Source organism: Dendrobates tinctorius, unplaced genomic scaffold (genome assembly GCF_039654945.1).
Source record: "Dendrobates tinctorius isolate UK_male_01 unplaced genomic scaffold, ASM3965494v1 ptg000085l, whole genome shotgun sequence".
Lineage (NCBI taxonomy): Eukaryota > Metazoa > Chordata > Amphibia > Anura > Dendrobatidae > Dendrobates > Dendrobates tinctorius.
In genome coordinates this window covers 3,182,612-3,326,790 of record NW_027361753.1, presented here as the reverse complement: position 1 = coordinate 3,326,790, position 144,179 = coordinate 3,182,612, and the positions used below count along the sequence as shown (strand labels likewise).

The window sequence follows — 144,179 nt, the reverse complement described above, 5'->3', positions numbered from 1 at the left end:
TGTAATGCAAACAGCAGATATACAATACTGTTTGAGAATCGTACAGCTCAATACGGTGTCTGTATGGAAAATTGTAAATTTCCGTCTATTTTTATACGGAGTGACACACGCTGTCTCTGTATAGATTTGACCGTCATCAAACAGCAGATATACGATACTGTTTGAAAAGCAGACAGCTCTATACGGTGTAGGTCTGGAAAAATTGAAAATCTCCTCTTTTTTTTTTTTTCCAGAGTCACACACAGCTTGTATTTGACCGTGATACCAGCCGGTACACGGTAGTGTGTGAGGAGCGTACACCACTATACGGTGTGTGAAAAAATAAACGCTCGGTAACTGAGCTGAACAAAATAATAAAAGTTGGAGTGCTTTGAAAAAAGCAGTTTGAACACCAGTGTGCACACAGCAATGTAGCTAGCAGGTAGCCTTACAATGCAGCCTAATCATCACCAGCGCTGCTGCACACAACAAAAATCTTCCCCTTTCACTGCACACTAACTGTACAGTGAAAAGCGCTATCAGCAGAAGCTATTTTTTTTTCTTCTTCCCTGCCTTGCACCTCTCCCTACTCTAAGATCGGCAGAAGTAAGATGGTGGTTGGCGGTCACGGCCTTTTATAGGCACTGTGACGCCACACAAAGCCAGCCAATCACTTGCATGCCCTTCTCTAACATGGTGGGGGCTGCTGCCGACGTAATCGCGTTGCCCACAGTGTGCGTCCTTCATGATTGGCAGAGAAAAGGAGCTGGAAGCATTATTTGAAACGCGACTCAAGCGACCTCATGGCTGACCTCACACTATAGTCGGATTCCGATCGCCGAAACCTGACTTTAGCAAAGGTCGGCGGATTCTGAATTTGGCCGACCCGTTTCGCTCAACTCTACTGTATGGGACACATAATTGCATTGTATAGGACTTGTCAGTTTTACACAGGCAGATCGCTTATTAGACTCAGCTGCAGGCTAACAAGACACCGTAGTCTGCAGACCCGGAAGTCATCACGTGACCTCCGGCTGCCGGGACAATGTGGGATCTCCCATGATGTGATCAGATCTCATCATGGGGGCATCAGAGAAGTGAGTATAGCAGTGGTCTCCCTCTGCTATCTTCTAAATGCTGCGATCACGGCATCTAGAAGTTAGCAAAGGGTTAACATCATTGGGACCTGATCTTATCAGGTCCCGATGGTGTCACTTATCAGACCTACTGCTCTGCACCAGAATCGCAGCACTTACAGGACCCTGGGGGTCCTGAGCACTGCAAGACTACCCACCATTCATAAATGTCGGTGGTGCACAGAGCCCATCACGTGCCGATGTTTATTTACCGTGGGCGGTTGGGAAGCTGTTAATAACCAACAAAGGCTAAGCAGACAGCTGTAAGCTAATATTAATATCCATGGTCCCCTCCCAGACTAATAACATCAGCCTTCATCCATCCCTGAAATGGAGCATTCATTAGATGCACCAGTTCTGGAGCTTAGCCTCATCTCTTCCTGCTTGTCCTGGTGTGTTGGCAAGCGGTGTAATGGTTTTGGGGTTAATGTCTGCTCTGTAATGTCCATTGACATCAAGCCCAGGAGTTAGTAATGGAGAGGTGTGTGGTACTAGCAGGTACTGTCATGTCGGACGCTGTTCACACCACAGCGTCCGGCAGGCAGAGGTAGTTCCACCTCCAGCCACTATAGCCTCAGTGGCGCCGGCTTGATCTTCAGGCTCTCGGGGGTTAATCCTGCTGGAGACCAGGTTGGAAGGTTAGTCACGCCCACGGTCTTTAAATAGTCATACTGGCATATGGGCGTCGCCGATTATAGCTTGTGTTTTCATACCAAGTGGTTCCGGTCTGGAGTGGAGGTGTTGCAGAGAGAGAGAGATTCGTATCTGGTGTCGTATGATCCGTCGTTATCCTTTCTCCTTCCCATATTTGTGTTTAGTTGTGCCCTGTTCACATTACTGTATATTCCTGTGTGTGTGCGGCGCAGTGCAGTTTAAGTTCTCCCTGTCTGTCTTTATTTGTGTGGGAGCTTTGGTGGTGTGTCTCCTCACTGGGTGGAGGGTGGAGGGTTAAGTGCAGGGCTGAGCAGGAGATAAGGAAAGGGTGGAGGCTCAGGCATTTGCACCTTCAGCAAAAACCCTGGGTTGAGGGTCAGACAGGGTTTCCCCTAGTGAAAGGGACACCACAGGGGCCCCCGGGTATTTCTGCCTTAGTTGTCCTAAGCCCCGCGTGACATTATAATCGGCCCACATTTTTTCAGGAGTCCATGGATCCCATGGATTCCATAACCCGCCAGTTGGCGGCGCTGTCCTTACAGGTCTCCGAGTTGAAAGGGGCAGTTCAGCAGCAGGGCCTGGTAGTAGCAAAGGTGCAAACGGCATCTGCAGGTATCGGTGCAGAGCCGAAGTTTCCGCTGCCAGAACGATTTTCACGCGATCGCAGCAAATTTGTCGTATTTCGGGAGGCCTGCAAATTATACTTCCGCATGCGGCCAATCTCCTCAGGTAATGAGGCCCAGCGAGTAGGGCTGGTGTTGTCATTGCTGAGTGGTGACCCCCAAGCATGGGCATTTTCCTTACCAGCTGACTCTGCTACATTTCATTCGGTCGATAATGTTTTTTCTGCCCTCGGGCTCATTTACGATGACCCTGACCGACTGGCTCTAGCGGAATCTAAAATCCGCGCCCTCCGCCAGGGGGAGCGCTTGGCAGAGGACTATTGTTCGGAATTTCGCCGCTGGGCTGTAGACACACAGTGGAATGACCCAGCACTGCGGAGCCAGTTTATTCATGGGGTATCAGGGAGGGTGAAACAAGCCCTCCTGATGTATGAGACTCCGGCATCATTGGAGTCTGCCATGAGTTTGGTGATACGTATTGATCGCCGTTTTCGTCAGGGGGCACAGGAGACGCCACCTCTGGGGGAAAGCAGAGGTGCAAGTGTGGTTGAAGTAGATGAGTCCCCTGAACTTATGCAGATTGCTGGCGTGGCACAGGTTCAGCCTCGCGCTCCGGGATTCCGGAAGCCCGGAGCATGTTTCTACTGTGGTAAAAGAGGTCATTATGTTAACGTTTGCCCGGTACTACCTAAGAGGGTCACATCGGCGGAAAACTGTTAAGCTCAGAGGGTATGGAGGAGACCCAACTGAGCGTATGCATATCCTCCATGATGGTATCTAATGTATGCTCCCTGCCAAGGTTATAATCGCGGGCAGAGAGCTACTTATATCAGTGTTTGTGGATAGCGGTTCCGCTACCAATCTCATAGATGAGGAGTTTGCACACACCGCCGGGTTTAAGATCGAAAAACTTCCTCACCCCATACAGGTGGTGACCATTAATGCTGTTCCCCTCCCTCAAGGGGAGATTACTGAGTTTGTGGCAGAGGTGAAACTCCACATTGGGGTCCTACATTCTGAGTCGGTTACATGTAGGGTCCTCCGTAATCTTCCAGCTCAAATGGTCCTGGGTTTTCCATGGCTGTCCAGGCACAACCCGGTAATTGATTGGAAAACTCAGGACATAGTGAAATGGAGTGGTTTCTGCCAAGACAATTGCTTGGCCACATGTGTGTCCGCCGTGACGCCCAGCCTGCCGGAGGCTTTGCAGGAGTTCGCGGATGTTTTCTCTGAGAAGGGTTGCTCAGAACTGCCTCCACATAGAGCCTATGACTGTGCGATTAGGTTAAAACCCGGGGCCAAATTACCTAAGGTCAGGATGTTTAATATTTCTGGTCCTGAGAGGCAAGCTCTGAAAGACTACATCGCGGAGAGTCTGAGCAAAGGACACATCCGGCCTTCGTCCTCGCCTGTAGCCGCGGGGTTTTTCTTCATTAAGAAGAAAGATGGGGGGTTACGCCCGTGTCTGGATTTCCGAGAGTTAAACCAGATTACTATCCGTGATCCCTACCCAATGCCGTTGATCCCGGATTTGTTCAACCAGGTAGCGGGGGCGAAATGGTTTTCCAAGCTGGACCTCAGGGGGGCGTATAACCTCATAAGGGTCCGTCAGGGGGATGAGTGGAAGACGGCGTTTAACACTCCTGAGGGTCATTTTGAGAGTCTGGTTATGCCGTTTGGGTTGACCACCGCGCCTGCCGTTTTCCAACATTTTATTAATGATGTATTTGCTCATGTCCTGGGGAGATTTGTGATTGTATACCTGGATGATATCCTCATTTATTCTAGCGATCGGGACACTCATTTGGAGCATGTTAGGCAGGTGTTACAGTTGCTCCGGGAGAACCAGCTCTATGCTAAGCTGGAAAAATGTTTATTTTTTTGTCCAGGAGTTGCCCTTTTTGGGATATATTGTGTCCGCAGCCGGTTTTAAAATGGACACCGCTAAGGTGCAAGCGGTGCTGCAATGGGAGAGGCCGGAGAGTCTGAAAGCACTCCAGCGGTTCCTTGGGTTTGCGAATTATTATAGGAAATTTATAAAACACTTTTCGACTGTCGCCAAACCGCTCACGGACATGACTTAAAAGGGTGCCGATCTGGCGAACTGGCCTGAGGTGGCTATACGTGCATTTGAGCGTCTGAAGAATAGTTTTGCTTCAGCCCCCATTCTGGTGCAACCAGACGTGTCTAAACCTTTTGTGGTAGAGGTTGATGCGTCGGAGGTGGGAGTGGGGGCAGTACTGTCTCAAGGCTCGTCCTTGAGCGAGATGCATCCATGTGCCTACTTCTCCAAGAAGCTGTCGCCGGCCGAACGGAATTATGATATCGGCAACAGGGAGTTGTTGGCCATCAAACTGGCTTTTGAGGAATGGCGACACTTCTTGGAGGGGGCGGCTCACCAGGTCAGAGTTATCACCGACCATAAGAATCTGCTCTATCTGGAGTCAGCCAAGCGTCTGTCTCCTAGGCAGGCTCGCTGGGCATTGTTTTTTACTCGTTTCAATTTTCTTGTGACGTACCGTCCCGGGGCTAAAAACACCAAGGCGGATGCTTTGTCTAGGTGTTTTCCGGGGGGAGAACCTCGGGAAGAGCCGGTACCCATCCTCCAGAAAGGGGTAGTGGTCTCGGCTCTCACGACGGAGGTAGAGGCGGAGATTGCCGAGGCCCAAGAGGAGGTACCACCAGGACTTCCCGCCAACAAATCATTTGTACCCCTGCATCTTCGGCTTAAGGTGTTGAAGGAACACCACGATTCGGTACTGGCTGGTCATCCAGGGGTGAAGGGCACCTTAGAGCTGGTATTGCGTCGTTTCTGGTGGCCCAAAATCCGGCAGGACGTGGTCTCGTACGTGGCAGCTTGCATCACGTGCGCTAGGGCTAAGTCACCCCGAACCCATCCTGCTGGCACGCTACAGCCTCTGGGGGTACCCAATAGGCCATGGACAGAAATCTCCATGGATTTTATCACTGACTTGCCAGCCTCGGCGGGGAACACGGTCATCCTGGTGGTGGTTGACCGTTTTTCAAAGATGGCGCATTTTGTGGCGTTGTCTTCTTTGCCCAATGCTAAGACGTTGGCTCAGGTATTTGTGAAGGAGGTGGTCAGACTCCACGGAGTACCATCTGACATAGTATCTGATAGGGGTACGCAATTTGTGGCGAGGTTTTGGAAAGCTTTTTGCTCAAGGTTGGGGATCAAGTTGTCACATTCATCGGCGTTTCATCCACAGTCTAATGGACAAACTGAGCGCATGAACCAAAATCTAGAACAGTATTTACGATGTTTTGTGTCCGACAACCAGGAGGAGTGGTCTACTTTCCTTCCTCTGGCCGAATTCACGTTAAATAATCACCGCCAAGAGTCTTCAGGAGAGTCTCCATTCTTTTGTGTGTACGGTCAACATCCTCAGTTTTGTACCTTACGTCAGGGTGACTCCGGGGGTGTCCCGGAGGAGGATCAGCTAGGAGCCCAATTGTCATCAGTCTGGAGGCGGGTGAAACAGCGTTTGTTGAGCATGAGTGCCAGGTACAAACGGGTGGCTGACAGTAGACGCGTGCCAGGTCCGGACCTGTGTGTGGGTGAATGGGTGTGGTTAGCTACGAAGAACATAAAACTCAAAATTCCATCTTTAAAACTGGGTCCAAGGTTTATTGGGCCTTTTAGGATTTCTGCCATCATTAACCCAGTGGCTTATCGGTTGGAACTTCCTGCGGTGTACAAAATACATAACGTTTTTCACAGGGCTTTATTGAAAAAGGTGGTAGGCTTGGTGGACACGACGCCGATGCCACCTCCAGTCATGGTGGATGGCGATTTAGAGTTCGAGGTCGCCAAGGTAGTGGACTCTCGAGTAGTACGCCGTACTCTTCAGTATTTGGTGCACTGGCGGGGGTATGGTCCGGAGGAGAGGTCTTGGGTTCCAGCCTCAGACATACATGCGGATCGGCTGGTCAGTTCTTTTCACCGTCGTCATCCGGACAAGCCGGGTCCTATGAATGAGTCTTGAGGGCCATGGGGTCCCTCGTAGAAGACGGGGTACTGTCATGTCGGACGCTGTTCACACCACAGCGTCCGGCAGGCAGAGGTAGTTCCACCTCCAGCCACTATAGCCTCAGTGGCGCCGGCTTGATCTTCAGGCTCTCGGGGGTTAATCCTGCTGGAGACCAGGTTGGAAGGTTAGTCACGCCCACGGTCTTTAAATAGTCATACTGGCATATGGGCGTCGCCGATTATAGCTTGTGTTTTCATACCAAGTGGTTCCGGTCTGGAGTGGAGGTGTTGCAGAGAGAGAGAGATTCGTATCTGGTGTCGTATGATCCGTCGTTATCCTTTCTCCTTCCCATATTTGTGTTTAGTTGTGCCCAGTTCACATTACTGTATATTCCTGTGTGTGTGCGGCGCAGTGCAGTTTAAGTTCTCCCTGTCTGTCTTTATTTGTGTGGGAGCTTTGGTGGTGTGTCTCCTCACTGGGTGGAGGGTGGAGGGTTAAGTGCAGGGCTGAGCAGGAGATAAGGAAAGGGTGGAGGCTCAGGCATTTGCACCTTCAGCAAAAACCCTGGGTTGAGGGTCAGACAGGGTTTCCCCTAGTGAAAGGGACACCACAGGGGCCCCGGGTATTTCTGCCTTAGTTGTCCTAAGCCCCGCGTGACAGGTACGCAGGATGTAGTGACGAGACGCAAGACGTTTTTGTGTTTTTGGTAATAACTCTTGTAGGTTTATAGGTAACTATTCACAGGGGTAGTCTAAGCAACCGAACAAATAACAGGGATTGTCCTCGCAGGGACTCAATACAAACAAACACGGAAGTATAAGAACACGACTATGTGCGGCAAAGTCGGTCACTATACGGCCGTGGAATGGCCGACTACGGGTCCTTAGCTATATAGTGTCACTTAACCGTCCCAATGTCCCTCGGCATCCTGGACGATGGTTCCACAGCGTAGCAGCCACTGGGCCCAGCCGCTGAAGATCTTTCGTAGTCTTCGAGTGTTCCAACGCTCCGGTGAAACAGGGGCACAACAGGCCCTGGAGGAGTCCTTCGACAGATGGGCCACAGCCCCTGGATGGGGGCAAGCAGCGGCGATGCAGGGTGGCGACTGGCAGGCCGCTTGCGCAGCCAGCGACTGCAACGGAGGACCCGCGGTGAGCAACGGCCCGGCCCTAGCCGCGGACTGGAGAGGGTGAATGTACCAGCAGATTCAACTAGCTGTGGCTGTGCATCAGTGCACTCCATGTCAGATTCATGGAGGCCGCCGACGGCACTGAACTAGCCGCGGGCCGCAGGGGACAGGCCCCAGCCGTGGGCTGACATGAGGCGGCAACGGTCACTGGGACCCGTGGGCAGGCCACAGCTGTGGGCAGGAGCGAGGCGGCAATGGCCGCGGGCAGGCCGCAGCCGTGGGCTGGAGTAAGGCGGCAGCGGCCGCTGGTCGATGCGAGGGAGAGGTTCTCGGATGGTCGTCTCGGCGCCGTCCCACTGATGTCCAGGGGGAGTGTCTCTCCTGTCTCTTGCCTCCTTCCTGGCTCCGGTGAGTCTCTCTGGCTCTCAGTCGCTCCCACAGTCTCCTGCTCCTTCACTTCCGTTCTGCTGACTCACTGTGACTAGCGTTCCCCGCCCCTTTTATATTGGCTCCTCCCCCAGCCCACCCGTCAGTCTCCACGGTCCGTCCCTGAACTCTGTCCCCCGGAAACAGTTTCCCCCGGAGTCTAGGTGACGGTCCCCTGGTTCCGACCCGAACACTCGGCGGGGACCCTCTCTCCCACAGGTGTCTGTCAGACAATCCCATTATTAACCCCATTGTCAAAAGCAATAAATGCACACGCAGAGAAAAGTCCTCTAATTGTAAAAAGCACTCCCCGACAATTACTCACTTTTAACCATTTATTACCTTTTAAAAAATAAAATAATCTAATGGGGACGGATGAAAATCTATCCCACATGCCACGACAATCCCTGACTCTGCTACATCCGGATGCAGTGCTGAGTGGTTACATCAGTAATCTTACTACTCAGCACGGCAGTCGGATCACAGTGACAGAAGCGTGTGAATCCGGCTGCTGCAAGGAACGCTGACATCAGTAAGGTTATCGTAGTTCATTAGTTATCGTTGTGTGTGTGTTTATTGCTTTCAAATAAGGGGTTAGTATTTGAGGTATCTTACAGACACCTCTACGTTACTAACCACTGGGCATGATGTGAGCAAACATTACATAGATGACATTAACCCCAAAATATTACCTCAATGTAAATGCACCAGAGCAAGCGGGTAGAGCCAGGCAAAGCACCCGTATTGGCACAGCTAATGGATGCGCCTTTTCTGGGGCAACTGCTGTCTGTTATTTTTGGGCTGGGAAAGGCCAAAAATCCATTGGGCTTCCTAGCCTGAGAACATGGATTTTTGGGAGTACTCACTGTAAAATCCTTTTCTCCGAGACGCTCATTGGGGGACACAGGTACTGTGGCGACACAGGTACTGTGGGTGTATGCTACTGCCATCTGGAGGCTGACACTAGGCAATACAACACAAGGTTAGCTCCTCCCCCGCCGCATACACCCTCGCCCTGATTGCGGGCGGAAACCAGTTTAGTGCAAAAGCAGTAGGAGAACAATAACCATTAGCCTTAATGCAGTAAACAATATGTCTGGCAAAGGACCACCCTGACATTCATCACAACATACACATGAATCAAATAAACAAGAGCCAACAGGCTAACAGGGTGGGTGCTGTGTCCCCCAATGAGCGTCTCGGAGAAAAAGATTTTACGGTGAGTACTCACAAAAATCCATGTTTCTCCTTCGTCTCATTGGGGGACACAGGTACTGTGGGACGTCCTAAAGCAGTCCCTGGGTGGGAGATTGACTCACCTATCCAAGCTCCATGCATCCCTTGTTTAAAGGTGCGTTACCGCTGCTTGGAGAATCCTTCTACCCAGGCTCGCATCCACCGAAGCCTGAGTATGGACAATGTAATATTTAGTAAACGTGTACAGGCTGGACCAGGTTGCTGCTTTGCATACCTGCTCTGCTGAAGCCTGATGCCGAAGCGCCCAGGAGGTGCCCACTGCCTGAGTAAAATGCGCTTTGATCCCTGATGTAACCAGCACCCCTCTGATGCGATAGGACTCTTGAATAGTTAAACAGATCCCTCTGGCTATGGTCGATCTTTGAGGCAGCGAGTCCCTTCCTGGGCCCTTCAGGGAGCACGAACGTCGCATCCGTCTGGCGCAAGGGTGCTGTCCTTGACACGTACCTCCGGAGAGCTCTTACCAGGTCTAACGTGTGCAGAGCTTCTTCCACGCGATGCACTGACACCGGACAGGACGAGCGCAAGACAATATCCTCCTTGATGTGGAATGAGGACACCTCTTTGGAAAAAAAGGGGGGAGCTGACCTAAGCACCACCTTATCTTGCAGAAAGCGAGGAACGGTGCTCTGCACGACAGCTCCGACAATCGCCTAACTGAGGTGACGGCTACCAAAAATACCCCCTTCCACGAACGAAATGGTAAAGGAAAGACCTGTAGCGGCGCAAAGGGAGCTTCCTGCAGAACACTCAGGACTAGGATAAGGTCCCTGGTGCCCATTGGCGCCTTATAGGGAGGTACTAGATGAGAGACTCCCTGGATGAAAGCCTTTACCTGCATATTAGTAGCCATTCTACACTGGGATAGGAAGGACAATGCCGAAATCCGACTTCTAAGAGAGCTCGGGCTAATCCTGCATCTAGGCCCGACTGGAGAGAGGCCAAGATGTCGGGAATAGAGAATGTCAGGGGCGAAAGACCGTGCTCTCGACCTTAAGTAAAGAACAAATTCCAGGAGTAACGATAGAGTCTCGCCGAGGTATGCTTCCTGGCGCCAACCATTGTAGATCCACCTCGTGGTTAAAAACCCCGCTTGAGCTAGAATCCAAGATTCAACGGCCATGCCATGTAACCCAGGGCCCCCGAGTTCGGGTGGCAGATCGGTCCTTGGGACAGCCGATCCGCACGCCGCGGCAATCGCCACTGGATGTCGGTGAGCCGCTGTATCGGATCTGCATAGCATGCCCGTCAGGGCCCATCTGGTGCCAGCAGCTCTACTGGTACCCCTTCTACCTTGATCTTTCTGATAACTCCTGGAAGCAATGGCAACGGAGGAAGCAGGTATGGAAAGGCAAAATTGGTCCCCTGGTAGAACCAACGCCTCCACCCCGAACACTCGTGGGACCCGTGCCTGAGCAACGAACACGGGCACCTTGGCGTTCATTTTGGATGCCATCAGATCTACATCTGGTGTTCCCCATCGTTGCAAATATGCTGAACAACCTCGGGGTGCCGGGACCCCTCCCCAGCCACGACCTCCTGTCGGCTGAGGAAGTAGACTGCCCAATTATCTACCCCTGGGATGTGGCCCGCCGAAAATACCGCTGGATGTTCTCGGCTCACTGCCGGACGTGTCCCGTCTCATGCATGGTTGACCTGCTGCGCGTGCCCCCTTGATGATTTACGTAAGCCACTGCCGTCGCATTGACTGACTGAATCCAAACGGGTGGTTCGGCTAGGAAGTGCCGAAAATACTGCAGTGTCCACCGGACTATACGTATCTCCAACAAGTTGACCTGGAGGCGTGCCTCCTGTCGCGACCATTGGCCCTGAGTCATGTGGTAATGAAACACTGCTCCCCAGGCCCAGGAGACTGGCATCTGTCATGACCACTAGCCAGTGTTCTGGGGGAAAAGGTTTACTCTGAAGAAGCGAAGATCTGACCGTCCACTCCAGTGACTATCTGATAGCTGGCACCGCTGATCAAGGGCAAATGGATTCTTATCCCAATCTAACAAGAGAGCCTGCTGTAGCGGGTGAAGAAGGAAACTCGGCAAACGGAATCACTTCCCTTGCTGCCACCATCTTCCCCAGCATCCTCATCCCAAAACGAATGGAGCGAGGAACTGGCTGCTGGAGCTTCCGGACTCCCTGCTGGAGTGGTACGGCTCTGTCTTGAGGGAGACTCACCAACCCTCGGGAGGTATCGAAGATCATTCCTAGTAAGAAAATCCTGTGGGTTGGGACAAGGGATGACCTTTCCCTGTTGACCAACCATCCTAAGCGGAATAGCGTATCTTAGCGTAATGCTGACATTCTCCTTGCATGCTCAAAAAGAGGGACCCTTCACCAAGAGGTCGTCTAAATATGCAAGACGACTATACGTCGAGAGTGTAAGACGGCCCTCACGCCTACCATTAGTTTTGTGAACCCTCCGGGGTGGTGGCTAGCCCGAAGGGCAGCGCCGCAAACTAAAAAATGTTGGCCATTGATGGCGCCCCGAAGAACCTTTTGATGCAGAGGAGCAAAAGAAAAAATGCAGGTAGGCATTCTAAAAACCAACTTAGGCTATGTATTCTCTCTGCACCATGCCCGATATAACCGAAGGAAGCTATTCCATCCTGAAATGTGTGATCCTGATGAACTTGTTCAGGAGCCTCAGGTTCAAAATCGTCCTGACTGTCCCGTCCCTTTCAGGGACTCTGAAGAGATTGGAATAAAACTTCTGAGCCCTCTCGAGCTCTGGTAAGGAATAATGACCTGTCGTACTGGAGTGACCTGACGGCCCCCCGCAACGTCCCTGCCCTGGACTGTACCTTGGGAAGTCGGGCAGACAAAAAACCGTCTTGGGGGTTCCTCAAACTGTAAGTCGTACCCGTAGACACCAGTTTCGTCCCCCATAAGTCGTGTGCTAACTCGACCCAGAATGATGAAATAAGAGCAGGCGCCCGCCTGCCCTGTTGATGTCGCCCATAATGCTCCCCGAGTCATTTGGCTGGGGGTTCCTGGCACCTCTCGACCTGGCGGGCGCGGAATCCTCTACTGGATTGGGTCTACATGAGACCTGTCGCTCCCTGTTCTGGCTGGGGCGACTTGGACCGGCCGAACTGGCTGCTGCCGTCCCCCCGGAGTTGCGAAAGACCCGAAACTATGTCGGAAACTAGGAAAAAAGGTTGCCTGATCTTCTGCTGTGGAAGGAAGCTGCTCTTTCCTCCTGCCGCGTCAGAAATGCGCTGATCCAAATTTTTCCCCGAAAAGGCCCTTGATAGGGTACGGAAGTCAGAGACCTCTTCGAAATAGAATCCTCTCGCCAAGCCCTTAGCAAAAGGGGCTCTCCTAATGGCTACCGCGTTAGCGGCTGTCAATGCTGCCCAATTGGCTGCATCCAAGGAGGCATTGATCAAGTAGTCTCTGGCCATAGGAATCTGATTTGTGACCTCTAACACCTCCGCAGGCAGGTCTCTATCTCGCAAAGCCGTATTCACTGACTCAGCCCATGACATCATGGCCTTGGCTCTCCCTGTTGCGCAAAGGAGGGGGCGAGCGCCGAAGCTGATGCTTCAAACACACTAATCGAGCCAAGCTCACAATGAGCCTATCAGAGGGATTCTTAATGGACTTCGAGGCCAGACGAGATACTGGTGGATCCACCACTGGTGATTCCGTCGATCTCCTTTTTTTTTTTTTTTTAACCGAGTTCAGGGGCAAATAGATATCTTGCCTCCATAGTCTCCTGACCCGAGAAGCGCCTATCTGGGGGTTCTCTGTGGCGCTGCCCAATGCCTTCAAACTCTGGGTGAGTGCCAAAGACTCCATGCGGATGCCTGGCCTGTCTAAAGGCTACTTTATGGCTCAAGGCCAGGGTAACTTCATTCTCTTCCCCCAAGGTTTGCTTGACAGCTCCAATGAGGCTGTCTATTGCTACTGACAGCCCCGGATATCCAGGTCCGGCGGAGCGTCTGAGTCCCAATCCACACTCTGCCTGCTCCCGACCTCCGCAGGCAGTTAGCATAGGTGACAGAGAGCGTGATGCTGAACTCCCAGATGCTGAGGCACCGGGCAACCCGGAAAGACCTCGTGTAGGTGCGTTCCTTTGGCATCTGTCTGGCATGAGAGCGGCCCCTGCAGGCCGAGGGTTCTTGTGAGATGGAGGACCCTTCTCCGGGCATAAAGAGAATCGATCACCTTTGTAAGCGACGTCATAGTAATAGCCTTCCGGAGGATTTGGCTCTCTGGACTCAGCTACCGGAGGGGGCTCCTGGGCACGTTTGGGCTTAGGTCTCCCACTTGGATCCCGGCCCTGACTCAGGCTGCTTGGCAGCCGCCAAGCTTCTCTACAGGAGATGCATGCAGCGTACGCTTTACCCTCCCTGGCCATATTGCATGAGCCAGGCGTTTTTCTCCTTCTCTCTTTTTTCCCAGAGAGGGAACGGAGGGGGGGGCAGAAGGGCACCCCCTGCGTGTCCAGTGTGCACCTGCAGCTCAGCTGCGCCTTACCCGCTCCTGCATCCTCCACGCCACTGCTCCTGCGCACCTCTCTGGGGCAGGCCGACCACCCTACCTCCCGCGGCCTATCCCACCCCGAAGCCGGGGCCTCAATTAATTTGGCACTTGCCTGGCTTCAAGGGGCGGGCAGCCGGAAGTGACATCCCGACAGAGGCAGGACTTCCGCCATGGCCTAGCTCCGGCCAAAGCCGCGGGCTCAATTTTACAGCATCCGCCCGCGGAATGCGGCCGAGGACACCGCAGCGGCACAGCTGTAAACGCCGCCGCAGCGCATCTGCCGGAGGCGCCAGGCTCCGCAACAGGAGTGGTCGGAGGCGGCGGCGGAGGTGGTGGCGATGGGCGCCAGCTTACCTGCAGGAGGAAGCACTGGGAAGGATTTGCTGCACGCTCCTAGCACACCGCTGCTGTGTCCGCATCTCTCTGCCCAGGAGCCCCACACACACGGCCGGTGATTTGCGATCTCTGACGACTCCACCAGGTATACCGGGGAGGAGAGGGGTGGTGGGGGATCCAGGACGGTGCAGGCACCCTAACTCCGTTCAGCTTCAGCCGAGGAGAGGGACCGTCCGCCGCCTTGCAGCACCTCCGTCTAGCGTTGGTGGAGCAGTGGGGGCCGCACAGACTAGTCTTGTGCCTCTGTGCAAGCCCATGGTTTCAATACCTAGGGGTGGACAGGGCTAAGTCTGGCATCGTGTCCCTCGTCGCGGGAGAGGATACGTGGAGGCGACACTCTCACGTGGTCGCCCGTTGATGGTTTGGGGAAATCGGACCCTTTCAATAGGATCCGTTGCCCCTGTCTCATCTTCTAAGAAAAAATAAAGAAAAGAAAAAAACAAACTAAAATAAAAAATTCTGGGAACCTGCCCAGATTTGTCCCACGGTGCGGGAGAGGATACGTGGATGTGACACTCTCACGTGGTTGCCCGTTGATGGTTTGGGGAAATCGGATCCTTTCAATAGGATGCGTTGCCCCTGTCTCATCTTCATAAAATAACAAACAAAAATAGAACTCTGGGGAAAAGTCCCAGATATGTCCCTCGGTGCGGGAAAGTATACGCGGAGATGATACTCAACGCATGCTCGCCCGTTGATGGTTTGGGGAGATTGGACCCTTTCAATAGGATCCGTCGCCCCTGTCTCATCTTCATAGTAAACTAGAAAAAAATAGTCTGGAGAGATCCAGACTGTGTGTGTGCCTCCATAAGACACTAAGCAAAAAACTGGTTTCCGCCCGCAACCAGGGCGAGGGTGTATGTGGTGGGGGAGGAGCTAACCGTGTGTTGTATTGCTTAGTGTCAGCCTCCAGATGGCAGTAGCATACACCCACAGTACCTGTGTCCCCCAATGAGACAAAGGAGAAATACCAGTTTCCAGCTGTCTGCAATTCCCAACCTTTCAGCAAGCCTTATTCAGACTGCCGAACCCAAACAGTAACATTGGCCCATCACTATTGAAAATCTTCCTCTATATCTGACAGCTGTTTATCACCATTTCCATTATCAAACTGTGAATTTTGAGGCTGGCTACAAACATTTTTTATCACGCATTCCTAATCCATTTCAACTGTGTGGCGCCCCTGTGGTCTGGCTGTCACAATACTATCACCCCTCTAACTGGTGGTGGTATTATGTCTGGAAGTATCTAGAGCTCCCTACACTAAGTAAACTACGCATCCACACACAATCACATCCCTGACCAGAAGGGGAAGCACAAGCCTCTAGTTTGTAGAGTGATTGCCTCTTCTGGCTGGGGCGGAGGAGTAAGGAAGTTAGAGTAGTGGAGGAAGGAAAGGGAGAGGAGAGAGCACATGGAGTTTCCCGGGGTTGGAGCTATGAAAAGCTCAACCTAGGATTTTACAAAAAGGACAGGGCACCAGAGCCCTTGGCTACCAGGATTGCAGATCCTGGGAGCAGAATCTGGAGACCGAGTGACTGCATGTCCTCTGGTCACCCTTACGGCACTAGAGGAAACACATTACAGAGAGTTCAAAGCTGGGATCGAGATAACAGCTTCCAAAGGGCTTGCAATGTAGCTGCTATAGAGAACACAAGCAAGGATTACAGATCAGATCATAAGCTGTTGAGTCTTCTAACCTACGGGAATAGAAAGGAAAGACTTATCCTACCCACATAGTGGAGTGGACTCCAGCTGCTCCCGGACTGGCCAGACCCTCGACCTAGCGACCAGAACCATTAGATTCAACCTGCATCTACCATCAGTAAAGGTAAAGACCGAATTCCTTCACCTCCTTGCTTCTTTCTGCTACACTGCTACCTACAACCCCCATCATCACCCCAGGAGCATGCTCTTGCTGAGAGAAGTGATCCATCTTGCTGCATTACAATCTATACTCTGGGGACCCAACTAGCAGTGCTGGCCATCACTGGCCAGATACCTCAGCTGGCGTCACGATACAACCATAAACTATTATCCCCTGTAAATACCCCCACTTCATTTGTTAGGCCGGGGACACACTCGTGAGGAATACGGACGAGTGAGAGGCGTTAAAAGCACGCATTACACACGAACAAATTATTCTCTATGGGTTTGCTCCCAACAGCCGTATATTTCTCATCTGTATTCTACGGTCTGTGCCAATCGCAGCATGCTACGATTGTCAGCGTACTACGCCCGTAATACTCCAATGCAAGTCTATGGGTGCGCAAAAAATACGGATTACACACGGACCACACATGTGACTTACGAGAAATACGCAACCGGTGTCTTTTAGAAAAGCCAACAATTCAGTGCGCTATACAGTAAACTCACACTGACAGGTTTAATAAAGAAACGAAAGAATAGATATATACACAAAGAATACATATATATAATGTCATGATCACGTGTGTCAGGACGCAGATGATACCGCAAGGCGGACCCATAACACACGTGACCCTGGATACACCGCCTCCAGTGGGGCGCATTTAAATAATAACACGTGCAGGTGGATACGCCGCCTCCACCTGGCGAATTTAGGTATTACACGTTATACAATAAATCAAATAATAAAGGGGGAACCTGGGTAACTTTAACAATGGTGGGCCCTGCGATAGGGAATGGGGAAATGGAGACCTCCTAAGCTCCCCTGAGCCAGTGTCCCTGCACTCCTTACATTCCCTAAACAGGCTCCGCACCTGTCGCCGCACGCGTACCTTAACGCCCTTGCTCACCCTGACCCTAAACCCTCACTAGGGAATGGGTCGGTGCGGAGACTAATCCCACCACTGCACTAATAACACGCATGAGGAAAGAGACAATACAGGGGAAACACCACTTAGCTTTGCTCTGTTGCGTACGCTCCAAGCAACAGAGCCCACCACCTGCGTGCGTCTTCTCCTCCACCCGGATCCATCACCATAACAGGATCCTTCACCTTAGTGCAGCCTTGGAGCAGAGTCCACCACCAGTTGCAGCTGCTTAGAACCAGAGTCCCAAGGATGAGTTCAGCTTCTGACCCGAAGTCGAGCATGCTTGAGTCCAGTTCCGCAGCCAAGTCCCACATGGTGAGTGCCACTCTCCATAGTCGCCACTCCACCAGCCCATGCAGACACTTCCCGCTGACACCATCACTGCGACTCCACCACGCCATGCCAGCCCTTTGTCCAGACACCATAGCTGAAACACATCCCCCCTGGCTAAGCTGCGCAGGACTCCTCCCCAGCTCCATCCTTCCTCCAGGCTCTCCAACTCAGAGTGAACACAAACTCACAATATCACAGGCAGTGATTGCACACCCCTAGCACACCTTTATAGGGTGTCACACCTGATTCATAATTAAGTGCACAAACCTAACCTAAGGTGCAATACCACAACCACCACCGGGGACAGTCAAAACACCTTTGAACTTTCCAAAGTAAAAAAAAGTTCACCCAGTGCAATTTAAAACTGTCAGATCATGACATATATAAATATATATACATACATACATACATGTCATTGTGACAAACATATATATATATATATATTTATATTTCACAGAGTTCTTCATAGCAGAATAGCCGCTAATTAAATTGCCGGCTTCTATCAAATCATTCCCCAACCCGACATGAAATGACACATGGTTTACATTCAGTAAAGCATTTAATTTCATGTTTTTTAATATGTCCCTGACTAATAATTAGATGAGGGTTTGTGTGCAAAATTTGGGAGTTGTAGTTGTTATTTTAAGGGATTAATTCGTTTTTGAATTCATTGACAACACTTGCATTCCAGCTTTAGGAAAAGTGGTTAAATAAAAATAACAGTGCTATTATATAATTGGTAATGAGCATTAAGCTTGCTACATATAATGTTAGAGGACTAAATAGTCCTAGGAAGAGATCCTGTTTTTGGAAAGAAATAGGAAAGTTAAATGTTGATATAGTATGCGTTCAGGAAACCAAGTTTCTTACTAATAAGCATCCTTATTTTTGTCATGCGAAATTCCCATATAGTTACGAGTCAAGCAACATAAAGAAGAAAGCTGGGGTAATTACTTTGATCAAAGACACTATAGATTTTCAGTTCCTGGAAGAACATGCGGATTCGAGGGGCAGGTACCAAGTTCTAATTTGTAAACTCAACGGAGAGAAATACAAGTTGGTAAACGTGTATGCCCCAAACCATTACCAATTGAAGTTCCTCACTAGAATTATCAGCAAAATTAATGTAATTAGGCAAGGAGAACTGTTGATGTTAGGTGACTCGGTCCCAAACAGTTCTATTGATTCATCTTCAAAAAACAGAAATAGTGCGAATGATCTGAACCAATGGCTTCACAGGAATGAACTGTTTGACGTCTTTAGATGTCTGAACACTACATCCCTGGAATATACGCATTTCTCCGACGTACACCAGACGGCGTCAAGGATTGACTTGGTAGTCACTGACGTATTTACTCTCCCGAAATTTCAAAACATAACCGTGGGACACAGGACTTTCTCCGACCACTCGCCAGTGATCGGCGAAATTGTGATGGGCCCCCCACTTAAAAAGGCGAGGTTGTGGAAATGTAATTTGAGTTTATTGTTTGAACCAAACCACAAGCCACTAATAGAATCAGCAATAAGAAACTATTTTAAAGAAAATGACTCTACCTCAACTAACCCAGCTATTAGGTGGTGCGCCCATAAGGCGGTACTACGAGGTATACTCATCAGTATCTCAGCCAAAATTAGGAGAGAAAACAACAAGAAAATAAATTTTCTCCAAACTGAAATCTGCAACAAAGAGAAAATACAGACTTGCCTGGCCACTCCCTCTAATCAGATACAGTTAGAGCTCCTAAAATTAAGGACAGAACTTAAAACTTTTAATTTTCTCCCCGTATGATGAAGCAATTAAGGTATCCAAATACAAATACTATACATGCTTAAATAAGCCAACAAGATACATGTGTAAGGCTGGTTTCACATTTGCGTTTTTTTTCGCGGTAATTTAGCGCTAAATAGCGTATGCGTTTTTTTTCCTATACTTTGCATGGGATGCGCTTATGTGCGCATACACATGCGTTTGTACGCGTTTTACCGCGCATGCGTTTTTTTGCGGTATGCGCTCGGGCGCACAAAATGCAACCTGTTGCATTTTTTGTGCGTCCGATTTGCCTCAAAAAAACGCATGCGCGCGCAATGCGTTTTTTTACAGCAAGACACCCATTATAAGTCTATGGTGAGCATATGTGCGCATTGGCATGCTTATGTATGCGTTTTTTTGCACATGCGTTTTTTTTTGTTAACCATGGAATTTAGGGGTTTGGGTTAGAGTTAGGGTTAGTTAAGGGGGTTTAGGGTTAGGGTTAGGGTCAGGGTTAGGGTTGGGGTTAGGGTCAGGGTTAGGGTTAAGTATGGTTTGGTTCAGGGTTAGGGTTAGGGTTAGGGTCAGGGTTAGGGTTAAGTATGGTTTGGTTAAGGGTTAGGGTCAGGGTTAGGGTTAGGGTTACGGTTAGGGTCAGGGTTAGGGTTAAGTATGGTTTGGTTAAGGGTTAGGGTCAGGGTTAGGGTTAGGGTTAGGGTTAGGGTTAGGGTTAGTTTAGGGTTAGGGTTAGGGTTAGGGTTAAGTATGGTTTGGTTAAGGGTTAGGGTCAGGGTTAGGGTTAGGGTTAGGGTCAGGGTTAGGGTTAAGTATGGTTTGGTTAAGGGTTAGGGTTAGGGTTAGGGTTAGGGTCAGGGTTAGGGTTAAGTATGGTTTGGTTAAGGGTTAGGGTTAGGGTTAGGGTTAGTTTAGGGTTAGGGTTAGGGTTAGGGTTAGTTAGGGTTAGGGTTAGGGTTAGGGTTAGTTAGGGTTAGGGTTAGGGTTAGTTAGGGTTAGGGTTAGGGTTAGGGTTAGTTAGGGTTAGGGTTAGGGTTAGTTTAGGGTTAGGGTTAGGGTTAGGGTTAGTTTAGGGTTAGGGTTAGGGTTAGGGTTAGTTAGGGTTAGGGTTAGGGTTAGGGTTAGTTAGGGTTAGGGTTAGGGTTAGTGTTAGGGTTAGGGTTAGGGTCAGGGTTAGGGTTAGTAAAGTCATGGTTTGGGGTTAGGGTTAGGGTTAGGGTTAGTTAGGGTTAGGGTTAGTGTTAGGGTTAGGGTTAGGGTTAGGGTTAGGGTCAGGGTTAGGGTTAGTAAAGTCATGGTTTGGGGTTAGGGTTAGGGTTAGTTAGGGTTAGGGTTAGTGTTAGGGTTAGGGTTAGGGTTAGGGTCAGGGTTAGGGTTAGTAAAGTCATGGTTTGGGTTAGTGTGAGGGGCCACCTAATGTTGGAAAAAAACGCAAACGCGGTAAAAACGCACTAAAAACGCATACAAACGCATAAAAACGCTGCGTTTTTTTCATGCATGCTCATAAAAATGCTTGAAAAAAACGCAGCAGTTGTATGCTTTTGTATGCGTTTTTTCAATGCGTTTTTTTGCGGGAAAACGCGCTGCAAAAAAAAGCAAGTGTGAAACTAGCCTTATAGAGTCAAAAAGAAGAGGATATATAACAAAATTGATAAAATAACCACCCCACAAAACATTACACTTTCTCATCCACAAGATATTGTGGATGAATTCGCCACATACTACTCCAAATTGTATAACTTGACAGCAAACTTCCCGTCCCCAGAAATAAAAACAAAAAAGATAGAGGATTATTTAGCAACCATTAATTTACCCACACTTTCATCGGAAAACTTGAACTATCTAACTTCTCCTTTTACTTCGCAAGAAGTACAAGAAACCATCAAACAACTACAAATGTTCAAATCACCAGGCCCAGATGGGTTCGGAAACCCATATTATAAATCATTCAGCGAACTATTATCACCATATCTTTCTGATTTGTATAATTGGGTCTCGAAAAAAGGGGAATTCCCAACAGAGATGCTCGAGGCGACAATCTTACTCATCCCCAAACAAAATAGAGATGCAGATACTGTTATAAACTACCGCCCAATCTCTCTCTTGAACACGGACACAAAACTATACTCCAAGATATTGGCTAATAGGCTAGGTGCGATCCTTCCCTCCCTAATACCCAATGACCAAATGGGTTTTGTGAAAGGCCGTCAAACGTCAGATGTTACGAGAAGAATGAGCAACTCTATTAAACTGATTAATAAATTCAAAACACCAGTGGTTCTCATATCCCTTGACGCGGAAAAAGCGTTTGACCGCTTGAACTGGGAATTTCTCAAATGCTCGCTATGCAAATTTGGTTTTAATCAGAAATTAAATAACACGTTATTAGCGCTATACCACAATCCAACAGCTAGGATTGTAGCCAACAACCACATATCTAAAGCCTTTAACATCCGAAATGGTACCAGACAAGGATGCCCTCTATCGCCACTTTTGTTCAACCTAGCTTTGGAGCCTTTAGTGGAACACTTCAGGCAGAACCAGGAAATTATAGGATTGATTACTCCCAATAAACATCACAAATTAAGTGTATTTGCAGACGACATAATACTTATACTTACTAACCCAGTAAATTCAACATCGGAGGCCTTTAAAGAGCTAAAAGACTTTTCTGTCTTATCCAACTTAAAAATAAATGAAGGAAAATCAAATATCATACCTTTTCACCTAGATAAATCCCAAACAAACTCCATAAAAAATATCTCATCCCTAATTTGGTCAGATGACATAACAAATCTGGGCAGAAAGATAAACAATAACTTGCAGAACATAGTGAAGTCAAACCTAACGTCCCTATTAGACACTGTGAAAAGAGATTGCGTTATATTCGCTGACAGAGACCTTTCATGGTGGGGGAGAAATTTTACAGTCCAGACGTTCATTCTCCCCAAGATTCTTTATATATTAAGATGCATGCCATTACCAGTCCCGACAACCTGCCTTGTCAGCCTCCAAAATCAAATAAATACCTTTATTTGGAGAAATAAACGTGCAAGGACAGCAACAGCTAATTTATTTATCAAAAAAATGAGGGCAGTATGGGAGTATCCAATGTCATGGCACACTATCAAACTTTATTAATAAAGAATAGTCATCATTGGTTATCCCCGACAGAGACACCTGCGTGGCTTGACTTGGAGACTGTAATTGGCAGTAATACCCACCCTAAAACCATCCTGTATAACACCATTATACGAAAATTTCCACCACCCACAGCCCACCCTATTTTCCAAGCCATATCTCAGGCTTGGAAAAAACTCTCAACGCCAAAAAGAGGCACACACGGACTATCCATCTTAAAAAAAGTATCTCTTGCATTAATATTATCCATTATGAACCAAAACCTGAACCACATCTGGGCGGAATTCAACATCAAGACCTTAGGTGATGTTTATGATGAGAAGAATTTCATGGATTATTCAAGTTTGAAAGCTAAATATAAATTACCTGCATCGCTCTTTATTGAATACCAAATACTAAAAGACAGTATACTTCCATTTATTAAAAGTAACCCAATTATTACAGAAGCATCTGCAAAAATCCTCAACAATATAGGTCATAAGATTTTTTGGGGTCATAGTTTTATTTATAACTGCCTTAATCAAAACATAACATCAAAAAAGATTGCAATTAGGTTAAAGTGGGAAAAAGATGTTAAACATACAACAACGAAGAATGGGAGGAGGCATTCTCTCTTACATATGCCTCGACTCTCTCCTTGTCTCTCCCGGAGACCCACTATAAATTGGCCACCAGATGGTATCTTACACCAGTCAGATTGGCTCATTTTGGAACATCCAACTCACCGTACTGTTGGAGAAACTGCGGCAAAAAAAGTGACATCTTTCACATTTTCTGGGATTGCCCCTCAGTAAAGGCCTTATGGTACCAAGTGTCTCTTGTTATCGATATACTAATGGGAAAAAGACAGTTACTTACATCATCCTTAGCGTTACTGTCACTAAACTCTGACAATATCGTTCCAGCGATGAAACACCTGATTATCCACATATGTTTAGTGGTAAAAAACACCATAGCATTTCACTGGAAAGACCAGCTTCTTCCGAATATAAACACAATTATTGCACTAGTTGCTCGACATCGCTCGTACGAGCTCAAATTTGCTCTGACAAATAATCATTTCTCAAAGTTCTATTACAAATGGTCAAAATGGGATCAAACATTTCCAGCATCTATTGTATAAAAGGTTAACTAAATAATGTAAAGGTTTGTCTTTAGGCCATAAAGGCCACAGATAAACTATTAATGTATTGATTTGCTACTAATTGGCATATCACCATTATGTTTAATGGTATGTTTATTGAGTTCATCTTTCTTTCCTGCTCCCTCTCCTCACACCTTTTTCCCAACCCTACCTTCACGCTCCTATTCTCTCCCCCCCTCTCTAACCTACCCAAAATGTTATAAACAATAAAATTGGTTGGACAACAAACCTATAGTCTCTGGCTGTTCTAGTCAAGCCCTCGGTCCAAAGCAGCCGAGGGGCTGAAAACAGTGGCCCACAAGTCGCACTGTGCCCTCCCTTGCCCACTAGCTGTCACCACTGTCTGCATCCATCCTCTCTTCCACCAATCAGCTTGTGAAACAGTTGATGCAATGACATCATTTCATCGCATCAGCTGTGCACTACAGAGAGTCAGTGCACTGGAGACAGGAACAGAGCACCAGGGGAATGGGAGCAAGGTAAGTATGTGGGTTTTCTTTTTGTTCATGTGGGTGGGATGTTTGGCTGGATATGGGGAAGCTATGTGGGTCTCATGCTGTACATGGGGAGGCTATGGTGATCTCATGCTGGATATGGGGAGGCTATGGGGGTCTCGTGATGGACATGGGGAGGCTATGCGGTCTCATGCTGGACTTGGGGAGGATATGATGGTCTCATGCTGGGACATGGGGAAGCTATTGGGTCTCACGCTGGACATGGGAAAGTTATGGGGTTCTCATGCTGGATTTGGTGAGGCTATGGGGGTCTCATGCTGGATATGGGGAAGCTATGTGGGGCTCACAGTACATGGGGAGGCTAAGTGGGGCTCATGATGTATATGAGGAGGTTATGTAGGGCTCATGCTGTATATCCGGAGATATATATGTGGGGGCCCTTATTATATATATGGGGCTATGTGGGGGCTGATACGATGTATAGAAGTTTCTGTGTGCGGGATCAAATGGTACTGTATATCGGGGTTGTCAACATACTTAATTCTGCTCAATATAATTATAATTAATATGTTAATATTAATATTGAGCCAAATTAATTTTAGTCTATTGGTTCGACCTCCACAACAGTCACGGTCTCTCATGTGGTCCCTTGGGAAAATTATTTGCCCACCCCTGGTCTAACATGTTGATCGAAAGTAAGACTAAAACCCCATGAGGCACATGCTAATAGTACCATATTAGGAAAAAAATCCTTCCTGGAGAAACGCCACATCACGCAATCTAGTGTCTATAACCTGTAATATTATATTTTTAAAGAATTGCATCCAGATGATTTTTGAACTTTTATAGCTAGTCAACAAATACAACATCATGTGGCAGAGAGTTCCATAGTGGCACTGCCCTTACAGTAAAGAATCTGTGTCTGTGATCAGGGTCGCCACCAGGAATTTCAGGGCCCTATACTGGCAAAATTTTTGGGCACCCTTGAGACTCCATCCAGGTTCCACCCCAACTGCCTCCAAATTTCCACAGTCCCACCACCCAATCTTGGAAATACTCCACTTCTGCACCACGTCCTCATCAATCACACATTAACAGTTACCATCAGTTGACCAAATAATACCACATACAAGGAACAAATACCGCCACACCATGACCAGACCAGATATCACCACCACATAGTGAATGAATAATACCACATTGAAGGAACAAATACCACCACACCTTGACCAGATCATATAGTTTCACCACACACAAGGAACAAATACTGACACACCATGACCAGACCACATATCTCCACCACATAGTGAAATGTAACACCTGCACAGGGAACTGTCAGAGCAGCTACCGGTATACTGGAGCTTAAACAGGGACCTACAGACATTAACCGTTTTTTCCCTTAGCTGCAGTGGACTACAATTCCCAGGGCCCCTTGTTTCAGTCAGATGACACGGCCTGGAAGGATAGAAGGAGAGAGAGTGGATTTGAGGAGGAGGGACTTGGGGGAGGGAGCTGGGCAGGAAGTGAAAGTAAATGTTGAGGAGAAGGAGCGTGGCAGCTGGCTGTGAGAGACGGAGCGGTGTGGATCTGCATTCCTCTACACTGCAGAGTGTGGTGGCCCCCGCTGAGATACCCACGCTGCTGGAGAGAGAGCGGTTCTGTCAACCTTGGAGGCAATTAACATCAAAGATCCAGAGAGTTCTGCCAGCACTCCCACCGCATAAAGGCCTAAATCCTGCCGCCCCCAGCTGGTGTCCAGAGGACCCTCCGACCGTTTGAGACACACAGTGAGTGCCCTTCTGAGACTTGTGGTTCTACCAGCGCTATTTACAGTGAGTACACTACAACCCAGACTATTGACCGTAATATTCATCTAAGTGCACCATCGGTTCTAATTTGCACGCCAACATCCGCGGCAACTGGGCCCCAGGTTTGGACTGAGTTAATACAAAAGAGGAGGAACCTGCTACGTTATATTTGCAGGGTCAGAGTAGAAGTAGATTGTGATGTGTATATGACTTTTATAGAGCACCGTTACTTGTATTGTATGTTATTCCTTTAAATCCACCTCAATTCTACTGCATAGCAATAAACCTGTTAAACGGTTTTACTCCTGTTCCCTGAGTGTGTGTACTGAGCTGTGGCAGGGGTTTCCCGAATCAGCCCCTAGCAGAAGATACCTGTCCTTCTGCAGTCCCAGAGAGAGAGCTGCAATGAAGATTCGGGTGAGGCATAGCGCCCTAGAGAGGTGAGACCCCCATAACACCCAGTGTATCGTGGTAGCCCTAAAGGGGTGTTACAGTGGAGGCACTGCTGAGATCCTAGAACTAACACAGGAGTATTCACTATGGGGACTTTAACAGAGCAAGAAGTGTATTTGTGGTGCGAAGAGATGGATGTTACAGCTAAACAAAGCTTTACAGTGAGTGGTGAGCTCCGTGATGCGTCTGATGAAGAGATACTGAAAATAGTTAACCGGCTCACTGAACTTGCCCACCCTAAAGTGGTTGACCGCAGGAAGGAAAAAGGGGGACAGTTACCCACAGCCCTCATCTCAACCGGGCAGATCTTGAGGAAAGAATATTTCCCATCCATGATAGCCGTGCCCCCAGAGTATGGTCGACAATGGAAGATCACTTGGCCTACTGAGTCCGAAGTGGAGACCCGGCAACAGGAATCAACCACTCAGCCTAGAAAGACTAGTGTAGGCCCGTCCTCTACTCCACTTAGAGCCAGTCAGGAAGAGACAGCGGCCCCTGCTGATGTGCTTAAGACAGCTATGGAAAAGTTAGTCACTCAGTTTGCAAAGATGCAGCCAGAAGGAATCTACCGTCGTCTAAGAACTTTCTCGGGTGCCCTCCCCACCCCTGCTGGAGAAGAAGGTTATGATACTTTGAGGGATGTCACTTTACTGTGCTTAGAAGAGTGGCAGTGCACTGATGCCGTAAAGAAGCAGAGAATAGTAGAAAGTTTGAGGGGTACTGCTATGGAAGTGGTGCAAGCGGCTTGGCAGAGCAAGCCACAAGCAACTTATGAAGATTATATGAGTGCTTTAGAAGATGCTTTTGGATCCCGTGAAGATGCTACTGATCTTTTCTATAAACTCCGTACCACCTACCAACTGCCAGATGAAAAGATGTCCGACTATCTATACCGACTGGACAAGCTGGTTCATAGAATAGTATCTAAAGGTGGAGTCAGCCCTAAAGAATTTGATCAGTGTTGTCTGGAACAAGTACTCAGAGGAGCTCTCACGCATGATGCAATTGCCCAGCGGATGAGGTCTTGTGATAGAGAGAAGATTCCTGGTTCTTTTCATGAGCTGCTTAAGGAAGTTCGCAAGGAGGTGGTTATTTTGGCTGCAAGAGAGAAGACATCCCCTCGGGTGATTACTGTTGCCCTGAAGCCAGCAGCCGACTGCCGAGAGATGGAACTGTTGAAAGTCATCGAGAAACAGGGGGAGCATATTACACAATTGTTAAGTGCCCAGGCCAAGACAATACAGCAGCTACAAAGTGCTGCGGAGATAGCCGAGAAGCAAACCCTGGTTTCAGGAAGCGAGAATAATGACCTCTGTAGAGTAAAGAGTAGGAAACCAGAAGGGTGCTTTGTCTGTGGGAGTCCAGGCCATATGGCTCGTCAGTGTCCGAAGAGGTGGAGCTCAAAGAACTCTTCACATCTTCCCCATCACACTCAGAGGCAGTCGGGAAACGGGAAAGGTGGCCAGTAGAACCCCATACTGCGCCCCATCAGAAGCGAAGACCTACTCTACTGCCCCATCCAATAGTGCCTCATCGAAAACACTGGCTGAAGGTTTAGTGGGACCAGCCCCACATGTCCCTGCATATATCAATGGTCAACCTTGTAAAGTATTGCTGGATAGCGGGTCTCAAGTGTCCATCATCTTCGAAGGATGGTATAAAAGATATTTATCCAACGTGCCTCTGAAACCGTTGTCTGGACTCATGGTGTGGGGACTGAGTGAGCACAGCTACCCCAAAAGAGGGTACGTGTCCATGACACTACGATTCCCGAAGACTGTTGTTGGAGTGGATAAAGAGATACCCATCATAGCGTTAATCTGCCCGGAGGCAGAGGCAGATGAGAGACCAACACCTGTCATAGTGGGAACAAATGCTAACATCTTCCATACGTTAGCTCAGTGGTGTCGGGAAGTTGGGGGAGAAAATTACTCGCAGACCCTATCCATCCACCCAGTCTGTTTGGAAGCCTATGTGAGAACGGAGGAGGAGAAGAGGGAACTACAGCCTGAAAGCTTTGACCCTTGTTTTGAAGGAAGTGAGCTGAAAGGAGAAGAAAGGAGGCTGGTCATCGATGGCATGATGATGCGGGGGGCAGTTTTCTCTTTGGGCGAATGGGACAGAGTAGAGCATCGCATTCGGTTGAAGGATCAAAAGCCTGTTGTGAAGAAGAAACGGAGAGTGGTGGTCATGGGGGATTCCCTGTTGAGAGGAACAGAGGCCGCTATCTGCAGACCGGATATAACTTCAAGAGAAATGTGCTGTCTTCCAGGTGCAAAAATTAAAGATGTGTCTGACAGGATATCAGGACTCTTCAGACCTACAGATGACTACCCATTCCTGCTACTACATGTGGGGACAAATGACACTGCAAGAAACGACCTGGAAACCATCTGCAGAGACTTTGAAGACTTAGGCAAGAAAGTGAAAGAACTGGGAGCGCAGGTGGTCTTCTCTTCCATCCTCCCAGTGGATGGCCATGGAACAAGGAGGTGGAATAAGATTCTGCAGGTGAACAACTGGCTACGTCGATGGTGCCGTCAGCAACGATTTGGATTTCTGGATCACGGAGTGAATTACCTTTACGATGGACTACTTGCTAGAGATGGGGTGCACCTTACGAAGACTGGAAAGCATGTATTTGGAAGTCGCCTTGCTACACTTGTAAGGAGAGCTTTAAACTAGAACAACATGGGAAGGGAAGCAAAAGACCAGAAAAAGCCATACACCTGACAAATGCTATTGAGAGCTCTGCTATTAGAAGTGGAAAGGAAGAACAAAGACGAAAGAATCTAATTAATAAAAATATTGGAGAAAGAGAAACCAATCACAAACTAAAATGTTTCTATACTAATGCACAAAGCATGGGCAACAAACAAGGAGAATTGGAACTACTAACACAGGAAAAGGAATATGATGTCATTGGAATCACTGAAACTTGGTGGGATAATACACATGATTGGAATACAAGACTAGAAGGATACAACTTATTTGCAAGAAACAGACTTGATAAATGAGGAGGGGGTGTCGCATTGTATGTTAGAAACGCGTATATCTGCACAGAGATTGAAGCTTCAGAGACTGGGAATTCTGTGGAAACTGTTTGGGTAAGAATACAAGGACAGAACAATGGAAAGGACACCATTGTAGGCATTTACTACAGGCCGCCTGTGCAAGCTGAAGATATGGATGAACTCTTTATGCATCAAATGGCCAAGTTCTCCAAAAAATATGACATAGTTGTCATGGGAGATTTCAACTATCCGGACATTTGTTGGGAATCTCTCTCAGGCAAAACTAACAGGTCAAGGAAATTCTTATCCTCTCTTGCTGACAACTTTATCTTCCAAAAGGTAAGGAAGAAAACAAGGAGAACTGCTACCTTGGATCTAATCCTTATAAACAGGGAGAAAATGGTTGAGGAGGTAAAAGTGGCTGGGACCCTAGGAGGTAGCGACCATGCTATTTTAGAATTTTGGATAACTAGAGGAGGAAGACCTGTGAAGACTCAGACGTCAAGGTTAGATTTCAGAAAGGCAGATTTTAAGGGATTCAGAAAGAGAATTGGAGGGATCCAATGGCTGGATATCCTTAAAGACAAAAATGTCCAGGAAGGATGGGAAATCTTGAAAAATGAAATTCTCAAAGCACAGTTGTTAACAATTCCGAAAAGAGGGAAGAATAGGAAGCATTTAAGGAAACCAGGATGGATGAACACAGAACCTAAGCACATGCTGAAAAGGAAGAAAGAAATGTTTATAAAATGGAAAGAGGGAGGCATATCTAAAGAAGAATATAATGCTGTCTGCAGAACCTGCAGGGCACAAATCAGATTATCTAAAGCTGAAAATGAATTGAGGCTTGCAAGAGATGTCAAAAGCAATAATAAAGGATTTTGGGGATATGTCAAAAGTAAAAGAAAAGTCAAAGATGCTATAGGATTTTTACAGGATGAAAATGATGAAATGGTAAGACAGGATGTTGAGAAGGCTGAACTTTTAAATTCCTATTTTGCATCTGTTTTCTCTCAGAAAGGAAATGTAACATCATCAACTGTTCTTCACTGTCCTATTAAGGGAATAGAAGAATCCAGGATATCTATAAACAGAAAGATAGTGAGGAAACACTTAGCTAACCTAAATGAATTCAAGTCTCCAGGTCCAGATGAATTACACCCCAGAGTACTGAAGGAGATAGCAGAAGAAATTTTTGAACCCCTCTCCATAATCTTTGAAAATTCTTGGAGAACAGGAGAAGTGCCAGAAGACTGGAGAAGAGCAAATGTTGTTCCTATCTTCAAAAAGGGGAAGAAGGTGGACCCAGGCAACTACAGGCCGGTGAGTCTGACTTCTATACCAGGAAAGATCTTTGAACAAATTATTAAATAATAATAATCTTTATTTTTATATAGCGCTAACATATTCCGCAGCGCTGTACAGTTTGCACACATTTTCATCACTGTCCCCGAGGGGGCTCACAATCTAAATTCCCTATCAGTATGTCTTTGGAGTGTGGGAGGAAACCGGAGTGCCCGGAGGAAACCCACGCAAACACGGGGAGAACATACAAACTCCTTGCAGATGTTGTCCTTGGTGGGATTCGAACCAAGGACTCCAGCGCTGCAAGGCTGCAGCGCTAACCACTGAGCCACCGTGCTGCCCTTAAACAACATGTATGTCAATACTTGGATAAGAATGAAGTGATTAAACAGAGTCAGCATGGGTTGTAACTAATGTAATAAGTCATGTCAGACTAACTTAATTTCCTTCTATGACGGTATCACTGATTGGGTGGATCAAGGAAATGCTGTAGATATAGTATATCTTGACTTCAGCAAAGCATTTGACAAAGTCTCTCATACAATCCTTATTGAAAAAATGACTAAGTATGGAATGGACAAGGCAACTGTTAGGTGGATTCATAACTGGCTTAGTGATCGGACCCAAAGAGTGGTCATAAATGGCTGCACATCCAGTTGGAAGAATGTCTCAAGTGGGGTACCACAGGGCTCTGTCCTGGGCCCTGTATTGTTCAACATCTTTATCAATGATTTAGATGAAGGAATTGAGGGTAAACTGATTAAATTTGCTGATGACACAAAGCTAGGAGGGATAGCTAATACTAGAGAAGAGAGAGAGATGATTCAAAAAGATTTAAATAAACTGGAGAAGTGGGCAGCAACTAACAGAATGGTTTTTAACAGGGAGAAATGCAAAGTACTACATCTGGGCAATAAAAATGAAAAAAGCATATATAGAATGGGAGGAATAGGGCTAAGTGACAGCACATGTGAAAAAGACTTGGGTATACTAATAGATCACAGACTGAATATGAGTCAACAGTGTGATGCAGCAGCAAAAAAGGCAAATGCAATTCTAGGATGTATTAACAGAAGCATACAGTCTAGATCACGTGAAGTCATTATTTCCCTCTACTCCTCTTTGGTCAGACCTCATCTGGAATATTGTGTCCAGTTTTGGGCACCACATTTTAAAAAAGACATCAACAAACTGGAGCAAGTTCAGAAAAGAGCAACCAGAATGGTGACCGCTCTGCAAACCCTGTCTTATGAGGAAAGGTTGCAGGATTTGGGAATGTTTAGTTTGCAAAAGAGAAGACTGAGAGGAGACTTAATAGCTGTCTACAAATATCTAAAGGGCTGTCACATTGTAGAAGGATCAACTTTATTCTCATTTGCACAAGGAAAGACTAGAAGCAATGGGATGAAACTGAATGGGAGGAGACACAGATTAGATATTAGAAAAAACTTTTTGACAGGTAGAGTGATCAATGAGTGGAACAGGCTGCCACGAGAAGTGGTGAGTTCTCCTTCAATGGAAGTCTTCAAACAGAGGCTGGACAGACATCTGACTGGGATGATTTAGCGAATCCTGCTTTGAGCAGGGGGTTGGACCAGATGGCCCAGGAGGTCCCTTCCAACTCTACGATTCTATGATTCAGAGAGAGATCCCGAAGATTGGCCCTGGCGGATATCGAAGATGTCAGACGGCATCTATGCGGTATGTTAGACACAGGAGTCATCATAGAGTCTCGTAGCCCCTATGCTTTCCCTATCGTGATAGCTCGGAAAAAAAATGGAGCTATTCGGATGTGTGTGGATTATCGTACCTTGAACAAACGTACGGTCTCTTACCAGTACACTGTGCCCCGAATCGATGAAGCTTTGGATTGTCTGCAAGGGAGCCAATGGTTTTCTTTTTTAGATCTCCGGAGTGGCTACTATCAGATACCCATGTCAGAAGAAGATCAAGAGAAGACCGCTTTTATCTGCCCCATTGGGTTCTTCGAGTTTCAGAGACTGCCTCAAGGACTGACAGGTGCTCCGGCCACTTTTCAGAGATGTATGGACAAAGTAGTGGGGGACATGCACTTACGTGAGGTCCTGGTTTATCTAGATGATCTTATTGTTTTTGGGAAGACTCTGGAAGAAAACACCCAGCGGTTGTTCAAGGTGCTGGATCGGTTGAAGGAGGCTGGGTTGAAGTTGTCTCTTGACAAGTGCCGGATTTGCCAGACGACTGTGAAATATGTGGGGCACATAGTCAGCAGAGAAGGAATTTCCACCTATCCCGCCAAAGTGGAGGCTGTCGTAAACTGGCCTAGGCCCTCAAAACTGAAGGAGCTTAGGTCCTTTTTAGGATTTTGTGGATATTACCGAAGATTTGTACCCCAGTACTCTCGGATTGCGAAGCCGTTAACTGCCCTTACCCAAGGGTATCCCCCTTCCGGGAGGACAGCCCTCTCCTCAAAGTCAAGAAAGAGGGTCTACTTCCGAGTTAATGAACTTTTTGGGGAAAGATGGACACCTGTATGCGATGAGGCATTCGAGAAACTGAAGTCATTTTTGACCCAAACTCCAGTGTTAGCCTATGCAGACCCGAGTAAACCATATGTGTTACTTGTAGACGCTTCTCTCAATGGACTAGGAGGGGTTCACTACCAGGACCATGATGGCTGTCTGCGTCCCGTTTACTACATTAGTCGAGGATTGATTCCCAGTGAAAGCAACTACCCAGCTCACAAACTGGAGTTTCTGACTCTGAAATGGGCTGTAGTGGACACGCTGCATGACTACCTCTATGGGGTACACTTCGTGGTTCATACCGACATCAATCCAAAACCCTAGGTGAAACCACAGCAAAACTGGATGCCACGGGGTACCGGGGGCTTGCTGCACTCTCTTTGTACGATTTCAGCTTAAAATATCAACCAGGGATCAGTAACATTGATGCAGACACCCTCTCTTGCCTGCCTAGGGAACCCACAATTGAGGAAGAAGAGGGAGGATGGATAGAGTTCCCCGCCTCAGAGGTGAAGATTCTGTGCCATAGACATCAAACTAACGCCCTCCCTATGCAGTGCTGTGCTAAATTCTTGGGAGCATCCAGTGAAGCGCTCCCATTGTTGTACTGCCGAGTGACAAATGTAACCCCAGACTCTCTTCCTCAACTGACTCAAAATCAAGTTAGAAAGGCGCAGCAGGAGGATCGGTCGATGGGGGTAGTCCAATGGTGGGTTAAGAGGGGCTGGAGGCCCGAAAAGAATGCATTACGAACAGAGGAGTCTGTCCTGCTGACTCGGCAGCTAGAGTCACTAGTAGTAAGAAATGGACTACTATACCGGGAGGCAAAGCGCCAGAAGGGAAGAGTCCGTAGACAGCTGGTGTTACCCACCTGATTTCAGAGGATGGTCATGAAGTCCCTGCATGATGATCATGGACATCTTGGCATCGAGAAGACCACGGGTCTTGTGGCCGACCGATTTTACTGGCCTCGGATGGAAGCGGATATTGAAGAATACTGCAAATCATGCTCCCAGTGTGTGTTGAGAAAAACCTTGACTTTGAGAACAGCCCCCTTGAGAACATTACCAGTAATGGCCCACTTGAGTTAGTGTGCATTGATTTCCTCTCCATCGAGCCTGATGAAAGCAATGTCAGTAATGTGTTAGTGGTCACTGACCATTTCATCCGATATGCCCAAGCCTACCCCACTAAAGATCAAAGGGCAATTACTGTGGCAAAAACACTATGCGAGAAGTTCTTTGTATTTTACGGGCTGCCTGCCCGCATCCATACTGATCAAGGAAGAGATTTTGAAAGTAGACTAATCAAGGAGCTATGCGCCATCTGTGGGATCAAGAAATCCAGAACCACCCCATACTACCCCCAAGGGGACCCTCAACCTGAGAGGTTCAACCGTACCCTTCTGAACATGTTAGGCACTTTGGATCCCAGGAAGAAGGGACACTGGAGCAGGCATGTGAGTCAGTTGGTTCATGCCTACAACAATTGCACCACGAATGAGTCAACTGGATACTCGCCTTATTTCCTCATGTTTGGAAGAAAAGCCGGGCTACCAGTGGATATTAGTTTTGGGACATCCTTTAACAGTTCTAATGGAAAGATGTGGTGCCCTGAGGGTTCAGTCGCCACAGAGGTACTGAACCTCCTCCTGAGGTGTGGTGCCCCACTATCCAGGTAAGGTGGAGACACCTGACCACGCTCCAACTCCTGCACCCCACACCACAAAGTAGTGTAGCAAAGCACCTTCGGCGGCTCCCTGCTTGGAGTATAGCATAGCGCCCCTTGGTGGCTCCCTGCTTGGAACACGAAACGTGCTGGGAGGTGGGTGGAGTTTTGTATACATAAAAGAGCGGGAAGAGATAAGTCAGTCGTTCAGTTCATTCATTCAGTCAGTGAGTGAGGATGTAGAAAAACAGAGTGTGAGACAGAGAAGATCCCCGGGAGAGGGATGGAAGAAGGAAGTGCTGCAGCAGGCCACAGTGATCAGGGTCTGCTGGCACAGGAAAGAGACAGAGAAAGGAAGCTTGATTCTCCATTGGGAAGAAGGATTAGCACGGAACGTAAGGAGATTAGAGGAACTAAGGAATAGGGTTGGAAGAGAGAACCCTTCCCAAGTTCACAGCGCAAGGCCAGGGTCCGGTCCCCGAGGTTGTATGGATACTAATGGTCCTGCAGCAGACACCGGAGGAATAGAAGTAGAGACCACTTTATTCCCACATAAGACTTGGGGGCACAACAGCAACTGGATAGTGAGCCGGGACTTAGTAGCAAGGAGTTCCCGAAGCAGGCTACAGCTGTCTGCCGTACAAGTAGAGTTCATAGGAACATCTGACAGGAGGAACTCCAGTGTAACTCAGTACTAGGAGTACTTCATTCAAAGGCGCTATAAGAGGAGACGTTCAGAAAAGGCACATATGTTGGCGGAGTGTTGGAAAGGAGTACTTCATCTTGCCTGGAAGTTGGCTGAGCTCCTGACCCGGAGGACACGGCACGGATGCGGGCACCTGTACCTGCAACAGACTGTGAGTAAAGCTTTGGAACTACATGCCCTGGTGTCCTCCACTTATTCCTGCGCCAACCTGCCCCAGCACTGCTACATCCCTTGCACCTGACACTACACCATCTACGTGTCACTTCACCTACACTGCCCTGGGAGTACAGCCCTGCCTGTGGAGGGCTATAACATCACTGCTGCACCACACCATCTGTCTCAGAGGATCTGTCTGCAGCATCGGCTTACATCTTCATTGCCGAACACCACAGGTGGCGTCACAAATCACTTATAGACTTTCATCACCATAAGCTCACTGAAACAACTCCTTTTACAATGGGTGCCCAGGGCCACGGGCCAGGTCCCAGCTGCCGTGACATCTCCCATTGAAGCTCATCGGGCTCGGTACCGAGTACCCCACAGCCCTGGGAGGGCGACCCATTTTTGGCATCACAAACAGGATGACGAAACCCGGTGCCACCGTTTTCTATGTGCCTACGATTTATTGGAATTAAAAGTTTGTGGAAATGTGCAAAAGACCTAATTTGATAGACTGTAAAATGAATGCTAAAAATGGCCACCAGCGTGGTGAAGAAGGGCGTGACAACATGGGTGCTCCTAAGAAAAGAGCGCGAACAGTCATGGGCCTCCCCTGTCTGAACTTCTATGCGACAGCAACCTGGTCCACCCCCCCGAAGGGTTCGTATACTGGCATGGTATGGAGGAGTAGGAAAAAGACGCCGCCCTCAGAAGGATGGGCGGGAGCCAGTGGCGGGGAAAGAGGCCAGACAGGAAGAGAAGGGAGAGAACGCCATGATGGAAGGAGCGCGGAGGCCAGAAGAAAATGGCGGGGAGAAGCCATCCTCCCCCAAGCAACACCCGCAGAACATACGGCTGCTACGACTCCCTTTACAGTGCCCACCACCACCTCCAGGCCAGTGCTGTCACTGGATGTGGCCTGCCAGGAGAAGGTACATGAGGGTTCCGGAGGCTGTGGGCCGGGAGCTGAGTCCCAGCCCGGCTCTAGTGCGGCCGCGCAGGCTTTTACCGGCATGCCCCCGTCCTGTGCCAACACGGATGCAACTACCGGCCGTTCATCAGTCCACTCCCGGGGTAGCGGCTGCCATCATTCGTCCCCCGGTACCTAAGCAGGAGTCAGCACATCACAGGGAAGTGTTATGAATGAGTGTTATGAATGAGTCACCGAGGAGGAAAAAACTAAAAGCAAGCTAAGCCCAGAAAACCGGAGAGGTTGAGAACCAGCGGATTGCAGACCCCTGATCCTATCCACAACAACTACCAGTAGCCGTGGAGCGTGCCTACAGTGGTCCTAGATGCCTCAAATAAGCCTAAAGAAAGAAAGGGAAAATCTAAACTGCCCCAGAGCAGACCCCAAAGCAATAGACAGCCCCCAACATGTATTGTCGGTGAAACAAGATGAAAACACAGACACAGAGAGAAAGATAGGCTGAGCAAACGATGGGGCCTTCACTAACTAGAAAGGACAGGAAAGAAAAGCTGCTGTCTGCAATCACGCAAAAAACCCTGCCAAAAAAAATGTCCAATACGTCTGATAGAAAAAGGCCCTGAAGTCGCTGGACTTCAAATCACTATATCAGCACTCAGGTATATTCTGAAGACAGAGCAAAAGAGATCAACTGATCAGATACAAAATGGGGATTCAGCCCAGTCCCAGCCAGGGCTGGCTGAACACAAAATCTAAGTAAACCAGACAAAACTCATATGAACAATAGCAGAGAAAACTTAGCTTTAGGAAGGCAGGAACCAAACTGGAAACCAGAAGCCACAGTCAGGAAAAATCACCAGCAAGAAACCAGGGAGTCGGCTGCCTTAAATCCAATCAGAAACTCCTGATGTCCAATCGCAGTCCTCTTCCTCAGGTGGCCGGTCTCTGCCATTTAGATCAGCTTCATTACCTCCCTTCACCAACAGAGGGAGTCCAGATAGAGAACTCACTACTCCTCTGTCAGCACAGCCAGCTCCATAACCCTCACCAGAAGCCAGAGGCAAACCCGAAAATGAGCTCACAACAGTACCCCCCCTTGAGGAGTGGGCCACCGAACCCTCATCCACGCCACTGGGCCGATCAGGATGGGCCCAATGAAAAGCACGAACCAATCTATCGGCATGAATATCAGAGTCAGAGACCCAAGAATTGTCCTCCTGGCCATAACCCTTTCACTTGACAACTGAATTCCCAGCTTGGAACAAAAGGCTTTCCAGAATCTGGAAACAAACTGAACTCCTCTGTCCGATACAATGTTCTCAGGAATCCCATGCAACCGAACCACCTGTTGTAAAAACAAGGGTACCAACTCTGAGGAAGATGGCAACTTTGGGAGTTGTACAAGATGGACCATCTTAGAGAATCTATCAAAAATCACCCAGATAACAGTCATTCTCTGAGAGACAGATCAGAAATGAAATCCATTGAAATATGGGTCCATGGCCTCTTAGGCACCGGCAAGGGAATCAACAACCCACTAGAGCGAGAACAGGGTTTAGACCGGGAACAAGTCCCACAGGACTGCACAAAATTCCTGACATCACGAGATAAGGTGGGCCACCAAAAAGACTGACTCACCAAATCTCTGGTACCAAAAATACCTGGATGACCAGCCAATGCGGAGCAATGAACTTCAGACATCACTCTCTTCCTCCACTGGTCAGGAACATACAATTTTCCCATAGGACAACGCTAAGGTTTGTCCTCCTGGAATTCTTCCAGAGCACGTCTCAAATCGGGCGAGATGGCAGAAAGAACTACCCCCTCACCTAGGATGGTAGTAGGCTTGGTCACAATAGGAGAATCAGCAAAGAAACTCCTAGAAAGGGCGTCTGCCTTAACTTTCTTAGTGCCTGGAAGAAAGGAGACCACAAAATCAAAACGCGTAAAAAGCAAGGCCCACCTAGCCTGTCTAGGATTCAAGCGTTTGGCCGACTCAAGGTAAATCAAATTCTTGTGGTCAGTGAGGACCACAACTTGATGTCTAGCTCCCTCCAACCAATGTCTCCACTCCTCAAATGCCCATTTCATGGCTAACAATTCCCGATTCCCCACATCATAGTTGCGTTCAGATGGGGAGATCTTTCGAGAAAAGAAGGCACAAGGATTCATTTTAGACGTCACCGGATCTTTTTGGGACAAAACAGCTCCTGCACCAATCTCTGAAGCGTCTACCTCCACCTGAAAAGGACGTGAGACATCAGGTTGCCGCAAAACCGGAGCAGAAGTGAACCTCCGCTTCAGCTCCTGAAAGGCCGAAACAGCCTCTGAAGACCAATTCAGCACATCAGCACCCTTCTTAGTTAAATCAGTCAGTGGTTTAGCAATACCAGAAAAATTAGCTATGAATTTACGATAAAAATTAGCAAAACCCAAAAACTTCTGGAGAGCCTTCAAAGAAGTTGAACCCAATCATAAATGGCCTGTACCTTGGCCAGGTCCATTTCAATAGTTGACAGAGACAAAATAAATCCCAAAAATGAAATCCTCTGTACACCAAAAAGGCACTTCGATCCCTTAACATACAAGGAATTCTCTCTCAAAATCCGGAACACAGTCCGAACATGTTCCACATGAGAATCCCAATCCCTGGAAAAGATCAAAATATCATCCAGATAGATGATCAAAAACTTATCCATAAAGTCCCGGAAAATATCATTCATGAAGGATTGGAAGACAGAAGGGGCATTAGTGAGCTCAAAAGGCATCACCAGGTACTCAAAATGTCCCTCCGGAGTATTAAACACTGTCTTCCATTCATCCCCATGCTTGATGCGAAGAAGATTATACGCCCCCCTGAGGTCAAGCTTAGTAAACCAGCAAGCACCTTTTAACTCTGGAGAATAAATCTGAAATCAGGGGTAACGGATACTGAAATTTAACCGTAATTTTGTTGAGGGAACAATAGTCAATACAAGGCCTTAATGAACCATCTTTCTTGGCCACGAAAAAAAACCCAGCACCTAAGGGCGAAGAGGATGGTCTAATATGACCCTTCTCCAACGACTCCTTAATATAAGATTGCATAGCCTCGTGTTCAGGTACAGATAAATTGAAAAGTAGACCCTTGGGAAATTTACACCCAGGTCTCAACTCAATTGCACAGTCATAACTCCTATGAGGAGGCAAAGACGCAGACTTGCTCTCACTAAATACATCATAAAAATCAGCCAAATAATCAGGAGCATCATGCAACTGGGGAGAGGTGGAGAAAACAGGAGTGTCGCCAAGAGCACACCGACAACCCCAACTCACCACAGACACAGATTTCCAATCCAAAACCGGATTATGGATTTGCAACCAGGGAAAACCCAGAACAATGGTATCATGTAAATTATGCAACACCAAAAATCTGCAATTTTCTTGGTGGTCTGGGGCGACCCGCATTATCACCTAGGTCCAAAACTGAGGTTTATTCTTCGCCAAAGGAGTAGCATCAATACCCCTCAAAGGAATAGGTGTCCGCAGAGGTGTCATAGGAAAACCACAATGTTTAGCAAAATCCAAGTCCATTAGATTCAAGGCCGCTCCTGAATCCACAAAAGCTTTCACGGAAAATGTGGATAAGGAGCAGATCAGAGTAATTGCCAAAAGAAACTTAGGTTGTAAACCACCTACAGCAAATGTGTGTGCAAAACGTTTCTCTTGTTTAGGGCAGACAGAAATAACATGAGAGGCATCTCCACAGAAAAAACACAGCTTATTACGCCTTCTAAACTCCTGACGTTGTGCCCTAGACAAAACTCCATCACATTGCATAGGTTCAGGCATTTGTTATAAATGTGGCAGCGCTTCCCGTGTAGTCTTGCATTCACGTACACGCTGATCAACTTGAATGGCTAATGACATAGAATCATCAAGGCCAGAGGGAACAGGAAATCCCACCATAGTATCTTTTAAAGTTTCAGACAAACCCTTCCGAAAGAGAGCTGCCAATGCACTATCATTCCATGTAGTAAGGACCGCCCACTTTTGGAATTTCTGACAGTATAACTCTGCAGGATCCTGACCCTGGTTCAATGCCAATAGGGCTCTCTCAGCTTGATCAATAGCATTAGGATCATCATATAACAACCCCAAGGCTTGAAAAAATGCATCCACATTAGTCAAAACAGGATCTTCAGGTGTCAAAGAAAACGCCCAATCCTGGGGATCGCCGCGCAGCAAGGAGATGACAATTTTAACCCCGATGATTTAGGCTTCAAGGCAAGAAATAATTTTCAATTATTCTTAAAATTCAAAAATTTAGACCGATCCCCAGAAAACACATCAGGAGCAGGGATCCTTGGTTCAACAGCATGTGAATGAGTGAGATAGGCGGAAATTCCCCACATTTCAGCAGCGAGCTGCTCCACACGATCAGACAATTGCTTAATCTCCATCAAGGAGAAAAAGAAAAAAAAAAAGAATCCTCCTATGGTCCCAGAAAAAAAAAGAGGAGAAAATATACATACAAAAAAAAAAAAATTCTGACACTTTTTTTTTTTATTTTTTTTTTACAATTCTCTCCTGCTTTTGAGTATCCTAGAATCTGCGGTATGGCTGGTGATTCTGTTATGAATGAGTCACCAAGGAGGAAAAAACAAAAAGCACGCTAAGCCCAGAAAACCGGAGAGGTTGGGAACTAGCGGATTGCAGACCCCTGATCCTATCCACAACAACTACCAGTAGCCGTGGAGCGTGCCTACGGTGGTCCTAGATGCCTCGTCATGGCCGGAGAACTAAATAAGCCTAAAGAAAGAAAGTGAAAATCTAAACTGCCCCAGAGCAGACCCCAAAGCAATAGACAGCCCCCAACATGTATTGTCGGTGAAACAAGATGAAAACACAGACACAGAGAGAAAGATAGGCTGAGCAAATGATGTGGCCCTCACTAACTAGAAAGGACAGGAAAGAAAAGCTGCTGTCTGCAATCACGCAAAAAACCCTGCCAAAAAAAATGTCCAATACGTCTGATAGAAAAAGGCCCTGAAGTCGCTGGACTTCAAATCACTATATCAGCACTCAGGTATATTCTGAAGACAGAGCAAAAGAGATCAACTGATCAGAGACAAAATGGGGATTCAGCCCAGTCCCAGCCAGGGCTGGCTGAACACAAAATCTAAGTAAACCAGACAAAACTCATATGAACAATAGCAGAGAAAACTTAGCTTTAGGAAGGCAGGAACCAAACTGGAAACCAGAAGCCACAGTCAGGAAAAATCACCAGCAAGAAACTAGGGAGTCGGCTGCCTTAAATCCAATCAGAAGCTCCTGATGTCCAGTCGCAGTCCTCTTCCTCAGGTGGCCGGTCTCTGCCATTTAGATCAGCTTCATTACCTCCCTTCACCAACAGAGGGAGTCCAGATAGAGAACTCACTACTCCTCTGTCAGCACAGCCAGCTCCATAACCCTCACCAGAAGCCAGAGGCAAACCCGAAAATGAGCTCACAACAGGGAAGCACCAGGTTTGGTCGCCGCCCCTGCCATGATCCTGGTACTAGGAGCCGTGCCTGTGGACAGAAATGGTCCGGTGGTTACCCAAACCATGAGTGGTGGCACTCCAATGGCATCCAGCCCGCAAGAACTGGCAGTAGTACCGCCAACTGTGGTACCACTTGTGATCACAGAGCAGCATCTATCGGTACCGGCTACAGCCCTTGCTGACTTGGCAGCAGAAATACCATCTGCAACAGCTAATGTGCAATCCGTACCGGTAGCAACGACAATCGCTGCCATTCAGCCTATACCAGTAGATGCCAATCTCACGCCAGGAGAAAAAGAATACCTGCAATTTGTAGACCGCCAGCAACAGGATGAAGACACCCAGAGCATCTCCCCTGGAAGCAGCCCAAGCAGCCAGCTTCCAGTACCCCAGGAGGGGACAACTAGCCATAATGTTTGCCTAAACTTACTTTGATACCCAGGAGGGTATTTGCACCTTTGTGCCTGTTCTTCTATGTTTAGTTTGTTCATCATGCTTTAGTTTTTCCAGTTGTTGCCCAGTTTTATTGGCAGCGTTTTTCATACTTGAACTGTGGAGATCATGGACGCTGAATGATCCGGAACTGTCATTGTAAATAGTTTGCACCTCTTTAGGTGCCCTCTCTTTGTTTTACATAGGTCTTTTATAACTAAGGACTACCTCATTGTGGAGCATGGCTTCTACCAAAAGGACACTGCAAGAGATCCCGGCTGGGAGCGGTGTCCAGCACTTACAAGAATTATTGAAGTTTTGATGTGAAGTATTTTATAACGTGCCTTATGACAGTATTAATAGAGAATAGTTTTAATATAGACTCTAGTTGGTATCAATGACAGATAGGAATGTTTTAATAAAGAAATGTGAATAAAGATGAAGATTTGGAAAATGCAGTGTGAGGGTCCTGATAGCGCCGGCGTGAAGCCTCCGCTAAGCAGGGACTCACCCGCAGCGTAGGGACCCCTGGGGACAAGAACAGCCAGATAATAAAGATGCACGGGACCTGAATGTAGAAGTTTAGAAAGCATGCACAGGACCTACGGTCATGTGAACTGTCATGTGAATGCAAGGGGGCGGGGCTTAGCGTCCTGCTTTCAGAGGAGGAAGAAAACACAGAGACGGGCAAAGCAGAGGTCAGGCACAATACAGGCAAGCGAGGTACAGGAGGGATAAACAGATGGGAGGTCAGACAATGCCAAATGTCATACACAAGATATCAATACAGTACCAGGGATGAGACAGAACAGACAGGGCCAAGCAGAGATCAAAACTAAACGGACATAGAAGGTACCAAGCAGAATCCAAAGCGATATCCAGAGAACAGACCGAGTCATACACAGGGAATCAGGCAACCAGAACACTGCACTAACACATTCTGGGGTCATCACACAATGCCAAGGGCGAAAGTATAAGTGATGGGGGATGGGAGCTTCCTGAGGCTATAAGAAGCCTCCCCAGAACCAATGAGAGGCCACCCTAATAGGTCCCAGGTGTGCAGGTGAGAGTCTGCACTGCGATCAGAATATTAACCCCAGAAGTGCCGGTCACCCAGCACTGGTATCATGACAGTACCCCCCTCTCAACGGGGGGGGGGGCCTCTGGACCCCCAGGCTTGCCCGGGTACCTAGCATGGACAGCCTGAACCAGACAATCCGCATGCATCAACCGGGCTGGCACCCAGGACCTGTCCTCCGGCCCATACCTCTTCCAATGAACTAGGTACTGTACTGACCGCCGTACCAACCTAGAATCTACAATGTGACCAATCTCATATTCCACATGTCCCTCAACCGAAACCGGGGGGGGCAGCGGACTCGGATTCTCCCCGGACTGTTTCAAACGGCTTCAGTAGAGATCTATGGAAGACGTTAGGGATCTTGAAAGAGGGTGGAAGGCACAGCCTGTACGCTACCGGGTTGATTTTTTCCACAATCTTGTATGGGCCAATGAATTTGGGGCCCAACTTGGCTGATGGAATCTTTAACTTAAAGTTTCGCGTGGAGAGCCAAACTTTCTCTCCCACCTGAAACATGGGACCAGGTGTTCGTTTCCTGTCAGCGAAAAACTTATACCTGCCTTGAGACCTAGATATACGCCGCTGGACTTCTGCCCATGTATCTTTTAACCGCTGAACAGAGTCCTCAGCCCCGGGGCACCCCGAATCCAGACGAGAAAACTCACCAAAATGAGGACTGAACCCATAGTTGATGAAGAAAGGGGACATACCAGTGGATTGACTCACCCGACTATTGAAGGCAAATTCAGCCAATGGCAGTATATCACACCAGTCATTCTGTCTAGCAGAAAGACATCTGAGGATCTGTTCCAGAGACTGATTAGTGCGTTCCGTCTGACCATTACTCTCATGATGGTATGCAGACGAAAAGGACAGAGATATCCCTAATTTTTTACAGAAAGCACACCAAAACTTAGCCACAAACTGCACACCACGATCAGACACCACATTCAGGGGTACCCCATGCAAGCGGACCACATGCTGCACAAACAATCTGGATAAGATCTCACCAGAAGGTAAAGCGGACAGGGGTACAAAATGAGCCTGCTTAGAAAATCTGTCCACCACTGCCCATACCACCGTATTACCCCTGGAAGAGGGAAGATTGGTAATAAAATCCATGGACAGATGGGTCCACGGCCTTTCGGGAACTTCCAAGGGCATCAGCTCCCCCGCCGGCCAGCTATGGGAGCTTTTAGAACGAGCGCAGACCCCACAACCAGAAATGAATTTCTTTATATCAGAACCCAGAGTAGGCCACCAGAAGATCCTAGCCACCGCCAGTCGTGTGGCTGATATACCAGGGTGAGCACACAACTTGGATTCGTGGAACTCTTGCAAGAGTTTAAGGCGAAGTTGTTCTGGGACAAACAACTTGCCCCCTGGCTTGGCCGCAGGAGCCAGCGACTGGGCCCCCTCAATTTCCTGTTCCAATTCAGACGAGATCCCTGCTAACACCACCACAGGGTGCAGAATGGAGGATGGTGGCTCAGGAACAGACACAGGGTGAAAACTATGAGATAAGGCATCAGCCTTGACATTCTTTGACCCTGGACGGAATGTAATAGTAAACTGGAAACGAGAAAAAAAAAGTGACCAACGGGCCTGTCTGGGCGTTAATCTTTTAGCAGACTCAATGTAAGACAAATTTTTGTGATCAGTGATCATAGTAACCGGGTGACTGGCCCCCTCCAAAAAGTGCCTCCATTCCTCAAACGCCAGCTTAACCGCAAGAAGTTCTCTATTGCCTACATCATAATTTCTTTCAGCAGCAGAGAACTTCCTGGAAAAGAAGGCACATGGCCTGAGTTTGGTTAGAGTGGCAGGCCCTTGGGACAACACCACCCCCACCTCAGAGGCGTCCACCTCCACCACAAATGGCTTGGAAGGATCTGGCTGTATCAAGACAGGAGCAGACATAAAACATTTTTTCAGCGTCGCAAAAGCCTCTTTTGCGAGTGAGGACCAATTTCTCACATCCGCACCTTTGCATGTTAGATCCGTGAGAGGTTTGACCACTTGCGAAAACCGCCGGATAAATTTGCGGTAATAATTGGCGAACCCCAAGAAGCGCTGAAGACCCTTAAGATCTCGGAGTTGCACTCAATCCGCAATGGCCTGCACCTTCTTGGGGTCCATGCGAAAACCCTCCCTGGATACAATTAACCCCAAAAAAGACAATTTGTGCACACAGAAAACACATTTCTCCAATTTGGCATACAGATGATTTTCTCTCAGTCTTTGGAGAACAGTTCGTACATGTTCCAAATGAGAATGCTTGTCGGTGGAGTATATCAAAATTAGAGTTGAGCCAAACAGGTCGAAAAATTTCAAAAGTCGCCGACTTTTGTCAAAGTCGGGTTTCATGAAACGAAACCCGACCCTAGGATGAGGTCGGCCACGAGGTCGGCGACTTACGCGCCAAAGTCGCGTTTCAAAAGTTTGCTTTGCGCTCTTTTACAGCCAATCAGGATCCACGGACACTGTGGGCAACGTGATGACATAGGCAGGGGTCACCACCATCTTTCAGAAGGGCATGCAAGTGATTGGCTTGCTTTGGTGGGCGTCACAGGGGGTATAAAAGGGCGTGCACGCCGACCGCCATCTTACTTCTGCCGATCTCAGTATAGGGAGAGGTTGCTGCTGATTCTGTAGGGAGAGCGTTAGGCAGGGAAGAAGACAAAAAAACTGCTTCTGCTGCTAGCGATTTGGCCTGCACAACACACAAGTCACTGTGTGTGCAGTGCAAGGGGAGGCTATATTGTGGTGTATCAGTGGTGTTGGTTGTTGGGCTGCCTTTTAAGGCTTCCTGACAGGCTGGCATTGCTGTTTACCCACTGCTCCGCAAACTGCTTTTTTAAAAGTAATCCCAATTTTTTTTTTTTGTCCTGCTGAGAAGAAAAAAAAACTGCTTCTGCTGCTAGCAATTTGGCCTGCACAACACACCAGTCACTGTGTGTACAGTGCAAGGGGAGGCTATATAGTGGTGTATCAGTGGTGTTGGTTGTTGGGCTGCCTTTTAAGGCTTCCTGACAGGCTGGCATTGCTGTTTACCCACTGCTCCGCAAACTGCTTTTTTAAAAGCAATCCAATCTCCCTTATCCTGTAGTCACTTTGGTCACAGCTGTGCCATCGAGCCTGTCACATAGCGCTCAGATATTCATTGGGCCTCACACAATCCACAAGTGTCCAGTGTCCAAAAGTGTGTGCAGAGATTCAAAATCTCCCTTATCCTCTCGTCACTTTGGTCACAGCTGTGCCATCGAGCCTGTCACATAGCGCTCAGATATTCATTGGGCCTCACACAATCCACAAGTGTCCAGTGTCCAAAAGTGTGTGCAGAGATTCAAAATCTCCCTTATCCTCTCGTCACTTTGGTCACAGCTGTGCCATCGAGCCTGTCACATAGCGCTCAGATATTCATTGGGCCTCACACAATCCACAAGTGTCCAGTGTCCAAAAGTGTGTGCAGAGATTCAAAATCTCCCTTATCCTCTCGTCACTTTGGTCACAGCTGTGCCATCGAGCCTGTCACATAGCGCTCAGATATTCATTGGGCCTCACACAATCCACAAGTGTCCAGTGTCCAAAAGTGTGTGCAGAGATTCAAAATCTCCCTTATACTCTCGTCACTTTGGTCACAGCTGTGCCATCGAGCCTGTCACATAGCGCTCAGATATTCATTGGGCCTCACACAATCCACAAGTGTCCAGTGTCCAAAAGTGTGCACAGAGATTCAAAATCTCCCTTATCCTCTCGTCACTTTGGTCACAGCTGTGCCATCGAGCCTGTCACATAGCGCTCAGATATTCATTGGGCCTCACACAATCCACAAGTGTCCAGTGTCCAAAAGTGTGTGCAGAGATTCAAAATCTCCCTTATCCTCTCGTCACTTTGGTCACAGCTGTGCCATCGAGCCTGTCACATAGCGCTCAGATATTCATTGGGCCTCACACAATCCACAAGTGTCCAGTGTCCAAAAGTGTGTGCAGAGATTCAAAATCTCCCTTATCCTCTTGTCACTTTGGTCACAGCTGTGCCATGGAACCTGTCACATAGCGCTCAGATATTCATTGGGCCTCACACAATCCACAAGTGTCCAGTGTCCAAAAGTGTGTGCAGAGATTCAAAATCTCCCTTATCCTCTCGTCACTTTGGTCACAGCTGTGCCATCGAGCCTGTCACATAGCGCTCAGATATTCATTGGGCCTCACACAATCCACAAGTGTCCAGTGTCCAAAAGTGTGTGCAGAGATTCAAAATCTCCCTTATCCTCTCGTCACTTTGGTCACAGCTGTGCCATCGAGCCTGTCACATAGCGCTCAGATATTCATTGGGCCTCACACAATCCACAAGTGTCCAGTGTCCAAAAGTGTGTGCAGAGATTCAAAATCTCCCTTATCCTCTCGTCACTTTGGTCACAGCTGTGCCATCGAGCCTGTCACATAACGCTCAGATATTCATTGGGCCTCACACAATCCACAAGTGTCCAGTGTCCAAAAGTGTGTGCAGAGATTCAAAATCTCCCTTATCCTCTCGTCACTTTGGTCACAGCTGTGCCATCGAGCCTGTCACATAGCGCTCAGATATTCATTGGGCCTCACACAATCCACAAGTGGCAAGTGTCCAAAAGTGTGTGCAGAGATTCAAAATCTCCCTTATCCTCTCGTCACTTTGGTCACAGCTGTGCCATCGAGCCTGTCACATAGCGCTCAGATATTCATTGGGCCTCACACAATCCACAAGTGTCCAGTGTCCAAAAGTGTGTGCAGAGATTCAAAATCTCCCTTATCCTCTCGTCACTTTGGTCACAGCTGTGCCATCGAGCCTGTCACATAGCGCTCAGATATTCATTGGGCCTCACACAATCCACAAGTGTCCAGTGTCCAAAAGTGTGTGCAGAGATTCAAAATCTCCCTTATCCTCTCGTCACTTTGGTCACAGCTGTGCCATCGAGCCTGTCACATAGCGCTCAGATATTCATTGGGCCTCACACAATCCAAAAGTGTCCAGTGTCCACAAGTGTCTGCAGAAATTCAAAATCTCCCCTGTCCTATAGACACCTTGTACCTTGTTTTACATTACTATATAGTTTGTTGGATTTTGTCTACATTTCTACCAAAAATGAGGAAGGCTGGGGGAAGAGGCCATGGAAATGGGCGGGGGTTGGCAGCTGGTAATGATGGTGTTGGTGGTGGATCTGATGGTAGTGGCAAGAGCAAAATAGGACCGAATGCAGGAGGTGTTGAGCCTGCGTCATCGTCTGGCTACATAAGGCCTCGAACGCTTAGTTTTCTAGGAGTTGGCAAACCGCTTTTAAAGCCAGAGCATCAGGAAAAAGTTTTGTCTTACATTGCTGACTCAGCCTCCAGCTCTATCGCCTCCTCTTCTTCAGTTGTAAAAAGTAAAAGCACTGAGTCGTCATTGGAGGCTCATGTTCATGAACCACACCTTTCCTTGTGTCCTTCACCCCAACCAAGATTGAAGGATGACGCAGGCCATACTACTGATTACTCCATGGAGCTGTTTTCACATACCATGCCTGGATTATCAAGTCAAATGGTGAATTACCCAGGCCAAGATGAATCTGACATGGAGTGCACTGATGCACAGCCGCTGATGGATGATTCTGCTGGTACATTCACTCAGAGCACTACATTGTCCTCGCAGTGTACAGAGCCAGATTCTGACCCTGATGAGACTCAGGTGCCCCTTCCCGCACACTATACCACCATATACGGTGACACAGAGGAAGGTGCACATGACATAGAAGAGGAGGTGATGGATGACCCAGTTGTTGACCCAGATTGGCATCCATTGGGGGAAGAGGGTGCTGCTTCCAATAGCTCAGATGTGGAGCATCCACAGCAGACATCGACATCGCAACAGCTGTTATCTGGCAGGCCCGTAGCACTCCAAAGACAGGTTCCAAACATGAAAAGAGTTGCTGGACAGCTTGTCCAGAGGGTCAAAAGATCACAGCGTGCTAGGCCGCAAAATGTCTGCCAAAGTAGGAAGAGTGCAGTGTGGCACTTTTTTGAACAAAATCCTCATGATCAGGCCAAGGTTATCTGTAAGAAGTGCGCAAAGACCTTTAGCCGAGGGAAAAATCTGAAAAATTTGAATACCAGTTGCATGCTTAGACATTTAACCAGCATGCACTTGCAAGCGTGGACACAACACCAAACCTCAAGTGCCACATGTGCAACTGATCACAACGAAGGTAGTCAGCAACGCTACATTGTTTCCCCCACTGTAAGCCCACCGGTTAGCACAGCAGCAAATGTTGAAGTGTCGTTGCAAGGCCACAGCAGTCAGGGAATCCCACTGTTATATCAACGAAAGACTGATTCTAGGCCATCAGAAAGAACACCAACTCCATCACCATCATCAACCCTCTCTCAGTCCGCCCTGTCCACCGCTACTTCCACCATATGCAGCTCTCAAGTCCAGCTCACCCTCCCAGACACTATGAGTAGGTCAAGAAAGTACTCAGTCTCTCATCCGCGTACACTGGGTTTGAACGCCCACATTGCCAAACTAATCTCGTTTGAGATGATGCCCTTTCGGTTGGTGGAAAGCGCAGCTTTGCGCGAACTCATGGCCTATGCAGTACCACGCTATGACCTACCCAGTCGCCACTTCTTCTCTCGCAAAGCCATCCCAGCCCTCCACCATCATGTGAAAGACCGCATTGTCCATGCACTCAAGCAGTCAGTGAGCGGAAAGGTGCACCTCACAACTGATGCATGGTCCAGTCGGCATGGCCAGGGCCATTACGTGTCCATCACTGCGCACTGGGTTAATGTGGTGGATGCAGGGTCCACAGGGGACAGCGGTGGTGGGACAGTGCTGCCTAGCCCACGGTATAGGAAACAGTTGGCTGTAGGCGTTCGACCCTCCTCCTCCTCCTCCTCCAGAAGCGAAAGCTCGTCCACAGAGCGCAGTCGTACGAGCACTCCATCTGCAGCTGTCACTGTTGCACACGATGTGTCCCCCTATCGAGCAGCTAGTGGAAAGCGTCAGCAGGCTGTGTTGCAGATGATGTGTTTGGGCGACAGACACACCGCCGAGGTGCTGGCCGAGTACTTGAAGCGACAAACTGAGTCATGGCTGGGCAGTGTACATCTTGAGGCAGGCAAGGTAGTTAGTGATAACGGCCGTAATTTTGTGGCAGCCATAGCCCTTTCAAAACTCAGCCACATACCTTGCTTGGCTCACACCTTGAACCTGGTGGTGCAGTGCTTCCTCAAAAATTATCCGGAGTTAACAGCCCTGCTCCAGAAGGTGCGAAGACTGTGTGCTCACATCCGCCGGTCGCCTGTACACTCCGTTCGTATGCAGAAGCTGCAGCGATTGCTCCACCTTCCCAACCACCGCCTCATTATCGACATTGCAACAAGGTGGAACTCCACCCTGCACATGGTGGAGCGGCTGTGCGAGCAGAGGCAGGCCATAATGCATTTGTGGGAGGATACACGGCCAGGCAGTTTGAGAGCAGACATGGAGTTGACAGGTGTGCAGTGGTCGAAGCTGAAAGACCTCTGTAAAGTCCTTCAGTGTTTTGAGGAATGCACACGGCTGGTAAGCGCAGACGACGCCATCCTAAGCATGAGCATCCCACTTATGTGTCTGCTCATGCAAACTTTGACGCACCTTAAGGAGCAGGCGTCTGCAGCCAATGTTGATGAGGAGGAAGAGGAGGAGGGAATCCTTGATGACATTCAGCCATTGTCTGCTCAGGGACCTCTCCTGGACGAGGTGGAGGAAGAAGAGGAGGAGAAGGATGATGATGGGGATGATTACTTAGGGGAGGAGGATGCATCTCGTGGGGCAAGTGAAAATGTTGGCGTGGCAAGGTCTGGTACAGGGTTTGTGCGTGACTGGAGGGATGTGGATTTGCCAGAAAGTGCTCCTCCACCCAGCACTCGCAGTGCATCATTGACACCGGGAACATTGGCCCACATGTCAGATTATGCCTTGCAGATCCTAAAAAGGGACCCCCGCATTGCCAAAATGATGAACGATGACGACTACTGGTTGGCCAGCATCCTGGATCCACGCTATAAAGGCAAATTACAAAACATCATGCCACAGGAGAACCTTGACCTAATATTGGCTAATAAACAAGCAACTCTGGTAAATCGGTTGCTTGAGGCATTCCCAGCACACAGCAGCGGTGATGGTTCTCACACGAGCCGTACGGGCCGGGGGCAGCTTGGCAGAGGTGTTCGTGGTGCACACAGCAGAAGTGGCGTTGGAGACAGGGGTTTCATGACAATGTTGTGGACTGATTTTTCAAATACCGCTCACACAACTGGTAATACTGCATCGATGGAAAGTGACAGGAGACAGCAGTTGTCAACTATGGTAACAAACTACTTTTCCTCCCATATCGATGTTCTCCCACACAGGTCATTCCCCTTTGACTATTGGGCCGCTAAACTGGACACCTGGCCTGAATTGGCCCAATATGCCTTACAGGAGCTCGCTTGCCCAGCTGCAAGTGTGCTATCGGAAAGAGTCTTCAGTGCAGCTGGATCAATCCTGACAGAAAAAAGGACCCGTCTGTCAACCCAAAATGTGGATGATCTAACCTTCATTAAAATGAACCATGCATGGGTTTCCAAGGATTTTGTCCCACCTTCCCCTGATGACACATAGGGTGACAGAAAAATGGCTTGCTTTGGTCCACCTCTTCCTGGGACTTCACCTATTTCGCCTTTTGCATCAGCTGAATGTCCAACATCAACATATGCCACTTTCTAAAACTCCCTAACTGTGCTGCCTCCCCCCCCATGGCCGGGGTCACCACCTAGCGCACGACACCGTGCGAGTGCCGTTGCCCTGGACAGGTGGGTAGGCCGACTCTTGGGCGCGGGCACTGGCACAGGGTCCCTCATAGTGCAATCAAGTGTCTCTGACGGTGGTGGTGCACACCCGCCGTCAGACACACCGCTGTACTATGAGGGGCCCAGTGCCAGTACCGACGCCCACGAGTGGGCCCCCCTTGCTTGGACAGGGCCCCAGCATTTGCAATCTTTACCTCTCCCTGCTCCTCCGCTGTGTAATCTGGGCCGTCAAATCCATACTGTGCCTGACACCGTCTGAGCCTGCCTCCTGAGACATATATTTTGAATGTGTACGCTATCCATACATGTTATCTGGGGATACGGTACCCTTTCTTACCTTTGTGCAATCACGTGCAATCCATACTGGGCCTAACACCGTCTGAGCCTGCCTCCTGAGACATATATTTTGAATGTGTACGCTATCCATACATGTTATCCGGGGATACGGTACCCTTTCTAACCTTTGTGCAATCACGTGCAATCCATACTGGGCCTAACACCGTCTGAGCCTGCCTCATGCTGTATAGACACATATTTTGAATGTGTACGCTATCCATACATGTTATCCGGGGATAAGGTACCCTTTCTAACCTTTGTGCAATGACGTGCAATCCATACTGGGCCTAACACCGTCTGAGCCTGCCTCATGCTGTATAGACATATATTTTGAATGTGTACGCTATCCATACATGTTATCCGGGGATACGGTACCCTTTCTAACCTTTGTGCAATGACGTGCAATCCATACTGTGCCTAACACCGTCTGAGCCTGCCTCATGCTGTATAGACATATATTTTGAATGTGTACGCTATCCATACATGTTATCCGGGGATACGGTACCCTTTCTAACCTTTGTGCAATCACGTGCAATCCATACTGGGCCTAACACCGTCTGAGCCTGCCTCATGCTGTATAGACATATATTTTGAATGTGTACGCTATCCATACATGTTATCCAGGGATACGGTACCCTTTCTAACCTTTGTGCAATCACGTGCAATCCATACTGGGCGTGAGAACGGCTGGCGAGCTGTTAAGCAAGCTACAGCACCTGTCCAGACAAGTACAGGGATTCCCTAGCGAGGAGACTTATTTGATTGTTTTCAATGTTGGGACAGCAATTTTTGGGGAGCACTATACTCTGGAGAATGATAGATGGGGCCCACCATACACTGGAACATTCCAAAGGTGGACATCAGACACTGGAGCAGCATTTACAGGGCCCATTATACACTAGAGCATTAGAAATGGGGCCCATTATGTTTGGAGCATTATTTGGGCCCATAAGACAGTGGAGCTTCATCCATGGGGACCAACATATACTGTAGCATTATGTGGAGCTCATCATATACTGTTTCAAACATTATATGGGACCAATGATTCTGTATGGAGAAATAGATGGGCCTCGTCATGAGATGTAAAAAGTGAGGTATTTTTCATTGTACTATACCGCTATTTCTCTGCCGTATCGGAGCATGATGAGTTGTGGTATGTGTTAAAGGGGCGCTCTTTCGCCCAGGGCACATGAAAACCTGCAGCCAGCCCTCCCCCCCCCACAACTTTAGCCAAATAACCCCCATTTTTCAGTGCGTAACTTATATTATGAAGTTAATTAAGGTTGACAAGCTTAAGTAAGAAGAATTGATGCTTTTGGCATTCAAATGGGCACTGTAGGTGTGTTTCCTGTCCTCCTCTCACTGCCGACTTTTATTCCCCATTGACTTACATTGGGTTTCGTGTTTCGGGACGACCCCGACTTTTCCCTATAATCGGACGATCTTGCTCGACCCGACTTTTGGAAAAGTCGGGTTTCACGAAACGAAACGCGACCCTAAAAAACCAAAAGTCGCTCAACTCTACTCACTGGTGTTAGCTGATGGGACTACTGATCCCATCATCTGACACCTGCAGCCTCTAATAACTGTTAGGTGTCGGATTCCTGACACTGCACAGCAGGAATCCAGAGGCAGACATCCAGAGGTCTCCCATTCTCCGACTGCTCCGGGTGCTGCTCAGACTTGCTCTGACAGCCTGGATGTTGCTGCCACCTCTGGTGCAGCAATGGTAGCGCAACCTGCTCTGCAGGTTACGGCTCCAGAGGCTAAGTCCTCATGCCGTGCTACTGGGCATGCCCGCAAGGTGACCTCTCAGAGGAGAGCAGGAGTCGCATGTTCAGGTCCTGTGTCGGATCTGATTGGTCCTTCTCAGGGTACTGGAAGGTCCCGGAAGCGCATGGCTATAAAAAGCCCGCATGGCGGCTCGGCCATGCGCTAGTGTAGCATATTATGCTGTGTGTGTATGGTGATGGATGCATGGACTGGTGACTGACTTATTAAGAAACCCCTTCCCTCTGATAATACGAATGGTGACAGAGTGTTGGTTAGTCAGCGCCAGATTGTGGCAAGCTACACGCCACTGTGCCCCCGGCACTGCACACTAGCGTCCGACGGTGTCCGGCCTTCCGGCGCCGTCGTGCAGCGGCTATAGTTACTGCCGCGCTGCGGTAGCAGCGTCCATTGGCGGTTGCGGCTGCAACGCCACTTGCTGGTCATCCTGTGAGGCTAACTGGGCCAGCGTCCTTACATTCTTTATTGTAAGGCGACTCTGTGTCTTAACAGAGCCACTCTTAGCGTTCGGGTGACATTAACCCGAGCGCAGCACCTTATCTTTTGGTGCATCTGCCATTGTCCAGCAGCGGTCTTACCATCTACCGCACGGTGGACCCCGGGCGGCGAATGCACCTCCTATTATTTATATCTGGTGCGCTCCGCCGACCCTAACATTACACTAGCACCAGGGTCTGGCTGGTAATGGCAGACGTGCAGCAGTTGCAGCGCTATATTCGGCAGCTGGAGAGCAGGTTGGCGGCTATTGAGAGTGCCAACTCAGCTGCGAATACTGCACTAGCTGCTGCTCAGACAGTTGCTGAGGCTGTCACATGTGTGCCCGCACTTTTGCCCATGCCGACAATTACTCGCCTCCCGCTTCCCGACAAGTTTTCGGGTGATAGCGCCACCTGTAGGGGATTCGTGAGCCAGTGCTCAATTCAGCTCGAGTTACTGGCCGCACGGTTTCCTACAGAGCGGGCTAAGGTGGGCTTTATTGTGTCATGCTTGTCTGACCGAGCATTACAGTGGGCTACACCATTGTGGGAACGTGATGATCCTGTGGTTCAGGGTGCTGCTCAGTTCCTCGCGGCCCTGAAGCAGGTCTTTTTGGGACCACCGATCACACACGACACCTCTCTTCAACTTCTGTCCCTAACACAGGGGTCACTCTCGGTCAGCCATTATGCCGTCCGGTTCCGGACATTTGCTTCCGAAGTAGAGTGGCCGGACAAAGCATTAGTCCCGGTGTTTTGGAGAGGGTTGGCTGGGCATGTAAAAGATGCTCTAGCTACTAGAGAAGTTCCCACAAGTCTGGAGGAATTGATTGCAGTTTCCACCCGCATTGACCTCCGGTTTACGGAGCGTGGGCTGGAACGTGCACAATCCAGGTGAAGGGTTAATTTGGCTCCCACTTTCACCGAGCCGCTGAGATATCCTGCACAGGAGCTCGTACCCTCTGAATCTATGGAGATGTCTCGCACTGACTCCAAGCCACCACTGGTGCGAAGCTATGTACGTTGCTATCAGTGCCGACAATTTGGTCACTCAGCTAGCACGTGTCCTTTGCGGGCGAAAAAACGCCTACATCCTGTGGTCATAGGAGGTGGTCAGTCCAACATGAAGCCCTTCTCACCCAAATCGGTATTCCGGGGTACCTTAGATAGTGGTCCCTTCACCTGGGAGGCAGAGGTTATCGTGGATTCCGGGGCCGAAGGGAATTTTATGTCCTAAACCTTTGCCCAGAAACACTCTATCCCTCAGGTGTTGCTGCCTCAACCACTGACCATCATGGTGGTTAATGGGGCGCATTTGCCCACTCAGGTAACCCATCAGACAGTTCCACTTGGGCTTTCTATCTCTCCCTCCTATCGAGAGATCTTGTCCCTGCTCATTTTGCCTGATGGTATTGACCAGGTGCTACTTGGTCTTCCCTAGCTCCGTTGCCACTCTCCTCATATCGAGTGGGCATCAGGGAAAATACTGGCTTGGAGCAATGACTGTGAGGGAAGGTGTCTGAAGGGCAGTCTTCAGGTGGCTTCCACTGAAGTCCCTTTGGATCTCTCCGCGCTTCCTAAATCCTACCATCAGTACGTGGACGTCTTCTCCAAAATGTCTGCGGAGACGCTCCCGCCACACCGCCCATATGATTGCCCGATAGACCTCATGCCAGGCACAGAACTTCCTAGGGGTTGTGTGTATCCCCTATCACTCCCCGAAACAGAAGCTATGTCACAATATATCCGGGTAAACCTGGCTAGAGGTTTTATCAGGAAGTTGGTGTCGCCGGCTGGTGCAGGGTTCTTTTTCGTTCAGAAGAAGAGCGGAGAGTTACGTCCCTGCATTGATTACAGGTCTCAATGCCATAACAGTAAAGAACAAATACCCTCTTCTGCTGATCTCTGAACTGTTTGACAGGTTGCAAGGGGCCAGGATCTTTACGAAACAAGATCTACGGGGGGCATACAACCTGATCCGCATTCGCGAGGGAGACGAGTGGAAGACAGCCTTTAATACCAGGGATGGCCACTATGAATATTTGGTCATGCCCTTCGGCCTGTGTAATGCGCCAGCTGTCTTCCAAGATTTCGTCAACATCTTCCGCAACATGCTCATGCTCTCTACTTCGTTGGTGGTCTGTCTGGATGACATACTCATCTTCTCGCCAGATTTGACCACTCACCGGAGAGACGTATGCAGGGTCTTCGACGGTCTACGGGCGAACTCTCTATACGCCAAGCTGGAGAAATGTCAGTTTGAGCAGGAGTCCTTGCCGTTCCTGGGCTACATCATCTCGGCCCAGGGATTGGCTATGGATCCGGCCAAACTACAAGCGGTGATGGACTGGCAGGAACCCCATTCACTCAAAGCGGTGCAGCACTTCTTAGGGTTCGTAAATTATTACCGCCTGTTTATACCGCACTTCTCCACATTGCTGGCTCCTTTGGTTGCTCTCACCAAGAAAGGAGCTAATCCTAATGCTTGGTCTCAACAGGTCTCCATGGCCTTCTTGTCTATCAAATCCCACTTTGCTGGAGCTCCCATCCTACATCCTCCCGATTTGAACAAGCCATTTATACTGGATGTAGATGCCTATTCCGTCGGTGCAGGAGCAGTCCTCTTCCAGAAAGATGCTCAAGGTCGAAAGCATCCATGCTTTTTCTTCTCAAAAACCTTCTCACCAGCGGAGAAGAATTACTCCATCGGTGACAGGGAGCTGCTGGCCATGAAATTGGCCCTTTCTGAGTGGAGACATCTCCTGGAGGGGGCTCGGTTTCCCTTCCAGGTATACACGGACCACAAAAATCTGGTCTATTTGCAGACGGCCCAGCGCCTGATCTCCCGTCAGGCTAGGTGGTCGCTCTTCTTTTGCCGCTTCCGCTTCACCCTGCATTATCTCTCTGGAGAGAAGAACGTCCGTGCGGATGCGCTTTCACGCTCGGTGGTTTCGGCGGAAGAGGGAGAGGCTGAGCCTCGGCTTATTTTCCCGCCGGAGAGTTTTACGACCGTGGCTCCAGTTTCACTCGAGTCAGTGCCACCGGGCAAGACCTTGGTGCCTCCTCAGCTATGGCCGGAGGTCCTCGCTTGGGCACACGCCTCCAGGGTGAGTGGTCATTTTGGTAAAAAACGGACCACCGAACTCCTGGCAAGGTCATATTGGTGGCCGCATATGGCTCGAGATGTCAGGGAATATGTGCAAGCATGCATCTCGTGTGCTCGGAACAGACCCTCTAGACAGAGGCCGGCGGAGCTGTTATTTCCCTAGCCAGTGGCGGATAGACCATGGGAGATGGTTGGCATGGATTTCATAGTTGGCCTGCCCAAGTCTGGTGGCAGTACGGTCAGCTGGGTGGTCACCGACCATTTTTCCAAAATGGTGCATCTGGTGCCACTCGCACGCTTGCCTTCCGCTCGTGGTCTTGCCACTTTGTTCATTAAGCACGTATTCTGTTTGCATGGCATGCTGGACAAAATCGTGTGTAACCGAGGTCCCCAGTTTGCGTCTCGGTTTTGGAGGGAGCTCTGCAGTTTGCTCAGCATCAAGCTAAATTTGTCCTCCGCTTATCATCCCGAGACTAATGGCTTGGTCGAGAGAGCCAATCAGACCTTGGTCACCTACTTACGGCATTTTGTCTCTGCCAGGCAGGATGACTGGGCACCCTTGCTACCATGGGCTGAATTTGCCCTAAACAATGCAGTGGCTGATTCCACTGGTCAGACGCCCTTTCTCCTAAACTACGGCCCACATCCACGTGTCCCTGTCCCAATGCCAGTGTCCTCCGCTGACTCCAGGGTGGCAGACTGGGCAGTGGAGGCCCGTGATATTTGGGATCGCACTCAGGATGCTATCCGTGCCTCTAAAGAAAGGATAAGGGCGTCCGCCAACACGCATCGGCGACCCGCTCCAAGCTTCTCCCCTGGCGACATGGTGTGGCTCTCTACCCCAAACATCAAACTGCGGGTCGAGTCCCCCAAGTTCACGCCGCGATACATAGCACCTTTCAAGGTTCTCGAGCGAATTATCTCGGTGGTCTACCGCCTGGCTCTTCCTCCACATTTAGCCATTTCGGACGTGTTCCATGTGTCCCTCCTCAAACCAGTTCACAAGGCCCGGTTTTCTGAGTCATCAGCCGGGTCGTCAGACTTGTCGTCTGACGAGTTTGTGGTTAACGCCATCGTGGGGCGCAGGTTTGTCAGTGGCAAAAAAATTTATTTAGTGGATTGGAAGGGTCATGGGCCTGAGGCTCGGACCTGGGAGCCGTTGGAAAACATCCACGCACCGCTCCTGATCGCGGCTTTTGAGCGCAGAGGGGGGGTAATGTTAGGCGTCGGATTCCTGACACTGCACAGCAGGAATCCAGAGCCAGACATCCAGCGGCCTCCCATTCTCCTTCGACTGCTCCGGGTGCTGCTCAGCAATCTCGGCGAGCCAGGCGTGCTGCTCAGACTTGCTCTGATAGCCTGGATGTTGCTGCCACCTCTGGTGCAGCAATGGTAGCGCAACCTGCTCTGCAGGGAACCGCTCCAGAGGCTAAGTCCTCATGCTGTGCTACTGGGCATGCCCGCAAGGTGACCTCTCAGTGGAGAGCAGGGGTCACATGTTCAGATCCTGTGTCGAATCTGATTGGTCCTTCTCAGGGTACTGGAAGGTCCCGGAAGCGCATGGCTATAAAAAGCCTGCATGGCAGCTCGGCCATGCGCTAGTGTAGAATATTATGCTGTGTTTGTATGGTGATGGATGCATGGACTGGTGACTGACTATTAAGAAACCCCTTCCCTCTGATAATATGAATGGTGACAGAGTGTTGGTTAGTCAGCGCCAGATTGTGGCAAGCTACACGCCACTGTGCCCCCGGCACTGCACACTAGTATCCGACGGTGTCCGGCCTTCCGGCGCCGTCGTGCAGCGGCTATAGTTACTGCCGCGTTGCGGTAGCAGCGTCCATTGGCGGTTGCAGCTGCAACGCCACTTGCTGGTCATCCTGTGAGGCTAACTGGGCCAGCGTCCTTACATTCTTTATTGTAAGGCGACTCTGTGTCATAACAGAGCCACTCTTAGCGTTCGGGTGACGTTAACCCGAGCGCAGCACCTTATCTTTTGGTGCATCCGCCATTGTCCAGCAGCGGTCTTACCATCTACCGCATGGTGGACCCCAAGCGCAAACGCACCTCCTATTATTTATATCTGGCGTTCCGCCGACCCTAACAATAACAGTGAGAGCAGGAGCGATTGATGGGAGTATTCATCAGCCACTTCTTCGCTGTAAATAAAAAAATTTTTTTTTAAAAAACGCCGTGGGTTCCCCTGTATTTTTGATAACCAGCCAGGCAAAACTCACAGGTGGGTGCTGCAACCCTCAGCTGTCAGGTTCAATAAGGCAGGTTATTAAGAAAAGAGGAGTCCCCATGTTGTTTTTTTAATATGGGGTTCATATTTGTGGGGTTGATGTCACCTTTGTATTGTCAGGTGAGATTAAGCCCAAAGTTGTTGCGCAATTTTTCCTGAGTACGCTGATACCCCATATGTTGGGGTAAACCACTGTTTGGGCACACGTCGGGGCTTGGAAGGGAGGGAACACCGTTTGACTTTTTGAACTCAAAATTTGCTGGAATCAATGGTGGCATCATGTCGAGTTTGGAGACCCTTTTATGTGCTTAAACAGTGGAAACCCCTCAATTCTATCACACCCCCAACACACCCCTAACCCTAATCCCAACCCTAACCATAACCCTAACCACAAGCCTAACCCTAATCCCAACCCTAACCCCAACACACCCCTAACCCTAATCTTAACCCTTTTCGTGAAAAAAAATTATTTTTTATTTTCACAGCTATGCGTTATAAACTTCTGTGAAGCACTTGAGTGTTGAAAGTGCTCATCAGACCTCTATATAAGTTCCTTGGGAGGTCTAGTTTCCAAAATGGGGTCACTTGTGTAGAGTTTCTACTGTTTACGCACATCAGGGGCTCTGCAAACGCAACGACACCCGCAGACCATTCCATCAAAATCTGCATTTCAAAACGTCACTACTTCCATTCCGAGCCCTGACATGTGCCCAAGCAATGGTTACACTCCACATATGGGGTACCAGCGTACTCAGGACAAACTGGACAACAACTTTTGGGTTTCAAGTTATCCTGTTACCCTTGTGAAAATAAAAAATTGTAGGCTAAAAAATCATTTTTTGAGGAAAAAAAAAGATTTTTTATTTTCACGGCTCTGCGTTATAAACTTCTGTGAAGCACTTGGGGGTTCAAAGTGCTCACCACACATCTAGATAAGTTCCTTTGGGGGTCTAGTTTCCAAAATGGGGTCACTTGTGGGGAGTTTCTACTGTTTAGGCGCATCAGGGGCTCTGCAAACGTAACATGACACCCGCAGACCATTCCATCAAGTCGGCATTTCAAAACGTCACTACTTCCCTTCCGAGCCCCGACATGTGCCCAAACAGTGGTCCCCCCCCACATATGGGGTAACAGCATACTCAGGACAAACTGGACAACAACTTTTGGGGTCCAATTTCTCCTGTTTCTGAGGAAAAAAATGATTTTTTTATTTTCACTGCTCTGCGTTATTTACTTCTGTGAAGCACTTGGGGGTTCAAAGTGCTCACTATACATCTAGATAAGTTCCTTAAGGGGTCTAGTTTCCAAAATGGTGTCCCTTGTGGGGATTTTTCACTGTTTAGGCACACAGGGGCTCTCCAAACGCGATATGGTGTCTGCTAACGATTGGAGCTAATTTTCCATTCAAAAAGTCAAATGACGATCCTTCCCTTCCGGGCCCTGCCATGTGCTCAAATAGTGGTTTATGACCACATATGAGGTATTGGTGTACTCAGGAGAAATTGCCCAACAAATTTTTGGGATCCATTTTATCCTGTTGCCCATGTGAAAATGAAAAAACTGAGGCTAGCAGAAAATATTTGTGAAAAAAAGTACTTTTTTTTTACGGATCAATTTGTGAAGCACCTGGGGGTTCAAAGTGCTCACTATGCATCTAGATAAGTTCTTTGGGGGGTCTAGTTTCCAAAATGGGGGTCACTTGTGGGGGAACTCCAATGTTTAGGCACATAGGGGCTCTCCAAACGCGACATGGCAACCGCTAATTATTCCAGCATTAGATACATTTTATTCTGTTGCCCATGTGAAGATGAAAAAATTGAGGCTAAAAGAAAATTTGTGTTGGAAAAATTAAAATGTCCATTTTTTCCTTCCACGTTGCTTTAGTTCCTGTGAAGCACCTGAAGGGTTAATGATCTTCTTGAATGTAGTTTTGAGTAGCACAATGAAAGAAAAAAGGAATTGCACTCTCCGTTACCAAAAGTAGAAATCTTTATTTCATAGATAAAAATGCATGGGCTTGGGGGCAATGCATAGAGTGTGGCTATTGGATTTTGTTGTATTTCTTCAGGGTTGAGCACCCGTTCCTTGGGGTATGTAGCGTTCATATAGTGTGTGAAAGGTCTCTTTAGATTTATTTAAGAGACCACGGTGGTGCAGCAGTGCCGAATCTGTTTCTCTTTTTTGTAGTTTTGAGTAGCTTGAGGGGTGCAGTTTTTAGAATGGTGTCACTTTTGGCTATTTTCTGCCATATAGACCCCTCAAAGTGACTTCAAATGTGAGGTGGTCCCTAAAAAAATGGTTTTGTAAATTTTATTGTAAAAATGAGAAATCTCTGGTCAACTTTTAACCCTTATAACTTCCTAACAAAAAAAAATTATGTTTCCAAAATTGTGCCGATGTAAAGTAGACATGTGGGAAATGTTATTTATTAACTACTTTGTGTCACATAACTCTTTGGTTTAACAAAATATGTCATGCAGGCTTAGTTACCCACTGTTTACCTTGGATACCAGCTCCCAGCGCTAGCATGCTGGTATCCAGGGTACACAGCGGGTAACTAAGGGACGCACGCGCTTAGTTACCCGCTATTTACCCTGGTTACCAGCGTCCTCGCTGGTCCTGATCGCTGGTGAGTCTGCCTGTTTGAGAGCTCACCAGCGATCATGTAGCGACGCACCAGTGATCCTGACCAGGTCGTATCGCTGTCGGGATCGCTGGTGCGTCGTTTAGTGTAACGGGACCCTAAGGAAGAGAAGCAAGCTTTTCCTCTGAAAAAAATCCCAAGACTGTTCAAGATCTTCAGCCTCAAGCAGCGACTTAGATCATATGACTCATCCCATGAAGAAGTCTTTGTGTAATTCTCCCATCCCTCCATTAGCATTTTATTAGAAAGTCACATGCATAACAGTCAAAGTCATCAGTTGTCTGCTGACTCACAAATCTCCATCTTTTACCATAACTGGATGATATGCTTAGGTTCCAAATCCAAGATGCAAGAAACAGTCCTTTCCTATCTTTCAGTAGTATTGCACCCGGCTCCACTTGCTGTCAAGCATCCAAGTCTCCACACTTTTCATTTCCATTGACTTGGGGTGGAGATCTTCGGCCTCATTGTAGAGCGCAAGAAACTAGTTGGAAAGCTCTTCAAGAATTTTTCCATAGAAATATTAGCTGCTCTCGACGGAATAAATTATTCATTGGGGATCTATAGACCATCCTGCATTTTTTGCACAAAACTGAAAATGATGACTATTGGAGTATCTGTTACCTAGACTGTTTGACCTCATGTAAATTTCTTTTTGTTAACGGAATCTGTCAAATGATTAATTTGTCCCCAACCACAGGTAGTTTGAATCGAAGGCTGGCTGCAGCCAGGTATGTCTTTCACTATAATTTAAGATGAAACAGTTTAAATATCTCCCCAGAGACCATAGGGAGAGACACGACTAGTACAGTGCTGCAGGCTTCTTCCCACACCGCTCCAAGTGATTGACAGGTATCTCGTGTGTGTACATAGAGAGAGACCTTTCAATCAAGCAGAGTGCTTCGAGGAGAAGCTGGCCAGAGCAGCACTGGACAAGTTTAGTCTCTACCAAAGGTACGCGGCCATCTTTTCCAAACTAATTTGTTTTCTAAAAAATGTTGAAAACATACCTGAGTTTAATCGTGCTCACTGTAAGATATAGTAATGATATAATTATTTGGGTACATGACTGTCATAGAAGGGAGGGTCCTCCACTCAAGACCTCTCTGGAGAGATGGAGACTAGATCTGATAACAAGCTCTCGTTTGGGTGGACTCAGGTGGCTAACTCACTGTAATTTGTTGATTTCCATATTAAAAAGATTGTTTGTGATGAGACACCTTTAACCTGAGATCTTCTTCTGTGACCTCCTCAGATCCCCAAAGCCAAGAAATGACTGTTCTAAAGTTGTATAAATTGACTGAAACTTTGTAATTTTACTTTTATCAACTCAATGTTCTATTGTTTTTCCTTATTAAATTACATTTAAAGATTATTTTAAAATCAACTTTCATTGTCCAGCTGCAAGTTATTAAATTTAAGGGGGAAGGGGGTATCCTCTTTTTATATGCTCTGTTGGAGATTATGAAGGTAAAAGAGAATGTCTGCTCACCTGGATGCCACAACTAAAGCAGAGGTCCTGATAAAAGAATGTATTTTGCTTTCGATGGCCATTAGGGTACCATGTAATATTTCTGTCCACCCAAAAATTTCTTTATGTATGTGCAAAATGATTTGGCATTGTTGTCAGATTATGGCATGGCACAGCATACTGTATAGAGGTGATATTTATAATGCTGAATTAACCAATCACTCAGCCAATATCTAAGCCACCAGGTGTATAATTTGCATGAATGCAATGCCACAGTGTCAGAGGACCAGGTCAAGGGGGCAGAAACGAAAAAGATAAGTAACTGGGATAGGATGTACATGGAGCATGGTGTATGTTGTTGATGGTTCTAAGCCAATGTCTGCCAAAACACCATATTGAATTTTGGCACACTCAAAATTTTAACAAGCCAATGCCTATATACAGTAGGGGTTATGGAAATCTGTGCAAAAATTAAGTTGCAATGTTACATTAAAAAATTAATCTGCATAAAATTATAGATTTCTTTGGATACAAGAAAACCCAAAATGGGACAACACTGGAGAGATCCCACAGATCCCACCAATTTGTCAGGGAACACAACTGCGCTGCCTCCAATCATCAGGACAGTTATGAAATTGACTGACGACGAATGATAGACAAGGCCGTAGCTGTTTCCCCTACTAGGTCAGTTATTAGGGAACTAACAGTGAGCGTAAGGTATATAAACCTCCGATTACAAACGCATGGAATTTACAAATATAACACGGTACGGTCGCTGTCAACTCCACAATAACAAAATGAACTTCTAGCTGCCACCACCAGTCATTTATATAGGCTAATTAGACACCCATTACAGGCATCTTATAGCTCCAGTAGTGCGGATTACAGAGTAAGAGGAACTAAGCTATTGAATTTTGTATATTTATTCTGGAAAGGTAGGCAGTGTTCATAAAAATATACAAAAATGATACAAAATGTAAACAAAACCTTACAGTATATACACTCACATGAAATATAAGGGAAAACAAGAGAAAAGTACTACACCTGTATCATGGAAATGGCTCAGAGATTAGCGGAGAGAGGAAGTCCTTTTAGGAAAATGGTTAGGACTAAAACAGCTGTACCTTCCAGGACTGACAAGTTATGGAAACCCAGACTCTAATTTTGATAACATCAATGTTACTCCCACATACAACCCCTTGGTGAGCTCATGTAGGCGCTGGGTGTTGTATGTGCTAGGTCTTTTAGAAGTTTATGGGATTCCAAACTTTCAGGATATCTTCGCCCATGAAGGTCCCAGGTGGTAGTTATTGTTGTCAGGTTTGTTATTACGATCTTACCTTTCAATAGACATGAAACATGGCATGGATAACATCATCCATTAAGTTGGAGGCATTCGGCTAGCCTTACAATTATTTGAGTAAATGCACTATGCTCGAATACTTTACTACAAAGCCAAAAATATATCTCCCTTAACTATTGGATCAATGTAAAACCCGATATTCATCACTGACCACTGGCTCCAGTGAGTCGTAAATAATTCCTTTGAACAGAGGAAGTTGATTCCTTTGACCACAGAAAGCCCCTGTACTTCTCCGCCTCTTAGCATATGAATCCTAGACTTGCTGACTGGTTTTCAAAGATCCCTTGCTTGTAACTATCCGTTAACTGCAGGAGGTCCTACTTCAATGGAGGTTGAAGTATTAGCTCTTTCTCGCTTCCCAAGTTATAATTATTCCTATATGTCCAATATGAGGCAGAGGTGCTGCATTTTCTTTTAAAAAAAATATTAAACTCACTGTTTCATATCTGCACCAATTGCGCACCAAGAATATGAAAAAAGTCATAGAGAAAGCACAGCAAAAAAAACAAGCGAATACTGCATTTACACTATATATGATGAAGCCTCAGCATTATATGTTAACATTTTTATGGCTGTAATGAAGAGAAAAATCAAACATGCCATCTTTTACACCATTCCCCAATGACTGTAAGTAATCACTGTCCGCTATATTAAATGGGTTGTTACGATTACAGGAATACATCTACTATTTGCTGATATTATGATATTTATTTTTTTAAAAATGCATTCAAAATGTAATTCTTGCGATTGTTTTTCATTATTTTTTAGCAATTTTACAGGAAGAAAAAAAAAATCTGTGACTTTTATTTAACTCTATAGCTTCTGTACATAGAAATGTTTTTGGTATAGGGAGGTGTATTTCTGTGTACCAGTAGAATCTGCCTGTAGAAGATGGGACTATATACTACACATTCAAGTACAGAAAACTGTCCTATACTTGCCATTGCAGCCTGTGGATCTTAAGTCTTGCTGCTTCCTCCAATGCTACAGGTTGGGTGTTTGAATCCCAGGAAGACCAGACTTCAAGAAAAGACAATAATGAGTTAATTAAATGAATGTAAGTACATGTGTGTATACAGAGCACAGAGAAGCCGGCTCCTCCCTCAGAGGAGAAACTATTTATCAGTAACACATCGGTCTTCTCTGTATGACAGGTGACAAGACATCACACGCAGCAGAGCTGACATCGGAGACTTCACCGCACAGTGAGTGAAAATCGTGACACAGCCCTGAGCTCCAAAGACAGCTCCCCTAAACTGAGACTGTCCCACTGGCGTCGCAGACTCCATACAGCTTAGGGTTATACAGCTGGCAACTGAGAGTGATTGCTGTGATCAGAGTTAGCTCTGTTTGCAACAGTTTAATTTTAGACACCGCTGTATCATGCCCCAATATTGTTATGTATATACAGGCTCAGACTGGCCCATGGGCAGTACTTGGCATAATTCACTTGATTCACTTTGTACAGAAAAAAGCAGTATTTCCGCATTCATTAACCAAATTACCCAGTTTATTATTATATAGCAATATAGATACATTTGTGAACAAGGGTAGTGTAATATTTGTATGTATGTGAAAAGTGGGTCCCCAAAGTCAGTCACTGGTGGGCCCTTGGCACCCCAGTCTGACACTGTGTATATGGTTTTCAAATATAGCAGAGCTATTCGCTACCTCTCCAGTTTGCATTATAATAATGTCTGCCATTGCAGGTAATGCACATAAGCATGATAGACTATAGAAACGGTTCCTATCTGCACAGTGCTGCATGCATGTTCTGCATTGAGGTTATAGTTAAGAGTTAAAGGGGTTAGCCAGGACTTTTTTTTCTATCGGGCTGAGAACGTATCGGTAAGTAGTTGCTCGAACTGACTATACAGCTGTGTGATGGTCTCTCTCAGCTCACTGCAGTGGCAAAATTTTTCGTGCCTTATAATTATATGAGCTCACATCCACTCCACCCCATCACATTCCACCGGGCTATGCCACCCTTATGCTTCCGTCTGCAACATGTGTGACCGTAAGTCCCAGCCTTTCCTAAGAACGATCGTTATGATCTGTATCTGAGCGGCGGCTGTGTATGGGAATCGGACCGCACTGTGATATAGGATTGCTGCTATTGTTATTATCGTTATTGTTGCTGTGCACTCACTCCTGAGGGTCTCCATTATAAAGTGAGTGCCCAATTGCTGGCCTTTGTTTTATTGTTTGTGGGCAAAGGAGAAAGATGGTGCATTTAACTTGATTGCATTGTGATACATAGAGGATATCATGAACTAAGAGATTTTAGAGTAAAGATGCAGACCATGTTTAGACTGTGCCCAGATATTTGTTCACATATATATATTGATATTGATCCAGATAGATTTATCCAGAACTATTTAGACTGGTAGATGGAACAGAAAGCAGGAATATTAATCGGGCAATTGAGGGGCAGCCCATTTGGAATTGAAGTCCTGGCCGGACCCATTTTGAGAAAAGAACTGTTGAGCAAATTATCGAAAGATTAAGCACTGCCTTTGATACCCAAACAGAATTGAAAAAAATTTTGGCAGAAGGCAGTGACTTGATGAGTTATCACCATCGGTTGCATTAAGTCATTATTGGACCCTATTCATACTGCGCATTCATTGTTGCAATTACACCGGTGGCTCCTCTGCCTTCATCTGTATACTGCACTGGTCTTACCAATTATCGCTTTGTCTGGTCTCATTGATCCAGTGAATCCAAGTCATCACTCCTTTATGTGCCCTCCCGTCATCTGTCCCAATGCCCTAGGTCCATGTGTCCAGTCTATCCTGTAACTTCATGAATCCACCTCAGCAGGATAACCTAAGAGGAGAGTACTCTTCTTCTTGGACACAAGAACTGGACTCCCTAGAAATTCTGGGCAGCTATATGAACATCGAGGTGGTAGAGAGACTAATGGCTATTGATTGAAAATTACTTTAATGGTTCAAAGATCTTTGACCCAGCTACCCATTAGTGAGTACTCCAGAGTGTCATACCTAGGCACCTAAGACAACGTTGGCATTTTGTCTATCATGACTGATCCAGTCGTTTTGGTAGCCACAAGACTGAGGCCAACATTTGAATGAAAAAATTATTAAATTTCAGCTCACCACTGTGACGGCCATTTAAGATGCTCCAGCACGGATGTAGTTCGGTCCAAACCAAGCACAGCTGTATCCAAACAAGGAGAGTTTTTCCAGCGAGTGTTGGAGGAACAGTTATAGACATTTTTGCAAAAAACTTCTTAATATTTAATGAATGAAAAAGGTCCCATATTGTTTTGGGGGGGTGGGGGTGAATTTTTTGTCACAATATTACTGTTCCTCCAACGCTCGCTGGAAAAACTCTCCTTGTTTGAAATATTTGAATGAGGTTCTATTGGCTCAGGATGAGAGGTGATATAGAAAAATGGTGCAGTAAATATGCCAATTGTAAGTTGAAATGTGGAGAAAGTTCTGAACAAAAAGCATCATTGCACCCAATAGTCACAAGCTATTAGAGTTGGAGCATGTGAAACTGTAGCCTGTCACGAGTGGAGTCTCCTATACCCAGATGATCATTGACCACTAAATAAGATTTGCTGTGGTAGTGCCAGTCAAAGACCTTACCGAGAAAACAAGAGACAAAATCTTTTGGCAGAGTTTTATACAGCCATATAAATCTCCCAAAAAAACCCTGTCAAATCTGAATTATTCCAAGAGCTGTGTACCCACCATGGCTGTACGAAAGTGTGGAAAACTGCATATTATCCACAGAGTAAAGGTCTGTGTGAATGGATGGACCAAAACCCCATTAACTTGCTATCCTCAGACCCTTTCTTTCTATCCCAATCTTAAAGGGAATCTGTCTACAAGATATTAGACCCCGAGCTATACATATGTGAGCAGGTTGCAAGATGCAGTAACGGGTCGGAGGCAGAGTAAGGCCAGGGTCACAGTAAAGAGAAATATGGACGAGTGAGAGGCGTTAAAACAACACATTGCACTCGGACCAATGTTAATCTATGGGGCAGCTCCCATCAGCCGTATATTTCTCGGCCGTATTTTACGGGCCGAGACAATCGCGTCAGCGTATTCCGGCTGAAATACTCCAATGCAAGTCTATGGAAGCGCAAAAAATATGGATTACACACAGACCAGACGTGTGACTTGCGAGAAATACGCACCCGGTGTCCTTTAACAAAAGCCGGCAATTCATTTTGCGAGACCGTAAAATCACACTGACAGGTTTAATAAAGAAACGAAAGAATAGATATAGTCACATAGAATACATATATATATATATATGTCAAAAACATATAGCCAGCTCACCATAAAGGAGTTCCTCTTAATGCAATAGTCGGTGTTCACCTTATATTCTGCATGGATCCAGGCAGGGAGTATGCCCCAACAAATAGAAATATAAGAGAATTGGGATCCAGCAAAAAGATGAAAGTTCACCAGAATTATAAAATCTTCTTCTTTATTTATCCATTAAATCATATAAAAAATATATGAGGAACTCCAATCAATTGGTAACATTCCAGCAAGGGACTACATGTTTCAGCACTATGTGCCTTCTTCACGGTCCTATTTCAACCCTGAACCCTGCCCAGAAGTTCTAAGCGCAATGCCAGGGCCCGGTCCCCGAGGTTGCATGGACACTAATGGTTCTGCAGCAGACACCGGTGGAGTAGTGGAATGTAAATGCACTACTCCCATCTAAGACTTGGGGGCACAACAGCAACACGGAAAGAGAGCCGGGACTCAGGAGTAAGGAGTCCCCGAAGCAGGCTACAGCTGTCTGCCGTACAAGTAGAGTTCTTCGGAACATCTGATAGGAGGAACTCCAGTGTAACTCAGTACTAGGAGATCTTCACACTAAAAGGCGCTATAAGAGGAGACGTTCAGAAAGGCACATGTCGGCAGAGCGTGGGAAGGGAGCATTCCTTCTTGCCTGGAGGTTGGCTGAGTCCCTGACCCGGAGGACACGGCACAGAGGCAGGCACCTGTGTGTACTACAGACTGTGAGTAAAGCTTTGGAACTACAAGCACTGGTGTCCTCCATTGATTCTTGCGCCAACACACCCAGCACCGCTACATCTGGGTACCAGCTTCTACACCGCCTGTGCCTCTCCTCTTCCCCTACATCCACACTGCCCTGGGGCTACAGCTCCACCTGTGGGGAGCTTCACCATCTTGGCTGCAACCCATCACCAGCCCCAGAGGATCTGCAAGCAGCGTCGGCCTAGCATCTCACTTGCCGAACACCACAGGTGGCGGCACGAACTATTCCATCTAACTACATTCTACCATTCACAATTTCCCCAGTACTTGGGCGCCCAGGGCCACGGTCCAGGTAACTGTTGCTGTGATACATCCCACTGATACCGGCCCGGTACCGAGTACCCCACGGCCCTGGGAGGGCGACCCATACCCATCACACATCCTCCATCCCATAGTCCCATGCCCATATACCCATCACACATCCTCCATCTCATAGTCCCATGCCCATATACCCATCATACATATTCGCCATCCCATAGTCGAGTGCCCATATACCCATCACACATCCTTCGCCTCATAGTCCCATGCCCATATACCCATCATACATATCCTCCATCCCATAGTCCCGTGCCCATATACCCATCATACATATCCGCCATCCCATAGTCCCATGCCCATATACCCGTCATACATATCCTCCATCCCATAGTCCAGTGCCCATATACCCATCACACATCCTCCATCCCATAGTCAACCATTATGACATCATAATGAGCGGCGAGGCTTGCAACCTATGATGACATCAGCGTTGCCATGGCAACCATTATGACATCATAATGAGGGGAGGGGCTTGATACACACACACTTTTTCCCCATTATGTAGATAGGGGCAAAATTGTTTGGTGAATTGGAACGCCTCACCTCGCCTCAATTTCGCCTCACAACATAACCTAGGACGCTCTCGGGGTCCAGACGTGTGACTGTGCCAAATTTGGTGGCTGTAGCTGCAACGGTGCGGATGCCAATCCCGGACATACACACATGCATACACACACTTGAGCTTTATATATTAGATTTATATTTCATAGAGTTCTACATAGCAGAATAGCCGCTAAATCAATTGCCGGCTTCTGTAAAATCAATCCCAAACCCGACATGAAATGACACATGGTTTACATACAGTAAAACATTTCATTTCATGTATTTTGTTATATTTCCCTGATGAATAATTAAAGTAGGGTATGTGTGTAAAATTTGGGATGTCTAGGTGTTAACTTAAGGGGTTAATTCATTGTAAAAAAAATGCATGGGCTCCCGCGGTAAAATTGCAACCAGAGAGGTAAAGCAGGAGAGTGAGGACAGATTTTAATAGCCATGACAGGGACCATTGTCCCCCCCCCCAGCTACAAAAATCTGCCCCCAGACACCCCCAAAAAGGCGCATCTATAAGATGCGCCTTTTCTGGCACTTATCCTCTCTATTCCCATTGCTCTGTAGCGGTTGCTAATGGGTTAATATTAATGGGTTAATGTCACCTTGCAATTGGAAGGTGACATTAAGCCGATTAATAATTGAGAGGTGTCAATAAGCCCCCTATCCATTATTAACCCTAGACTATTAAAGGGTTAAAAAAACACACAGACATTAATGAAAAATTATTTTAATGAAATAAAGACACCTAGTTTTTGACCATATTTATTTCTCTGCTAATCCAAATAAAAGCCATCGACCTGTAACAAAAATGAAACAAAAAAGCAGCCATTTCCTTACCTCTCCGCTGCTCAGTCACATCCCCCGATGCAATCCATCAGAAGGGGTTAAGTGGTTTACACAGGGACCGGTGTTAATGCGACCAGCCCCATGTAAACCACAGCCAGAATTAATTATTTCTTCTCTGCGCAGCCTCCCTGGCTGCCTGGAGATGAACTAATGAGCGTGGGAAAGTTTCTGCATTTTTTCCCATGCGCATTAGTTCACCTCAGGTCAGCCAGGGGACTCCGCACAGCCTCACTGACGTCACTGGCTAACCTGAGGTGAACTAGTGAGCGTGGGAAAAATGCAGAAACTTTCATTATTAGAGCTGCTGAGAGGAGTTCCGTCTCTAGCCAAAAACCGGTAAATCCAGTGGTGAGAACAGCAGGAGAAAGCATTTCAAGCCTTGTAAGTGGCTTTAACAAAAGCACCCGTCCTGGCCTATGCTGACTTCTCTTGGCCCTTCATTCTGCATACTGATGGAAGCTTCCATGGCCTAGAAGCTGTGTTGTTGCAGGTTCAGGACGGGAAGGAGCGAATGATTGCTTAAGCAAGTCGTTCTCTTCATGAATCCTAGACGTCCCCAAACCGGCTAAACAGTCTCCTACATCTGTGGGGCCACAAATGTTTCCTCCAGTATACATAACACCTTGTCAAGCATATCCCGCTGTCTAGGGGGCCGTAGCATCACTAAATCCTTCGCCTTCCCTTCCAGTGCCATCATGGTGATCTCCACCTGTAGGGTGGGTATCATAGAGTGTATTCTCATCATCCCTTTAATACGGTCAGTCCTGCTTCACAACATGGTGTTACTCCCATTAAATTTAGGTAGGTTGTTTAGCATTACCCCCAGAGAAATGCTGGACCTAGAGCTCTCCCCAGAAGCTTGGTCTGCCCCCTTCGTGCCAGTGGGGCACCCTCGCTGGCTTCACCCAGGGCTGTGGGGTACTCGGTACCGGGATGGTGTCAGGGGGAATGATGTGTCACAGCAGCGGTGACCCGGTCCGTGGCCCTGGGCAACAAATATCAATGGCAGTGATGTTTGTGGTTAATGTAATAGTTCGTGACGCCACCCGTGGTGTTTGGCAAGTAAGATGGTAAGCCAACGCTGCTTGCAGATCCACTGGGACTGATGGTGTGATGCAGCAAATATGGTGTAGCTCCCCACAGGTGGAGCTGTAGTCCCAGGGCAGTGTAGGTGCAATGGATGAAGAGAGGCACTGGATGGTGTAGATGCAGATACCCAGATGTAGCGGTGCTAATGCGGGAATGAATGGAGGACACCAGAGCTTGCAGTTTCAAAGCTTTACTCACAGTTCGTAGTGCACACAGGTGCCTGCTTCAGTACCGTGTCCTCCAGGGCAGAGGCCCAGCCAACCTCCAGGCGAGATAGGACTCTCCCCGCCAGCACCCCGCCAACATGTGCCTTCCTGAAATAATCCTCTATTGCGCCTTGTAGTGTGAAGAGCTCCAGCACCGTGGTTCTCTGAAGTTCCTCCTATCAGATGTTCCTAACAACTCTCACTTGTATGACAGACAGCTGTAGCCTGCTTCTTGGACTCTCTTCTCCTGAATCCCGGCTCTCTATCAGTTTGCTGTTGTGTCCCAAGTCTTGGATGGGAGTAATGCATTTACAGCCAACTACTCCACCGGTGTCTGCTGTAGAACCATAAGTGTCCGTACAACCTCGGGGACCGGGCCCCGGCCTTGCGCTGAGAACCTATAGGCAGGGTTCCTATTCAACCCACTCCTCCTCTCTGTTCTCTCTCCTTCTTCGTTCCGTACTTGTCTTTCTCTCTCTTATGGAAATGTAGGTTACAGTTCTATGTCTTTCCTTCTCCTTCCTTTCCCGTGCCAGCTGGCTCAGATCACTGAGGCAGCTGCAGCACTCCTTCCTCCATCCCCTCTTCCAGGGATCCCCACTCCTCACAGAGTGGCTTCCTTCCTGGCTAACCTCCTGTCATCCTCACTCCAGTCTCAACTCAGACTGAACTCTAGACTGCACTCTCAAATCCTATCTTTCCCCTTCTTTTATACTAACTCCACCCACCTCCCAGCACATCTCGTGTTACGAAGCAGGATCCCACGAAAGGTGCTCTGCTACACCCCGAGCCTAAAGCTGCAATGTGGTCCTGCTGAACTATCCTGTGTGTGGGATGCAGGTGTTGGAGTGTGGCAAGGAGTTCCCACCTTACCTGGATGGTGAGGCACTACACAGGAGAAGGTGCAGTACTTCTGTGGCGACTGAGCCTCAGGGGCGCCACATACCCCCCCGTTAAACACAGCAGGTCCGCGGGCTGCAAGGTAAACAAAGTAAACAGCAAGGAAACATACACAAATTTTGTAATGCATAATAAACTTTTCTTATTCTAAGCTTCCTAATATAGGAGGTACTCTTCTTGAACGTTACCAACAATCCTATCTAAAACTCTAAGTCAAACAGTGCAATTATTCCTCAATTCTAAGTACAATTCTAACTTTCAAAGTGCAATTCTCTGTAACACATTTTTTTTTACCTTCTCTTATTCTGTCAGTTTACTCTCATTTTTCCCTTATTCTACTAGACGTAAGACACTGACCTCAAATACCGGGTCTGTCACCTGTCTCTATCAATTCTTTATTCCCATTGCTCACTTCTGTATCAGACATTCCTAATTCTCATTATATAAAAGCTATTTCTCAATTATCAACATTCTCATAAAACACATTTTCAAATACTTTTTCGATAAAACATTGCAAAGATTCTTGTACGTGCTGGACACCGCTCCCAGCCGGGATTCCTTGCAGTGTCCTTTGAGGTAGACATCATTCTTCGAAAAGTGTCCATGCAAAAACATCATCTTCGCAAAGTGTCTATATATGTAAAACCAAGAAAGGGCACCTAAAGAGATGCAAACTATTTACAATAAAGTTTTGGATCACTCAGCGTTCATGATCTCCTTAGTTCCATTTCAAAAATAACACTGCCAATCAAAAACTAGGCAACATAATGAACAAAAGTAGAAAAAGGCACAACTGGTGCAACAAACCCTCCTGGGTAACGAGATTTGAAAAGGGAAATTTTCTAATGGTGGTCCCCTCCTGGGGTTCTGGAAACCGAACTGAGACTGCTACCAGACTCTAGGTATTCGTTGGCAATCTACAGGTACTCTCTTTCCCATGGTGTCAAGTTGGCAAATTTCAACTTAGGCTGCCGGGTAGGTGTTGGTACTGGGGCAGCTGGTTTCTCAGGAACCGGTACAGGAACGGCCTGGATGGTAGCCGTGGGTAGAGGGGCAGCAACTGGTCGCTTCGGCTTGTACCATTCAATAAATTCTTCAGGAATACGGCGGATATTCAGGGCATTCCACCCCCTTAGTCCTTCATGCCGGGTGAATGTCACATACTCCCCGGGCTGCAGGTTCCTGTCAGGGTGCCCCCTCCTCAGATGGGGCTCCACGTCCCGCCGGTTAAAGAACAGGTCGCTGATCCTTTTGGGGTCTGCTATAAATCCAAAACCCCTCTCCTGATTCACATTCAGGACCTGTCCCCAACCAGCTGCATCCCGGGGACCAAGTTGACCAGCACGGGCTTGCACTTTTTGGTTTAAATCTGGGTCCAGCACCGACCTCTTCCTGTGCTCCCTCTCCCTATATTCAGCTGCCAGCTGCCGTAGGATAGTCCGACAACGGGCCTCGGTCTCTTCTTTCTCCTCCCGGGACCTGCTCTCACCCACTGGGGCCCGCGGTACCACCGTAAGGGGTTCAGATGTCTCCCCCTTGGGACTAGCATCCCGGTCCCAAATGAGGTCCAACACGACCTGTCCGGCCGCCACTACGGGCGTGCACCCCAGGGCCTTCCCATGCGAAGGGACTGCAGTCCTACCTGGGACCTCCTGGCGGTGCTCCGGTTCCAGTACAGGCCAGAGGCGGTGGGGCGTTGTGGGGACCTCCACCGGAATGGCGGGTCCGGGTGCTGGCAGTGGTGAAGCAGATGGCGGCTCCGGATCCACATGGGTTTCCGTACGGACCTGCGCGGCCGCGACATGTCCGGGCGGGAGCACGGTCTCAACTCCCGGGTCCTCCGTTAACTTCTTCGGGCAAGCGGCACTCAGCTGCATGGACAGCGTGGAAGTGAATATCAGCGCTGTCGGAGGACAGTCTGGTGCAGCGGTAGCAGATACCGGTGGAACGGGTACCGCTGGTGTAGGCCCTGCCAGGGCGCGCTGCCGTCTCAGCTTCTCCAAGGCCTCCTGCCTCAGCTGCAGACGGGTGGTCAGCTCGACTATTTCTTCTTCCAATTGTTGGTGGTTCATTCCCGAGTCAGGGTTGGAGCCGTCAGCCATGGCGCCGGGGGTACGCACTTCCCCGCGCTCTGCAGGCCTCCTTCCCTTGCTCTCCAAAATGGCGTTCTGGCGTTCTTCTTCCTGCCTCGGCCTCTTTCCCGCCACTGGCTTCTTCTGCCCCTCCTTCCGGGGGCGGCGTCTTCTTCCAGCGCCTCCATACCAAGCCAGTATACGAACCCCTCGGGGGTGGGCCATGTATCTGTCACACAGTAATTCTGGCAGGGCAGGCCCAATACTCTTCGCGGTCTTTTCTTAGGACCTCCTACCTCTTCACGCCCTTCTTCTCTGCGCCAGCAGCCATGTCTAATGTCCATTTTACAGTCTATCAAATCAGGTCTTCTGCACATTTTCAAAAAGTCCAACAAATTTCAGCACAGAACCCAATGGTTTTCGGGTGTCGTCATCCTGTTTGGGATGCCAAAATTGGGGTGCCCTCGCTGGCTTCACCCAGGGCTGTGGGGTACTCGGTACCGGGCCGGTATCAGGGGGGATGATGTGTCACAGCAGCGGTGACACGGTCCATGGCCCTGGGTGCCCAATATCAATGACGGTGATGTTTGTGGTTAATGTAATAGCTTGTGACGCCACCCGTGGTGTTTGGCAAGTAAGATGGTAAGCCAACGCTGCTTGCAGATCCACTGGGACTGATGGTGTGATGCAGCAAAGATGGTGTAGCTCCCCACAGGTGGAGCTGTAGTCCCAGGGCAGTGTAGGTGCAATGGATGAAGAGAGGCACTGGATGGTGTAGATGCGGATACCCAGATGTAGCGGTGCTAATGCGGGAATGAATGGAGGACACCAGAGCTTGCAGTTTCAAAGCTTTACTCACAGTTTGTAGTGCACACAGGTGCCTGCTTCAGTACCGTGTCCTCTGGGGCAAAGGCCCAGCCAACCTCCGGGCGAGATAGGACTCTCCCCGCCAGCACCCAGCCAACATGTGCCTTCCTGAACAACTCCTCTATTGCGCCTTGTAGTGTGAAGAGCTCCAGCACCGTGGTTCTCTGAATCTCCTCCTATCAGATGTTCCTAACAACTCTCACTTGTATGACAGACAGCTGTAGCCTGCTTCTTGGACTCTTTTCTCCTGAATCCCGGCTGTCTATCAGTTTGCTGTTGTGTCCCAAGTCTTGGATGGGAGTAATGCATTTACAGCCAACTACTCCACCGGTGTCTGCTGTAGAACTATAAGTGTCCGTACAACCTCGGGGACCGGGCCCCGGCCTTGCACTGAGAACCTATAGGCAGGGTTCCTATCCAACCCACTCCTCCTCTCTGTTCTCTCTCCTTCTTCGTTCTGTACTTGTCTTTCTCTCTCTTATGGAAATGCAGGTTACAGTTCTATGTCTTTCCTTCTCCTTCCTTTCCCGTGCCAGCTGGCTCAGATCACTGAGGCAGCTGCAGCACTCCTTCCTCCATCCCCTCTTCCAGGGATCCCCATTCCTCACGTTGTGGCTTCCTTCCTGGCTAACCTCCTGTCAGCCTCACTCCAGACTCCTCAGACTGAACTCTAGACTGCACTCTCAAATCCTATCTTTCCCCTTCTTTTATACTAACTCCACCCACCTCCCAGCACATCTCGTGTTACGAAGCAGGATCCCACGAAAGGTGCTCTGCTACACCCCGAGCCTAAAGCTGCAATGTGGTCCTGCTGAACTATCCTGTGTGTGGAATGCAGGTGTTGGAGTGTGGCAAGGAGTTCCCACCTAACCTGGATGGTGGGGCACTACACCTTAAGAGAAGGTGCAGTACCCCTGTGGCGACTGAGCCTCAGGGGCACCACACCAGTAGACTGCATCCTGCCGACTACGCCACCTGTGAGCAGGTTGCAAGATGCAGTAATGGGTCGCAGGCAGAATAAGGGTTAATGTGGGGTTTAATTTAACAGATATACTCCTCACAGTGAGAAAACAGGGAAAACAGTATAAAGGAACACAGGGTACGTAACTCTGGGGAAACGGGTGTGAAGAATAGGGTAGGAAGTTCAAGAACAGCAAACTTCTCAGTCCGACAACTTCAGAATGTGGTTAGTTCAGAATGTGGACGTTGGCGCCAAAGCAGTGGCGCATAAGGGGTCCGGTATGGTCCTGGAAAAGATGGCATCCGGGATCCTGTCGTCGGCAGTGATTCATCATGGTCCGGTGTAGTCCTGGAAAAGATGATGTCTTGGCTCCTGGTGGCGATGGTGATTCCTTCTGGTCCGGTCGGTAATCGGTGTGTCTGGAAATGACGAGCCGGGCAGAGCACAGTCTTTCCCCTTTCCACGTACAGGGTCAACGAGCGACTCGATTCAGGTACAAAGGGAAACCACTCACAGCGGGTGTCCCAATTCTTCCATCGGTGCGTGCGCGCGTTTATGTCCTGACTGGGCGTCCTGTCACTCACAGTCAGCGATGTCAGCGGGGACCAGGTACTTCGTTGTTGGCAGTCTCTGTTAGCAGCTTTTAGCCTGTGCTGATTTAGGCCTGCTGTGGCAGTCGGCTTTTCCGCAGAAGCCCTGACACTAACCTCCTGTGCACTGCCCATTCCTGCGGCAACTAATTGATTTCCCGCACACTGTAGCCCTTTTTTGTCTTAGCCACGCCCCCTATTCTTAGGTGCAGAGGTTGGTCCTGGGCCTTAAGCTTTCCCCCGTGAAACCTGGGGGACAGCCCTGACAGTTCCGGATCCGTCACGGAGCAGGTAAGCCTGGTCCGGGTCTTCTCCTTACATATATGCGGATGTAGCTCTTTCAATGACAAGTATGGCAGTACCTTTACCTGGGCAGTCCATTCCTCCATTGAGAAAAATCAGTATTTGAATTGATATGCAAATAAGGCTGAAGAGCTATTTGTAGATGTGAAGCCTCTGTCACTCTGGTTCTATTTCCCACCCAGCACTGCCTCCTCCTGCTTGACCGACAGCTTCTCTGCATGAAGTCACACAGCATAGAGACTGTCAGTCAAGCAGAAAGAGGCTGCACTGGGGAGGAATAGAGCTGAGGTGACATTGGCTTCAGATAGCTCACATGGACCCATTATAGGCAATGTTTCAGTGCATATGTACTACGATGGTCAGTCTTATTGACCAGAATAATGTTATGCGAGTAAATAAATATATATATATACTACTTACTGAAAGTAAAGGGAGGTCAAACAATCCGCAGTCAGGTCCAGGAAATGGCACAGTATGACAAAGGGAAGTCAGAAGACAAAGTCCAATACAGAGCTGAGGTCAGGAAAGCCAGAGAGACAAAACAGTTTACAGGGAGCAGGTACAAGGAAGTCAGGTCACAAGCAAAGGGTCTGAGTCCGGGAAAAGAATCAAGTCAAGCTGGGTCAGGCACAAAGCACAGAGGGATCAATATTACACAGGGAACAGCAAGTGTACGATTGGCACTGGGTGGAGGAGCTAGCATGCTTAAGTAGAAGCCTGATTAAGGAAAATGAACACAGGTGATTGCAGCACAAACCTAGCACAGACTGACAACCCTGGCACAAAGTAACAAAAAGACAGAAACAGAGTGGCGATGTGACAAATAATGCATGCAATATAAATGCAGTTCCTGCACACATCCATGCGGACAACCTCATGAAGCAGCACATAGAGCCAGCACATCTGCAATTTGTGGTTGCGATTGGTCCGATATCTTATACAGCCGTCTGTACCCAGCTTAATATTAGAAATGAGAAGAAGTGCATATGAGAAAGCTAGAGATCTCATGTGCTATATTTTGGGTTTAGCAGACATGTTATGCCTATACATTTTTAAGTGGCATATGTGCAATTTGTCCTTTATATGAGCCATATGTGTGGGTGGGCTTTTTACAGTATACTTCTATGTGTGCAGCTTGTTTTTGTATATATATTGTGGTAGTTCAACTCAAGTGGTGGAATACAGAGGTGGAAAAATAGGAACACCGGCTCTTTAAATCTTCGATTGGTTTATTGTTATGAAGCATTAACCCATCAAGAAGGGAAAATAAAAGCAGCCTTTCTGGCTAAAACAGAAAACAACAAAAAAAACAAAGCACTGCAACACAGTCCATATGTATGAGGGTAGCACCCCGCTCTGGAGCAACACAGGTTCAGGCTTTTCAGGACACAAAACCACTGGACAATCCTCTCTCGTCTAGCTGAATCGACTGTCTCTAGAGCCCAGTTATTTAAACCCCAGACTATGCGACTTTCTCACTATATACTGTATACAGTATATATATATATATATATATACTATATATATATACTATATATATAGTATATATATATATGCTTTTTTTTTCTTTTACTTGCTTTCCTGTTGATAGCACTCTTTTTGCACAGTGGCCCTTTGTTATCCAAGTCCACCCCTGAATATAATTACTGTATATGGGTTCACATAATTCACCCCATCACATTCCACTGTGTAATGGGCTGAGCTGCCCTTGCGCTTCCACCTGTGTCAGTCACGGTCCATTACATCTGCGTAAAGCTCTCTTAGGAAGCCGGACACCATGATTGTTCCCCTTGATGAAGTGGGCAGGCTAGAATATTTGTAAGGAGGTGTTATAGGCTCCTCTAGGGCTGGATAAAATGCGTCAAGAAATTAGTGGAAATGTAGTCAGCGATCACCAGAAATGGTTGAATGGAAAGTGCAGCGTGGCACTATAGGGTCTTGTGCCTGGGGAGCGGAGAATGGCACATAAAGGCTCAAAAAGGGTATGTGGGGGGCTTTACAGTGGCAGAAGTAAGGCAATAATACCGTTTTTTTTTAAATGTAAAGGCAGTAGAAACCTCTTTTTAACTTCCAGGTTGTATCTAGTCTATGGAAATAAACCCAAAGAAAAAAGTCCGAACGTAAGGTCAAAGAGTAATAGGACAATTAAAAAGTTATTGCGGATAAAATACCTTTATTAATTGTGGTAAATAGTACTACAAACACATGAGGAGCCTGCAGAAATAATAACACGTAATATATAAAATAGATATCAAATAGAATATATGACACGTCTATTCATTTAGAGACCACATCACAAGGAAAAGAATAATAAACAGTTGCATACCAATATAGCAATAAAAATAGCAAAAAAAAACATGGATTAAAGGGAGCCTCAGAGTACACCTGCCTAATAAATCGTCAAAATATTGTACACTGTAGCTACTAGATGACTGAGAAAAAGGGTGAAGTAAGAAAATGTGTCAACCAAGTGCAACAATATAAATAAAAATGATAAAATGTATTGAAACATTATTATATGTAAAAATCATCATAAAAAAATTGGAGTGACAACCTCAAAAAAGTGCAACATTGTAAAGTGCAAGGTGCTGAATGAAATTGTAAAAAATTTCATTGTAAAAAATTATATGCAAAATAGCTGATACTAAAATTTGATTACATGGACAGCATAAAAATAAGTGGAGTAAATAAAGTTAATCATAGTGAGACATGTAAATCAGGTGCATATAGGGATGTCTATGATATAAGCAGGGTCCTGCAAGCTAAAAAAGTCATTTACCTGGGTATTGGTGGTCAAATAATGTGGCACGCGCCCCGACGCGCGTTACAGAATTACTCCTGACACACCTTCCTTTGGCACTGATGGTACACTTCTATTGTTGTGTTCAGTACGTGTGTTTAATATGTATCTAGTTTATGGGCAACTTTTAGAGCTCAGCTGTTACATTATTGACTATCTGCAGAGTCCATATAACCCATAAACAGATATGCACATTTTTAATGCTCACTTTTCACACAAGACAAACAGAGGCAAGTTTTTCCTCTGAAAAAGATCCCAAGGCTGTTAACGATCTTCAGCCTCAAGCAGTGACTTAGATCATATGACTCATCCCATGAAGACTTCTTTGTATAATTCTCCCATTCCTCCATTAGCATTTTATTAGGATATCGCATGCATAACAGTCAAAGTCATCAGTTGTTTGCCAGCTCACTTCAAAATTCTCCATCTGGCAAGGACATAGCACCATAACTGAACAATATCTTCAGGTTCCTCATCCGAGATGCAAGAAACAGTCCAATCCTATCTTACAGTACTAGTAGTATTGCACCCATTATGACCAAGGAATCATGAATGCATCATGAGAATGCAGCTCATGTCTGTGTCCGAGTCTCTATGCAGAGACTTCATCACAGCTTCACATTGAGCAGCTAACACTGCACTCGGAGCTATTACTGTATTTCCTTCAAAACCTGGGCGGGTGCCATAGGAACTGTGTAGAAAAGTATGGAAGGTGATCCAGCAACTGCAAAAATTGGGTAAGAGAAAACATCACATTTATTAGAACATTTAAAACCATGGGAATGCTAAAAGCGAAATGAAAGAGAAAAAAGAGAGACGCCGGTCATACACGCTTTGATAGAAAAGCTGTTAGGCTTACCTTTGTCACATCCCCACTGATTTCATATTTATGGTTCTATATAATAAAGTTTTGTATTTTTTATTACTTGTTTTTTCTTGGTGTCTTTCTATTATATGATTTCATTGATTTGGGCACTGTATTTACTTTACCCAATGTGCACCTTTTATTGATCTTTTTGATCTGTTTTCCTCTTAGGTGCTGGCCTTGTTATAGGTTACTAAAGTATTCCCAACCTAAAGCTGGGCGACACCTTCTATTTAAGGCTTCTCCTCCAATATGGAGGTGCCTGAGATACTTTGCTAGTTTTTCTGTTCCAGAGTACCTACAGTGCCTGCCTGCATTTTTCATCCCTCGTTTGGGCCGTAGTAGCTTACCCGCTGTAGGGTGTCAGCCACCACCACCTTGCCCATTACAGACTCCATCTCCTGGGTTTGCTGTAGTGGAAGAGGTGTCGGTCCCCTCTATACTAATTCTACTTTATTGCAATTGATGCCACTTTGTTGGTGCCTGCCACTAATTTTTGTAAATGTGTAGACTCCTGGTTGGGTCTCCCTCATGCGTATTGCCTGTAGCAGTAGGCCTTCAAGATGGTCAGGCCTCCACTTCCTTGACTCCGTGTTACTATCCTTAGATTTTTCTGATAATAGTAGTCTACGAAATTTATATGGTATTTGTGCCACCTGAGTGTGGCTGAGAATGAAAGCAGGTTGAGCTGGTGCACGTGGTATCAGGGCTCCCAGTACAGGAGGCCTACACCCAGGGGTGAACCTAGCCTGTCTGCTGCCTGAGGTGAACAGCAAAATGACGCCCCCCACCCCCACATACACAGTAGATTTTTATATCCATCCTGTAAAACTGAGTACAAAAGTGGACATTTTGATTTAGATAAATAGAAAAAAAAGGGTTCCAAACACAAGGATGTCAGCGCCATCACACGCACATACAAGAACAACACAGAAGTATCCAGAACAAGGGTCATTAATGGCAATGGTGGGCCTGGCACAGGGCTGGACTGGGACAAAAATGCAGCCCTGCCACACAAATCCCACCAGCCCACAAATTATAACACTCATAAGCCCCAATCAGTGATTTTTTGCTATACTTTGTTATCCCCTCATCACTCTCTTAAAGGAGTTATTTGAAGAGCCACATATTATTATTATTATTATTATTATTATTATTATTTATTGTTATAGCGCCATTTATTCCATGGCGCTTTACATGTAAGGAGAGGTATACATAAAAACAAGTACAATAATCTTAAACAATACAAGTCATAACTGGTACAGGAGGAGAGAGGACCCTGCCCGCGAGGGCTCACAATCTTCAAGGGATGGGTGATAATACAGTAGGCGAGGGTAGAGCTGGTCGTGCAGCGGTTTGGTCGATCGGTGGTTACTGCAGGTTGTAGGCTTGTCGGAAGAGGTAGGTCTTCAGGCTCTTTTTGAAGGTTTCGATGGTAGGTGAGAGTCTGATATGTTGTGGTAGAGAGTTCCAGAGTAGGGGTGATACGCGAGAGAAATCTTGTATGCGATTGTGGGAAGAGGAGATAAGAGGGGAGTAGAGAAGGAGATCTTGTGAGGATCGGAGGTTGCGTGCGGGAAAGTACCGGGAGACCAGGTCACAGATGTATGGAGGAGACAGGTTGTGGATGGCTTTGTATGTCATGGTTAGGGTTTTGTAATGGAGTCTCTGGGCAATTGGGAGCCAGTGAAGGGATTGACAGAGGGGAGAAGCTGGGGAATAGCGGGGGGACAGGTGGATTAGTCGGGCAGCAGAGTTTAGAATAGATTGGAGGGGTGCGAGAGTGTTTGAGGGGAGGCCACAGAGCACGAGGTTGCAGTAGTCAAGGCGAGAAATGATGAGGGCGTGGACTAGGGTTTTTGCAGATTCTCGGGTGAGGAATGAACGGATTCGTGAAATATTTTTGAGTTGAAGTCGGCAGGAAGTGGAAATGGCATCACAGTGCGTATGACTGACCACAGCTCCATTTACATGGTGCTCTTCAAAGCTATGTTTCCCAGGATCATGGGGGTCCCAGCGGTCACATCCACAACAAACAGAAAGTCATCCCCTATCCCCACATAATGCTCCATACAGTATTATGTGCCCCATATATTACTGCATACAGTATTATGGGCCCCACATAATGCTCCATACAGCATAATGGACACCAAATATTACTTCATACAGGATAATGGGCCCCATATATTACTTCATACAGTATAATGGGCCCCAAATATTACTTCATACAGTATAATGGGCCCCATATATTATTTCATACAGTATAATGGGCACCATATATTACTTCATACAGCATAATGGACCCCATATATTACTTCATACAGCATAGTGGGCCCCATATATTACTTCATACAGTATAATGGGCACCATATATTACTTCATACAGCATAATAGGCCCCATATAATTCTTCTCTCCATACCCCGCTGCTCTGGTCTCCTCAGTGTATTCTGATCCTCTGCACTGCTTGGCACAAGGACATCATTAACTTTACGTATATAATTGTCCACTTGGACTGATAGTAATAGTGATTTGTTTGTACCCTGTTGTCTGGGGCTGGGGGTGCTCAGGGCATATGATTATACACCAGAAAAAGTATGAGAGGCTCAATGTGACCAGTGCCACCTAGTTTCCTACCCCTCTTATTCTACTGGTACTGTGGGCACACTGACTGGTACTGAGGAAAAGAAAGGAAGAACAGAGAGAGAGAAAAAAGAAAACAGAGAGAGAAAGAAAGAACAGAGAGAGAAAGAAGGGGGGAAAGCAAGAAAGAAGAGAGAGAGAGAAAGAAAGAAGAAAAGAAAGAAAGAAGGGAGAGAGAGAGAAAGAGAGGAAAGAAATAACAGAGAGAGAGAGAAAGAAAAAAAAAGAAACATTAGAGAGAGAAAGAAAGAACAGAGAGAAAGAAAGAAAGATTCTATAAAGATATTATAGCAGCCCTGCTCCCATTGTAATGCCTACCTGAGCCTCCAAATGCAGGACATATCATGAGCCGCTCACATGGCTGGCATCCCCGAGTCCAAGGCGATCCCGCTCTCCGCGCTGTTGAAGGACACAGTGATGGATCTGAAGTATTCCCTGAAGTGCCTCCTTGGTTCCGTCACAATCTCCTCCCGAAATGACCTAATTTCCGGTCAGCTTCTAGCATGTCACTTCCGGTGGAACGTCACATGCGAATTTTAAAGTGCTCCTCGGGGCTCCGCCTTGTACTCCTGTGTCCATCGGAAAAGTAAGCTCCCGGCTGGCGCACTGGGACAGACTATCTCTCAAAATCGGGACTGTCCTGCTGGGAGGTATGAATGCTCCCCACCATACACCTTGTACACGTATGGCTCCGCACAACTCATACACACACGGTTCCGCTTTTTATGCCTCGTACACACATGGCTCTGCTCTGTACACCTCGCACACACGGCTCCACTCAGTACACACATGGCTCCACTCCGTAAACCTCGTATACATGCGGCTCTGCTCCGTACACCTTTTACACACGTAGCCACGCTCTGTACACCTTGTACACGCATGGCTCCACTCCATAAACCTTGTACACATGCGGCTTTGCTCAATACACTTTGTACACACGCGGCTCCGCTCTGTACACACACGGCTCTGCTCCGCTCCGTACACACACGGCTCAGCTCCATACACTTTGTACACACAGGGCTCTGTTTGGTATGCCCCATACACACGCGGCTCCGCTCCGTACACCCCATACACCCGTGGCTCTGCTCCATACACCTTGTACACACATGGCTCTGCTCCGTACACCTCGCACATACGCGGCTCCGCTCTATACACCTTGTATACACATGGCTCTACTCCGTACACCTCGCACATGCATGGCTCCGCACAACCTGTACACGCACGGCTTTGCTCCATACACCTTGTACACACATGGCTCTACTCCGTACACCTCACACACAAGCGACTCCACTCTCTACACCTTGTACACACATGGCTCTGCTCCATACATCTCGCACATGCACGGCTCCGCACTGGACACCTCGTACACACATGGCTCTGCTCCGTACACCTTGCACACGCGCAGCTCCGCTCCGTACACCCTGTACACGCGCATCTCTGCTCTGTACACTTTGTACACATGTGGCTCTGCTCCGTACACCCTGTACACGCGCATCTCTGCTATGTACACTTTGTACACACATGGCTCTGTTCCGTACACCTCGCACACGCGCGGCTCCGCTCCGTACACCTCGAACATGCGCGGCTCTGCTCCGTACACCTCGCACATGCGCGGCTCTGTTCCATGCACCTCGTACATGAGCGGCTCCGCTTCATACACCTTGTACACACATGGCTCTGTCTGCGCACACTTCGCACATGCGCGGCTCTTCTCCATGCACCTCGTACACGCGCGGCTCCGCTTCATACACCTTGTACACACATGGCTCTGTCTGCGCACACCTCGCACATGCGCGGCTCTGCTCCGTACACCTTGTACATACATGGCTCTGCTCCGTACACCTCGCACACGCGCGGTTCCACTCCGTACACGCTGTAAACCCCCCCTGACCCCACACATAAACTTACTCATCCAGCACCATTGCAACCAGCACAGCAGAGTCCTACACACAGCGAGGGCTGTGCCACAGGACCTGTGATGAGGTCAAAGGAGGGGAGGAGTCAGGGGTCACATGATAAGGGGCCCTGACTCCTTCCCTCATGTGACCTCATCAATTACAAGCCTCTGCACGCTACCGCAGCACCAGCGTGCAGAGGCTAAATTGTAGGTGCTGCAGGTAGCAGAGCACATAATGCCGCCCCCTGTGCACAGCATATGCCTGCCGCCTGAGGCGGCTGGTTCAACTCGCCTCATTATAGGTGCGCCCCTGTCTACATCAATCCCTCACCCACCTCATCTAACTGTGACGTTCAATTGAAAGGTGTAAATGCTGTCCCAGACCCTGATACCTCATGCCTGCCTGATTGCTGCAGTGCCAAGCGACAATTAGTGTTGTGGGTGAATTGAGGCCACTTTCCTGATGTCTGCCCCTAATTTGCTGTTTTGGCAGCATTTGGGAACGTTATAAAGTGTTGTTGTGCATGCGTATTTTCTTTTTTTTGCCTCCCATTGAGCTGAATAGCGTTCTGCTATGTTCGTCGAATATTTGATGAATTAATCGGTGAATATTTCAAATTCGGCGATCGTAATCCAAACCGAGCATTGAAATATTCGCTCATCTCTAACCAAGACCCAGGACATATGACAATATCTGCAGATCAGAGCACCCACATTGGAGGCCAACTCTAATCCAACAGCCAGCTTTGATACAGTCATACAGCCCCTTGAAAAGATGCTTTTTCTGTCTGCTGTAGAAGCACATGGCATAATTACCATGCAATGTGACATGTTGTGGGTCGATAATACGGTGGCTATGTTGTTAAGTCTCCTGTTATGTATGTACAGTATGGCAGGTTGTGCAATTTTTGGGACAACTAATAATAATAATAAATTTTATTTCTATAGCGCCGACATATTCCGCAGCACTTTACATTTCAGAGGGGATTTGTACAGACGATAGACATTACAGCATAACATTAAACACATAGATTATAACAAATGCCAAGATGAATGAGGGCCCTGCTCGCAAGCTTACAGTCTATGAGGAAAGAGGTAGAAACAAAAGGTGGGTGGTAACGGTTGCCCTAACATCTAACGTTGCTGCCACCCTGTGGTGCAGGTGTAAGTCTTAGACCTCTTTCACACATCAGGTTTTCGCCATCAGGCGCGATCCGGCTCTTTTGACAAAAACCGGATCCGGCGAAATGCAATGCCGGATCCGGTTTCCCCCTCATTGACTTGCATTTGCGCCGGATCGCGCCGGATGGCCATGCGTTTCATCCGGTTTTCGCCGGATCCGGCAATGTGTCGCAATCCGGCGTCTGGAAAAAACGGCTACTGTAACGTTTTTTGTCTCCGGCTTTTTCACACAATGAAAGTCTATGAGCGCCGCAATGCGCCGGAAGCGGCGAAAGCCGGATCCGGTGGCCGGATCCGTTTTTTTGGGTCTGAGCATGCTCAGTAGCTCTGCCCACAGCACACATATATAAAAGCATGACAGTGGGACCCTCAGCCACACCCAACATGCCACCCAAGACAGGAACCAGGCACAGGAGAAGGCAGGAGACCACTGCAGCACCATCAGCACCACCACCACCACAAATGGAGCAGCAAAGGGAGAATGCCGAACAACGGGAGGGGAGTCCACCAGCAGATGAGAGACGGTAATTATCAAATCCCCCATTCCTCAAAACTAGGGCTAAGGAATATCAAGATATTCATTGGCCCTTTGTTTCTCTTTATTCAACAGCCGCCCAAGAGATGCAGCAGCAGCAGCAATGGCAGCAGCAGCAGCACCACCCACAGCCATGGAGTCTGGCCAGCAACAGGACAGCACATCTTCTTCTGGGAGCCCTCCCTCGCATCGTCAGCGTTTGATGGTAAATTTTTATTTCCAAAATCCATCATCTCTGTAATATATGTCTATTCATTGCCTTTTATTTCAAAACAGGAATCACAAGCTGAAGAGGAGCTCCCAGAAGAAGAAGGAAGGGGTGGACAGACACCTGGACTGGGCTCACAATTGGTAAGATTTTTTCATCAAACGCAGAAACACAACATTACACTACACACAACACATAGAAAACAATGTTCTGCAGACATCACACAGCAAACAAATATGGCAACATCCAAAGACATAAATTTTTTTGTTTTCTTCTCTAGTCTTCCCAATCTGGTGCTCGGCCAAGAGGTCCTCGCAGTGCCTCCCAGGGTCGTCGGCGACAGCAACGCGGCGGTCACCAGCGTGTAAGTATAATATTTAAGTTAAATTTTGGTACACTTTTTATTTCATGTCTTAAAGTGTGGTGACTAATTTTGCTATTTTTCTCTTTTACTTTAACAGCCTTCACAGCGTGCTCCCGACTCTGACGGTGAGGATCGAGGAATAGATGTGGACCACCTCATCGATCTCGTCAGAGAAAGGGAGCCGCTATGGAATATGGCTGACCGCCGCCATGCTGACCTGATTGTTACCCGACGGCTCTGGGAGGAAATCTGTTCGCTCCTTGTGGACCGCTGGGAGGACCTCGATGCTCGGGCCCAGATTAAAGAGCGTAAGTATATACAGTACCGGTTGCTTGATGTAAACCAGTGTTTCCCGAACTCCCGTCCTCGTGGTCCCCACGGATCATGTGTTCAGGATTTTTATTTACTATGGAAATCCTGAAAACATGACCCCTGGGGACCATGAGGACTGGAGTTTGGGAAACACTGATGTTGTATACTAACCACTTTGTCCTTTCTCGTTTCAGGGAACAGAATTGTGAAGCGGTGGCAGTCTGTGAGGGATCGTTTCAAGAAGGAGTTCAATAAAGAGATGCGGGCCCCGAGTGGATCTGGAGGACGCAGGAGCAAGTACAAGTACGCAGAAGCCCTGTCGTTCCTCCGGGATACAATGGTCACCAGAAGGTAAATATTACACACCACATGTGACAAAAAAATGTTTAGATGTAAAAAAAATTTTTCAGCCACGGCCATGCCATGTCACTATTTTAATTGTTTTTTTTTCTCTTTATTCCACAGCATGGTGAGCAGCACTCGGGAGCCTGCACGATTGGACCCTTCTGAGGCGATCCCGGAGGATACCGGCACCGAGAGACACTTCGACCGCCCCGGTACATCTGCACCTTCCCAGCCTTCCCACACATTCGACCCATCTGTCCCATCCACCAGCACAGGAGCATCGTGGCCGCCTACATTACATGAAGCTGCTGGTGAGGAGATCACTTTCCCTTTACCCCACCCTTCTGCCCCTGCCACCTCTAGTACACCTGCGGGTACTGGGCGGCAGCGGCAGAGGGGTCAGGAAAAGACTTATGCGCCAGAGTTCTTGTCTAAAACAAGAACTGTCTAAAAGTCTTGTCAGAGCAAATCTCCGCAGGCTTTCAGCAGATCAACTCCAGCATTCTGGAGGTGAAGACACTTCTGCAAACCATGCATTCAGAAGCAAGATCTTCGCCAAACCACACCTTTTTCAGGTCTGTTGTGGAGCGCATGGAAACGCTCTCTCCTAGCCAGCAGATGCATGTAATGCATTCATGCCACGGTGCTCTCCAGCACGTTACCTCCCAACCTCCTCCTCCCACCCCAGTAGTTCCTCCACCTGCACCCCCTCCAGCCACTTTCCATCCTCCCCCTCCTATTACATACCAGCAATCTCCCCAGTACCAGCCACCTCCCCAGTACCAGACATCTCCCCACTTCCAGCAACCTGCCCCGTACCAAACTCCTTCCCCGTACCAAACTCATTCCCCATACAACTTTCCATCAACATCATCTGCTCCTACAGTCCCTGCCCAACCCTCTACTCCACCGCCCACCACCTCTTCTGCCTCCCACTTGTCCACCCATTCTGTAGATTTTTCCACACCTTCACTTCTAACTGTTCCTTCCCCACCACGATCCCAGTCCTCTCTCCACACTCCCAGTGTCGAAGTGTCCCGCAGCCCCTCCAGCAGTATTTCCACCACACACTACACCAATTTATAATGTGTGTTTTGTAATAAAAATGCCCAGTTGGTTTCAAACCTTTATTAAAAAAGTTTTTTTAACTTTAAAAACAGTTTACAAAAAAAAAAATTTTTTAAATAAAAGTTAAATTATCGTTTACACTGGTTGTCTGTCATTTCTTTCTGCGGCGAAATATGTTTAAAAAAAAAGGTTAAATACAGGGTATTTAAAAGGTAAAAAGGTATTCATAACCAGGTATATAACTGTGGGTAAATTTTAGCTTTTTGCCACAGTTGTGTTCCTGGTTGTGTTTGAAGCAAAGTATTTCACCTAAAAAGTTGTGTTTATTGTTGGTGATTTCCTAACAATGTACACAACTTTTGTTAAAAGGTGAAATACTTTGCATAAAACGCAACCAGGTACACACCTGTGGCCAAAAGGTAAAAATAGTTCAACCACGACAACATAGCCAAGTTTGGTTGGCAAAGGTATATACTGTTGGTACAGAAGGTACACAACTTTGGTTAAGGGCACAAATCTTTCACACTCTGTCATCCTGCCAGTGTACTCTGCCTTGAGGTGACATAAAGTATAGTGCAAACTTGTCCCTCATTACTGAAACCGTCACAGAACTTCTAGTGGTAATGTCATGGTAATCTTGCAAGGTGGTTTCTTCAGAGGTGTCCTCAATGGAAATGGGTTCCTTGCAGATAACAAAATTGTGGAGTACCACGCACGCTTTGATCACCTCGTCCACAGTTTCTGTCTTGAGGTTGATCGCAGTCAATAGGACCCGCCATTTGGCTGTCAGAATACCAAAGGTACATTCAACCATTCTTCTTGCTCTTGTGAGGCGGTAATTAAAAATGCGTTTTGGTCTTGTCAATCCTCTGCTAGAGTACGGTTTCAAAAGGTGTTCTGACAGCTGGAAGGCTTCATCCCCTACACAGACAAATGGCATAGGTGGACCAGATGTTTGCGGCAGCGGTCTAGGGGATGGGAACTGGAAGGTGTTTCCATACAGTTTACGCCCCATGGCAGACAGTTTGAAAACTTGAGAGTCATTGGAGCGGCCATAGGCCCCAATATCAACAGCAATAAATTTGTATTCCGCGTCAGCGATGGCCATGAGGACAATTGAAAAATATTTCTTGTAATTGAAATATTCCGATCCCGATCCTGCTGGCTTTACAATGCGGATATGTTTCCCGTCCACAGCGCCCAAGCAGTTCGGAAACTGACATATCTGTTGAAACTTTTCTGAAATTTCAATCCACCTCTCTGTTGTGGGCTCTGGTAAAAACTCTTCAGCTACGGAGTCCCACAGTGCATGCCATGTGTACTTCACTATTCCAGATATGGTGGAAATCCCGAGTCTGTACTGGAAATGCAGTGACGAAAGAGATTCTCCAGTTGCAAGAAATCTGTGGGGAATTAAAAAGCAATCAATTCGTTTAAAATCACAGCATTACATACCAAAACTCAGCTATAACACTTGGAGATACAAACTACCACCAACAAGATTGCAGTGAAAGTGTGCTCTGATGCGAGGCATATCCAATAAATGTGGCTTACCTTAAAGTCACCATCAGACGCTCTGCGGGTGAAACAGAGAAGCGGCAATAGGTGTCCGATTTCTTATGAGGTGTGCAATGCGCTCCACCGAGTAATCAAAATTCTCCATTTTCATCCGTACATATCCAAAAAATTTCTCCGGGCTTCGTCTAAGGTCCAAGCAGAGTGTAGAATAGACCCCACGCGTCATTCTCTTGGCTGTGATGGGGTGGATCCACAGACGTCGTCTACGATGCCTGATGCGCTGCTGTCTCGCTCTCTCCTTCTCCAGAACAATCACCCTCAAACGATTCGCCTCCGCTGTAAAATCCGCCAAATTCTTCAAAATATTTCCAATCACAACATCCATCTTCGCCAGTCACTTGCTCTTCTCTCCAACCTGCATTTTCTCCTCTACAACCTGTCAAAGAAGGGCTGTAGGAACACGGTATATATAGTTTTTCAGTAGCCAATTCCGTTCGGACGGCCACAAGGGGCCTTTTTAAAAACCGGATCCGGCGAAATCCGTCGAAAAACGGATCGAAAACCGGATGAACCGGATGAAGCGGATCCGGTTTTGGCTGTCATGCGCAAGACGGATCCGGCAGAAAACCGGATCCGTCACATCCGGTTTTACAAAACATTTGCCGGATCCGGCGCTCCGGCACGACGCCGGAACGCGCCTGACGCCGAAAACCTGATGTGTGAAAGTAGCCTTAGAGGACTCGCGCAGATGGTGCAGGCTTCCCATGGAAACTTTATTTTTACAATAGTTTTTTTATTCCACGTCAACAACCTTTTTTTATTGTTTTCTCCTAAATTGCACTCAAAGAAACCCTCCATCTAAGTTTTCTTTACTTTGGACGCCTTAATAAACACAATACATTGGGTGCCTGTGAAAAAATTGAATGGCCATCTGTACTTCCATTAGGAGAGAACGCCACTAGTATTTTCTTGCTCCTCATCAGTACAAAGTAGGATTCTGGTTGACAGTATGAAGTGTGGCATGTGAACACTCGATGAGAATAAATTCTTGTCTTAAAGCCTGTAAGTTTAATTGTGTCTTCTTGATACTTGTCTCCCATTTAAGACTCCTTGATCTTCAGATATGGTTGGCTTAACAGTCTCTCCTGAGATCTCATTGGTGGATGAACCAGTGAATATCCAAGCTTGGGGCCTTCCTCCCGACCAAGTAATCACTCTAGGAGCATGGCTGAAGGATGAGAGAGGGCAAATATTTCAATCCAAGGCTTTCTACAAGACAGACATGGAAGGGAAGGTGGATTTGGAGAAAACTCCGGCCACTGGTGGAGACTTTCAAGGAATCTGTCCTATGGGCTTATTCTGGGCTCTTAAACCAAAAATCCCATTTAAAAAACTGAATAAACGTGATGTTGTGGGAAGTCCTTTCTTGGTTCATATTGAGCTATATTCCTCATTGGAGTTCAATCTTCATGAAGATATACCTGCTGCGACCAAGGTCATTGAAAGATGGTACGCCGCTCCCGGAGTCCAGAGAATATTAATAAGAGAAGGACGGATACGAGGAGCACTTTTTCTGCCACCTGGTAGGTAATAATGTGCAAATACCCATACCAGTCATTATATAAATAATTCATAGAAAGGAGATGCATGTTTACTACATGATGTACTAGTAACCAGTGAACAATATAACATGCACTATATAGGACTTATTTAAGAAGGATGGATCGCTGAATTGCCAGCGCGAGACACTAAATTTGTCCGGGGCTGACCTGATTGATTATGTTTAAGTGAAGACAACTGGCTCCGACTGGTCAGGAAAAAAATGGGAGGCAGCCCTACACCAGATCTTGAGATTGCTTGGGGACACAGACACTGTACTCCTGTTAAACATAAACTGATGGCATAGCCTTCAGGTATGTAGATCCTTTAAAACATGGGAAAAGGCATTTAAATGAATGCTGATGCTGCTGTGATCACAGGACTTTTCAAGCTAAGACGTTCCACAGAGACCTGTAGTGCCCATTTCCAGTGTCTTTATTCCCTGTTTCAATGATCACAAGCTTCTCACATCTTCACCACCATGCATGACCTCCTGCTCTACACAACCTGACCAGACTTTCACTGCCCATATAGGAAAAGTGCTGATCTGCCAAAATCTTCTATCAAGCTTTACCCCTCTCTTCTATCTCTTCTGACATCTTTTAAATGAAGGGTCCTAGCAGTGAGTTTCTCTATACAGTATGGAAGTAGCAGCATTTTCAACTCCCTTCTCCCACTGTGTAGTAGGTGAGAGTGATCACCTGAAACTCCTGGTAATGTATTAAGCACACCACTGCCTGTCACCTCTGTGGATTACAACAGAAATTAAACTCCAAGCAGGTGTAAGTCGTGTACCGGTGGGTGTTCTTCAGGATGCAGTGGAGTCAAGGTCGAGAAAAAAACTACTCGTACACAATCCGCTCTCCATAACTATTTTACTTACTTATGAGGGTAGTTTCATGAGACAATAGAAAACATTAAAAAAATACATTATACAGACATTTAGCCAGAAGACTAAAACCCCTGTGCTGTACAGCATGGCACCCAAACGATCTGTACCTGCTGTATGTTATATAAATCTACCTACTGGCATGCCTATCTGATTTAGCTGCCCGTTACCTATTTAGTTTACACCCTGGAGACTACGGGCTCGCCTTCGGTTCAGCACAGCAGTTTACAATCTTACAAACATTCATCTATTCCCCAATCAAATATCCCTCTCCCATCCCGATGTGACCTCAATGTACTCAGAAGAATAGTCCGTCCTCAATTATGAGTTATATTATACTCACCCAGGGGCGGTCCAGGTCCGATCCGGGTCCGATGGGTGTCGCTGTCCGGTCGGCGCCTCCCATCTTCTAATAATGACGTCCTCTTCTTTGCTTCCTGTCGCGGATCCTGTGCAGGCATACTGTTCTGCCCCGTTGAGGTTAGAGCAGAGTCCTGCAGTGCTCAGGTGCCGGACCTCTCTGATCTTTCCCGGCGCCTGCTCACTACAGTACTCTGCTCTGCCCTCAACAGGGCAAATATAGTACGCCTGATCCGGAGCCGCGATGGGGAGCAAGAAGAGGCCGTCACCGCTAGAAGATGGGAGGCACTGGACCACGACACCCATCTGACCAAAACCAGACCCAGACCACCCCTGGGTGAGTATAATATGATTCGTTTTTCTTCTCTTTCAGATTACATCAGGGGCTTATCTACAGCATTACAAAATACTGTAGATAAGCCCCTGATGGCGGTGTCGGCAGATGATAGTCGAAAAAATAGGTGACAGATTCCCTAAGAACCTAAGATGGCCGCACTTCCTCTTCCTGTGTTTCACATCAGTCACATTGTAGTCCCACATATTACATTTTATAAGCACATCACAGTCTTTCAGTAATGGTTAAGCAACAGCGACATCTTGTGACCAAATAACAACATTACTGCAGAGAAGCAAATCTATTTACAACAGGTACAGTGTTACACTGGTGTAGATACAGGTATGCACAATTATATCGCTCTGGTGAGCCAACATGCATGCACCCCAACTCTCAAAGGTGATATTCCGCTTATGGATCACCCACCAGGGCAGTGGGGTTACTTGGTGCCAGGCCGGTATCTCAGAGGGAAGTGTCACAGTAGCGGTGACCCGGTCCGTGGCGCTGGGCCTCCATGCAAAAGGGGTTAAGCGTGGCTGATTAAAGTTTATAAGTGGTTGATACGTGATGCCACCTGTGGTGTTCGGCAATGAAGGGGTTAAGCCGACGCTGCAGGCAGATCCTCTGGGACAGATGGTAAAAGGCAACAAGATGTAATAGCTCCCCACAGGTAGAGATGTAGTCCCAGGGCAGTAGCAATAGGTGTTGAGGAAGAGGGTGCAGTGTTAGGCACAGAGATGTAGCAGTGCTGAAGGGGTTGCAGGAAGAAGGCAATGACACAACAGGGTGCAGTTTCCTTTACCTTTACTTTGCTTTGCAAGTGCAGTCCAGGATCCAGAATACAGATGGAGCAAGAGTTGGCCAGCCTGGAAGCAACTCAGGAATCTCTCTATGCAGATGGGTTGTGTAGTCTCCTTTCTAGCACTTATCTGTGGTACCTGCAGTACTGAGTTACACTGAAGTTCCTCATGCTTGCTCTCTTTTAGAACCCACTCGTATGGCAGACTGCTGTAGCCTCCTTCTTCTGGCTCACACGTTGCTGTTGTGCCTCCAAGTCTTATGTGGGAGCAGAGCATTTACAGCTTTCTATTCCTCCGGTTTCTGTTGCAGGAACATCAGTATCCATACAACCTCGGAGAACGGACTCCGGACCATGTGCTACGCTAGAAGTGAACCTGAACTCTGCTCAATCCTCCAGCTCTTCTCCCATCCACACACTTCGCCCTCCTTACATGAACTGACTAACTTCCCCTTCCTGGCCCCCAGAGAGCAGCTCCTCCCCCCAGTTTGGTTCAAAGCTCCCTCTGCTGGCCTGGAGTGGGAACTGTGCTGTGTGCAGTATTTAACTGAGAGACACTTTATTGCTTCCAAGCATGACATCACACTCCCTAGGTGGAAGGTAATGCCACTGGGGCAACCATACTCCTGGGGGGCGCCACATTCCCCCTAGTGCAATTCAGTACTCCCGGACTGAAGAAAACATTCAAACATATTAACAAATGAACAATTGTAACTCTTACAAGATTTCAAAAATGAAACATTACAAAAACCAAAGCTCAAGTGACGATTAGTCCATGTGTCAATGTCCATGGTCCATTTCCTGAGCAGTTGGTAACTATGTACAAGATAGTTTTGGCCACACATAGTCCTGTGGCCCAATTGCCCATCAAAAACAAACTGATATTTCCAAAAGGTTCTTACTGAGTCTCTGTAGGCACATAAGCTTGAAAAGTTGCATATTTACATTTTGCCATTTACATATCTTATTTATATACGAAACCTTAGAGGTGGTATACCTTGGGTACTGCGGACAGACCTAAGTAGCACTGGTGTTGTTGGGTACCTTACTGGATGCCTTGTGTTAACTACTACTGGTGTAGTGTGTGTTGTACTGGCTACACTACTGGTGGTTCTGCATAGCACAGGAAAACTAGATTTCCTAGGACCACTTATACTCACCGTGAGCATGACAGATTCACCACTGGCAGGGCGAGGATTCTCTTGCTCCACTGCTGGTGTGGCATCCACTTCCTGTACTTGCTGGTTTTCAGGGTGGTCTTTAGTCACTTCTTCTTGCACTACCAGTTGGGGAAAGGTCAAAACTGGCACCACTATGGCCTGATTCACTGTAGTCCAATTTGCAGGGAATTCTCCAAGTATAGTGCTGACCTTTTCTTCTTCTTCCTCTATGGGCTGAAGGTTTTTTTGCTCTCCCATCTTTTCCTTTAGCTGGTCAGGGCACAGTTTCAGATGATCCCTCGATACTGCTGATGAGGTTTCTCCTCCATCCTTACTGATAAGGCACACTTTGGTGTTGTCAAAGTTTGATGGTAGGACGGTGTAGGGTTCAGCTTCCCATTGGTCATCCAATTTATGCATCCTCCGTTTCCTCTTTAGGACCTGTTCTCCTGGTGACAAGGGAACTGCAGGTGCATGTTGATTGTAGTTCTTTTCCTGCTTTTGTCTTGCCTGTGCTAGACTCTTTTCTACGCACTCTTGTACTCTTCGGTATTGCTGCTGCCGCTCTGAATCCCAGTCAGCATCTGTTGATGTCACCTCAGGTGTAAGGACTCCCATATCCAAATCAATAGGCAACTTGCCAGGCCTCGCTCTCATTAGGTAGACTGGAGTGCAGTTGGTGGAATTCACAGAAATGTGATTGTAGAGGTCTACCAGATCTGGCAACTTCTCTGGCCACAGATTCCTCTCTTTCAAAGGCAAGGTCTTCAGTAGATCGATCACCACTTGATTCATCTTTTCACACATGCCATTGGTCTGTGGATGATACGGTGTTGTCCTGATCTTCTTGCAACCGTACAAGTTACAGAATTCCTGGAACACTTCTGCCACAAAGGCTGGACCTTGATCTGTGAGCACTCGCTCGGGATATCCGTGTGGTCGACAAAAGTGCTGTTGGAATGCTCTGGCTGCTGTCCTGGCTGTTTGATCCTTGACAGGCACGATTACCATGAATCTCAAGTAGTGGTCAATGATGGTAAGAGCATAAACGTAGCCTGAACGGCTTGGAACCAGCTTCACATGGTCCAGGGCTATCAACTCGATTAGCTGTTTAGTTATTATTGGCTGCAAAGGAGCTCGCTGGCTGTTACGGTCCTTTCTGCGCAGATTACATTGTCCACACTCCCGGCACCAATTTTCAATGGCCTTCCTCATACCAGCCCAATAGAATCTCTCCCGGAGCAAGGCCTCCAACTTCTTCCATCCGAAGTGTCCCGCTCCATTGTGATATGCTTCCAAGACCATTGATGCCTCCCTCTTTGGGACTACCACCTGCCAGACTAGCTCGTGAGTGCGGGCATTGATACTCTTCCGACACAGCTTTCCCTCATAGATGAACAGCCTGCCTCTTTCCTTCCACAACTGCTGGGTTTCTTCAGGAGCATCTGGACTTGGGCGTTGTGGAGACCAGTTATTCCCACGTCACCAATGTGACGTAACTACACAGGCAGAGCTCTCCAGCGCCCCCTTTGTCTCTCAGGTCACTAAGGGAACTGCACCTACAGCAAATGGCCACCGGGGAGGAAGTCCTGTTACCCGCTGGGTATTCTAAGATTCTTAATCAGAGTAAAAGCATCAGCCCAAGATTAATTTTATGGTTTAATAGCCTGAAGGGCACACTAGATAATTACAGAAATATACAGTAAGCTATACAATGGAATTACAGTGGATTTGCAGTCAGAGTAAAATATAATAATAAGGGTACAAGACTTAGAGATATTAAGCTGGAGGTCAATTTACCAGATTGTAGGTTGAATCTGGGTGCTGGGAGCTCTGCAGTCCACAGGTACAAGAATCTTAGTTGCCGGACAGACCCCCAAAGCACAGGCCGCTGCTCCCCTTGGCAGGTCTGTCCCCAGTTCCTTCTTAGATCACCATCGTCTGGTTCTTCTGTGTGAGTGTCTGTCTCTGCCATGGGCTGCTAGTTCTTAAACATGCTGGGTTCCTCCCCCTGTGTCAGAGGGTGGGCTAATAATCTCCACCCTTTAGCTCCCTGCAGAACTTATTCCCAATATCTAAGAAAGGGGGTAACTTTCTACAGAATGATCAGATCAGGACACGAGAGATACCAGTGAATGCGGTTTGTTTTGCCTGTCGTGTGGAGAGCAAACATGGCCCCCTTGGGTCGCTGTGGAGGGCCAATCTCTATATCTCAGGTCCCAGAGCCCTCACCGACTCAGGAGTCGCACTGCCAGATGCGCGATTTCCTCAGGGTCACACGGAAATTTTTTATGAGTCTATAACTCGAAAGGTGTGCTCATAATTCATTATCCTAAGATGGAGTCGAAGAGGTTGGGAGAGACAATGGATGTGTATTTCTGTGTCCAGTTGACAGGTATATTCTAATTGAAGCCCCCAGGCACCTTCCTGCCTCATGCTGGCGTGGCTCCTACTCAAGCTTTGAAGTTCTGCTTTGGCTTTATCTCATTATCATACTAAAAGACCTTGCTATTCAACATTGGAGCACTAAATCCTGTTTTCTTCAATATGCTTACAGGCCCTGGGGGGGTAGGAGCAGTTAACTCCTTCATCACAGGCATGAGTCAGCTTGTGACAGTAGCTCCTTTACCAGGCGGACTGCGGGGTCACTATCCTACGTTTCTGCCCAGTCATGATGGGGCAATGGATTTAGGGTGGCCTCTTTCACGATAGATCGTCTGTTTCTCACTCCTTTGGCACGTTGGGCCGCAATTGGCCGATGGAAGGCAGGTAACTCTATTTCTTCGAGTGCCTCAGGGTCTTCTCCTGCATCTGGCAGATTGGGCATTCTGGACAGCGCATCAGCATTGGCATTCTTGTGCCCCGCTCAGTACTTGATGGTGAATTCATAGTTAGACAGCCGGGCCATCCATCGCTGCTCCAGTGCACCTAGTTTGGCAGTTTCCAAGTGAGTCAATGGGTTATTGTCCGTGAAGATGGTAAACTTGGCTGAAGCTAGGTAATGTATGAATCGTTCAGTCACAGCCCAGACTATGGCGAGGAACTCCAGTTTGAAGGAACTGTAGTTGTCAGGGTTCCTTCAGTGGGACGAAGCTTCCTGCTGGTGTGGGAGATCACTCTTTCTTTGCCATTCTGTACCTGTGACAGTACTGCTTCCAGTCCCACGTTGCTGGCATCAGCATACAAAACAAATGGTTGGTCATAATCTGGGTAGGCCAGAACTTCATCTCCTGTGAGAGCCATCTTCAGTTAAGTGAAGGACCTCTCCAGTTCCTCATTCCATTCATATGTAGGACTCTTCTTCCTGGCTTTCTTGGGCTGGCGCACCAGAAGATTTTGCATAGGCGTGGCTATCTCAGTGAAGCCTTTGATGAACCTTCGGTAGTAGCCTACCAACCCGAGGAATTGACGTGCCTCATGGAGGTTGCTGGGCTTCTGCCAGTCCCGGATGACAGTGACTTTGTCATGATCCGGTGCCACACCTTCTGCACTCACTACATGACTGAGGTACTGTACCTTGGGCTTCAGGAGGTGGCATTTGGATGGCTTCACTTTCAGGCCAAAGTTGGACAGGGCTTCAAACACCTCAGCCAGGTGCTCCAGATGGTCTTCATAAGTCTTGGAGAAAACAATGACATCATCAAGGTACAACAGAATTGTCTCGAAGTTCTTGTGTCCAAGACAGCACTCCATTAGCCGTTGAAAAGTCCCTGGGGCGGTGCAGAGCCCGAACGGCAAGTAGTTGAACTCGCAGAGACCCATTGGTGTAGTAAACGCTGTTTTCTCCTTGTCTGCCTCTGCCACGGGGACCTGCCAATACCCACTAGTGAGATCTAAGGTGGAAAAATAGTTAGCAGTTTGAAGTGCGGCTAATGACTCCTCAATTCTGGGTAATGGGTAGGCATCCTTATGCGTAATGCTGTTAATTTTTCAGTAATCAACACACATTCTCATGGTACCATCTTTCTTTTTCACAAAGACTATTGGAGCTGCCCAGGGGCTACAACTGTCTCTGATCACCCCAGCCTCCTTCATTTCCCACAACATACTTTTGGCACATTGATATTGTGTTGGGGGTATAGGCCGGTACCTTTCTTTAATGGGTAGATGATCTCCAGTGGGGATATGGTGTTGAACCCCTTTTGCCTTCCCAAAGTCTAGGGGGTGTTTACTGAATACCCGCTCATACTTCTGAGTCACTTGGTAAACCCCACTCTTTTGGTATGAAGGGGTGGAGTCAGTTCCCACCTGCAGTTGCTGACACCACTCCTCCAGCTGCATTACAAAGCCATTGTCCCCTGCCTGGTCGGATGAGACCAAGGGCTCTGCTGCCTGTATTGTGTTGTTACTGACAGTAAGCAGCTTAGCAACTGTGGCATACCGAGGTATTGTGGCCTCCTCTTCCCCACAATTCAAGAGGCGTACAGGTACTCTCCCTTTGCGGACATCAACTACCCCACTGGCTGTCAGGACAGTGTGCCAACTATCAGAGTACACTGGCTCTACCAATGCTTGGTAATCTTTTCCTCTGAGGCCGATGGCTGCCCGACACCAAATTAACATTTCACATCTGGGGGGTATCGCAATGGGGACAGAATCACACACTCTGACGCTGCCAATTTCTCTGCCAGACAGGTCTACCTTCTGTCTTTGCATCAGGGCCTTGATCTCCTTCTGCAGGACTTGTTGTTCACTGGAACCAGCAGTCTCGGCTATCTGTTGCATCAAAACAATAACCTCGCAAGACAATTTTCAATCACATTAGTACCTAAGGTCATCATTGGGTTACATTCTCGTCGATCAATGTCTACAACTATCAGACCTTGAGATTTTAACTCTACTCGCCCCACTTTAATGGTAATCTCTTTACATCCCACTTGTGGTAAGGACTGACCATTGCTGGCAACTACTGTCAGTTCATCACTTGGGCCACAGGTAAGTTCAGAGTCAGCCCAATACCGCTTGTAAAGGATATATGGCATAGTTGTCACCTGAGAGCCAGTGTCCAGCAAAGCGTTCATGGGGATACCATCAATCACCACTGGGAGGACCGGTCACCCTCCGACATACTTGGCTCGCCAGTTCTTTGGGCCTTGTGGTCCTACTCCTGGGGGTTGGCCCTCTGCCCCAGGGGTTGCTCATTTAAATAACAGAATCTTGCGATGTGGCCTGCCTTGCTGCAGCGGCGACAGATGGGACATCCGTCCTGGTCATAGCGATCGTGGTTTCTCCCTCAGAGTGGCGGGATCCTCTTCTTCCGTAGCCATGAGACATCCTCTGGAATGGAGGCCAGCTGGATCTTCTCCTTTGAGGACACCTGCATGGACTGCACAGTTTTGGCAAGTGCAGCCATACTTTTGGTCAGCTCTTGGACCTGAAGGCGCAGTTCTGTAGATGGATCATTATCCAGAGTCTGTGCATCAGCCCCCACAGGGCTGGGAGGGAAAGATGCTGCTTCCTGGTGGTATGTAATCGCTGGGCGCCTAGGGGCGCTTGATGGCTGACATTTGGTTCATGCAGCACCCAGATAGCCCTGTCTTTGAAGTCTGAAAAGTCTAGGTCAGGGTTTTGTAGGGCTACGATGCGCAGCTATACTCTGTGGGTACTGGATAGGAGTCCCTCAATAAATTGCTCCTTTAACAGCCTGTCTCCATCTTTCACACTGTCTGGGTCAATCTGCTTTATGGCTCGCAGCGCCTCCTGCAGGTTAAGAGCATAGTCCCGTATACTGTCCTGCGCTTTCTGCTTACACCCAAAGAATCTCATTTTTATTTCAGCTGTAGTGCGGGTGTCAAAGGTGCTTCTTAGCTTAGCCAGAATCGTTTTAGCAGTCTCTTTATCAGTGTCCTGCCAGGCTTTTACTTCCCTTTGTGCTGCACCAGTTAGCTGCCCAAAAAGGATGTTCACTTTTTGGTTTTCAGATGGAGGATACACCGCAAACAAACTGCACAGTCTCTCTTTAAATTCACTCAGGGTATGTGACTCCCCTGAGTTTTGCGGTAACCAGGCTGCTCCCGTATACAGGGCATGGACAGCGGCATTATGGGAACTGCTTTGATGGGCGCTTGTTCCTGCTGTGCTCTGGAAACGGTGCTGGACGCTGGATTCTGCGGTGCCATTGGGGCCGCAGCTGCGCTGGCCCCTGCATCTTGCGGCGCTGTGGGGGATGCGGTGGTGTTCACCGCCGCATCTTCTCTTGCCTAAGACATTCTCCTCCCCCTCTAGTTAACGTTGGCCAGGCCCTGGGTGGCGCTGGCTTACTGGTTGCCGCTCCGCAGGCTGGATGATCGGGGTACGCTGGGACTCAGGCCTCTGCTTCTCACTTCCTGCGCGCTGGTCTCTTCCCACTCCGCACTTCACTTTTCGCGCTCTCCGGCTGGCTCCGCCCATGACGGCCCGCCCCTTTGGCTTCCCGCGCGCGCCAAGTAGCGGGGTAATGGTGGCAATGGCACAATAGGCCTATGGCACACACACAGTCTCTGGCACACAGGACCCGGGCACACCGGGCTTCTTAAATCCTGTTCGTGACACCAAAATGTATCGCCCACCAGGGCAGTGGGGTTACTCGGTACCGGGCCGGTATCTCAGAGGGAAGTGTCACAGTAGCGGTGACCCGGTCTGTGGCGCTGGGCGTCCATGCAAAAGGGGTTAAGCGTGGCTGATTAAAGTTTATAAGTGGATGATACTCGACGCCACCTGTGGTGCTCGGCAATGAAGGGGTTAAGCCGACGCTGCAGGCAGATCCTCTGGGACAGATGGTAAAAGGCAGCAAGATGTAATAGCTCCCCACAGGTAGAGCTGTAGTCCCAGGGCAGTAGTAATAGGTGTTGAGGAAGAGGGTTCAGTGTTAGGCACAGAGATGTTGCAGTGCTGAAGGGGTTGCAGGAAGAAGGCAATGACACAACAGGGTGCAGTTTCCTTTACCTTTACTTTGCTTTGCAAGTGCAGTCCAGGATCCAGATAACAGATGAAGCAGGAGTTGGCCAGCCTGGAAGCAACTCAGGAATCTCTCTATGCAGATGGGTTGTGTAGTCTCCTTTCTAGCGCTTATCTGAGGTACATGCAGTACTGAGTTACACTGAAGTTCCTCTTGCTTGCTCTCTTTTAGAACCCCCTCATTTAGCTGACAGCTGTGGCCTCCTTCTTCTGGCTCACACGTTGCTGTTGTGCCTCCGAGTCTTATGTGGGAACAGAGCATTTACAGCTTCCTCTTCCTCAGGTTTCTGCTGCATGAACATCAGTATCCATACAACCTCGGAGACCGGACTCCGGACCATGCACTATGCTAGAAGTGAGTGTGGCGCCCCTGAGGGTTCAGTCACCACAGAGGTACTGCACCTCCTCCTGAGGTGTGGTACCCCACTATTCAGGTAAGGTGGAGACACCTGACCACACTCCAACACCTGCATCCCACACAACATAGTAGTGTAGCAAAGCACCCTTTGGTGGCTCCCTGCTTGGAACACGAAGTGTGCTGGGAGGCGGGTGGAGTTTAGATTGCACCAAAACAGCGGGAAGAGGATAGGATTTAGTCAGTTAGTCACAGGAGTCTGACGAGGTCAGTCTGTGAAAGGAGATCCTCTGAGTGGGATGGATGAAGGAAGTGCTGCAGCCGACCTCAGTGATCTGGGTCCGCTGGCACAGGAAAGGAACATTAATAGAAAGCCTGACTCTCCATAAGAAGGAAAGAATTAGTACGGAATGTGAGGAGAAGAAGAGAACCAAGGATCAGGGTTAGAGGAGAACCCTTCCCAAGTTCTAAGCGCAAGGCCAGGGTCCGGTCCCCAGGTTGTATGGATATTAATGGTCCTGCAGCAGACACCGGAGGAATAGAAGTTGTCACTGCTTTATTCCCACACCAGACTTGGGGGCACAACAGCATCGATAGTGAGCCGGGACTAGGTAGTAAAGAGTCCCCGAAGCAGGCTACAGCTGTCTGCCGTACAAGTAGAGTTCATAGGAACATCTGACAGGAGGAACTCCAGTGTAACTCAGTACTGTGAGTACTTCACTAAAGGCGCTAAGAAGGAGTCGTTTAGAAAAGGCATATAAGTTGGCAGAGTGTTGGAAAGGAGTGCTTCATCTTGCCTGGAAGTTGACTGAGCCCCTGACCCAAAGGACACGGCACCGAGGCAGGCACCTGTACCTGCAACAGACTGAGTAAAGCTTTGGAACTACATGCCCTGGTGTCCTCCACTTATTCCTGCGTCAACCTGCCCGGCACTGCTACATCCCCTGCGCCCGACACTACACCATCTAAGTGTCACTTCACCTACTCTGCCCTGGTACTAAATCCCTGCCTGTGGAGGGCTATGACATCATTGCTGCACCACACCATCTGTCGCAGAGGATCTGTCTGCAGCGTCGGCTCAACATCTTCATTGCCGAACACCACAGGTGGCGTCACGACTAGTGTTGAGCATTCCGATACTGCAAATATCAGGTATCGGCCGATATTCGCGGTATCGGAATTCCGATACTGAGTTCTGATACTTTTAGCATATCGAATACCGGAATCGGAAGTACCCATAATGCTATGAGCCAGTTTGATTTGATTCAGGCAATGAGGAATCCTAAGAAGTGTGGGCACATCATGTTAAGCATGTAGGCATGTTAACTAATGGCATGGCTGTGATTGGCTGCTGAAATGATGTCATGATGCACTATAAAAGCCGCCGCCGCCACCATTAAGGGTTCACTCTTCTGTGAATTCAGTTAGGGACAGGCTGCTGTTCAAGACTCTGAGGGACAGTTAGAGATAGCGATTTTCAAAATAATATTGTGCTTTACCCAGGCTACATTATCAATCACTGTAGCTTTCTTTTGCCTTGCAGCAGCGCTGTTCACAGCTGTCTGCAAGGTCTGTGTGAGTGCAGCTCACGCTGTGTAGTGTATCCTGCAGCCACCTCTGGTTGTAGGCCGCTCAGTGTGCGTCACTGCCTCATACATATTTTTCTTTTATTGCTGCTCATTTTACATTAATTCTCCTATTAGTGTGCATCCATCCGTATCCATATACATTGGTTGCAAACACTATAGGAGTAGATAGCGGAGCCTTTCTGCAACCTTTCAGTGCTAGTGCCCACTTCTCTGCACTGTTCACGGCTGTCTGAGAGGTCTCTGTGTGTGAGTGCAGCTCACGTTGTAGTGTGTTTTGCAGCCACCTCTGGTTCTAGTCCGCTCAGCGTGCGTCACTGCCTCATACATAGTCCTTTTTTTGTTTTATTGCAGCTCATTTTTCCAGATTTTTTTCTCCTTGTAGTGTGCTGAAGATGAAGAAGGCAGGGAGTAAGGCACGTGGTCGTGGGCGTGGAGTTTCAGTAGGGAGAGGACATGGGGATTCTGTGCCTGCTGCGGGCACCAGTGACTCAGCATCCCCCAGTTTTACCAGGCAACAGTCCTTTATGTGCAGCTTTGTAGGACCTCGCCGTACCCCACTGCTGCGGGATGAACAAATTGAAGCCGTTGTCGGATGGATGGCAGCTAACGCATCGACTTCAATTACTTCCACATCCTCTCAGGGCCAGAGCACTGAAGAGCAACCATCTGTCTCTTCACCACCTGCCAAATTGTCCAGGCAGTCAGAGAGCCCTGGACAGGAGCCATATCATTCTCTACTTCTGTTCTCAGAATCTGTTGGCTTGGAAAGAGGGGGCCAGCCAAGCAGCATTCTAGAATGTGAAGAATAGGGAGTATGCAGTGATGCGCAACTGCTTTGTCTCTCTGAATCTGAAGAGGCGGGTGGGCCAGTGCCTATGGTCAGCACACCTCAGTACGCATCTGATGATGATGAGACTCAGGTGCCACTTTCTGGTGCGTACGGTGCTGGCGAGACTACCCAGGAGAAGCAGGTGTTTGAAGAGGGGAGTGTAGATGATGAGGTCCTTGACCCATCATGGCGTGAGGAACAGGAAGGTGGTGGGAGCAGCTCTGAGGAAGAGATTCCCCGAACGGCCAAAACTGGAGAGAGAGGGAGGGGGCAGACTTGGTTGCCTGTAGCCTCCACTTCGGCACCCGTTAGGAGCATTCCTCTTCCAAAACACAAAACGGGCGCTCCCAGGACTTGCAGTGCATGGTCCTTTTTTGACACAGTTGCAGATGACATTTGCTTTGTCAAATGCAAGCTGTGTCATCAGAAAGTCAAAAGAGGGAAAAGTGTCAGCAATCTCAATACCACAAATATTTGGAAACATGTGCGGACCAAGCACGTGGTGGAGTTACAAAGACACACTGAAGACGTAGGCCAACCTACAGCACCACCTACCACCTCTTCAGCTCGTGTTGTAGCCTCTTCCTCCAGCACACACACAGCTGGTTCGGCTTCCTCACAGGATCGCCATGGAAGAACCTCTGGCACTGTTGTTCAGAGACCCAGTGATATTCCACCCACAGCACCAAGTTCCCTGTCATCCACACACTCCCAGGCCACTCTACAGCCATCGGTAGCACAGGCATGGGAACAAAGGCAGCCATACTCGGCAAACCATCCCCGAGCACCAGGCTCTGAATGCTGGCATTGCCAAACTACTGGCCCTTGAAATGCTCTCATTCAGGCTGGTGGAGACTGACACCTTCCGTAACTTCATGGCATTGGCAGTCCCACAATACACCGTGCCCAGCCACTTTTATTTCAGCAGGCAAGCTGTCCCTGCCCTGCAAAAGCATGTGGAGGGAAAATTAAACATGCGCTACTAAACGCCGTCAGTAGCAAGGTCCACCTGACCACCGATGCGTGGACCAGGAACCATGGACAGGGACGATACTTTTCCCTCACTGCCCATTGAGTCAATGTTGTGGAGCCGGGTACAGATCTTGAGAGTGGCGCTGTACGTGTTCTGCCAACTCCAAGGATTGCAGGAATCCAGTCTGTACACATTGACTCCTCCTCATACTCCAGTTCCTTAGAATCAGCACTGCAGGAGCCTGTTACGACAGATATGAGCACAGCCGTGGCCAAACGTCAACAGGCTGTACTGAAATTAATTTGTTTGGGGAATCGAAGACACAGCACAGGAGCTCTGGAATGCCATCAAGCAGGAGAGCGACGTGTGGTTTGTGCCAGCGAATCTCCAGCCAGGCTTGGTAGTGTGTGACAATGGCCGAAATCTGGTGGCAGCTCTGGGCCTAGGCAACCTCACTCACATCCCATGTCTGGCACATGTGATGAACTTGGTCGTGCAGAGCTTTCTGAGGGACTATCCTGATCTTGATGCACTGCTGCACAAGGTACGCATAGAGTGCGCTCACTTGCGGCGTTCCAGCATGGCAAGATCGCGCATTGCAGCTCTGCAGTGCCGATTCCGCCTTCTGGAACATCGCATCATATGTGACCTACCCACCAGGTGGAATTCAACGTTACATATGTTGGAGCGGTTGTGTGAGCAGCAGGCAGCAGTAATGGAGTATTAAACAGGGAAAAAAAGGAGTACAAGTCCAATATCATAAAAATAAATAAGATTTATTAAACATGTAGTACTGACAATTACATAAATGACAAAAGATATATGAAGGATCAGATAGTATCTGCTGCTTGTTAGTCCCAAGAATTAACAAAATAAAATGCTTAGTGCTTGTAACAAATATGGGCCATACTTGAGGGATATAAAAGTAAAAGAGATCCTAACAGGTGCGCATCCTGAAAAAAATTCACTATCCCCAGCCATAGTGCTTACCCATATTGAACTCTGCCAAGGACCACAAGCAGCGCCGCCACCGACGCGCGTTTCGCCTCTTTTTCAAGGTGCCCAAGCAGTAATGGAGTACCAGCTGCATGAGGTGCAAACAAGTCGCACTGTGCGCCGGTCACACTTCAGCACCACTGAGTGGGCCTCTATGAAGGACATCTGCCACGTTTTGCGTGCCTTCGATGATTCCACTCGGATGGTGAGTGCAGATGATGCACTAGTCAGCATGACTGTACCCCTTATCTGCCTGCTTCAAAAAACACTGCAAGCACTAAGGGAGGAGGTTTTTGAAGAGGTGGAGGATGAGGAGTCACAAATGCCATCTTCTGGACAGTCTGCGCAACATGGTTCCTCACAAAGGCCTAGGCAGGGGACACTTTGTGAGGAGGATGAGGAGGAGTCAATGGAGGAGGAAGACATCTCTCCAGAGGAGGGAGGTACACGATGCTCTAGTAGTCAGTATGTACAGCGAGGGTAGGGTGATGCAGAGCAGGCAGAGATGACGCCTCAAGCAGGGGACAGCATTTCTTGGGCAGTTGGGAGTCTGCAGCACATGGTTGACTTCATGCTGCAGTGCCTGAGAAACAACGGCCGCATCGCCCACATTCTCAACACGGCTGGTTATTGGGTGTACACCCTCTTAGATCCTCGCTACCGGGACAACTTACAAAGCCTCATAACTCCGTTGAAACGGGAGCGTAAAATGCAGGAGTACCAAGACACACTGGTGCATTCCATCATGTTCTCCATTCCACCCGAGAGCAGTGCTGCTAGTGCTTTACAAAGCAGCTCTGTGCGTCGAGGCAGTGGAGGAAGCTCTGCTCAAAGAGGGAGTAGAGGCAGCGCCTCAGCACAAGGCAAGACCAGTATGGCCCAAATGTGGCAAAGTTTTTTGTGCCCGCCACAAAAGTCTACACCATCACAGACGGCTCCAGTCAGCAGGAGGCAACGTTTCCGTCAGATGGTGACAGACTACTTGTCTTGCCCTGTCAGTGTTCTCCCAGACGGCTCTTCCCCCTTCAAGTTTTGGGTCTCTAAGCTGGATACATGGCCAGAGCTTAGCCAGTATGCATTGGAGGTGCTGGCTTGCCCTGCTGCTAGTGTATTGTCGGAACGCGTCTTTAGTGCCGCAGGTGGTGTAGTAACAGACCGTCGCACGCGACCATCCTCCGATAACGCTGACCAGCTTACTATTCTGAAAATGAACAAGGCCTGGATCTCGCCGGAATTTGCCAGTCCTCTTCCAGAATAAATAATTGGTTGGCAACAGTATCCAGGTCTCCTGTTGTGTTCATGTTTCTATCACCTGAACTGTAATCCCTGGGCTCCAACACCGCCAGTTGTTGCTCAGAAGTGCCGTCTGCACAGAGAAAAACACTAGTGGGTCGCCATCCCAGGGCTGTGGGGTACTCGGTACCGGGCCGGTGTCAGGGGGATGTATCACAGCAGCGGTGACCCGGTCCATGGCCCTGGGCACCCAAATCAATGGTGATTTGTAGTATAGGTTAGGTGAATAGTTTGTGACGCCACCTGTGGTGTTTGGCAAGTAAGATGTTAAGCCAACGCTGCTTGCAGATCCGCTGGGACTGATGGTGTGATGCAGCAAAAATGGTGTAGCTCCCCACAGGTGGAGCTGTAGTCCCAGGGCAGTGTTGGTGCAATGGATCTGGAGAAGTGCAGGATGGTGTGGATGCTGGTACCCAAGATGTAGCGGTGCTGAAGGTGTTAGCGCACAAATCAATGGAGGACACCAGAGCTGCAGTTTCAAAACTTTACTCACAGTTTGTGGTACACACTGGTGCCTGACTCCGCGCCGTGTCCTCCGGGGCAAAGACTCAATCAACCTCCCGGGCAAGTCAGGGCTCTCCTCTCCAACACTCCGCCAACATGTACCTTTCCTGAACGACTCCGCCAATGCGCCTTGTGGTGTGAAGCACTCCAGTACTTAGTTACCCTGGAATACCTCCTTTCTAGATGTTCCTAGAACTCTACTTGTATGACAGACAGCTGTAGCCTGCTCAGGCATGCTCCTGGATCCCGGCTCTCTATCCGTGTTGCTGTTGTGTCCCAAGTCTTTGATGGGAGTAGTGCATTTACAGCCAACTACTCCACCGGTGTCTGCTGCAGAACCATAAGTGTCCATACAACCTCGGGGATCAGGCCCCGGCCTTGCGCTGAGAACCTATAGGAAGGGTTCCTATCCAACCCACTCCACCTCTCTGTTCTCTACTCCATCATTCCGTACTTGTCTCTCCTTCGTATGGATGCTTAGGTTACAGGTCTACGTCTCTCCACCTTTCTTACTTTCCCGTGCCAGCTGGCTCAGGTCACTGAGGCAGCTGCAGCACTCCTTCCTCCATCCCTTCTTCCAGGGATCCCCACTCCTCACTGAGTGGCTTCCTACTCCGCCGACCTTCTGTCAGACTGAAACTGTAATTCTAAACTTTCCCAATCTTTTATATGAATCTAAACTCCACCCACCTCCCAGCACATCTCGTATTGTGAAGCAAGGACCCACGAACGGTGCTCTGCTACCCTCTAAGCATGGAGCTGCAATCTGGTCCTTTGCTGAACTATCCTGTGTGTGGGTGCAGGTGTTGAAGTGTGGAAAGGAGTCCCCAACTTACCTGGATGGTGGGGCACTACTCCTTAGGAGAAGGTGCAGTACCTCTGTGGCGACTGAGCCTCAGGGGCGCCACATACCCCCCGTTAAACACAGCACGTCCGCGGGCTGCAAGGTAAACAAAGTAAACAGCAAAGAAGCATACAAAATTTTGCAATGCATAACAAACTTTTCTTATACTAAACTTCCTAGTATAGGAGGTACTCCTCTTGAACGTTACCAACAATTCTTATTTAACTATCTAAAATTTTTAATTCTAAGTGCAGTTCTCAATTTCAAAGTGCTATTCTCTATAACACATTCCTGTCTCATCTTTCTTTCCTTTCTCTTCCTTCTATACGCAAGACGCTGACCGCAGATACCTGATCCGTCACCTGTCACTTTCAATTCTTTATTCAAATTACTCATCTCTATAGCAGACATTCCTAATTCTTCTATAAAAGGCTATCTCTCAATTATTAATACTCTTATGAAACACATTATCAAATACTTTTCAATAAAACAGTGCAAAGATTCTTGTAAGTGCTGGACACCGCTCTCAGCCGGGATTTCTTGCAGTGTCCTTTGAGGTAGACATCATCTTCGAAAAGTGTCCATGCAGAACATCATCTTCGCAAAGTGTCTATATATGTAAAACCAAGAAAGGGCACCTAAAGAGGTGCAAACTATTTACAAGAGAGTTTTGGATCATACAGCGTCCATGATCTCCTCAGTTCCAATGCAAAGGCTGCCAATAATATTAGGCAACAAAAAGTGCTACCAGCAAAAATAGAACATGATGAACAAAAAGGCACAACTGGTGCAAACTAACCCTCCTGGGTAACGAGACTTGTAAACTTTCTAATTGTGGTCCCCTCCTGGGGTTCTGGAAGCTGAACTGGAACTGCTACCAGAGGAAAGGTATTCATTAGCAATCTTCAGGTATTGTTCCTCCCAAGGGGTCAAATTCTAGAACTTTGACGTAGGCTTCCGGGCTGGTGCTGATGTAGGGGTGGCTGGTTTCCCAGGAGCCGATACTTGAATAGTCTGCATGGCAACTGTGGATGGAGGGGCAGCAACAGGTCGCTTCGGCTTGTACCTATCAATAAGCTCTGCTGGAATACGGCGTCAATTCAGGGCTTACCACCCCCTTAGCCCCTCATGCTGGGTAAAGGTTACGTAGTCTCCAGGCCGCAGGTCTCTCTCGGGGTGTCCCTTCCTCAGATGCTACTCCACATCCCGCCGACTGAAGAAGAGGTCACTGATTCTCTTGGGGTCTGCAATGAACCCGAAACCTCTCTCCTGGTTCACATTAAGAATTTGCCCCCATCCCGCAGCGTCTCGGGGACCAAAGTAACCAGCACGGGCTCTCTCTTTGCGGTCTAAGTCAGGGCCTAGCACAGCCATCCTTCTCTGCTCCCTCTCCTGGTATTCAGCTGCCAGCTGCCATAGGGTAGCCCGACAACGGGCCTCGGTCTCTTCTTCCTCCTCCCGGGACCCGCTCTCACCCACTGGTGCCCGCAGTACCACCGTAAGGGGTTCAGATGTCTCCCCTTTGGGACTAGCATCCCGGTCCCAGATGAGGTCCAACACGACCTGTCCCACCGCCACTACGGGCGCGCATCCAAGGGCCTTCCCAGGTGCAGGGGCTGCTGTCATACCTGGAACCTCCTGGCGGTGCTCCAGCTCCGGTACAGGCCCAAGGCGGTGGGGCGTTGCGGGGACATCCACCGGAATGGCGGGTCCGGGTGCTGGCGGTGGTGGAGAAGATGGCGGCTCCAAATCCGCATGGGCTTCAGTAGGGACCTGCGCGGCCGCGACAGGTCCGGGCGGGAGCACAGTCTCAGCTCCCGGGGTCTTTGATGGCTTTTCCGGGCGAGCGACACTGCACGGACAGCGTGGAGGTGTAAACCAATGCTGCCTGAGGATAGTCCGGTGCAGTGGTAGCAGGTACCGGTGGAACGGGCACCGCAGACGTAGGCCCTGCCGGGGCACGCTGCTGTCTCAGCTTCTCCAAGGCCTCCTGCCTCAGCTGCAGACGGGTGATCAGTTCGGTGATTTCATCTTCTAATTGCTGGCAGTTCATTCCGGAGTCAGGGTTGGAGTCGTCAGCCATGGCGCCGGGGATATGCACTTCCCCGCGCTCCGCAGGCCTCCTTCCCTCTCTCTCCAAAATGGCGTTCTGGCGTTCTTCTTCCTGCCTCGGCCCCTTTCCCGCCACTGGCTTCTCCTGCCCCTCCTTCCGGGGGCGGAGTCTTCTTCCAACGCCTTCATACCAAGCCAGTATACGAACCCCTCGGGGGGTGGGCCATGCAGCTGTCACATAGTAATTCAGGCAGGGGAGGCCCAAGACTCTTCGCGGTCTTTTCCTATGATGTCCCATCTCTTCACGTCCTTCTTCTCCGCGGCAGCGGCCATTTCTAACGTCCATTTTACAGTCTATCAAATCAGATCTTCTGCACATTTTCAAAAGCATAAAGTCCAATAAATCTCAGGCGCACAGAACCCGATGGTGTCGGGTCTCGTCATCCTGTTTGTGATGCCAAGTTGGGTCGCCCTCCCAGGGCTGTGGGGTACTCGGTATTGCTGGTGTCAGGGGGATGTGTCACAGCAGCAGTGACCCGGTCCGTGGCCCTGGGCGCCCAAATCAATGGTGATTTGTAGTATAGGTTAGGTGAATAGCTTGTGACGCCACCTGTGGTGTTTGGCAAGTAAGATATTAAGCCAACGCTGCTTGCAGATCCGCTGGGACTGATGGTGTGATGCAGCAAAGATGGTGTAGCTCCCCACAGGTGGAGCTGTAGTCCTAGGGCAGTGTAGGTGCAATGGATCTGGAGAAGTGCAAGATGGTGTGGATGATGGTACCCAAGATGTAGCGGTGCTGAAGGTGTTAGCGCACAAATCAATGGAGGACACCAGAGCTGCAGTTTCAAAACTTTACTCACAGTTCGTGGTACACACTGGTGCCTGACTCCGTGCCGTGTCCTCCGGGGCAAAGACTCAATCAACCTCCCGGGCAAGTCAGGGCTCTCCTCTCCAACACTCCACCAACATGTACCTTTCCTGAACGACTCCGCCAATGCGCCTTGTGGTGTGAAGCACTCCAGTACTTAGTTACCCTGGAATACCTCCTTTCTAGATGTTCCTAGAACTCTACTTGTATGACAGACAGCTGTAGCCTGCTCGGGGATGCTCCTGGATCCCGGCTCTCTATCCGTGTTGCTGTTGTGTCCCAAGTCTTTGATGGGAGTAGTGCATTTACAGCCAACTACTCCACCGGTGTCTGCTGCAGAACCATAAGTGTCCATTCAACCTCGGGGATCAGGCCCCGGCCTTGCGCTGAGAACCTATAGGAAGGGTTCCTATCCAACCCACTCCTCCTCTCTGTTCTCTACTCCTTCATTCCGTACTTGTCTCTCCTTCGTATGGATGCTTAGGTTACAGGTCTATGTCTCTCCACCTTTCTTACTTTCCCGTGCCAGCTGGCTCAGGTCACTGAGGCAACTGCAGCACTCCTTCCTCCATCCCTTCTTCCAGGGATCCCTGTTATGAGCTCATTTTCTGCTCCACCAGTTGAGAGTTCTCCTTCCGTTCTCCCTCTGGTGGTGACAGGAGGTAGTGAGGTCGGTTTAAGTGGTAGTGATCTGCCACCTGATGAGGAGGATAACGATTGGATCTCTGGAGTATCAGACTGGATATAAGACAGCCGACGCCCTATACTGGTGCTGGTGATTCAGTCTGCTTCTCAGGTCTTGGACTTCAGCTCTCTTTCAGTCTTCTCAAGTTAAGTTTGTTTTTTGCTAATGTTCACACTTGTGCTTGTTGGTCAATTCAGTTTCTTGTGTGGTCAGCTTGCCCCTGCTGAGGCTATGCTGAATTTCCACTCCTATTTATCTGTATTTGCCAATTTGCCTTTTTGTCCCTTATTAGATTGGCCTCTTTTTGCTTTGTTTCAAAATATTTCAGAGTGCTGATATAGTGGGAGAAGTCTAGTGACTTCAGGGTTAATTTTGCTATCAGACGTGTTGGACATTATTTTGGTAGGGTTTTTTGGCAGATTGAGAGAGGACAGCGCGCGAGAAGAGGAGGAGCTGAGGACTATAGCCCGGAGCATCGGGCCTGTGAAGCGGCCGCCGTTGAGCTCATACAATCCCCGGCCCTGGCTAACGTTAACTAGGGGGTAAGAGGATGTCCGCACCAAGTAACGATGTAGCGGCGGACGCTGCCGCCAACCCCGCAGCACCGCAGGGAGGAGCGCCTTCAGCAGCGGTCCCCATAATGCCGCTGTCTATGCCCTACATACCAGGAGCGGCCTGGCTACCGCAGTACTCAGGTGAGTCGCATACCCTGAGTGAATTTAAAGAGAGACTGTGCAGCTTGTTTACAGTTTACCCCCTATCTGAAAGCCAGAAAATGAATATCCTGATTGGACAGCTAACGGGTGCAGTGCAGAGAGAAGTGAAAGCTTGGCAGGACACTGATAAAGAAACTTGTAAAGATCCTGGCCAAGCTGAGAAGCACCTTTGAAACTCGCACTGCAGCTGAAATCAAGATGAGGTTCATTGGCTGTAAGCAGAGAGCACAGGACAGTATCAGGGATTATGCTCTCAACCTGCAGGAGGCGCTGCGAGCAGTTAAGCAAGTTGATCCTGACAGCGTAAAGGAAGAAGATAAACTGTTGAAGGAGCAGTTCATTGAAGGACTCCTGTCCAGTACCCACAGAGGACAGTTGCGTATCATAACCCTGCAAAACCCTCATCTGGACTTTGCTGAATTTAAGGACAGGGCTATTCGGGTACTGCAGGAATCCACTGACAGCCGTCCAGCGCCCCCGAGGCGCCCAGCGATCACCTACCACCAGGAAGCCACGTCTTTCCCTTCCATCCCTGTGGAGGCTGATGCCCAGACTCTGGATAAAGATCCAACTGAGGAGCTGCGTCTTCAGGTCCAGAAGTTGACCAAAGGAATGGCTGCACTTACCAAAACCGTGCAGTCCCTGCAGGTGTCCTCCAAAGAAAAGATCCAGCTTGCTTCCAGTCCAGAGGATGTCCCGTGGCTCCGGAGGAGGAGAACCCCACCACTTCGAGTAAGGAACAACGATCGCTATGACCAGGATGGGCGTCCCATATGTCAGCGCTGCTACAAGGCAGGTCATCTTGCAAGGTACTGTCCTTTAAACGAGCAACCCCTGGGGCAGAGGGCCAACCCCCAGGAGTAGGAACCCCAGGCAAAAAGAAATGGAGAGCCAAGTATGTGGGAGGGAGACCAATCCTTCCCATGGTGATTGATGGTATCCCCATGAACGCTTTGCTGGACACTGGCTCCCAGGTGACCACCATGCCCTATATTTTTTACAAGAGGTATTGGGCTGATTCTAAACTCACCCGTGGTCCCACTGATGAACTGACAGTAGTTGCTAGTAATGGTCAGACCTTACCGCAGATTGGATGTAAGGAGATTACTGTTAAAGTGGGGAGGGTGGAATTAAAATCTCAAGGTCTGATAATTGTTGATATTGATCGACGTGAATGCAATCCCATGATGACTCTTGGCACAAATGTAATTGCAAACTGTCTGTCCGAGGTTATTGACTTGCTGCAACAGGTGGCTGAGACTGCTGGTTCCGGAGAGCAACGAGTCCTGCAGAAGGAGATCCGAGCCCTGATGCAAAGGCAACAGGTGCAACTCTCTGGCAGAGAAATTGGCAGCGTCAGAGTGAGTGATGCTTTCCCCATTGCAATACCCCCCAGATGTGAAATGTTGGTATGGTGTCGGGCAGCTATAGGTCTTAGAGGGAGAGATTACCAGGCATTGCTAGAACCAGTATACTCCAAAAGCAGGCCCACTATCCTGACAGCCAGAGGGGTGGTTGATGTCAGAAAAGGGAGAGTACCTGTACGTCTTTTGAACTGTGGGGAAGAGGAGGCCACAATACCTCGGTACGCCACAGTTGCTAAGCTGCTCACCGTTAATAACAACTCTTTGCAGGCAGCAGAGCCTTTGGTCTCATCCAATCAGGTGGATGACAATGGTTCTGTGAAGGAGCCAGAGGAGTGGTGTCAGCAACTGCAGGTGGGAACTGACTCTACACCTTCATACTAGAGAAATGGGGTCTACAGAGTGACACAAGAGTATGAGCGGGTATTCAGCAAACACCCACTAGATTTTGGGCAGGCAAAAGGGGTCCAACATCATATCACCACGGGGGACCATCCACCCATAAAGGAGAGGTACAGACCTATACCCCCAACACAGTACCAGTGTGCTAAGAGTATGTTGAGGGAGATGAAGGAGGCTGGGGTTATCAGAGACAGTTGTAGCCCCTGGGCAGCTCCAATAGTTTTTGTAAAGAAAAAGGATGGTACCATGAGAATGTGTGTTGATTACAGGAAAATTAACAGCATTACACATAAAGATGCCTACCCATTACCTAGGATTGAGGAATCCTTAGCTGCACTTAAAACTGCTAATTACTTTTCCACCTTGGATCTCACCAGTGGGTATTGGCAGGTTACCGTGGCAGAGGCAGATAAGGAGAAAACCGCATTTACCACTCCAATGGGACTCTGTGAGTTCAATTATATGCCATTTGGGCTCTGTACTGCCCCAGGAACATTTCAACGGCTGATGGAGTGCTGCCTGGGACACATGAACTTGGAGACGGTCCTGTTACATCTGGATGATGTCATTATTTTCTCCAAAACCTATGAAGATCATCTGGAACACCAGGCTGAAGTGTTCGAAGCTTTGTACAATTTTGGCCTGAAGGTGAAGCCCTCCAAATGCCACCTCCTGAAGCCCAAGGTACAGTACCTCGGTCATGTGGTCAGTGCAGAAGGTGTGGCACCAGATCACAGTCATCCAGGACTGGCTGAAGCCCAGCAACCTTCATGAAGTATGCCAATTCCTTGGACTGGTAGGCTACTACCGAAGATTCATCAAGGGCTTTACTGAAATAGCTACCCCTATGCAACACCTTCTGGTGGGGCAGTCCAAGAAGAACAAGCAGAAAAATTCCACCTTTGAATGGACTGAAGAGTTAGAGAGGTTCTTCACCAGATTGAAGATGGCTCTCACAGGTGACAAAGTTTTGGCCTACCCAGATTATGAGAAACTCTTTGTGCTGTACACAGATGCCAGCAATGTGGGACTAGGAGCGGTACTGTCGCAGGTACAGAATGGAAAAGAAAGAGTGATCTCCTACGCCAGCAGGAAGTTGTGTCCCACCGAAAGGAACCCTGATAACTACAGTTCTTTCAAGTTGGAGTTCCTTGCCATAGTATGGGCTGTCACCGAAAGATTCAAGCATTACCTAGCCTCGGCCAAGTTTACAATCTTCACGGACAACAATCCGTTGACTCACTTGGACACTGCAAAACTAGGTGCACTGGAACAGCGATGGATGGCTCGGCTATCTAACTATGAGTTTACCATCAAGTACCGGGCAGGGAACAAGAATGCCAATGCTGATGCGCTGTCCAGAATGCCGAACCTTCCAGATGCAGGAGAAGACCCTGAGGCTCTTGAAGAGATAGAGCTACCTCCCTTCCACCGGCCGCTTGCGGCCCAATGTGCTCAAGGAGTGAGAGACAGACTGTCTGGCTTGAAGGAAGTCACCCTGAATCCTTTGCCCCATCATGACTGTGCAGAAACGCAAGATAGTGACCCTGCAGTCCGCCTGGTGAAGGAGCTGTTGATACGAGCTGACTCACGCCCAGAGTTGGATGCTCCTGAAGAAACCCAGCAGTTGTGGAAGGAGAGAGGCCGGCTGTTTATCTATGAAGGGAAGCTGTGTCGGAGGAGTATCAATGCCCGCACACATGAACTGGTCTGGCAGGTAATAGTCCCAAAGAGAGAGGCACCAATGGTCCTGGAAGCATACCACAATGGAGCTGGACACTTCGGATGGAAGAAGTTGGAAGTATTCCTCCGGGAGAGGTTCTACTGGGCTGGTATGAGGAAAGCCATGGAGAGGTGGTGCCGGGAGTGTGGACAATGTAACCTGCGCAGAAAGGATCGAGACAGCCAGAGAGCTCCCCTGCAACCAATCATCACCAAACAGCCCCTCGAGTTGGTAGCCCTGGACCATGTGAAGCTTGTTCCAAGCCAGTCGGGCTACATCTATGCTCTTACCATTGTGGTCCACTACTCAAGATTCCTGGTAGTTGTGCCTGTCAAAGATCTAACTGCCAGGACAGCAGCCAGAGCCTTCCAACAGCACTTCTGTAGGCCACATGGGTATCCTGAAAGAGTACTCACAGATCAAGGTTCAGCTTTTGAGGCAGAAGTGTTCCATGAGTTCTGCAACTTGTATGGTTGTAAGAAGATCCGGACAACACCTTATCACCCACAGACCAATGGCATGTGCGGGAAGATGAACCAGGTAGTGATTGACCTCCTGAAGACTTTGCCCTTGGAGGAGAGGAATCTGTGGCCAGAGAAGTTGCCCGATTTGGTAGACCTTTACAACCATATTCCAGTGAACTCCACCAATTGTACCCCAGCCTACTTAATGAGAGCAAGACCTGGTAAGCTGCCTATTGACTTGGACATGGGAGTCCTGACACCTGGAGCAATGTCACCAGATGCTGACTGGGACACAGAGAGGCAGCAACAGTACAGGAGAGTTCAAGAATGTGTGGAGAAGAGTCTGGCCCAGGCAAGACAAAAGCAGGAGAAGCATTACAATCAGAATGCACCTGCTGTTCCCTTTTCACCAGGAGAACAAGTCCTCAAAAGGAAGAGGAGGTTGCACAAGCTGGATGATCAATGGGAGGCTGAACCTTATACCATTCTGCCCTCAAACTTTGATAATACTAAAGTATGCCTTGTTAGTGAAGATGGAGGAGAGACCTCAGCAGCGGTATCCAGGGATCATTTGAAGTTATGTCCTGACCAGTTGAAAAAAAGAGCAGAAGAATCAGATAACCTCCAACCCGTAGAGGCAGAAGAGAAGGTCAGAACAGTGCTTGGGGAATTCCCTGCGAATTGGGCTAGAATTAATGATGCCATAGTGGTACCAGTGTTGTTATTTCCCCAAGTGGAAGCACAGGAGGACGTGACTCGAGAGGATCAGGAAAATCAGGTAGCAGAAACCACACCAGCAGTGGAGCCAGAGAACCCTCGCCCTGCCAGTGGTGAACCTGTTGTGCCCCTGGTGAGTCCAAGAGTTCACAGTCAAACACGTACCCTTGTGCCATGTGGAATCCCTAGTAGTGTACCCAGTACCTCACACACTACACCGGTAGTTAGAACCAAACAATCGGTAAGGGCCACTACAGCACCAGTGTTATGCAGATCTACTCGTACCACACAGGGAATACTACCAGTTAGGTTCCACATATAAAGTAAATGTGAATATTGAAATTGAATGTAAATATGTAACTGTTTTTTTTCAAGTTTTGTGCCTACAGGTAACCTTTAAGAGTTCCCTTTTGATTTTACCAGTTTGTTTTATGGACACTGAACCACAGGACTTGTGTGTGGTCAAAAACTTTCTTTATAAATAGTTACCATTTGCCCAGGAATGGACCATGGACATTGATGGTGGACTTATCATCATGGGACCATTTTTGGAAACACTAGTCTTTTGTACATTTTTCCCTTTTTCAATCTTGTACAATTATTATTGTTCAATTGTTAATATGTTTCTTTTTGTTCAGCCCAGGAGTGCTGACTTTCACTAGGGGGGAATGTGACGCCCCCAAGAGTATGGTCGCCACACTGGCTTTGCCTTCCTCCAGGGGAGGGTAATGCCAGGCTTGGAGGCAATGATGGGTCTCTCTCACAGTCAATACATACATGCAACACAGTTCCACTCCAGGCCAGCAGGGGGAAATCTGAACCAGGATTAAGGGGAGGAGTGCTCTCTGTGGGCCGGGAGGAGGAAATAGTTAGCTAGTCTGCGGAGGGTGAAGTGTGCAGACATGGAGAGAGAAGCTGGAGGTCGAGCTGCAGAAGGCGAGCTCCCTCAGCTTGAGAGCGCAAGAACTGGAGCCTGGTCTCAATGGTGGTACGGATACTAATGGTCCTGCCACAGACACCAGAGGAGTAGGAGGCTGTAAATGTCCTACTCCAATCTAAGACTTGAGGCACGACAGCAAAAAGGATAGAGAGCCGGGATCCAGAAGGTCCCTGATCATGCTACAGCTGTCTGTCATACAAGTGAGAGTTCTAGGAACATCTGACAGGAGGAACTTCAGAGTATCTGAGTACTGGAGTGCTTCACACCACACAAGCGCTAGGAAGGAGACTGCACAGCCCGTCTGAGGGAGAGAATCCCAGAGTTGCTTCCCGGCTAGCCTGCTCCGTTACCATCTGTAATCAGGACCCTGGACTGCAGTTATCAAGTAAAGGTACAGAAACTGCACCCCGCTGTGTCTTGTCTGCTTCCTACCCTGTCGGCACTGCTACATCCCCGTGCCAACCACCTTTACACTGCTCTGGGGTTACAGCTTCACCTGTGGGGAGCTACACCATCTAAGCTGCAACACACCATCAGCCCCAGAGGATCTGCACGCAGCGTTGGCTAACACCTCACCTGCCAAACACCACAGGTGGCATCATGAACTTTCCATATAAACTACATTACAAACATCATCCGCCATTGACTTGGGCGCCCAGGGCCACGGACCGGGTCACCGCTGCTGTGACACATCCCCCTGACACCGGCCCGGTACCGAGTAACCCCACAGCCCTGGGAGGGCGATCCACTAGCTCTTGTGTTAGTGGGGTTCAGTAACATCAGCTGCTCCCCTGCTGTGTGTCCGGCAATATCTCCTGCTGCCTCCACATTCAAACTACATCACATTTTACACTTGCTTCAAGTAGGCCTCAGCCTACACCCTGATTGATCCTGGGCTCCAACATCTCCAGTTGTTGCTCAGAAGTGCCGTCTGCACAGAAAAAAACACTATCTCCTGTGTTAGTGGGGTTCAGTAACGCCAGCTGCTCCCCTGCTGTGTGTCCGGCAAAGTCTCCTGCTGCCTCCACATTCAAACTACATCACATTTTACACTTGCTTCAAGTGGGCCTCAGCCTACACCCTGATTGATCCTGGGCTCCAACATCGCCAGTTGTTGCTCAGAAGTGCCGTCTGCACAGAAAAAAACACTAACTCCTGTGTTAGTGGGGTTCAGTAACGTCAGCTGCTCCCCTGCTGTGTGTCTGGCAATATCTCCTGTTCCCTCCACATTCAAACTACATCACATTTTACACTTGCTCCAAGTAGGCCTCAGCCTACACCCTGATTGATTCTGGGCTCCAACATCGCCAGTTGTTGCTCAGAAGTGCCGTCTGCACAGAAAAAACACATGCTCCAGTGTTAGTGGGGTTCAGTAATGCCAGCTACTCCCCTGCTGCGTGTCCGGCAATGTCTACTGCTGCCTCCACATTCACACTACTACTGATTTCAAACTTGCTCCAATTAGGCTTCTGGCTCCACTCTGTCTCTAGTATTTACCCTGGCCTCCAACACCGCCAGTTGCTGCTAGTAGTGGGAATGTGGACAGAGCAGGAGACATTGCTGGACACACATCAGGGGATCAGCTGACATTACTGAACCGCAGTAACACAGGAACAAGTGTTGATTGTGCAGACGGCACTTCTGAGCAGCAACTGGCAGTGTTGGAGGCCAGGGTAAATACTAGAGACAGAGTGGAGCCAGAGGCCTAATTGGAGCACGTTTAAAATCAGTAGTAGTCTACAACAGATATTAAACTTGATGAAATAAGGCCTGAGCCTACACCCTGATTGACCCTGGGCTCCAACATCGCCAGTTGCTGCTCAGAATTGCCGTCTGCACAGTCATCATATGCTCCAGTGTTATTGGGGTTCAGAAATGTCATCTGATCCTCAGCTGTGTGTCCGGCAATTTCTCCTGCTCTGTCCACACTCACACAACTACAGATTTAAAACTTGCTCCAATTAGGCCTCTGTCTCCACTCTGTTTGTAGTATTTTCCCTGGGTTCCAGCACCGCCAGTTGTTTGCCGGCATTGTCTTTGGCACAGGTACTCCCTCCTGCCAGCCTGGTTCCAGCACGCCTGCTGTTTCCGGGTAGTGTCAACGTCACTTTGCCACCAATACGTTCTCCTGTCGTGTTGCGGTCGGGTTAGCCGAGTCTATGGTGCCTGCAGTTTATGGGCTTCCTATGTGGGCTGCGGGATCTGGCAACAAAGGCTGGTTCCGTAGTGCCAATAGGACAAGCACCCCCTGTAGGACTGTGGGTTTCGGTAACTGCGGCCGGCGGCCGGCTCGCAGCCTTGCAACATTGTTTTTCAGGGGTACTTTCTGCTACCCCTCCGGGTTCCAGTACCGTCAGCTGGTTCTCGGTAGTGCCTTTGGCTTAGGTGCCTCCTTCTCGGTATCCGAGTTCCAGCAACGTCTGCTGGTCCTTGGTAGTGCTTTCTAGCACAGGTACCTCCTGCTTAGTAACCGGGTTCCAGTACCGTCAGCTGGTCCTCGGTAGTGCCATTGGCTCTTGTTCCTTCTGCTGCCCCTCCGGGTTTGAGCACCGTCAGCTGGTTCTCGGCAGTGTCTTTGGCACGGGTACTCACTCCTGCCCAACCAAGTTCCAGCACGTCTGCTGTTTCCGGGTAGTGTCAACGTCACTTTGCCACCAATACGGGCTGCGGGATCTGGCAATAAAGGCTGGTTCCATAGTGCCAATAGGACAAGCACCCCCTGTAGGACTGTGGGTTTCGGTAACTGCGGCCGGCTCGCGGCCTTGAAACTTTGTTTTTCATGGGTCCCTTTTGCTACCCATCCGGGTTCCAGTACCGTCAGCTGGTTCTCGGCAGTGCCTTTGGCTTAGGTGCCTGCTTCTCGGTATCCGAGTTCCAGCAACGTCTGCTGGTCCTTGGTAGTGCTTTCTAGCACAGGTACCTCCTGCTTAGTAACTGGGTTCCAGCACCGTCAGCTGCTCCTCGGTAGTGCCATTGGCTCTTGTTCCTTCTGCTACCCATCCGGGTTCCAGTATCGTTAGTTGGTTCTCGGCAGTGCCTTTGGCTTAGGTGCCTCCTTTTCGGTATCCGAGTTCCAGCAATGTCTGCTGGTCCTTGGTAGTGCTTTCTAGCACAGGTACCTCCTGCTGGGTAACTGGGTTCCAGTACCATCAGCTGGTCCTCGGTAGTGCCATTGGCTCTTGTTCCTTCTGCTACCCATCCGGGTTCCAGTACCGTCAGCTGGTCCTCGGCAGTGCCTTTGGCTTAGATGCCTTCTTCTCGGTATCCGAGTTCCAGCAACGTCTGCTGGTCCTTGGTAGTGCTTTCTGGCACAGGTACCTCCTGCTTAGTAACTGGGTTCCAGCACCTTCAGCTGCTCCTCGGTAGTGCCATTTCCTTCTGCTACCCCTCCGGGTTCCAGTACCATCAGCTGGTTCTCAGCAGTGCCTTTGGCTTAGGTGCCTCCTTCTCGGTATCCGAGTTCCAGCAATGTCTGCTGGTCCTTGGTAGTGCTTTCTAGCACAGGTACCTCCTGCTTAGTAACCGGGTTCCAGTACCATCAGCTGGTCCTCGGTAGTGCCATTGGCTATTGTTCCTTCTGCTGCCCCTCCGAGCTCCAGCACCGTCAGCTGGTCCTCGGTAGTTCCATTGGCTCTTGCAGCTTCTGCTACCCATCCGGGTTCCAGCACTGTCAGCTGGTTCTCGGCAGTGTCTTTGGCACGGGTACTCCCTCCTGCCCTGCCTGGTTCCAGCACGTCAGCTGTTTCCGGGTAGTGTCAACGTCACTTTGCCACCAATATGTTCTCCTGTCGTGTTGCGGTCGGGTTAGCCGACTCTATGGTGCCTGCAGTTTAGGTGCTTCCTATGTGGGCTGCGGGATCTGGCAATAAAGGCTGGTTCCGTAGTGCCAACAGGACAAGCACCCCCTGTAGGACTGTGGGTTTAGGTAACTGCAGCCGGCTCGCGGCCTTGCAGCGTTGTTTTTCAGGGGTACTTTCTGCTACCCCTCCGGGTTCCAGCACCGTCAGCTGGTCCTTGGTAGTGCCATTGGCTCTTGTTCCTTCTGCTGCCCCTCTGGGTTCCAGCAACTTCAGCTGGTCCTCGGTAGTTCCATTGGCTCTTGTTCCTTCTGCTACCCATCCGGGTTCCAGTACCGTCAGCTGGTTCTTGGCAGTGCCTTTGGTTTAGGTGCCTCCTTTTCGGTATCTGAGTTCCAGCAACGTCTGCTGGTCCTTGGTAGTGCTTTCTAGCACAGGTCCTCCTGCTTAGTACCTGGGTTCCAGTACCATCAGCTGGTCCTCGGTAGTGCCATTGGCTCTTGATCCTTCTGCTACCCATCCGGGTTCCAGTACCTTCAGCTGGTTCTCGGCAGTTCCTCAGCCTTCTTGTACCTTCTGCTATATTTCCAAATTCAAGCTTTTAGAAATGGTTTTTGGTAATTACTCTGGATCTCCCTGACGACGACCCTGAAGACCACCCCGAAGAAGACGACGACCCCGAAGACGATGATCCTGAAGACGACGACCCTGAAGACCACCTCGAAGAAGACGACGACCCTGAAGACAACGACCCTGAAGATCACCCCAAAGAAGACCAAAAAGATGACCCTGAAGAAGATGACCAAGTGGACAAAGAACATGAAGACAACCATCAAGATACAGAACAACAAGAGACAGAAGACCAAGAAGCAGAAGAACAAAAAGCAGAAGAACATTAAGCATAAGACTAAAAATCAGAGCAAAAGACATTATCTAAATTATAAGCAGAAGAAGACTAAGCAGTGTATGGGGGTGAGTCCGTTCCTCCTCGTGTTGCCCCTGGAAAATGCCTGCTGCTGCAGGCCAAATTGAACGCAGACAAATCCTGCTGTAAATCTTTTGTGACAGGCAGAACGAAAGGTATAATCTTCAAACTTTTATAGATAACAACTACAGGAATGCCTGTCACAAACAAGAATATGATGAAGAAGAAGAATAGGAAGAAGATGAAGAAGTAGAATATGAAGAATAATAATAGTTGAATAAGAAGTATATGAAGAATGTAAAAAAAAAGAATAATAGGAAGAAGGTGAAGAAGGAGAAGATGAATAAGGTGAAGAAGAAGTTGATGAAAAAGATGCTGCTGCTGAGGATCATGAAGGAGAAAGCGTGGGAGAAGTAAAAAAGAAGGTGAAGAGCATGGAAGTAGTGAAACATACATATCTGACAAAATATAAAAAAGGTTAACATAGTCAATATCTTTGTAACTCCAAACGTCTTAAAAAAAAAATTTATTCCTGCTATTCCATTTGATTGGGCTAAACCTCTATGCCTTTAATGTCTCCTCCACCTCCCCCAATACACTCTACATTATTAGTAATTGTTTTTCTTCATGTAGAATTAACCTACAAGGAAAGAAAGGGTTTTTTTTAATTCCGATATTTCTGTCCCATTGACTTGCATTGGTTTCCGGTATCGGTCCGATCCAATCCGATCCGATATTTCACGATATCGGATGGTATCGCTCAAGACTAGTCACGACTCATTCATTCTAATCATCATAAGCACACTGAACATTTCCCCCCTTTTACAATGGGCGCCAAGGGCCACGGGCCGGGTCCCCGCTGCCGTGACATCTCCCATTGAAGCTCATCGGGCCCGGTACCGAGTACCCCACAGCCCTGGGAGGGCGACCCAACTTTGTCTTCATGAACAGGATGATGAAGCCCGGTGTCACCGGGTTCTGTGTGCCTACGATTTATTGGACTTAAAAATTTGTGGAAATGTGCAAAAGACCAAATTTGATTTGACTGTAAAATGAACGCTAAAAATGGCCGCCGGCGCGTAGAAGGGCGTGACAACATTGGTGGTCCTAAGAAAAGACCGCGAACTGTCCTGGGCCTCCCCTGCCTGAACTTCTATGCAACTGCAACATGGCCCACCCCCCGAGGGGTTCGTATACTGGCTTGGTATGGAGGAGTAGGAAGAAGACGCCGCCCTCAGAAGGAGGAGCGAGAGCCGGTGGCGGGAAAAGAGTCCAGACAGGAAGAAGAAGAGAGAGAGAGCGCCATGATGGAAGGAGAGAGGAGGCCTGAAGAGCGAAGGGAGGTTGAGCTGAATCTCCCCGGCGTAATGGCTGAAGACTCCGATCTGGCTTCCGGCATGAACCGTCAGCAGCAGGAGGATGAGATAGCCCAGCTGTCCACCCGTCTGCGACTGAGGCAGGAGGCGTTATGGAGAATGAACTGGCAGCACGCCCAAGAGGGGCCTTCTTCAGTGGTACCCCAGTCACCGGTACCCGCCACTGCTGCACCGGACCTCCCCCAGGCAGATCCTGTGGAGCCTGCGGCCGCTGCAGTACCACCAGCAGCGTCTATCACCGTCTCCCCACTGTCATCACCGCTGGGTGAGGCCTGCCAGGAGGAGTTCTCCGAGGGCCTGGGAGTTGAAGTGGAGGAAGAAGTTGAGCTCCCGCCTGGACCTGACGCGGCTGCGCAGGTCCCACCAGAGACCCCTGCGGACCCAGAGCTGCCATCTGCTCCACCGCCGGCGACGTCTAAATGGACTATCCCTGAGGATGTTCCTGCTGCTGCCTGCTGCCTCAACTCTGCACAGGAGCCAGGACGCTGCCAGGAGGCCCCAGGTACGTCTACTGCCCCTATCCCTGTGAAGGCCTCCGGGTGTGTAGCTGCTGCTGCAGCGTCCGGACAAGTAGTGCTGGACCTCGTCTGGGACCGGGACTCTGAGCCCTGGGGGGAAACACCTGAACCCCTAGCGGTCGTGCCCTTGTCCACCGTGGGTAGTAGCAGGCCCCGGGAAGAGGAAGATGAGACACAGGCTCGTTGCCAAGAAACCATTCGTCAGCTGGCAGCCGAGCAAAGAGAAAGGGAACGGAGGAGGCTGGCTGTGCAGGGCCCTGATCTGGACCAGAAGGAAAAGGTCCGTGCCGGTCACTTTGGTCCCCGGGACTCAGCTGGATGGGTACAGGTCCTCAATGTGAACCATGAGCGGGGGTTTGGGTTCATTGCAGACCCCAAGAGGATCAGTGACCTGTTCTTCAGCAGGAGAGATGTGGAGTCGCACCTGAGGAAGGGACACCCTGCTAGGGATCTACAACCGGGGGAATATGTAACCTTTACCCGGCATGAGGGGCTGCGTGGATGGTACGCGATGAACGTGCGCCGCATTCCTGAGGATTTCATTGCGGCCTATAAGAAGGAACACGCTTATGTTCCCCCAGCAGGAGTACCACCCACTGTCGTAATCTCACCTAACACTGAAACAGCACAGAAAGAGGACTTAAAAATCCTCCAATAATAGAAAACAGCAAAAGAGCAAAAAGGTTTACCCGTCCAGGCCTCCAGACAAATGCATCAGGATGCAGTGGACCCATATAATTAAGATGGAAACACAGGTGCAAGAATACCGATAAAACAACCGCTCACAGCCTACCAATACATGGAGGGGGCGGTTGCCTGGTATGTTGATGCACAATAAAAAACTTGTATGTGGCGCTGTTCACACTATGGCCATGCACAGCATCCAGGCCAGCCTAGTAGTGACACCCTTCTATTAGCTCAGGCGGGCTGGCCCAGTGTTATCAAAATGCATGCCATGTGAACAGACACCGCAGTTTACAAGACCAAATGGGCCCAACTGCACCCTGAATAAAAAGTGCATCCTGATAGTGCATTTGTCTGGAGGCCTGGACGGGTAAACCTTTTTGCTCTTTTGTCGTGATCTCACCTACCAACGCCAGGCAGGCAACATCTACCCCTGTCGCCCACCCCATGGTACAGGTAGTTACACCAGCTGTACCTCGGGCAGCAATCCACCCAGCTGCCACCACCTCGTCCTATTGTAAACAGTCAACAGGAAAAGGATGTCCAGAAGTTCTCCCCTGGAAGCAGCAGTCCAAGTCAACAGCTTCCAGCACCCCAGGAGGGGAACACCAACACTAAAGGAGAAAACAACTAACTCTGTTACCCAGGAGGGTATTTGCACCATTGTGCCTGTTTTTCTATTTTTCTATTTTTTTTTTGGTTATCATGATGTTTCCAGTTTTGTTGCCCAGCTTTATTGGCAGCGTTTTTCTTATTGAACTGCAGTGATCATGAACTTGGAGTGAATCACAAACTTTATTGTATATAGTTGCACCTCTTTAGGTGCCCTTTCTTGGTTTTACATAAGTCTTTTAAGAATAAGGACTACCTCATTAAGAATAAGGACATTTCAAGACATCTTGGCTGGATCAATGTCTGTATTGCACTTATTAATAATGTCTAGCATTTTTAATAGAGAAAGTAAATAGTGAATGTTTTATAGAATTTAGACCACTGCTTTGATATTTGAATAAAGATTTGAAAGACTTGCAGGTGACAAACCAGGCATCAGCGGTTGTCACTTAAGGTTAATAATAGGAATTAGAAAATGTGAAAGAAGAGATGAAGAAGAAATGTGTTGATGAAGAATACTTGAAGTGGTAGTGAGTTACTGCTAATAGCACTTTTGAAGTAGGTACTGTATTAAAACATAGATAGTTAGTTAAAATTGTTTTGTAATGTTCAAGAAACAGTGCCTCTCATATTGAGAAGATTAGATAAGAATTGTTTACTAAGCATTACAAAAATTTTTGTATGTTCCTGTATTTGTCAACCTTTGTTTTCTTGCAGCCCGCGGACGTGCTGTGCTTAACGGGGGGTATGTGGCGCCCCTGAGGGTTCAGTCGCCACAGAGGTACTGCACCTCCTCCTGAGGTGTGGTACCCCACTATTCAGGTAAGGTGGAGACACCTCACCACACTCCAACACCTGCATCCCACACAACATACTGTAGTAGTGTAGCAAAGCACCCTTTGGTGGCTCCCTGCTTGAAACACGAAGCGTGCTGGGAGGCGGGTGGAGTTTAGTTTGCACTAAAAGAGTGGGAAGAGGATAGGATTTAGTCAGTTAGTCACAGGAGTCTGACGAGGTCAGTCTGTGAAAGGAGATCCCCTGAGTGGGATGGATGAAGGAAGTGCTGCAGCCGACCTCAGTGATCTGGGTCCGCTGGCACAGGAAAGGAACATTAATAGAAAGCCTGACTCTCCATAAGAAGGAAAGAATTAGTACGGAACATGAGGAGAAGAAGAGAACCAAGGATCAGGGTTAGAGGAGAACCCTTCCCAAGTTCTAAGCTCATGGCTGGGTTCCGGTCCTCGAGGTTGTATGGATACTAATGGTCCTGCAGCAGACACCGGAGAAATAGAAGTTGTCACTGCTTTATTCCCACACCAGACTTGGGGGCACAACAGCATCGATAGTGAGCCGGGACTAGGTAGTAAGGAGTCCCCGAAGCAGGCTACAGCTGTCTGCCGTACAAGTAGAGTTCATAGGAACATCTGACAGGAGGAACTCCAGTGTAACTCAGTACTGTGAGTATTTCACTAAAGGCGCTAAGAGGGAGACGTTCAGAAAAGGCATATAAGTTGGCGGAGTGTTGGAAAGGAGTAGTTCATCTTGCCTGGAAGTTGGCTGAGCCCCTGACCCGAAGGACACAGCACCGAGGCAGGCACCTGTACCTGCAACAGACTGTGAGTAAAGCTTTGGAACTACATGCCCTGGTGTCCTCCACTTATTCCTGTGTCAACCTGCCCAGCACTGCTACATCACCTGCGCCCGACACTACACCATTTAGGTGTCACTTCACCTACTCTGCCCTGGGACTAAAGCCCTGCCTGTGGAGGGCTATTACATCATTGCTGCCCCACACCATCTGTCCCAGAGGATCTGTCTGCAGCGTCGGCTTAACACCTTCATTGCCGAACACCACAGGTGGCGTCACGACTCATTCATTCTAATCATCATAAGCACACTGAACATTTCCCCCCTTTTACAATGGGCGCCAAGGGCCACGGGCCGGGTCCCCGCTGCCGTGACATCTCCCATTGAAGCTCATCGGGCCCGGTACCGAGACCCATGAGCCTGAACTCTGCTCAATCCTCCAGCTCTTCTTCTCCCATCCACACACTTCGCCCTCCTTACATGAACTGACTAACTTCTCCTTCCTGGCCCCCAGAGAGCAGCTCCTCCCCCCAGTTTGGTTCAGACCTCCATCTGCTGGCCTGGAGTGGGAACTGTGCTGTGTGCTGTATTTAACTGATAGAGAGACCCTTTATTGCTTCCAAGCATGATATCACACTCCCTAGAAGGTAATGCCACTGTGGCGACCATACTCCTGGGAGCGCCACACTTGCAAATAAAAAAATTGTTCATATCATATGACTGGGGGTCCCCACCATCTTCACATTACAGACAAGACCACTATGCCTCCTACAAAGATTTGGATGGCGACTGACAACTCCAGAGCTGCTTTCTAAACGACAAGTCAGCTATAGGATCTGCCAAAACTCCCACTCTCCTACTGTCTTTTTACATCATTTTGAGCTTTAGGCTTTCCTTTTTCTTTTTTTCTTTTACTGTCCCAGTATGACATGGACTCCTTAGAAGCAGATCTAAAACATGCATGGTGGCGAGACCAATTTTCAATACATTTTTAAATAGGTAAAAAAGTGAAACTCCCTTTTTCTGTACTTCAATATTGTAGAATCCATTTATTTCCATTTTGTCTTCTCTTTAGGTGAAGGACCCTTTCCGGGAGTTATTGACTTATTTGGGGGTGTTGGTGGCCTACTAGAGTTTCGCAGTAGCCTCCTGGCCAGCCGTGGTTTTGCCTCTCTTGCCCTGGCTTATTTTGGTTATGATGATTTACCTATTTTCCTCGGTGAAGTGGATTTAAAATATTTTGAAGAAGCCGCTCAGTTTTTATGTAATCATCCAAAAGTAAGTTAGAATTTTTAATAGAAACATGTCAGCGAGTCTAGCGCTTTATGGATTCCTTCAAAGAGTTGACATGTCATTAAAAAGTTGTTTGTATAATATCAATTGTAGATCAGTGGCTTACAATCCTGAAGTAAATAAAGTTGTCAAATCCAATCAATTACTTAAAAAAGCTCACTGCTCCAGATATCACCCCTGAAAACCTGCATTTCAGAGGCTTTTGAACTCTTGGTTGTCTATGGATAAGTCCTGTAGTTCAGCAGTGACAGGTCGCACATGCTCAGTAGATACCTGCTATTCTTCTATAGTAGATATCCTTTTCTTGATTTCCAGTGACACGCCGCATGTGTGATTATACCATCCTCATTACAGAGAGTGGACATTGGCACTGCAAACCTGTTGCTGTCAAAGGAGGGTGCAGCTAAACTTCTCTCTAGCTGTGTGATAGATAAGTCAGAGCAAAAGCAGAAGTACCAGACACTGTTCGCCTCCCACACAAAACTACAAATGAAATGCAACTAGGCCATTATCTATAAAAGGGGTGTCAAACTCATTTTCACCGAGAGCCACATAAGAATTATAGTTAGCCTTCATAAAGCCGCTGGAATACTGGTGGCTTTGAACCAATTGTGCCACTGACTGGAATTACCTTGGAGAAGCATGACTTAGTGGCTACCTGGTCTTCAGTAGCTCCTCTGATAATGAGGATAGGCTTGGGCCACATGACAAACCTTTTTTTCGTGAGTCATGTGAGCTTCCACATCCATTTTCTATACCTCTTAGCCTCTTAACCCAACTTCAACCTTTATTAAGAAATTTCAGTAAACACTACACACTTAAGTTTTTATTAATTGGCCACAGTAGCCTTTTATTAATATTTAACACAATTTTTTAACACAACATCCCGGAAGGAGTGGTCCTCAAAGCCCCAAAACCATAAACCTCAGGTTTAATAAGCCCAACTTTGCCCCAGGCCGAGTCTTGCCTCCAGCCACTTAGCACCAGCTCAGAGGCACCTATCAACCCACCTGGCCAATGTCCAGCACCATTAATCATGGATCCCCTTTAATCCGTTCTGCGGGATTATTTATCTACCTGTCCATTTTAATCCACCCAGGGGAGGGTCCAGGACCTCTTGAGATCCCACTCCCATCCGCCATTCACCAGCATCACCAACTTCAAGGACCTCCCCGCATGCCACACTGCTGTGACATACAGTACATTTGCACATTCTTTAAAAAGAAACATTATCCCCAATCCCCCTAAAATGCTGCACTCTTAATCACCCACAAAACTAGATATAAAATACCACAAAACATCCTCGTTACACATCAAAACCAAATAAGGGAGGGTGGGAGCTTATTGTCACTGTAAGGTGCACCGAAAATGGTTGCCCCACCTAACATGGCTGACACTTTTATACAAGTGCCCTGTGATCCCACCCCTGACCCCTCCTTCCCACAGACCTAAGACCAGCACCACCTATTTCAAATATTTTAACCCCCGCACTACCAGGTATTTTCCTAACCTCAGGTCACTATATTCCCTCTCAACCCTGTCTGTCATCCTTCCTTTAAGGCCAGTGACCCAGTACGGCCTTACTGGCCACCAAGTTTCACTTTGGGACAGTGTCCAGACCTCTTGCAGCTGACCTATGTGTTAGAGCAGATATACGAGGTACAGAGGCATGAGACAGAAGTGTATTCAGACAGTCGGGGGTCAGGGCAGGCAGCACAGGTTCAGGATAGAAAGCTAAGGTCAGGAGCGGAGAGAGCAAACAGTACGAGAACACAATCCAGGTCAGTAACAGAAAGAAGAAACAATAGAACACCTTGACAGGAACTAGATGCAAACAGAATACTGGAACCTAAGCTCAGTCCAAGGTGTGGAAGGCAGCACTGCCTGATATAGTATCTGCTGGATAGTGATTAGCTGGAGAATCCAAACCCAGCAGGGTTAAATTCCTGCAGATTCTGGTTGTTGCCCTCCTACAGACATTTGAAAAAAGCATACAGATGCAACAGTGCTGAGGAGTGCTGCAAGAGACAAACTCAGCGAGTCAGCTTGACAGGAAGAAAAGCAGCGCCATGACCACAGTGAGTAAGGTGTCGCTGAAGAGGCATGGGAGTTACTGCCATTACAGTCGCTTGTAAATGTAAGTCCTCATACAGATGTCCGTGCCACTTGGTACGAGCACAAACTGTAAGAAATGGACTGGCCAGGGGCTATAAGAGAGCTGTCCCTGGATAGTAGGGCAAAGAGAGCTGTTTTTTGGTAGCTGGGCTAAGAGCAAGCGCTTTCCTTTGATAGTAGCATTAAGAGAGCTGTCCCTGGGTAGTAGGGCTATGAAAGATAACCCTGAGTAGTAGGGCCAAGAGACCTGTCACTTTGCAGTGAGGCTAAGAGAGCTGTCCCTGGGTGGTAGGGCTAAGAGAGCTGTCCCCGTGTAGAATCCTACTCTTCATGTTCTGAATCAGGTGTATCTTCGAGTCTCTCCAGAAGTGAAGGGAATGGTATTTCTGGACCGTGAGGCACAGAGTGAATCACTGACGTGAGGTCTGGGTGGGTCGCACTCGCACATCCAGGGCAGCGGGGTACTCGGTACCGGGCCGGTGTCAAGGCGGGAATGTGTCACAGCAGCGGTGACACGGTTCCGTGGCCCTTGGCGCCCAATATCAAAGGCGGTGATGTTAATGGTGTTAAAGTTTATATGAATAGTTCGTGACGCCACCCGTGGTGTTTGGCAAGTAAGATGGTAAGCCAACGCTGCATACAGATCCGCTGGGACTGATGGCGTGGTGCAGCAGAGATGGTATAGCTCCCCACAGGTGGAGCTGTAGTCCCAGGGCAGTGTAGGTGCAATGGATGAGGAGAGGCGCAGAATGGTATGGATGCTGGTACCCAGATGTAGCGGTGCTGGAATAACAGGAGGACACCAGAGCATGCGGTTCCAAAGCTTTACTCACTGTTTGCAGTTCATACAACTGCCTGCCTCCGTACTGTGTTCTCCAGGTCAGGGCTCCTGCCAACCTCCAGGCAGGATAGGATTCTCCCTTCCACACTCCGCCAACATGTACCTTACTGAACGACTCCTCCAATGTGTCTTTAGGTGCGAAGCACTCCAGTACTTAGTTACCCTGGAATGCCTCTCTCTAGGTGTTCCTAGTCTTTACTTGTATGACAGACAGCTGTAGCCTGCTTTGGGGACTCCACTCTGCGTTCCGGCTCTCTATTCAGTTGCTGTTGTGTCCCAAGTCTATGATGGGAGCAAGGCGTTAGCGGCTCACTACTCCTCCGATGTCTGTTGCCGGACATAAAGATCCAATCACCCTCGGGGACCGGCCCCCGGCCTTTGCGCTCTCTGGACTGGAAGGGTTCTCTCTCTTTCTCAACCTGCTTCCCACCGTCCTTCTATTCTCCTTCGTTCCGATCTGTTCTCTCTCTCTCTTATGGAAGGTTAGGTTATCAATTTTATCAGTCTCTTTCTCTGGTCTTTCTCGTGCCAGCAGCCCAGATCACTGGGACCTGCTGCAGCACATCCCTCAGACACCCATCTTCTCTCTTCTCTCTCCTCTAACCAACTAACCAATAACTTTCACTCTTCCCACTCTTTTGTTTCATCTTACTCCACCCGGCTCCCAGCACATCTCGTGTTACGAAGCAGGGTTCCACAAGGGGTTCTCTGCTAACCCCCAGCATAAAGTTGTTAGGTGGTCCCACTGAACTATTCTGTGTGTGGAATGCAGGTGTGCAGCGTGGTCAGGAGTTCCTACCTTACCTGGATGGTGGGGCACTACACCTTAGGAGAAGGTGCAGTACCTCTGTGGCGACTGAAGCACCAGGGGCGCCACACGGGTATATAATATCCTTCCTAATTTAAAGGTTGAATCCCCCCATGTTGTACGTACACAAGTAGCAGTCATCACTGTGATTTTGCAGTTCCCTTCAGATCATAGGCACACCAAAATGAAAGCTCTCCTTTCCTTTAGACCACTGTCGTAGTTGTACACAAACAGAACACGCCATATGTGGAGCCTGCGACTTGTCCTGATCATCTAGTTTTACACCAAAGTACGCTTAATACACTTCTCTGTTTCACATTGTTAGAAACAGAAGCTTAATCCACCACAAGCAATAAATACTGAGAGGAATCTTGGTAAGCACACCACCACACTCTTATGAACTCTGTCTAAAAGAATTATTATTATTATTATTATATATTATTATAGCGCCATTTATTCCATGGCGCTTTACATATGAGGAGGGGTATACATAATACATACAAGTACAGTAATCTTAAACAATACAAGTCACGACTGGTACAGGATGAGAGAGGACCCTGCCCGCGAGGGCTCACAATCTACAACGGGATGGGTGAGGATACAGTAGGTGAGGGTAGAGCTGGTCGTGCAGCGGTTTGGTGGATCGGTGGTTACTGCAAGATGTAGGCTTGTCAGAAGAGGTAGGTCTTCAAGTTCTTTTTGAAGGTTTCCATGGTAGGCGAGAGTCTGATATGTTGTGGTAGAGAGTTCCAGAGTAGAGGGGATGCGCGGGAGAAATCTTGTATGCGATTGTGGGAAGAGGAGATAAGAGGGGAGTACAGAGGGAGATCTTGTGAGGATCGGAGGTTTCATGCAGGTAAGTACCGGGAGACTAGGTCACAGATGTACGGAGGTCTCAGGTTGTGGATGGCTTTGTATGTCATGGTTAGGGTTTTGAACTGGAGTCTTTGGGTAATGGGGAGCCAGTGCAGGGATTGACAGAGGGGAGAGGCCGGGGAATAGCGGGGGGACAGGTGGATTAGTCGGGCAGCAGAGTTAAGAATAGATTGGAGGGGTGCGAGAGTGTTAGAGGGGAGGCCACAGAGCAGGAGGTTGCAGTAGTCAAGGCGGGAGATGATGAGGGCATGGATTAGGGTTTTTGCAGATTCTTGGTTGAGGAATGTACGGATCTGTGAAATATTTTTGAGTTGAAGTCGGCAGGAAGCGGAAAGGGCTTGGATATGTGGTTTGAAAGAGAGATCAGTGTCAAGGATAACCCTGAGGCAGCGAGCTTGTGGGACTGGAGAGAGTTGGCAGCCGTTTACTTTAATGGATAGGTCTGTTGGGGGGGTCACGTGAGATGGGCAAAAGATGATTAATTCTGTTTTGTCCATATTAAGTTTTAGAAATCTAGCGGAGAAGAAGGATGAAATAGCAGACAGACATTGAGGGATTCTGTTTAGTAGGGAGGTGATATCTGGTCCAGAGATGTAGATCTGTGTGTCATCAGCATAGAGATGATACTGAAAGCCATGAGATTCTATGAGCTGTCCGAGGCCGAAGGTGTAAACGGAGAAGAGCAGGGGCCCTAGGACTGAACCTTGCGGGACTCCGACGGATAGGGGGCGCGATGAGGAGGTGGTGTGCGAATGGGAGATGCTGAATGTCCGGTCTGCTAGGTATGATGCAATCCAAGATAGGGCCAATTCTGTGATACCAAGAGTTGAGAGGGTCTGTAGTAATAGGGAATGGTCCACTGTGTCAAAGGCAGAGGACAGGTCAAGGAGGAGGAGGACAGAGTAGTGTCGCTTGGCCTTAGTGGCTAGTAGGTCATTGGTGACCTCAGTTAGGGCAGTTTCAGTGGAGTGGTGTGGCCGGAAGCCGGATTGCAAGTGGTCAAGGAGGGAGCAAGAAGAGAGGTGGGAGGATAGTTCAAGATGGTTGTGTTGTTCCAGTAGTTTTGAGGCATAGGGGAGAAGTGATATAGGGCGATAGCTAGTTGCAGAGGATGGGTCAAGAGAGGGCTTTTTGAGGATAGGTGTGATTGAGGCATGTTTAAAGCTTGAGGGGAAAACACCAGTTGTTAGTGATAGGTTGAAGAGATGGGTTAGGGTTGGGATGAAGACTGTGGTGAGGTTTGGGATGAAGTGGGATGAGATCGGGTCAAGTGCACAGGTAGTGAGATGTGATCTTGAGAGTAGAGTGGAGAGTCGATCTTCTGTAATGGTGGAGAAGTTGGTTTTGGGGGAGGAGGGCAGGGCAGGTAGGAGGAAGGGCACTGGGGGTTGTTGACCAAAACTGTCTCTGATGTTATCAATCTTCTCCTTGAAAAATGAGACAAAGTCTTCAGCTGAGATGAGTGGAGAGGGAGGAGGTGCTGGGGGGGGAGGAGGAGAGAATTGAAGGTGTTGAATAACTGTTTAGAGTTGTGAGACAGGGAGGATATGAGAGATGAGAAGTAGGTTTGTTTTGCTGCAGCGAGTGTGGCCATGAAAGTAGTGAGGGACTGTTTGAATGTGATGAAGTCCTCATTGGAGTGGGATTTTTTCCATCTCCACTCAGCAGCCCTGGAAGCCCGCCTCAGTTCTTTGGTCAGACTGGTGTGCCAGGGCTGTCTGTTGATTTTGCGAGTTTTGGTATGTTTGAGAGGGGCAACTGATTCCAAAGCTACAGCTATTGTGGTGTTATATAGAGCGGCAGCAGCATCCGCATTGTGTAGGGAACTTATGTCTGTAAGAGGGAGGAGGGATTCAGAAAGTGAGTGTAGATCGAGGTGTTGAAGATTTCTGCGAGGGTGTGCGAGTTTTTGAGGTGGGGATTGTGGACCTGAGGAGGAGAGGGAAGAGAATGTAAGTAGGTTGTGGTCAGAGAGAGGAAGAGGTGAGTTAGAGAGGCTAGATAGGGAGCAGAGGCGGGTGAAGATGAGGTCTAGTGTGTGGCCATCTTTGTGAGTGGCTGCAGAAGACCATTGAGTGAGGCCGAAGGAGGAAGTGAGAGATAGAAGTTTAGTGGCAGCTGAGAGGGAAGTGTCAATGGGGATGTATCTGCCTTTGCTCTCCATAGAAAGCGATCACAGCGCAGCTTTCAGTTCTTATACTGATGAGGTAAAATGAAAGCTGTGCTCTAATTGGTTGCTGTGGACATCACCACACTGTTATGAATTGTGACTAAAAAAAAATCTGTCTTTAGTGCCCATAACAACCAATCACAGTGCAGCTTTCATTTCTTATACCACTAAGGTAACATAAAGGAGATGCTATGATTGGATGTTATGGACACTACCACACTCTTTGGAAACTGGGTTAAGAAAATTTTCTCTTCCCAGAGCAGCCAATCACAGCACAGCGTCCATTAATTTCTAACCAACCTAATGACTCCAAAATCATCCAACAAAGGTCACACAAAGGGTTCAAGTATGGTGCAAGGAAAAGCTTATGGAGTCAGTGTTTGTGAAAAAACTGTACGTGATGGAATTTTTTCATTAATTTTGCTGAGATCAACAATCGAAAGTATATAAAAATCGCCTCTTACTTTTCAAACAATTTTACCCCTGCAGACCTGTGTTATCTGAAGGCTTGATGGCTACTATCGATGGGTTTTAAGACAATAGGGAGTTTGAAAGAATAACAAAATTAAATTCTTGGATAACCCCTTTTAGTAAAATTTTCTCTGAATGAATCCATTAAAAATACAGTGATCACAAATTATGTCCTTCTATGATCTCTAGCTGTGTTCTTTGGGGTAAACCTGACACTAAATGTTCAATTTATCTTCAGCGCCACCACAGGAAGTAATGATGTATTTCACTATACCTATTAATACCAATAGAGCTTGTGTGTGAAATGCAGGACAGGACTGCTCCTCCATTCTCCTCTACACTTTACTTTAGTCAACAGATGAGGATTTTGAGCAGAGGACCCATCCCTCAAAATTTCCCAAATTTAACAATTGAACAACCCCTTTAAATTCTAGTGTTGAAGGAGTTGTCCTGCTGACATCATATATGAGGACCTCTGTATAGCGTTCGCTGCCATAGACCAGTTTGGTCAACTTATTACCTTGGCCATCCATTAATTTGATGTTCGGCTAAACGCCATATTACTGCCATAAAGCAGTGGCAGTATGTAACAATGACTAGAAAACTGCTAAACGATTGAATTTTCTCCATTAGCTGTACACCAAATTGTTAACCTGTAGCTTTATAAATCAGTGTGACAATACATTTTATTTTTTAGGTGTCAGGTGATGGAGTTGGAGTGGTCGGTATATGTAAAGGAGCTGAGATAGCTTTGGGTATGGCATCCTACCTGCCTCAGGTCGCTGCTACAGTATGCATCAATGGACCCAATGCCGTGAATGGTATCAACATGGTTTGTGGTGATCACATTGTGAAACCCATACCCTTCAAAAAGGAAAGAATTCTGAAGGCAAACTTTGGGTCTTACACTTTTACCAACGCAGTAGGCGATCCGAGAAAACCAGAATTCCAGGACTCAATAATTCCCCTGGAGAAAGCCAGTGGCCCCATTCTCTTTTTCGTGGGAAACAAAGACCAGCATTGCAATAATTTGGTCTTTGTTACAGAAGCAAAATCCCGGGCGGAAAAGTATGGCAAGAAGGATGTGTATGTACAATGTTATCCAGGAGCAGGACATCTTCTAGAGCCTCCGGGTTCCCCTTTCTGTCCCTTCTCAGAGGGTCAGTACTTTCCAGTTCCTTTGGCTTGGGGTGGAGAACTTCAACCACATTGTAGAGCACAAGAAACTAGTTGGAAAGAGATGCAAGAATTTTTCCGAAAAAATATTAGGTGCTCTCAAAGGAGTAAATTATGAACTCTTCTATTTGTTGGGGGATCTATATACCATGCCACATGCTAAGCACAAAGCTGAAAATGTAGTCGATTGTAGCCTCCATTATCCATACTACAGCAGTGCTTGCTCATTTTGCTTCTTTCCCGGGTGTTTCTGGAATGTAATCCATGATAATTAGCCAATTGCCATGCAAGTTTCCGTATTAAAATGATTGTCTGTGATTAGACGTCTTTACTTCTGGAGGTTCTGAAGCACAATGCAAACTTTGAAATAAAATTCCCACCTATCAGGGTGTTCTTTTGTGGCCTCCTCAGTAACCAAGGTCCGGGTATGACTTTTCTAAGGTTGTATAAATTGACTGAAACTTTGTAATTTGACTTTTATCAACTCAATGTTCTATTATTTTCCTTCTTTAAATTAAATTGCATTGAAAGACTGCATAACAACTTTTATTGTCCAGCTGCAATTTATTACATTTAAAGGGGTTGTCCACTTCTTATTTGCTCTGTTGGGGGCTATGAAGGTTAAAAAGAACATGTCTTCTTACTTGGATGCCATAACCAAAGCAGAGTCCCTGTTCAAAGATTGTCTTTCGCTCTTGATGGCTATTAGTGTTGTCCCAAATGGTTATCATGTAATTTTTCTGTCTAACAAAAAATGTCTTTATGTTTTTGCAGAATTAGTTGCCAGATTATTTTGGGGCACAAGACACTGTACAGAGAGGATATTAACCTAACACTGAATTATGCAGACACTTAACCAACATCTACGTGACTAGGCATTTAAAGGGCATAATAAGGGATGCAAAAAGGTCAATGGGACAAGGACCGGAGGGCTGAAAAAAAAAGAATAAGTAACTAGGGTGGGATGTACAGTGGGTATGGAAAGTATTCAGACCCCTTTAAATTTTTCACTCTTTGTTTCATTGCAGCCATTTGGTAAATTCAAAAAAGTTCATTTTTTTTCTCATTAACCCCTTCACCCCCAAGGGTGGTTTGCACGTTCATGACCGGGCCAATTTTTACAATTCTGACCACTGTACCTTTATGAGGTCATAACTCTCGAACGCTTCCATGGATACCGGTGATTCTGACATTGTTTTCTCGTGACATATTGTACTTCATGTTTGTGGTAACATTTCGTTCAAATAACTTGCGTTTATTTGTGAGAAAAACGGAAATTTGGCGAAAATTTTGAAAATTTCGCAATTTTCCAACTTTGAATTTTTATGCCCTTAAATCACAGAGATACGGCACACAAAAAACTTGATAACTAACATTTCCCACATGTTTACTTTACATCAGCACAATTTTGGAACCAAAATTTTTTTTTGTTAGGAAGTTATAAGGGTTAAAAGTTGACCAGCGATTTCTCATTTTTACAACACCATTTTATTTTTAGGACCACATCACATTTGAAGCCACTTTGAGGGGTCTATATGATAGAAAATACCCAAAAGTGACACCATTCTAAAAACTGCACCCCTTAAGGTGCTCAAAACCACATTCAAGAAGTTTATTAACCCTTTAGGTGCGTCACAGGAATTTTTTTGAATATTTAAAAAAAAATGAACATCTAACTTTTTTTCATAAAAAAAATACTTCAGGTTCAATTTTTTTTATTTTACCAAGGGTAACAGGAGAAATTGAACTGCAAAAGTTATTGTGCAATTTGTCCTGAGTACGCAGATACCTGATATGTGGGGGGGAACGACTGTTTCGGCGCATGGCAGAGCTCAGAATGGAAGGAGCGCCGTTTGACTTTTTCAATGCAAAATTGGCTGGAATTCAGATTGGACGCCATGTCACGTTTGGAGAGTCCCTGATGTACCTAAACAGTGGAAACCCCCTACAAGTGACCCCATTTTGGAAACTAGACCCCCCAAGGAACTTATCTAGATATGTGGTGAGAACTTTGAACCCACAAGGGCTTTACAGAAGTTTATAACGTACAGCGGTACAATTAAAAAATCATATTTTTTCCACAAAAATGATCTTTTCACCCCAATTTTTATTTTCCCAAGGGTAGCAGGACCCTAAAAGTTATTGTGCAATTTGTCCTGAGTACGCTGATACCCCACATGTGGGGGTAAACCACTATTTGGGCGCATGGCAGAGCTCGGAAGGGAAGCAGCGCCATTTGACGTTTTTGGCTGGAATTGAGATCGGACACCATGTCGCGTTTGGAAAACCCCTGATGTACCAAAACAGTGGAAACCCCCCACAAATGACACCATTTTGGAAAATAGACCCCCTAAGGAACTTATCTAGATGTGTGGTGAGAACTTTGAACCCCCATGGGCTTCACAGAAGTTTATAACATAAAGCCATACAATTAAAAAATCATATTTTT

The 144,179-nt window shown here is 48.0% G+C and overlaps 1 protein-coding gene across 1 annotated transcript; it reads left to right on the top strand.

Annotated features, from left to right (window-relative positions):
• The first annotated feature begins 66,632 nt into the window (after positions 1 to 66,632).
• LOC141097549 (acyl-coenzyme A amino acid N-acyltransferase 1-like) lies at positions 66,633 to 142,273 on the top strand. The gene is made up of 5 exons (XM_073584773.1): positions 66,633 to 66,651; positions 66,749 to 66,799; positions 94,196 to 94,673; positions 133,056 to 133,258; positions 141,252 to 142,273. Exons 3-5 carry the CDS (start codon positions 94,214 to 94,216, stop codon positions 141,846 to 141,848), a joined length of 1,260 nt encoding a protein of 419 aa, XP_073440874.1. The 5' UTR covers positions 66,633 to 66,651; positions 66,749 to 66,799; positions 94,196 to 94,213; the 3' UTR covers positions 141,849 to 142,273.
• Positions 142,274 to 144,179: the final 1,906 nt, after the last annotated feature.

Excerpts from the sequence above, each read along its gene's own strand:
- LOC141097549 (XM_073584773.1), top strand. The coding sequence starts at position 94,214 with ATGGTTGGCTTAACAGTCTCTCCTGAGATCTCATTGGTGGATGAACCA. Across the intron at positions 94,674-133,055 it reads AGCACTTTTTCTGCCACCTG|GTGAAGGACCCTTTCCGGGA; the intron begins GTAGGTAATAAT and ends TCTTCTCTTTAG. Across the intron at positions 133,259-141,251 it reads TTTTATGTAATCATCCAAAA|GTGTCAGGTGATGGAGTTGG; the intron begins GTAAGTTAGAAT and ends TTTATTTTTTAG.